At 43.7% G+C, this 144,179-nt stretch overlaps 1 protein-coding gene across 1 annotated transcript; it reads right to left on the reverse strand.

Moving 5' to 3' along the window:
* Positions 1-3,648: 3,648 nt before the first annotated feature.
* On the reverse strand, positions 3,649-77,278 carry LOC126213077 (ankyrin-1-like). The gene is made up of 4 exons (XM_049940666.1): positions 77,241-77,278; positions 25,580-26,153; positions 21,583-21,729; positions 3,649-4,126 (listed from the first exon to the last, which is right to left on the reverse strand). The coding sequence occupies exons 2-4, from the start codon at positions 26,140-26,142 to the stop codon at positions 3,739-3,741; spliced, it is 1,098 nt and encodes a 365-aa protein (XP_049796623.1). The 5' UTR covers positions 26,143-26,153; positions 77,241-77,278; the 3' UTR covers positions 3,649-3,738.
* Positions 77,279-144,179: the final 66,901 nt, after the last annotated feature.

Consider the following 144,179-nt stretch of genomic DNA (forward strand, 5'->3'; position numbering starts at 1 on the left):
AAACAGGATGCGTTACATTTTATCTTCATTTGCACTATAAATACGGTAGCAGATCTGGTACAGTTATTCTTTACAAGTCTGAAGATAAAGATTTACAGTATTCAGGACAAATATTTTAAATTAGTTATCTGTTTTGCAGACAAATGGTATGTATAAATTGCATTGAAAACGACCTCCTCTCTCGCAGGCGAATTGTTTGATGTACCGCCTAGCCTGGATTTCGCATCGTGTAGCGTGTGCTTCGCATACTTCCGTTCAAAATTTAATTTCTAGTCTTTTCTGTCGCACTGGACTGAGATTTACGTATTTCGATATCAAAATAAATTTTAGCCATTTCTCAGATACCAACCACACACTTACAAGCACTAGTTTAAATAAATGCGAACACACTTCAAAATATATGACGTCCCTTTCGACAGCGGATGTCTGCCGTGAGTGCTATTGTGTTTGACGATGCGAAGAACGCAGGTGGAGTTATGGGCTGTTTTCCGTCTGCTGACGCGTGCCATACCGTTCCAAAGTGGCGTAATAGCAGAGTGCAACAGGTGAATGGCGTTAGGCGCGATCCGAATTTTGGGGAGTCACCGTTTTTTTAGGACGCTCTAGCGCGGTCACCACTCGCCGTCAGAAAATCACTGCTGATTGCTGCATGTTGTAGAAGAGTTTGTCCAATTTAATTTTGTGTTGGGTTTTCAACTTTGAGAAACACGTAGTCTTTGTGTAATAAATGAAAATCTGAGAAAAGTCGGAAAATTTTGAGGCTTTCTTTGTGAAGCCGACATACTACAGGGCAGGAAGCACGAAATTTGGATTTTAAAACATGTGATTATCGAATCGCTGAGAAAAGGTCTGCCGCAGTTTCTTACCAATTGGTATTTTTTGGTCATTGCTCGCAGGGAGGCTCTGGATAGTTACTACTAGATATTTTACGGTAACTTACTGTTTCCAGCAATTTGTGATCAGCAGTGTAATTGTACAGTAGTGGATTTTTTTTCCTGTGTACGCACAGTATATTACATTTATTTATGTTGAGGATCAACTGGCAGAGCCTGAAGTATTCCTCAATGCCGTGGAGGTCACTCGGCAAGTCAATACTGTCTCCTGGCGTCGCTGCTTCCTCACAGAGAATGTTGAGGAGCTTCCGTCTGTAACGCCGCCACATGACGGCCACAGAAGCTCTTGTTCAGAATGCAGTCTGCCACTTTGGTCACACATGCACGCATGGGGATGCCAAGTCTAATTCTATCACAGCAGAGAGGGGAATGAATGTTCCAAACGTGGTCTGCTTTCAAAACGTCTACAGAGACGCAAAAGTGTACTTTTTGAAAGTGATGTATATTTCCACTACTGGCTGCATGTCTCACAAGATTGAGTATAATTCCCTGAGAGATAGTAGTTTGTTGTGTAAGATCAGCAAGTGAGGTGTGTGGGAGAGAAATGACTTTAGGTGGATCTTCAAATGTCTTTATTTGAAGGTGAGCTGGCAAAAAGGCTGCAGATGGTGTGAGCATGATGTGGTATGAGCACTGCTACAAATGTGACATTACAATTAAACACGAAAATTACTTGTGCAGTGCACGCACAGAAGTGAATTCAGTGTGAAATCGGAAGTGAAGATACATTGTAACTGAACAGCTTATATGGCAGTAATTTGAGTATGGTGCAGTTTGCACTGATGTAATGTAGCACCATAGACACCGCTAGCAAATAGTTTGCAGTAATTACGTGATGCAGCGGACTGGTGCAAAGAACTAACATTAACGCACAAGAACCGCTATTCTTGGATTTGTCTCTTGGAAGAGATTGGGTGTTTACATTTCGAAATACAGGCTGTTGTGAAAGACGTCAGCTGTATTCTTGTAAGCTGTTTGAATGGTGTATGTGGGACGAGAAACTCAAGACAGAGAGGGAGAGAGAAGTGGAGTTTATTAATCATTGAGTGTGTGTATTGTTGCTGAGCTTTTGCAGAAATTGCTTGTGAAACGTTTTACAGAGTGAATTCTCAAAAGGAAGGTTTGTCACGTTGGTTTACAGATATCTCCTGTTGTTGCAGTAGTTCTGGTGTTACTGGAGAAATTGTGTGGACCGCAAAAGGTAGAAATGAATAGAGAAAGCGATCTTTTTTTTCAATTTTTTATTTTACTGTTATGTACAATGAAGTACATGTCATTTCCTCTACTGGCACGTACAGGGCGTTTCAAAAATGACCGGTATATTTGAAACGGCAATAAAAACTAAACGAGCAGCGATAGAAATACACCGTTTGTTGCAATATGCTTGGGACAACAGTACATTTTCAGGCAGACAAACTTTCGAAATTACAGTAGTTACAATTTTCAACAACAGATGGCGCTGCGGTCTGGGAAACTCTATAGTACGATATTTTCCACATATCCACCATGCGTAGCAATAATATGGCGTAGTCTCTGAATGAAATTACCCGAAACCTTTGACAACGTGTCTGGCGGAATGGCTTCACATGCAGATGAAATGTACTGCTTCAGCTGTTCAATTGTTTCTGGATTCTGGCGGTACACCTGGTCTTTCAAGTGTCCCCACAGAAAGAAGTCACAGGGGTTCATGTCTGGCGAATAGGGAGGCCAATCCACGCCGCCTCCTGTATGTTTCGGATAACCCAAAGCAATCACACGATCATCGAAATATTCATTCAGGAAATTAAAGACGTCGGCCGTGCGATGTGGCCGGGCACCATCTTGCATAAACCACGAGGTGTTCGCAGTGTCATCTAAGGCAGTTTGTACCGCCACAAATTCACGAAGAATGTCCAGATAGCGTGATGCAGTAATCGTTTCGGATCTGAAAAATGGGCCAATGATTCCTTTGGAAGAAATGGCGGCCCAGACCGGTACTTTTTGAGGATGCAGGGACGATGGGACTGCAACATGGGGCTTTTCGGTTCCCCATATGCGCCAGTTCTGTTTATTGACGAAGCCGTCCAGGTAAAAATAAGCTTCGTCAGTAAACCAACTGCTGCCCACATGCATATCGCCGTCATCAATCCTGTGCACTATATCGTTAGCGAATGTCTCTCGTGCAGCAATGGCAGCGGCGCTGAGGGGTTGCCGCGTTTGAATTTAGTATGGATAGAGGTGCAAACTCTGGCGCATGAGACGATGCGTGGACGTTGGCGTCATTTGGACCGCAGCTGCAACACGGCGAACGGAAACCCGAGGCCGCTGTTGGATCACCTGCTGCACTAGCTGCGCGTTGCCCTCTGTGGTTGCCGTACGCGGTCGCCCTACTTTTCCAGCACGTTCATCCGTCACGTTCCCAGTCTGTTGAAATTTTTCAAACAGATCCTTTATTGTATCGCTTTTCGGTCCTTTGGTTACATTAAACCTCCGTTGAAAACTTCGTCTTGTTGCAACAACACTGTGTTCTAGGCGGTGGAATTCCAACACCAGAAAAATCCTCTCTTCTAAGGAATGAACCATGTTGTCTACAGCACACTTGCACGTTGTGAACAGCACACGCTTACAGCAGAAAGACGTCGTACAGAATGGCGCACCCACAGACTGCGTTGTCTTCTATATCTTTCACATCACTTGCAGCGCCATCTGTTGTTGAAAATTGTAACTACTGTAATTTCGTAAGTTTGGCCGCCTGAAAATGTACTGTTGTCCCAAGCATATTGCAACAAACGGTGTATTTCTATCGCTGCTCGTTTAGTTTTTATTGCCGTTCCAAATATACCCGTCATTTTTGAAACACCCTGTATTAACCCTCTGTTAGCATCTCGACGAGCTGCTGCCAGTTGTACAGCCTGGCGTAGTCCAGGGGGGTCTCCTCGTCATCAGTCCTCGCCCATCTGTGGGCTCCGGCCTGCAGCAACGCAGCCGCCGCTTCTGCGTGGCCACTCAGTGCCGCCAAGTGCAGCGGCGTCTGCCCCCAGTGAGTCCTGGCGTTGGGGTCGGACGCCGCAGAGAGCAGCAGCCGCACCACAGCCGCGTCGCCTCTCCCTGCAGCCCAGTGCAGGGTGGTCAACCCGACCCCGTCCCTCGCCCCCACGTCCGCCCCAGCCGCCAGCAACAGCCGCACCTTCTCCACCGCCCCCTGCTTAGCCGCCTCTATCAGCCTCCTGCCTCGCTCTGCCCCAGAAAGGCTCCTGCGCAAAACATCGACACACTTACTCTCTACTATCGAGACACACACACCAAATGAAAGAAGCTGTCACAGCCGCAAAACTGCCAACAATTCTGAAAACACTTCTTCCGAGCGACAAGTCACAAATCTAGATATCTCGCTTCTGCGATACGGGTTAACCTGCGTATTACAGACAGATCCACAGCACTAGCCCATAATCAAAAACTTCGGCCCTCTGCCATTAAAAATAGGTGCACTCCATCTCCTAACAAATTCATTTGGTTTTCCTCATAATTCACTGCACAGATCCGCCTCCTTTCACCTCGGCATGCAGTTGCTACCCAATCCTTCATCTACATTCAAACACACCCCTGAAACTACCTTCTCTGGGTACCAATTCCTTCTGTCACTTAGGAAGAAAACAGTAGAAACTAGACACATCTGTAAGTACTGAAATACAATTTTCTCACCAGACAGCTAAGTGATTCAGACCAGTAACATGGAAATTTTCTGACATACCGACAAAAAATATAAAAGTCACTGCTTCGCACACAATAAGTTGGTCAACATATTTGAAATACAAGAAGGGCAGCAAGTCAACTCTCCCTGACACACACACACAAAAACACACACACACACACACACACACTACCCGCTGCATAATAATCGTCACATGTGCTCACGTAATTATGCATGCAACATGAGATACATCCACTGGAACATTCATCTCCATCTACTTACACACTTTGCAAGCCACCATATGGTCTGTGGCAGGCGGTGTCCTGCACAACTACTATACTCAGTCATGTTAACTTTCTGCAACTTTTTTCATTTTCTGAAATTCTGCTCACAAAATAAGTTACACATCGCTACAGACGGCGTAAAGCTTTACATTTATACTTAAAAAGGTCTTAGTAAACTCAAAATGTACACCAACTACACTGCTTTCGAGTAAAATTTCTGTTTCAGTAGTAGTAGGAAGTTACACTGTCACTTACCGTAACAAAAAATGTAAAATTTTTCCTATATCTGATGCTGTGCATAAATTTAGATCATGCCAGAAAGAAATCAGGTGTTTGTAAGAAATAGAAACACACAGTGTTGATTGATTATTGCATGTTCACTTACAAATATCAAAATACTTGTATGGATCTGGCATTGCTGAACTTTAACCAATGTAGCGAGAATCTCTCCCCACAGTTGATGCAAGTTAAAGGCTAATCCCAAGTGAGACAGCCAGTAAGAAGCTTCAAAGACAATTGAAATACTAACTAGAAACTACAGAGGTAATAAAACTGCTGCATTCAGTACAAAATAATCATTGTAGGTGGAGCAGCAACCATATGAAACAATAGTAGTAACTGGTACACATAAAAAGTTATCCTAACTGACTGCAGTCATCTGCTTTTTCCGTTCCGCTCCCAAGTAGAGCGAGGGAGAAACGACTGCCTGTGTGCCTCTGTACGAGCGACAATGCCTCCCACCCTATCTTCACACGCCTTGTCTCAAGTGTACATTGCCAGAACTAGGATTGTTCTGCAGTCAGCGTCAAAAAAACAGTTCTCTAAACTTTCTCAACAGAATTCCTCGAAAAGAATTTTGCCTCCCCTCCAGTGATTCCGATTTGAGTTCCTGAAGCTTCTGCACTCTGTGTCACTCGAAACTACCGGCAGCAAATGTAGCAGCTCAGCTCTCAATCCTTTAGCTGTCTTCCTTTAATTCTACCTGTTGCCGATACCAAACACTCGAGCAGTACTCGAGAATAGGTCGCACCAGCGGCCTACATGCAGCCTCATCTACAGGCCAACCACACTTTCCTAAAATTCTCCCAACAAACTAAAGTCGACCTCCCGCCTTCCCTTCCACAGTCCTCTCAACCTCGTTCCACTTCGTATCGCTTTGCGAACTTTCGCTCAGACATTTAAACGACGCCTCTGTGTCTAGCGGAACACCTCGACTGCTGTACCTCAACATTACCTGTCTGTTTTTCCTACTCACCTGCAGCAACTTACATTTCCTTACATTCCTGCCATCCGTCACACCAACTAGAAATTTTGTCCAACTCGCCTTGTGTCCTCCTACACTCACTCAACGACGACATCTTACTGTACACTAGGGGACCATCAGCAAACAGCTGCAGATACCTGTCCACCAGACCATTTATGTATACAGACAGTAACAGCGGCCCCACCACCCTTTTCTGGAGAACTCCTGCCTCTGCCGAACGCTCGCCACTGAGGACAACATACTGGGTGCTGTCACGTAAGAGCTGAGGTCCACTCACATATATGGGAACCTATTCCATACGTTTCGATCTCCTTCAGCATTCGACTGTAATCCACCGTGTGAAATGCTCTGCGGACATGTACGATTATGTTATTCAGAGGTGATCGACAAGCGCACCACACATGACAGGAAAATCTGCACAATGCAAAGAATTGCGATCTTTGGGGTAAAAATTGCTCAGTCACCTCCATTGCAATCACGGATTGTATAAAAGAGTCGGCACAGAAAGAACTAGGGGCTAATGTTGCCTGTCACAATAAAAGGATAGTTTACACAAAAGTCAGCCTTGCCGCTATTGGACACATCACAAAGGCCCCCTAAAATAATCCACACGGTTTGGCAGAACCGCCAAGAAACACCACTAAGAAATTTGGGGAATAAATCCATCATCGCAAGCAGTTTCTCAAAATAGGTAATTTGATCATCCATAGGGACCTTTGTATGGCTACAAAATAGTGCTGACATTACACAAATTAGTTGTTGCCGTAAAAACAAAAAAAAATTATTTTCCTTGCAAGAAAGCTGTTTAGCGTAAGACACTGCATGAAATGCGATTTACTTGCAACAGACCTCTAAGTAAAGGAAAGGCCTCTCTAGAGAGAAGTCATTACTGACTGGCGATGCAAATACTTGATACAAGTCAGGAAATTAACACAACTCTTATGTCGACGAAACTTGGGTGGTGAACCAACGACATTCCGCTTAGAAGACGATGACAGGGTCGTGACGTTGGCACCAAAATGGAAAATATGATAGTGGAAGCAACAGCGGTGAATGTTGTATCCAACACCGGGTTTATTTATTGGTCTACATCAATGTCGTCTTCACCAAAATATTTGCCATTACATATTATACATTTATTCCAGTGCTTCTTAAAATGCTTAAAACTATTCTGGAACAATCCTTAGGGTAGCATTTAGTTCTCTCCGATGTGCAGTTTGAATCTCATCACTTATGTAAAAGACAGCTCTTTAAGGTTTGTCTTTATTTTTGAGAACAAAATGTCACACATGGAGCGAACGTGGGGCCAAGGACATCACTACAGTATTGTTTCTAGCCAAACATGCACAAGCACGCAACGAACTGTGAGCAGGTGCATTATCGCTGTGCAGAAACAATGAATTGTTCCGCCACAAAGCCGGACACCTTTCCGTGTTGCTTCAAGCCATCGGGGTTGAGCTGGTGAGAAGATCTGCCCACTGGCCGTTTCATCTTGGGACAAGGAGTCGTGGTGCACTGTACTGTTAAAACCGAAGATTACTGTCAGAAACGTAACATTCACATTTCAGTGGTCTTGGCCATCTGTCACCGAGACGATCGAGTGTTGGTTTACGCATCGTTTGGTTTAAATCTCAGTTCGTCTTCTATTATGACCTTCTCGTCATCCTCATCTTCTTCGAAATGTTTATACCGGCCGTTTCACTCATAGTATACTCACCAAAAGCAGTATATAATATTTCTAAAACCATGATGCATTTTAATCGGTTCTCACAGCAAATTTTAATACAAATGCGGTAATCCGTTTTTACAGTAAACAAATAATCGCTGATACTCTTAGAATACCAGTAACCTTTCTAACACCTGACAACACACTAAATAACCGATACACATAATGTTGTACACACAATGACAAAAAGCAAGTACGAATCTGAGTAATAAAACGCGTGAAATGACGAGTTTCCCGTATCACAAGAATGGTTGCGTTTCAATCCACCCAATCAAAGGGAACTTTTACCTCTTAGAGGAAACACAATGGAAGACCAAGTCTTCAGTTGTCCGGTATAATTGCACCACATTTCGTTTATAATCGCTTTGGAATATATCCATCCATTTAGGAGGGAATTGTAGATGAAAATGCCTTTAGATGAACAGGTATTCGGTTCTGACGTATATTCGTAATTTATGTAGCAACCTTGGCTTTTGATTTCTGTTCCTGTGTTGATGTAATTTACTCCACAATGTCGTGTTTCGGGAGAGGGCTATCGTCTGCTGTATCGCAGTGGTGCCAACTCATTTACCTAAAAGTGAACGCTGCCCGGATGGGCCTGCTCAGTGCGTCGCCACCGATTTAAGGCGCGCGCCGCGGAAACGCCGGCACGGAATTTCGGAACCGAGGCATATAGAGAAAGCAGGCAGGCCATTCCGGCCCCAAGCGAGTAAAAAGACTCGCAGACGCCCTCGCGCGCCTTGACGCCACTGAGAGGAGGCTGCAGCGCCGAGCATTCAGTTTTGAGACAGCCACGAGCAAGGCTCGCTGTAAGTGTGCCGTGGCACATTGCATTAATATTGCTCGAACTACGACGGACGTTACGTATCACGTTTTTCCCAAGGATGAGCACTTGCGACGTGAATGGATAGTTCGGTGCAAACGCAAGGACAAAGTGAATGTGAAAACTGCAAGTGTGTGGTCAGGTCACTATCGGCCAGAAGATTTTGAATGGGATTTGAGAAATGAGCTTCTAGGGTTACCTTCAAGAAAGAAGTTATCACCAGCAGCAATCCCCTGCATAAACATTCAGAACTGGCGTGGACAAGAAATTGTGGGAAGCGGTGATGCAAACGAAAGGGTAAGACGTCTGCACATACATAACACTTTCAATAACAAACTGAAAAATTACCGTAATACAAACGAATTCACATAAATGCAATGCTTTTTGACGCATTACTATATTGCTTTACGGGAGTGAATGACTCGCTATATTGTACAGGCAATAAATAATGTTGCTCAAGTGTATTTGCATTTCCTCCTGGATATAATAGCTACATTTGTCTTAGAAATAGCCGTTTCTTTAAGTATTCTCGATATGTTGACTATTTTAAATCTAGTATATAATTCAAATGACAAAATCAGCATATTTCGCGTAATTTGTTTACCTTTACTTCTGTAAGAACAGCTGACGCTAACCAGTTGACTTCATAGCGTAGTGGTATGGTTTCTGACTCCCATGTTGGAGGTTATACCTCTATTTCTTCTTAAACTTTTATTTTTACATTTTATCAAATTAAGCTATTGTAGCCGCTTATGCCACTGATATTTAACCGCTTTTGTCAATTTAGCTGATTTTTAGTGAGAAATTAATGCAGTTGCATAGTACTTAGTAAAAAATTTTAGGAATAGTAGGCATACTCGGTAAATAATTTTAGGAATAATAAAATTAAAATTAAATTCATTCCTTAGAGATCTGGAAGTCGTGCACAATGCTGTGGAGCAAGTAGTTTGCAAAAGCGAGCTTTGACGGCTTTAGAAACTGTGTCACCGAAAAAAAAACAAAAAAAAAAACAAAAAAAAAACAAAAAAAACAAAGTTGACCGAACCACATTTACAGACTGCGTTTATGAACCCACTGAAGTAGTGAATAAGGATTTGGAAATTAAGGAACTGAGGGCCGAGATTGAACTTTTTAAAAAAAACTGAATCCACATAAAGAAGCGGCACTACAATGTGATGCAGCCTTACGAAGTACAACATACGATCTCCGAAGTGTTCTTTCGCTGAAGCGGGCAGAAAAGTCATCTGACGTGAAAGAAAAAGTCAAATTGCACAAAAGTGTAAAATGTGTATTGTCAAATTGTTTTACACCGGCGCAAATAAGATGCCTAGTAAACGAAAATAAAAGGGTAAAGTGGAATTCAGAGGAAATTGCCCATGCATTTACTTTCAGAGCTCTGTCACCTAAAGCATACACTTATTTTCGAAAGCGAAAAATTCCTTTGCCGTGCAGGCCAACCCTTCAGAAATGGACGAAGGAATTTAAACGCAGACCGGGTATTCTTGAAGATATCCTGTGTTTATTGAAAGCCAAGTCACACACTTTTACTACTCGAGAGAGACAAGCTGTTCTGACATTTGAGGAAATCAATTTTGATGGCCGCACATGTTACGATTCGTCTGAAGACTTAGTAGTCGGACCACATTCCAATGTACAAATTTGCATGATACGTGGGTTGTGTAAGCAGTGGAAACAACCAGTTTACTAAGACTTCGACACTGTGATGACCAGTAATTTGCTTCAGAGCATCATTTAGGTAGTTGAGGAATCAGGAATCGGTGTTGTTGCTGTGACGTGTGATATGGGCGGAAAAAATATAAAAGTTTGGAAGGAATTGTCTGTCGATACAGAGAGAACTTATTTCGTAAATGAAGCAGACGACACCACGAATGTATGGGTTTTCTTCGGTGTACCACACCTGTTAAAGTTATTACGGAACCGTTTCTTGGATACAGGCATTACGCTACCTGATGGATCCAAAATATCTAAGGCAGCTATACAGGAACTTTTAAAGCATCAGAAGAGTGACTTAACGATAACACACCACATTACTGAAGCGCACTTAAACGTAACTCGACAAGCAAGGCAGAATGTACAGAGGGCAGCGCGACTATTTTCACGACAAACAGCTCAGGCTTTGAAGTATGTTCTTCATGAAGACGTTGAAAGCAATTTTATTGAAATCGTTAACAACGTCTTTGATGTCTTGAACTCTAGAGTTCCAAAACATGAATGCTCCCCCTGCATAAAGGCTTTAGAATGAATCTCTGACTTCGAGAAAATGCTTAACAGATTCTTTGATATCTGTCCAGCAATGTGCGTTGCTGACAAAGAAAGAATGTTGCCTTTCCAAAAAGGTTTTATAGCTTCAATAAAATCTCCCTTTGGTCTTTTTGAAAGTCTGAAAAGTATGAAAGTTAGCTATATATTAACTTGTAGGCTGAATCAAGATTGCCTGGAAAGCTTTTTTCCTAGGGTAGGAAGATTAGGTATATTTCATAACAATCCTACACCTTTTGAAGTAAGGAACAGGGTAAGTCTCCTTATACTGACAGGTAATGCAAGTGCGCTCTCTCTCTCTCTCTCTCTCTCTCTCTCTCTCTCTCTGGGAACACGCCAGTTACTAAAGAATTAAACACGGAGTCTTCCCAGTGTGACGTCGACCCGGATCCTGCATCCCTAAGTTTCATTACCAGTGAGCTCTGTGTGTATGTTGCTGACGAAGCGCCACTATGAGAAATCCCAGAAACTGTGAATGTAGAAGAAAATTGAGTGACATGTGGTAGCAATGGGGAATAACTCTGTAATCTCAGATGTTCTTCCAGATGCGGTAAAACACATTTCAGGCTATATTGCATTTAAGTGCACAACATTGATAAATCACTAGGCTTTCCAGCAGCAAAAAGTGAAGGAGATCATGCTGCAGACTGGATATCAATTACATCTCGTGGTGGTCTTTACACTCCAACGCCAGCATGGAAAAACAAGTGTGTTGCTGTTTGAAGAAGAATTTGCTGCTTTTCATCGAAATGGAGTGTGTAAAAAAAAATCGTACAAGTCTCTGTGCTCTATTACAAAACAAAAGTTTCCTGAGGTTCATGAACCAGTTATTACTCTGTATGTAAAAACGAGAACATTTGTAAGGATATGCATCTCAATCAAGAAGCAAAGTTGGAAGCGATGAAGAAATGTGCCGCAAAGAGGAAGCAGTTATGAATTGCATCGTCGTCTGGTAAACGGCAGTAGAAACAGACTGCATTCGTATTTGCTTCTTCATCAAACGAGCGAGTTATTTTTCAACTTATCATTTATTTACTGTTAATGTGTACAAAACCTGTCATGCCCCTGGTTTTGACTTTTACAGATGCGTATCGAATGAAAGCAAAAGTAAAATGAACGAGTAACATGGCACCGAGTCTGTGGTGCGGCGCATTTGCCGTGTAAGCATACGGCTGCGCCGCGCCAGGGTCCTCGTCGTGACGTCACGGCGCTCCACCCAATAGCAAGTGTTTTCGCCTGAGCACTGAAAGATAGAGTGTCATGAACCCCAAGTATGTCAGATGATACGCGCCAGACCACACGACGACGTATCATCCAATGTAGCTTGTCCAGTTCATCTCCCTCTCTCTCAAACAGGCATTCCAAATGTGCCTAGAAGTCGATGGTGTGCAATTTGACTATATTGTTAATTAAACTGTAAAAACACACTTCACTAAGGAATTTATTTAGTTTGTGGATGACAAGGCATCAGTTATTTTGAATAAATGTTTAGGTTATTTAAAATCTATTCCGTCTACGTACAATTTCGAGTAGTTTCTAATTTCTAACTGACAGCAGGTCTTTCGCGTTGTAGAACCACCCGGGTGCTTCCAGGCAGAGACAGGCTGAGGTGACAGAAGGTCATGGGATACCGATATCTACACATACAGATGGCAGCAGTGTCACGTACGCAAGGTATAAAAGGGCGGTGTGTTGGCGCCGCTGTCACCTGTACTGAGGTGACTCCTGGGAAAGGGTTTCCGACGTCTTGATGGGCCGCACAACGGGTTTTAACAGACTTCGATTGCGGAATGATAGAGCTTGCCTATGACTTGATATTTTTAAAATGTGCAGTATCCGATGTATCGACATAAAATAAAATACCGTTATCTGCTCCCCATGTATCGAGAAAAGGATTGATATATCAGCGCAAAATCATCAACGTGCCTGCCTATAAAAATATGGGCTGCACGTTGTAAGTACACTGCCGGTTTTAGAGCTGTACGTTGGAGAACTGATTTATTATTGGATACTCTGTACATCAACAAGCTATCCCCCTCAGAGCAAGATCTGAAAGGGAAACGACGCACATTCACGCCTCTCGATAACCACCGTGCTAGCTACGGTAACTGCATGTAGGTGACACACTGAAAGGTATCTCGTGGGTCCATCGTTCGGTATCGTCACGTATCCAATTTGTCCGCAACACTTCATGCCGACTTCCCTGCTTTTTCGTTTCTGCGCCAGCGACCCTGCAGCTGTAGCGCCAAAACTGTGAGGCGAATCTGAACGTTTGCCGTTTCTGTTGGTAGCGCTGGGCGCCGATTACGTCAGCAGTTCCCTCAGTCCACTGCAGCGACCAGTATTGTCGTTTAGATTTTTATTCATTTTCAACGTCTGTTTTTGAAGAATGTCAATGTGAAGAAAGAGCACACTAGTTTCGATAAAAATTGTGTAACGCAACAGGTGTCCTGTTTCTTCGCATTTGAAATCATCTTATTCCGTTCAAACCGCCCCTCCCCCCGGGGCAATGGGTGCCACATATACTTGCCTCACATAGTCAAAATTAAACATTGGACCTGATGAAAGTTCAAAAAGCGACAACACTCGTTTACACAATGAAAGTAAAATTATGCCTCAGTACAAATTCAAAAAAGCAACTTCAATATTTTCCGAAAACTGTGAAAAAATCTAAATTAGAGAGACTGTCTTTAGTTCGCGTGGCGAGAAGACGTATTTCTAGTGATGCAGTATGTTGTCTGAATGATACACTACTGGACATTAAAATTGCTAAACCACGAAGATGAAGTGCTACAGACGCGAAATTTAACCGACAGGAAGAAGATGCAGTGACATGCAAATGATTAGCTTTTCAGAGCATTCACACAAGGTTGGCGCCGGTGGAGACAACTACAACGTGCTCACATGAGGAAAGTTTCCAACCGATTTCTCATACACAAACAGCAGTTGACCGGCGTTGCCTGGTGAAACTTTGTGATGCCCCGTATAAGGAGGAGAAATGCGAACCATCACGTTTCAGACTTTGAAAAAGGTCGGATTGCAGCCTATCGCGATTGCGGTTTATCGTATCGCAACATTGCTGCTCGCGTTGATCGAGATCCAATGACTGTTAGGAGAATATGGAATCGGTGGGTTCAGGAGGGTAATACGGAACGCCGTGCTGGATCCCAACAGCCTCGTATCACTAACAGTCGAGATCACAGGCATCTTATCCGCACGGCCGTAACGGATCGTGCAGCCACGTCTCGATCCCTGCGTCAACAGATGGGGACGTTTCCAAGACCACGACCATCTGCACGAACAGTTCGACGTCGTTTCCAGCAGCACGGACTATCAGCTCGGAGACATGGCTGCTGTTACCCTTGACGCTTCATCACAAAATGGCTCTGAGCACTATGCGACTTAACTTCTGAGGTCATCAGTCGCCTAGAACTTACAACTAAGTATACCTAAATAACCTAAGGACATCGCACACATCCATGCCTGAGGCAGGATTCGAACCTGCGACTGCAGCAGTCGCTCTGCTCCAGGCTGTAGCGCCTAGAACCGCATGCGCACACCGGCTGGCGCTGCGTCACAGACAGGACCACATGCGATGGTGTACTCAACGATGAACCTGGGTGCACGAATGGCAAAACGTCATTTTTTCGGATGACTCCAGGTTCTGTTTACAGTATCATGATCGTCGCAGCCGTGTTTTGCGACATCGCAGTGAACGCACATTGGAAGCGTGTATTCGTTACCGCCATACTGGCGTATCACCCGGCGTGATGGTACGGAGTGCCACTGGTTACATGTCTGTCACCTCCAGTTCGTGTTGACATCACTTTCAACAGTGGACGTTACATTTCAGACACGTGGCTATACCCTTCATTCAATCCACGCGAAACTGTACATTTCAGCAGGATAATGCATGACCGCATGTTGCAGGTCTTGTACGGGCCTTTCTGGATACAGAAAATGTTCGACTGCTGCCCTGGCCAGCACATTCTCCAGATCTCTCACCAATTGAAAACGTCTGGTCAATGGTGGCCGAGCAACTGGCTCTTCACAATACACCAGTCACTACTCTTGATGAACTGTGGCATCGTGTTGAAGCTGCACGGGCAGCTGTACCTGTACACGCCATCCAAGCTCTGTTTGACTCAATGCCCAAGCGTATCAAGGCCGTTATTACGGCCAGAGGTGGTTGTTCTGGGTACTGATTTCTCAGGAACTATGCACCCAAATTGAGTGAAAATGTAATCACATGTCAGTTCTAGTATAATATATTTGTCCAATCAATACCCGTTTATTATCTGCATTTCTTCTTGGTGTAGCAATTTTAATGGTCAGTAGTGTATCTTCCAACGGAAATCGTAGGATCAGTATTGCCTCATATATTCCTAGACATCAACAAAATCCAAACTGATATTCCCCGACATCAGCTTCTACGAGTTTTTCCATTATTCTGCAAGGAGCTGATGTTCATACTTTGCAACCCAATGACTTAACTGGTATTTCATTAGTGCTCACATCTCAGCAACTGCTTTCTTTGGAACTGAAATCTCATATTATTTTTGAAATGTGAGGGTATTTCGCCTCCCTCATACATCTTGCACACTAGATGGGAGATTTGTGTCATACCAGATGGGAGAGTTTTGCCATACCTTGCTCTCCCAAAACCGTCAGTAGCTCTGAGAACACACACACACACACACACACACACACACACACACACACACACAATTTCTACACAGTCCTTCTTAGCCATTTTCCACTTCTCGTCAATAATTTGTTAAACATTCATATTTCCTTTTGCCTACTTTATTTGCTGAATTTTTATAGTTTCTTCTTTTAACAGTTGAACTCAGTATCTCCTGCATTAACCAAGGATTTCTATTTGGCCCTGTTATTTACCTATTTGATCTTTTTCTACCTTCTCTGAAAGCTACCGATTCATCCCCAAAAACTTTATTCTTTGTTTTTCATTGTCCTAGTTTGTTATTGTGTGTGCTGTAAGTCCATTGCTTCCTTCTCTAACAGTAAGTTTCTCACTTTTTTCGTTGTAACATAACCTGTTGTGTTTGCATCCTAAACATTTCCCCACTTCTTACCTTTCCAAGTCTTGCATCTCATCCTGGCGTTCTATTTTTTTCTGCTTTGTTTCACATTCTCTACGGAGCATACTGATTTTGATATCAGCATGTGCTGCATAATTAATACTATTATCCTGGACACTAAGTATACAATTCGACACTATCAATGATGTTTTCAGTGTACATGTAATACATGTAGGTGTGTGTCATCTTATATTGAGCGTTTTTAAATTTTTTTTACTTGTAGCTATGTACTTCCTGTGCCAAATTACGCGTTATTACCCGCATGATTTGTATGCACGAAAATTGAAAAAATTATGTTTGTTGCCTGCTCCTGATATAATTTCAACACTAATTCTCTGTGTCTTCCATGACTGCCAGTCAAAATGGGTGTGCTTCTGTTGCCTGCCTGAGTTGCAGGAGTGTTTTAAATGTTCAGTGGATTCCAAAGTCGATATCTGCAGCTGATTATCTTGGTCAATCAAAGCAGGAAGTACTTGAATCTCTATACAGGAGGGAATCAACATCTACATGGTTACTCTGCAATTCACACTGAACTGCCTGGCAGAGGGTTCAATGAACCATTTTCATACTACTGCTCAACCATTCCACTGTCGAATGGCGCGTGGGAAAAAGAACACCTCAATCTTTCCATTGGAGCTCTGATTTCTCTTATTTTATTATGTTTATCATTTCGCCCTACATAGGTGGATGTCAACAAAATATTTTTTATCGGAAGAGAAAGCTGGCAATTGAAATTTCGTAAACAGATCTCGTCGCAAAGAAAACCGCCTTTGTTTCAGTGACTGCCACACCAACTCGCGAATCATGTCAGTGACACTCACCCATATTGCGCCATAACACGAAACAAACTGCTCTTCTTTGCACTTTTTCGCTGTCCTCCGCCAATCGTACCTGGTAAGGATCCCACACCGCACAGCAATATTCCAGCAGAGGACGTACAAGTGTAATGTAGGCTCTCTTTGGTAGGTTTGTCGCATCTTCTAAGTTTCTGCCAACAAAGCACAGTCTTTGTTTCGCCTTTCCCACAATATTATCTATGTGGTCATTCCAATTTAAGTTGCTCATAATTGTAATTCCTAGGTATTTAGTCGAATTGACAGCCCTTAAATTTGTGCAATTTATCGTATACCCAAAATTAAGCAGATTTCTGTTAGTACCCACGTCGATGACCTCGCACTTTCCTTTGTTTGCTGCCAATTGCCACTTCTCGCATTATAAAGAAATTCTCTCTAGAACATTTTGTAATTGGAATTGATCGTCTGATGATTTTACTGGAAATTACAGCATCTTCTGCAAACAGTTTAAGGGGCAGCTCAGATTATCACCTAGACCCTTTATGTAAATCAGGAACAGCAGAGGGCCTATGACACTACCTTGCGGAACGCCGTATATGACTTCTATTCTACTCGATGATTTGCCGTCTATCAGTATGAACTGTGACATCTCTGCAAGGAAATCAAGAATCCAGTCACACAACAGAGACGATACTTCATACGTATCAAATTTGATTAATACTGGATGTATACGTGGACAAGGAAAAAATTCCCGGATTTTTCCCGGATTTCCCGCTTAAAAATACACTCTCCCGCGTGAAAACACTTTTTCCGTCTTAAGTGACGGTATATTTTCCCTCGGAAGTGCAAAACTTATCAATCCTTTGAATGGTTATGGTTTTGGACATGGGCGTAGAATTTCCTGGCACTTTAGAAAACGAAACTCAGGGAAAAAGACATGTTTTGGAAATACCTTTGATGTGCAGCAACATCTTCAGAAAATTTGGATTCTTTATTGCCTAATAGCTAATAACTTTCTGTTCGGTGACATAAAATGAAGTATAGGATACACAAAACCAGATAAGACAAGACACAAGCAACACAGTACATATTTCTTCAATCCTTGCGTTCTTTTCTCACTAATCTTGCTCCACCTTTACATGCCGTGCTTTCCTTTCTGCGAAAGAATCTGTTACCTCATCAAAATTCGTCAAATGTTTTGCTACATGAAAAATCGAAATGTCGTATAATACTCAAAAAGCTTTTAATACAAATAGTACCAAAGACTGGTGTGGTTTCTCGATCTCATTACGTCTATTGTCACTGTTTGCAGGACGAAAGAAAATAGGCCTTTCTAATATTGCAGCAACTGTAACACACACCAAACAAGCGAGATTGTTTTGGTAATAACGGTCATTTTTATAATACGGCAGAATATAACTCGCCAAGTACCAATATGAAATGCCTGTTTGGCCTACTACAAGCAAAAGGCTTTGTGTTAGGAAATAGTTTCATGTTTCATTCATAAGCTCCAGTTTCTTAAGCATCAGCTCGAAAAGTAGAAAAGTAGTAGTACGAAATTTTTGTATAAATTTGGAACCGCCCCGTTTCTTCTCCTTCCTCGTTCTAACAAAATCTTCTCATCCCTAATTCTGTAACTATTCCTATCATTGTCAAAGCTCATTCTCCAGTTAACTCTACTAACTCTGCCAGAATCACCGGTTTAGTAATTATCCAGCGATTATTCTCCGGTTAGGCGTTATTACGTGTTCGTACAACGCGTTTTCCGCGCTACTCCCAGAATGGAACTTAAGCGGCTGCTAACCAGGAAATGTACAACTTGCCCTCTCTAGTGAAGCGACCTGGTCAAAAACTTTCTGTCAAACTTTCATTTTCTTTGATACAGCGACAAGATAATACATTAATATTTCGTATCTGGATAATACATTAATATTTCGTATCTGTTATTCCTGTTGGTCGTTCATTACCACTCTGGTAGTCTGAATCTATGGACGTAGCTATTCGCTCATCATCTGCATACCAGTCAGTCACACACACATACTACATTCACCCGTGCGGCTTTACTCCGCTCAGCTCGTGTAGCCCCGTCCCATTTTGTCTGCAGGAAAGTTTATTTCCAGATGCGACGAGGATTCCCCTGGCAGGTACATCACGTACACTAGGCACGCATTCAAAAATCAACTTACGATTCATTCAGAAATCAACTTAGAATGTGATCCAAAATGTTCAAAAATCAACAGCTATGAGCTTCAAACTCTTTTGAATAATCGAAAGACCAATGTGCGCTAGATGCTAGGTGCTTTGTGAAACAAGGTTATTTTTCCTCAACAATACGAATTTTCCCCCCCTCGCCACAGAAATTGGCGCCCGGTTCAGATACTCTGGTTTGCTGCGTGCAGAACCAACAGCGACATTTGTTTCCAGAAGCGGGAGAAGGTACTACTCAGAAGCGACTCAACTGCGCATGCGCGTGATTCCGCTCGTAACTGCTTAAATGAATCTAATGTAAACAGTTGTGACTTAACGCTCATCGGAGGTAATTTGTTGTTACGAAGCATTGCATAGTCTTCCTACAGCCTTTCTCACATTTTGCTGTTGGCAGACGCTTGTATGAGCACTGCGTTTTTTTGTTTATATATGAACCATTTCCTTTGGAATTTAAATTTCATTCCCTCGTTCATATTTTGTTGCTGCAGTATTATTCTACAGTAGCGGGATACAGTAATGTCCTTTGTTAGAGTTCGGTTATTACCAGTCAAAATGACAAAAAATTAACTGAAAACAAAAGCAATGAAAAACTCCCAGGATTCTAGAAAATTCCCGTTTTTCCCAGTTTTCTTGCGGATGAAAAAATTCCTGGGTCTTTCCGGGATCTTCCGGGCCGTATACACCATGTAATAGTCTCTGGTTAGGAATGGTATCAAAACCCTTCTGGAAATCTAGGAATATGGAATCGATCTTAGATCCCTTGTCGACAGCACTCATTACTTCATGGGCATAAATAGCTAGCTGTGTTGCACAAGAACGATATTTTCTGAATCCGTGTTGGTTATCTATCAATAAGTCATTTTCTTCAAGGTGAGTCATAATGTTCGAGTACAGTATATGCTCCAAAATCCTACAGCAAATTGAGGTCAGTAATATGCTTCTGTAATTCAATAGGTTACTCCTATTTCCTTTCTTGAGTATTGGTGTGACTTGTGCTACTTTCCAGTCTTTAGGAACAGACCTTTCGTCAAGTGAACGGTTGTATACGATTGCTAAGAAAGGCACTATTGTGTCTGCATACTCTGAAAGGAACCTGATTCTTATTCCATCTGGACGAGAAGACTTGCCCTTCTTAAGTGATTTGAGTTGTTTCACAACACCTAAAATATATAATTTTTCGTGAAGGAATTAAGGAAAACTGTATTTAGTAACTCCGGTTTAGTGGCACCATCATCATTGAGGAAACTGCTGTTGGATATATATAAAACTGAAGTATAAAATGGTCCATACTTGATACTGAAATCCACAGGCTATGAAGTCATCTTGCAAATGTATCAGTTCACTGTGAGATGTCAATATATTTTTCAGTAGGACCAACTATCTTTGCCCACGTCAGTTGCTCATTTCTGAAACTAGAAGTTAGCTATGCCATGGAATTATGCAAAACTTCTCCTCGGTGAACCAAACCCACTACTCATGACACCTTGTGACCTCCATCATCCATCAGTTTTTTTACAAGTGACGATCCATACAGTGCTGTACGCATCTCCCCTCAGCCACACCAACTGCATTTCTCACTTCTCGAGAGCAGATACCTCAACCATTAGACCAGCTGATGCGTTTGCTGGTGTAGATGGAATTACCATTGTGGATGATGTTTTTTACCCATGATTTGCTAACACTACCACCAGAGGTTCTCATGTACATCCTCTGCAGTAGGGTAACATCCACGGATTCGATTTCCCTTTTGATACTCTTCCCAAAAGTCCCCCGGGATAAACTCTAGTGGAAGTGTCGATGAGACACTGAGTCAGAAGTGGAGGTGTACTCAGGCAGCCTACTGGTCAAGGAGACTGCCTGCAATAAGTGGCAAATCTGGGTTCCTGTTCCAGTGCGGCACAGATTTCCAATAGTCACTACAGATGTAACTCACTAGGGAACCATTTAAGTAATATTCGAATAACATTTTAAGACATACCCAAAACAAGCTGTATCCTCATACCGGTACTAAATATTAACTTTGTAATTATTACTTTTATTTCTGTTTACCTTTCTTTCGTCATTTCTTCCTGAGTGTCTTCAATAACTTATATCTACAACCATTCACATAAGTTTTGTTGAGTGGAATTCTGTGAAACATCCCATTTGCATACCCATTTAATTCAGAATCAATTTGTAAGACACACAATCATCACTAAAAACAAAATCTAGATTCAACACATCAATATATAAAGAATCTTTGGAAATGGGTACGATTTGTATGTGACACTTCCTACGTAACTAATGTTGAGTGACTCTGAACTGAACTTAATTCTCACGGCAAATACAGAGAGCGAGAAATCTTCAGCACATGTGCTCAATCTTCAAAATATCATAGCCAAAAAAGTGAGAAATAAGTAATGTTTAATGGCAACTGTAACCTCTACCCAAAAACTGAAGGAATCTGTTTTTTATTTTATTTACTATATCGGCTGGTTAATGCCAAAATAAGCAGTACTCTGAGGGTAAGACTTGGGCACGTGTGGCAACACAACTCACCGGAAGCGAGAGACGGCTGCGTCATCAGGTGGAGGGGTGTGTCGGGCAGACGTGGGAGGCGCAGCTGCAGCAGGAGTCCGGCTGTGGCCGCTGTGGGGTTGACGGTCAGAGTTGGGGGTGGACCCGCCCCCTGTGGCGGTCGGCGAGCTGCACAGAGAAACACTGTGTGGGTGGGCGTGTTCACACAGGGGCTCACTGCAGGCGGTACAGCTGAGGGACTGTCCACCGGGGCAACAGAACACTCAGTGCCAACAACACCCGCCTGTCACTTAACGTGACTGTACCACCCATTAACTGGTCTTTTTCTGCACTACTTCTGCTATATACCCCAATGGCGTAGCTTAAGATGCAAAACAACAAATTGTTCACAATGAAGCACAAACCAAATTCCAAACATAAGGGCCAACAATTTTGCTGCCCTGACAAAACAACTTTTAGACAGAATTTAGAAGCAGTTAAAGTCAACTGGCTGCTACTTTTGGTTGTGAGGTAATTTGAAAACTGATATATGGATGCTGAATTATATCACTGGAGGAAGAGAGAGAGAGAGAGAGAGAGAGAGAGAGAGAGAGAGAGAGAGAAACTGATAAGTTGGGGTATCAACTTACTGTTGAAACTATACGGTCATGGATATGCAGGCGCTCTGATGTGAAGCCCGAGGGAATGAAGAAGATGGACAAGAATTACAAGAGCTATGCTATAAAAGTTATCAAGAGTATATTCAAAATTTGCATTTCAGTAAAGCAAATAGAACTGTATATATGCATGTAATGTCTCCACAATTCGATTCATTGAAAAGACAGCAGTGGTGATGTGTTTCATAAACAACAATTTTCGTGTTGAGCAGTTTGCAGTAGAGGCCACCATTAAAAGAAAAAAATGGATTACACAGTGTATGCAATTTTATCTGATGGACGACGTTTACAACTTGCGAAGTAACCTGTAGTCTATTGAATATGGATTTTTTTTAATTTAAAAAGAAACAAAATAGACTTGTATGGAGCATATGTATCCGAGAGACAGAGGCAACAAATGATAGCCGGATGAAAACGTCATATCAATACTGACGTTGTGGGAAATATGTCGTACACCTGTAGGTGGACAGCGAATATAATCTGCTGTATGCCCGTAGCAGGGAACCTGATAGGATTCCCTGGACAACCTCTGGTAACGCCACAAGGAACTTCAAGAAAGACAGGGGGGCAGAGATTTCCTGTCTGTTTTGTTAAAGGGAATGCACGGAAAATATTCAGGGCGATAGCTGAACAGAGACGAGAAGGAAATGTGATTGTAAGGCACTGCATTGAGTGTGACAATGTTACTGTGCTGGCTGGAGTATTCTCTTCTTGTTTGCCCCCAGTGTGCATGAGTAGCCCCGGTGCTCATAGCTCCTGCTTTACTGGATATCTCAGGGAGTCATACCCTGCTCTTTGGGGCCAGTCACCTAGGGGTAGCGTCTTTTTTAGTAATCAGGAAAATCCTCAGTCCCAGGTTTGAACCTCACCATCACTTGAATTTTGAATAAGAATCATCAGCATCGGTGTCTGAAGACTTCCAGCGTAAGGTGTCACCCTCTTTCAGCCAACAGCCTTTCCAAAGAGGGCGGAGGGGCCGACAGAGGTTCAGGGCACTCTCTTTCCCTTGAGGTCTGAAACTGCTCCTAAATGAGGAAGAATTGGCAATGATCAACAATGTGAGGATACAGAAGGCAATGTAAACCACTGCATAAAGATACATAACGTGCATCAACACGACATGTGGTATGTGATTCAATAAGAGCCATAACGGTCTCTCCATTGGCAAAAGACTAGTCCCCCATTCAAACTCCAGGCGAGGTGGCCCAAGAGGGAGGTGACCACGAGAAAAAGGTTGAGTAACCAACGAAAGGATAACATTCTATGATTCGGGAGCTGGAAAGTGAGGAGTTCGAATGTGGTTGGGAGCCAGAAAATAAGAAACGGATTTCTGGTCACATGAGAATAGGGTAGTAGCAACAGCAGTAGGATTCAGTATCAATAGAAAGGCAGGGCAGAAAGTGAGTATAGATATGTTCTCGTGAGAATCAAAAGCAAACGAACAACATGCATAGTTCAGGTATACATGATGACGTCGCAAGTTGAAGGTGGAGAGAGAGAAAAAGTGAGGATATTGAACAGGTAATTCAGTACTATGTAATAGTCATGGAGGGACTGAAACGCGATCGTAGGGGAAGGAGTAGAAGAAAGGGTTACACGAGAATATGTACTTGATAATAGGAATAGGAGAGAAGAAAGGCTAGTTAAGTTCTACAGTAAATTTATCGTAGTAATAGCTGGGATAGTCTGTTCAAAAATCACTAGACGAGGAGGTATACTTGGAAAAGGACCGAAATATGTGAGGTTTAAAGTCACACAATATTATTGTCAGGCAAACATTTTGAAATCAGATACTGGACTGTAAAGCATACCCAGGAGTAGATATAGAGTCATAACAATTTAGCAGTGATTAAGAGTAGGCTCAATTTTACGAGACTCGTCAGTAGCAATCTATGTACAAAGAAGTGGAATACAGTAGTACTAAGGAAAGAAGAGATGAGATTTATGTTCTCTGAGGCTACAGATACTGCAATAATAAGCAGCTCAATAGGTAGTTCAGTTGAAGAGGAATGGATATCTGTAACAACGACATTAACAGAAGTTGGAAAGAAAAACGTAGGTACAAAGAAGCTAACTGCGAAGAAACCATGGAAAACATAAGAAATCCTTCAGTTGATCAATCGAAGATATAAGTTCAAAAATATTCAGGAAAATTCAGTAATAGAGAAATATGTCACTTAAGGATGAAATGAATAGGAAGTGCAGAGAAGCTAAGGTGAATTGGCTGAACGAAAAATGTGAAGAAATCAAAGAAGAAATGACGCAGCATATAGAAAAGTCAAAGCAATCTTCCACGGAATTAGAGGCAAGCGTCGTAACATTAAGAGCACAATGGGAATTCGTGTGTTAAATACAGAGGCGAGATCGGATAGTTGGAAAGAGATCACTGAAGGCCTCTCTGACTGGAGCAACTTGTCCGATGGCGTGACAGAAGAACAAGCAGGAGTCGGTATGGAAAATATTGGTGATTAGAATCAGAATTTAAAAGTGCTTTGGAAAATTCAAGATCAAAGAAGGCATAAGGTATAGACAACATTCAATCAGAAGTTCTAAAATCATTGGGGGAGGTGGCAAAAGGTCTATTCTCACTGGTGTGTAGAATGTATGAGTCTGGCAATATACAATCTGACTTTGAGAGAAATATAATCATCACGATTTGGGAGACTGCAAGAGCAGAGAAGCGTGAGAATTATCGCACAATCAGCTTAACAACTCAAGCATCCTAGTTGCTAAGAAGGATAATACACAGGAGAATGGAAAAGAAAACTGAAGTTGCGTAACGTTCATAGGATTTGTGGTCCTGGCGAAAGCGTTCGGCAATATCAAATGTTGCAAGATGTTTGAAATTCTGAGAAAAATACGGGTAAGCCATAGGAGAAGTCGAGTAATTTGCAATATGTACAAGACGCAAGAAAGTAAAATAACAGTGGAAGACCAAGAGCGAAGTATTCGGGTTAAAAAGGGTGTCAGACAGATGTAATCTTTCGCCTCCACTGCTCAATCTATATACCGAAGAAGCGATGACAGAAATAATGGAAAGATTGAAGAGTGGAATTAAATATCAGGGTGAAATGATGTAAGATTTGCTGATGACTGATTCCCTCAGTGACAGTGAAGAAGAATTACAGGGATTGCTGAATGGAATGAACAGTCTAATGAGTACAGAATATGGAATCAGAGTAAATCAGAGAAAGGCGAAATTGATAAGAAGCAGAAGAAGTGAAAACAGTGAGAGCATCGTGATCAGTAAGTAGATCAAGTTAAGGTGTTACGCAACGTAGGCAGCAAAGTAGCCCATGACGAACAAAGCAAGGACGACGTCAAATTCACAGTAGCACTGCCAAAAAGGGAATTGTGCTTACCTGGCTTCTGCTGGTGGCTCACTGAGTAGACGGATGACTTCGTTGACTTCTTGCGGGTACTCGAGCAGAGCGTCCGCCCAGCCCCGCGTGGCCATCACCTGCAGGTGGTCCTTTATGAAGGCGACGGCAGCCCTCGTGGCGTCCGGGCACGAGTGCCTCACTGCCCTGACGGCCGTCGCCGCTGCGGTCTCGACGGCCAACTGCGAGATCAGCTGCCGCTCGCAGGCAGCCTTCAGGGCCGACAAGCCGTACTTCTGGGCCGCCGCCAGCAGCTGGGGGGCCGTGTCGGGCAGCTGGGGGGCCTGCAGGGTATACGTGTAGGCCACCAGGAGCCTCAGCACCGGGCCCTCCACGTCGTCGATGCTCACCTGGCCGCAGCTGGCCTCCAGCATGTCGTGCGCGAACATCGCTGCGAACACGGGGCTCGCGGCTGCCAACACAGCCCTGTGAGCCGACACCCTCGTCTCGCCCGCCACCAGCGTCACCAGGGAGCCGTCACCCCCGTCTAGCAGGGCGGCCAGGGCCTCGGTTGTGTTGTTCTCAACCTCCGTAACTGCCGACATGGTGGGTGGTCCTGAAACACAGTGCCACTGAGCAGCCCTCACACTGCACCCTCAACACTTGTACGAGGCGCATGCAGACCTGTATGAAACAGCAGCTGTGAAAGTGTTGTACACCCTAAACCAATTGCAACGTCACCAGTTTCCTTAAAATGACAAGGGTCCGTACTGCTTCGTGATCACCTAAGGTTTGTAACTACCAGCGCGGTGCTACGATTGACTGCTTTCACCTTCTAAAAATGTTATCGTTCTCAGTCAAAAGATGGTTTATTGATGTCATAGCAAAATAATGGGAAAGCAACAAACTTCTTTCAGCACTAAAGTTACAGGACTTATATTTAAATCCTAGCTCGTGGCACCTCTGAGAAATATTTTCTTCCTCCTTATCTCAGGTTCCTCAGATCCGTGACACCTGATCAGAAGCGGGGTACATGTAATGCAGAAATCAGTTTCCTCGGTGAATGTCTCAGGGTAGGCACGATTAAACTTGACCAGCCATGGTGGCCGAGCGGTTCTACTCGCTTCAATCCGGAACCGTGCGACTGCTACGGTCGCAGATTAGAATCCTGCCTCGGGCATCGAAGTGTGTGATGTCGTTAGGTTAGGTTTAAGTAGTTCTAGGTTCTATTGGGCTGATGACCTCTGATGTTAAGTCCCATGGTCCTCAGAGCCATTTGAACCGTTTTGAACCACTGTAAGAGTCTAAATTCATTGGTATCTTTAACTCTTCTTTGAACAGATCGATATCTGCATCATCTTTCTTCAGAAAAAGATGCAGCGGCCACCTCCGTCGTAAAAAATGCTGCATAATACAATCATAAATCCTGTCGCCATTTTATCCGAATGTTGCAAGCTATGGTGTACCCAGGTATTTCCAGGTTGAGCAGTTTAGGAATGAAACTCGTTGCCTCCATTTCCAGAACGTGTGTTGTGGAACTTTCGCACAAATATATACTTATATCTCCTTTTGGCGTGGACGTGTTTGTATAGCATCTTTGGCCCACAGAACGTTCGGATACTTATTAGACGACAGATACGTCATGGCTAAACCAAAGTAAGCTCTATCACAGCTCCGACATCACTCTTGACTCTGCTGGTCGTATGAGGGGGCAAACGATGGAGTCAGTGAAATAGTTCGACACCCTACAGTGTAAACTGGTTTCCTAAATTCAGACAAGTGGGTATCGCGAGAACGGCGTCCACTTTTATCGAAACGTGCTGAATCAGCACCTCCATTCCACCAGCGTAAGAGGTCTGCCGGATCGTTATGGTGCTAGCAGAGCGCCTAAGAATTCGTCCGAAGGCTTCTGTCGCGCCCGCTCGACGTGGATCGAGACGCCGAGGCAGTTCTGTACAGAGCGTAGCGCCGGAGGTCAGCGCAGGGTCGCAGGCCAACACGTACACTGCAGGCTTCTGGAAGCCACCCAACGAACCCAAGTCTTCCTTTCCCATCCCTCGTCAGTTAATTGTACATTTGCTTCCGTTTTATATCGCTTTGTCGTTTTTTCGCCTTCCCATACAAAGTATGCACTGAATGTTATAGGCTCAAAACTTTGGACACTGGCGTTGTAATCGCATAATGAACGACTTTTTACTGTTGTTTACAGGTATTGTTACCGTATTTTCCTACACCCAAGTGGTGCTGCATGTCAATAAACGAAGTGGTAAAAGCTGTAAAGCCGTTCACATTTCCATACAGTCTTCGAGCATCGACATGTTCCTCGTCTAAGAAACAGACGTCATTGTCTTATAAATCTTTAATGTATCCTGAGATCAGTGGTGTAGTATTCTACTTTATTGTGACACTCGCAATGCTACTGTAGTTTACACTGAGCTTTCGCAGATTCTTTGACTCAAACGGTTTTCTAGGTAATCACAAACTTGCCAAGATACTGAGCGGAATCGTGTCTGAATTTAGACAGAGAGCCATGGTCCCGATCACCTTCAGCATATTTTGGAGACACAATCTTCGTGCGTGTCTGCGCCATGTAACCGACAGAGAAACGTGTGTGAAATGCAAGTAGTGGACTGGGTATGCAGGGCGCGGCGGTGAGACACTCTGGACTCACATTCGGGAGGACAGTGGTTCGACCACACACCGTGCAGTGGTCTGCAGCAGGTCTGCAGACTAAGGGCGAATGAGTGGATGTGGCTGCTTGTCATTTGTGTCTTCTGCACCGGTTTTCTGTTTGCTGTCCACCCACACAGGCTTTTCTTCATAGAGTCTCTCTCAATAGGAGTGTCGTGATGGTGCCCTAGGAGAGGCATGACCTTTAAGGTAGCCCTACCGGTCTTCATTACCGGATGTTCCACAAATTGCAACATGTATTTAGATGTCTGTGTGTTGTTTCCCAGGAAAACCATGAGGAAGTGGTCTCATTTTGTCCATCATTACAGTTGTTTACAAGCTTTCTAATGAGTACGACGTGCATTAAACTACTTTTCAATAGTTATATGATTTCCAATGGTGGTGATGTTTTCTTCTTCAGTGCAAATTCCGTGTGTGGGTCACAAGTCAGAAACGATTTCACAGTGCCATCAATTTGGAATCATTACAGTCGTCTCATCAGTATTAATTGCAGACTTCTTTTTTCTTTTTCCATCCAAATTCGAAATTGATCAGCAACAGCACTCGACGCCCTCTCGAAGGTTTTTTATTAATGAGAAAACATTTGGCTGAGCTTTTGGTATTAAGGTTTCTTCCACCCCTCAGAGGTGTTTTCGATGTGATGGGGCCTTCCACTGTAATTCTACATATCTGATGGCATCTGGTCTTTATCAACCAACTAGTCTAGAAATAGTCCAATGATCGACGAAACTAGTTTTTCAGACAGTATTTTCTGAATAGACAGCCAACCATGATCCAATATTTCTAAGACAATATATCGTACTCCGGATAGATTGTTAGATAACAATGTCTTTCTCAGTTTTTCTTAAGAGGGGACTTCTTTCCACGTTGTTGATTAAAATTAAAATTGCAACTCGTAATATCTGGTTCAGGAAATAAATTTCCAGCTGATTGGAATGGACATTAGCAACTTCCAGAGTCATTATGAGAGAATAGGGTTCGATCCGAGCACATTATTTTCATTTGTTAAGTAATAGTAAATATTAGGACATACTATATAGTCTCATAGTGAGGTGCATTTTGACTCTTGTCATGTACGCAATTGTCTTTCATGATTCAAACCAACTGTTAGCAGTGGTTAAATTGTGCTCTGTGCAAAATTCTGCCAGGCAGCTTCCCCTTTCATTACCTTACTTCAGTTCTTTTCTCCTCCAACTTTTCTTCCACTTCGTATTCCGACTATTTCGAGTGCCCCATCACAATCAAGTTTTGATCTCGCTTAACGATCTGACTAATTTCTTTTCTCTCAAAAAGCATTTCCTTAATCTCTTCGGCCATTTTCGTAACTAGTTTACGTGCAAGCCAGTACTTCTGTAACTGGTTTGGCTGTGTGTCTGTCCTGGCTGTGGTAACGACTTCACTGTGCAATTGATAGCAGCTCAGATATCAATTAGATGTTAGTGTTTTCGGCCCAGAACGATATTAAACAAATTTCCAGTGACCTCGGGGAGAAATCTAAGGAAGAGCTATTCTCAAACACGCATTTCTTGGCACCAGATGCTGAGAAGAAGACAGGCATTGTGAAGAATCTAGCCACATCAAGACCAAGAACCCAGATTAAAATACATAAGCACAATCATCGTCCAACTGAGCTACTTATAAATTTACGGGGGCATTCGATCTGCAACGCTACACTTTTTTCTCGGCCACTTTCTGTTGGAAAAATGCGAAATTTGTGAGACATCGTGGAATATTCCCACTTCAGCCCCTACAGCTTCATGGAATTCCAACAGCTGACAGCACCATATGTAGCCTCCAAAATGGCGTCCGTAAAGGAGGTGCGACCCAAGCAGAGAGCTGTCACTGAGTTTCTTTCGGATGAAAACCAGAGCATCGCAGATCTTCATATCCGCTTGCAGAATGTCTCAGGAGATTTGGCAGTGAACAGAAGCATCGTGAGTCTTAGTGCGAGGTGTCTGTCATCGTCAGAAGAGCTTACTGGTGATCAACGCCCGGCCTAGCAGCGCCATCGTCGCAGCAAGGTTGTGCATATCTGGCCGACCGCCCACGTGTCGGTCAGCTGCAGACGCCTGTGACTCCTGCGATGTGGGGACGTGCTCTCACTCAAGGTGACCGGTGGATCACTCAGAGCTGAACAACCCGCATCTCGCACCTTCCGACTTCCGTCTGTCTGGTCCAACGAAGGCTGCACTCCATGGCAAGCAGTACACGGATGACGGCCGGTCACTGATGCAGCAAGACGTGAGTGGCTGATCAACTGTTTACTCACTCGGTCAGTTTTTTCAGTTGAATGAAACAACCAGATGAAACTGGCCATGTCACCTATATGAACACTTTTTCAACCACTCTCTGGGTTTGCAATGTAGCTAATTATTACGAATTGTCATCTTACATCGAAAGCGTAGCTTACCGCGGAGCTGGGAGGAGAGCAGGATTTTGGTTCTCACGCTGGCACAGCTGATTTCAAGTGAATAACTTCAGTACTTTCGGAGATATAAATTTTTACCTAAGGGACGACTGATGGATTCATCTATAGCATCAATTGAAACTACAACCAGAAGTACAGGTCCATAAGATCTAATTGTCTGGAATTTTCTTTCATTTCATTACCACAGATTTCTGACTAAATAAAAAGTACTTCGGAAAATTATTATTTCATCGTGTTTTGGTTATTTAAGTGTTTTGCAGGGTCTTAGGACATTCGTTGAAATTTTATGGAAATTAAGTAAATGTATGTGTGAGAACGTTTCTTGAATAATAGTGGAATTTGTGGCGTATGCCCGACTTGATTTGGTTTTGTAAAAGGCAGCCAGAAGGGGAGTTGAGTATTAAATTTGTAAGTAATTTATGTTGCGGAATGGAATCTAATTTTGTGTTCATTAAATTTTTATTTAGTTTCGGAATTACGTGATCTCTCGTCTAAATTACCTGCAGTAATCTGATTGGCTGACACTGAAAATACCTGAAGTATACAAGTGCTCGAAATGATCTGATTGGCTGTTTAACATATTAGCCAATAGGAATTAAGCATATCTCGTGCGTACGAGTATGGCTTTGTGCCTCCGATCTAGGAGTCGATTAAGTCGTTCGGGAACCATCTTGTGGTAAACGTCTATGTTAAATCGCGCTGATCAAATTTATTCCAAAATAAAGAAATTTGCGCGTTTTATTGCTTCTCTTGCCGTTGACAAAGAGCGGCTACAGTACTGAATATTTTGTGAGAGCTTGAGATTTGTGAGTGATTTATTTTAGGAGATATTTGCAGGTGAACATTTTATTTCGTACACAAACACTGCGCGGCGTGTTTCGAGCAGATTACGAGACATTATATCCATTATAGGAATGTTTCTATACTGAGTCTGGGTTAGTGATTTCACTGACATGTTTTCAAGGTTTATTGGAATGCCGCAATTGTTACATCAGCCCAAAAAATTTGCCATTCTGCATGCTTTTCGAGGAGCTGAGAACTGCACTGAGTGCAGGTTATTTCTGGAGGAGACAATATTCCATAAAAACACATTTAGAAAGTCTGTAGAACCAACGTCAAATCCTGACTGTGCGAATACATCACAACTCCATTCGTATTGCTCTCGCACAGATCACGAAGACAAGTTTAGACTGATTACTGCACACACACACACACACACACACACACACACACACACACACACAGAGGCACTTTAATGATTCTTCACACACCCCTGAACGTGAATGGACCACGAGAAACTCTTAGTAAGTGATACGACGGATGTACCCACTGCCATGCACTTCAGTCGTTTCAAGGGTGTAGATAAGTGAGACTCAGTTTGGGAGGAGGAAGAATCACACTTCATCTCTTAAGGGACTGTAGCTGATTGGTTCCTCCAGTAAACATAAGGGCCTTGCTGCTCTCACACATAAACAACTCGGGTAATACATAACGAGTCCGTAATTATGAGCAATACATCATCCATCCGCGGTAACTATAGACTTTGCATTACTGTACTGAAACTTCCTGCAGAGCTGAAAGGAACATTTAGAACTTAACGGTCGTTAAATACTGGAAGAAACCCATAGTGTGTGGCTTATTCAGTCCTTATTACGACCATGTGCTACCTCTGAACGTCGTCACCAGCGCACACAAATGCAACTGTGAGGCTACATAAATGGACGGCTGTGTGTCTATCAAACGTCAGCTTTCGTCATTTGGTTTGTTTATTTTTTTCGCTGTATGCAGACATCGTGAAGTGATTAATGGGCAGAACCACTCACAACAGTCAGTTCTCATACTGACACATACGATGCATTTCATTATGCACTTAGTCGGGGATCTGCGATTGTGCAACACTATTGCAGTGTAGGTAACATATGAGAGACTTCGCCCGGCTAAAAACCAGGACGGCCTTCCTGCTGAAAAAGACACACGCGAGATTCTCCTGTCCTCCGGCAAAGTGGCTCTGCTTCCCCACTCTAACCACCAACCTCCGAAAACCATGCAGTCCTTAAAGGACTGCTTAAAACCTGTTCGTGTATCAAAGTCAGAACCCATATCAGTGAAGAGACGTCGAATGACTAAGCAGTTGAGTGGAAAAAGCTAGTCAAGAGGTATCGAATACATTTACCAAATCACCCACCAAATGTCTGAAGTACGGCAAGCTGCAATCATTCTGGAGTGTTATACATGTGAGAAACAGATTTCCTCTGGAAAAAATTAACAGCAGCTACTGCACCTTACGAACACATTTTCTTCTGCGAACTTCCAGCATGTTGCAGTACCTTAGGGCAACAACTACTATTCATCAGTAGCATAAAAAACCAGTCCAAGTTGCAAATTTTTACTTTTTATTCATTCGATGACCACTTTCGGGCCGACACCCATTTTGAAATCATCGTAACATTATCGGAAATGGGATTTCCGAATGTTTCAAAAACGTTCGACGAACATTGACATGTTCGTAAATGCTATGATTTGAAAATGGGTCTCGGCCCGAAATTAGTCATCAAATAAATAAAAAGTAAAAATTTGGTACTCTGACTGGTTTACCATTCTACTAACTGTTTTTTTGCCACAGACTTTTTGGTCGTAAGTTTCTCCGCATAATAAATGCCTCTGAAAAACCTACACGAGGCAAAATTTTAACTCCAATAAAAGTCAAAGGGAAGAATCGTTAATCTCACGAAATAATCTTTTTTTCAACCGCCGATGTCAGTTATTTAAAGTGGACACACACACACACACACACACACACACACACACACACACACACCAAAAGTACTCTTGCCTCACCTGGGTTCCGCGAGTTCTGGAACCTGTACAGAAAAATGGTATAGACAGCAACGTGAACATCATTTCCATCCTTTTTATTGCTCATTAAAGCCACACATTGGATGTTGTACCACGACACAGCGAGACCTTCAGAGGTGGTGGTCCAGATTGTAGTACCTCCAATACCCAGTAGGACGTCTTCTTGCATTGATGCATGCCTGTATTCGTCGTGGCATACCATCCACAAGTTCATCAAGGCACTGTTGGCCCAGATTGTCCCACTCCTCTATGGAGATTCGGCGTAGCTCCGTCAGAGTGGTTGAGGGGTCATGTCGTCCATAAACAGCCCTTTTCAATCTCTCCCAAACATGTTTGGTAGGGTTCATGTCTGGAGAACGTGCTCGCCACTAGTCGAGCGATGTCGTAATCCTGATGGAAGTCATTCACAATATCTGCACGATGGGGGCGCGAACAGTCGTCCATCAAGACGAATGCCTCGCCAATATGGTACCGATATGGTTGCACTATCGGTCGGAGGATGGCAGTCACGTATCGTACAGCCGTTACGGCGCCTTCCGTGACCACCAGCGGCGTACGTCGTTCAGACTGACCGGGTTGTCTTCAAACACGTCTCAGGCGACAGTCTGGTTGAAGGCATATGCGACACTCGTCGGTGAAGAGAACGTGATGCCAATCCTGAGTGGTCCATTTGGCATGTTGTTGGGCCGATATGTTCCACGCTGCACGGTCTCGTGGTTGCCAAGATAGACCTCGGCATGGACGTCGGGAGTGAAGTTGCGCATCATGCAGTCTATTGCGCACAGTGGGTCGTAACACGACGTCCTGTGGCTGCACGAAAAGCATTGTTCAATATGGTGGCGTTGCTGTCAAGAGTTATTGCGACACATAATCCGTAGCAGCGGTCACCCACTGCGGCCTGAGCGAGGCACGTCATCGACAGTTCCTGTCTCTCTGTATCTCCTCCATGTCCGAACAACATCGCTTTGGTTCACTCCGAGGTGCCTGGACACTTCCCTTGTTGAGAGCCCTTCCTGGCACAAAGGGACAATACGGACGCGATCGAACCGCGGTATTTACCGTCTAGGCATGGCTGAACTACATAGAACACGAGCCGTGTACCTCCTTCCAGGTGGAATGGCTGGAACTGATTGGCTGTCGGACCCGCTCCGTCTAATAGGCGCTGCCCATGCATCGTTGTTTACGTTTTTGGGTGGGTTTGGTGACGTCTCTGAACAGTTAAAGGGACTGTGTGTGATACAATATCCACAGTGATCGTCTATCTTTAGGCGTTCTGGGAACCAGGCTGATACAAACTTTTGGTGTGTGTGTGTGTGTTTGTAGGGGTTTTTGTAGTTACACACACTGCACGAGAGGGCTCCCATGAAAAGTGAGCCATGGTAGGGCAATGAAAATGTTTAAACGTTTGTGAGGTTGTGAGGACATGGGGAAGAGTAACAGTAAACAAACCATAAAAAATCTCATTTTAATTTCCACATGAGAGGGTAAACGTTGTTAATTGCGTTCAGTGTTTACATTCCACGTTACGAACTTCCGTCAGTGTGAAGACCACCTGCATCCACGACAGCCTGGAACCGCCCTAGAGGTACCATTCCACGGTTGTTCACGGCGCTTCGCGAACGGCGGGCCATGGGATGTCCGGCTGCCGCGACACAGCTCGTGCACTGCGTGGGAGTCGCACATCGCGGCCAGCATTCTCAGCCACGGCAGCAGCAACTTCTTCAACAGTCTGGGGCGCAATCGGCTGTCGGCCTTTCTCAGGAGCAGTTCCCAAGTCGCCATTACTCGAACCACTTTGGCCAACAACGGTGCGGAGAGAAGACCTCTCTGTGTTCCGTTAATGCTTCGATACTCGCGAAGAGGAGCACCACTACTGCTGAAGCATCGAGAAAACATCTTCCCGTGCTCACCTTGTGCAGATCCATGTTTAATTCACTATGGGGAACGGATCGGGATAGAGATGAGATATAGCAAGGTGTTTTAGACTGAAGTTGTAGGTGCCAAAAAGGGTCGACCATTGCTACTAATTGACACAACCTTGAACGTGATTTTGAAGGTGATTTGGAGGTCACAGTGGTTTAGAATGGGAAGCCAAGTTTTTCATTCAAAATTTAAAGGAGCAACAAATTCCAGGAATGAAATGGCACATAATTCAAGGTCGTGGCTAGGTTCAATGAAGATAAAATAATCATGTTTTTCGTTCTAGTATGGATTAATTCACAATACGGAAGATGCAGCAAAATTCAATGTTAGATACAAACTGGAAGGCGCATAAAGAATCATGTAGCATTGCCTATAATGAAGGTATTAAACATAATTATAGATCATTCTCAAGTTGTGTTTTGTTTCATGGAAATTCCAATTAGTGACGTTGGATATTGAAAATCCAGAAGATATTTGGCCTTTATGTTTCAGTTAACGTGTTTATTGGAAATAATAAATGTATCATCAAGTATAAATGTGATTTGGACGTTTGGGAGACAGAACATGTATAAATAAACCTGAGATCACTGGTTTGCAAGTCGCTGAGCGAGTCCCTCGCCTGTCTTCCCTCAACACACCTCTTCTGATTTGTATCTAACATTGTAATCTGCTGTATCCCTCCCATATTCAGAGTTAATCCATGCTAGATCTGAAGACGTATTTGCTTGTTCGACCTGCACTGAACCTTGCCATGACCATTAATTTATTTTCCACGTAAAACGTTTCTAATCTTAACTCCAATATTAGGATTTCATTTTAAAAAATCACTTTAACCACCAAATGACGTTCAAAGTTACGGCCATTAGTAGCAATGCGTGGCCCCCTTTGACACATATAACTTGTACCTAAAACACCTAGCTATATCTAGTCTATCCCGAGTTCTCCCCCCCCCCCCCCGCCCATGAACCATTGACCTTGTTTTTTTTTGTTTTGTTTTTTTTTGTTTTAGGGCGCAAAACTTCTATGGTCATTAGCGCCCAGCCCGTGACTTAAGACAGTAAAAAACCGAAATTGAAAATCAGCAGCAATGGGAACAAAATCATAAAATTGGAGAAACTAAAAGCAGAAGGAATGCTTAAAAATCCACTACAGAAAGGGGTTGGTTGTCCCCAAAAAAAGCTTCAAATGACTGACGTCATTTCACTGTCACTAATAAACTGGAGAACGCGGTCGGCTGAGCGCGTGTCATCTGCTAAAATTGACGATAGATCAGGCGATAGCTGTAGACGGGAGCGTAACGGATTAAACGGATTAAAATAGGGGCATTCAATTAAAAGGTGTCTTACCGTCCACAGCTGAGAGCAGTGGGGACAGAGTGGGGGAGGATCGCCGCTTAAAAGATGTCGATGGCTAAAAAGACAGTGCCCTATCCGGAGTCTAACTAAAATTACCTCCTCCCGACGACGCGTTCGGGAGGAAGAGGTCCAAGCGCAAGGAAGGGCTTTCACTTCCCGCAATTTATTACGGGGAAGTGTTGACCAATGCGCATGCCATAAATGAGCAACGTTGCGACATAAACCGCTCCGTAGATCGGTGAAGGGAAGCGACTGAATAGCTGGCCGAGGAAGAGAGACTGCAGCCTTGGCCGCTATATCGGCCGCCTCATTCCCACAGATACCAGCGTGTCCCGGGAGCCAGAGGAACGCCACCGAGACGCCCCCCAGGTGGAGCAAGCGCAGACAGTCCTGAATCCGGTGGACCAGAGGGTGCACAGGGTAAAGAGCTTGGAGACTGAGGAGAGAGCTGAGAGAATCTGAGCAGATTACGTACTGTATCCGCTGATGGCGGCGGATGTAGTGGACAGCCTGGAGAACAGCGTAAAGCTCCGCAGTATAAACCGAACACTGGTCGTGAAGCCGAAAGCGATTTGGGGTGTCGCCAACAATATAGGCACTCCCTACACCTAATGATGTTTTCGAGCCGTCGGTGTAAATAAATGTGGCGTCCGTCATTTGTGCACATAGAGCAGCAAAAGCCCGACGATAAACAAGTGAAGGGGTACCATCCTTGGGAAATTGACAAAGGTCACGGAGCAGACAGATCCGGGGACGGAGCCAAGGCGGTGCTGTACCCCAAGTTGTCAAGAAGGTTTTAGGAAAGCGGAAGGAAAGAGAATGGAGCAGTTGACGGAAGCGGACTCCCGGGGGTAGTAGGGAGGAGGAGCGGCCTGCATACCCTACATCAAAGGAGGCGTCGAAAAAAAGGTCATGGGCTGGATTAGCAGGCATGGAAGACAGATGGCTAGCATAACGACTCAGAAGGACTGCTCGCCGATTGGACAGCGGAGGTTCAGCAGTCTAAGCATAAAGGCTTTCCACAGGGCTAGTGTAAAAAGCTCCAGACACTAAACGTAATCCACGGTGGTGGATAGAGTCGAGACGCCGAAGAATAGACGGCCGAGCAGAGGAGTAGACTATGCTTCCATAATCCAATTTCGAGCGCACTAAGGCGCGATAGAGGCGGAGAAGGACCACTCGGTCCGCTCCCCAGGAGGTACCATTCAGGACACGGAGGGTGTTAAGCGATCGCAGACAGCGAGCCGAAAGATAGGAAACGTGGGAGGACCAGCACAGTTTTCTGTCAAACATAAGACCCAAGAATTTAGCGACGTCTGAAAACGGAAGGTTGACAGGACCTAGATGTAAGGAGGGCGGAAGAAACTCCTTACGTCGCCAAAAACTGACACAAACGGTCTTACTGGGTGAGAAACGGAAGCCGGTTTCGATGCTCCACGAGTGGAGGCGATCGAGACATCCTTGAAGACGTCGTTCAAGAAGGCTGGTCCGTTGAGAGCTGTAGTAGATCGCAAAATCGTCCACAAAGAGGGAGCCCGAGACATCAGGAAGGAGACAATCCATAATTGGATTTATGGCGATGGCAAACAGTACAACACTCAGCACGGAGCCCTGGGGTACCCCGTTTTCTTGGGAGAAAGTACGGGAGAGAGTAGTGTTCACCCGCACCCTAAAAGTGCGCTCTGCCATAAATTCGCGAAGAAAAAGGGCAGCCGGCCTCGAAAGCCCCAAGAGAACAGTGTGCGGAGGATGCCTGTCCTCCAACAGGTATCGTATGCTCTCTCCAGATCAAAAAAATTGCTACCGTTTGGCGTTTCCGGAGAAAATTGTTCATGATATAAGTGGAGAGAGCAACAAGATGGTCAACTGCAGAACGATGCTTCCGGAATCCGCATTGGGCTGGTGTTAAAAGACTGCGGGATTCCAGCCACCAAGCTGAACGGTAATTCACCATACGCTCCAAAACCTTACAGACACTACTCATGAGAGAAATGGGGCGATAGCTAGAGGGGAGATGTTTGTCCTTTCCAGGTTTCGGAACGGGAACGACAATAGCTTCCCGCCACCGTGTCGGAAAGGTACTGTCGGCCCAAATTCGATTATAAAGGCGAAGGAGGTAACGCAGACTATGGGTTGATAAATGCAGCAACATTTGGACATGGATACCATCCGGTCCTGGGGCGGAGGAGCGAGAAGAGAGGGCATGTTGGAGTTCCCGCATGGAGAAAACAGTATTGTAGCTTTCGTGATTTTGAGAGGAGAAAGCAAGATGTCGCACTTCCGCTGCACGTTTCTTCGGGAGAAACGCTGGCGGGTAATTTGAAGAGCTCGAAATCTCAGCAAAGTGCTGACCCAATGAGTTAGAAATTGCGACGGGGTCCACTAAGGTATCATGCGCGACAGTGAGCCCAGAGACCGGGGAGAAACTAGGCGCGCCGGAGAACCGTCGAAGCCGACTCCAAACTTCCGAGGAGGGAGTGAAGGTGTTAAATGAGCTAATAAAGAATTTCCAGCTTGCCTTCTTGCTATCGCGGATGACGCGACGGCATCGCGCACGGAGCTGCTTATAGCGGATACAGTTGGCCAAAGTAGGATGGTGACGGAAAATGCGAAGAGCACGTCGCCGTTCACGTATTGCGTCACGGCATGCCTCGTTCCACCAAGGAACTGGGGGGCGCCGGGGCAATTCGGAGGTGCGTGGTATTGAATGTTCCGCAGCTGTAAGAATAACGTCGGTAATATGTGTGACCTCATCGTCGACGCTGGGAAAGCGACGGTCATCGAATGTCGCTAGAGACGAAAAAAGTGTCCAATCGGCTTGGGCAAACTTCCAGCGTCGCGAGCGCATATATGGCATTTGAGGCTGCAGTCTAAGGACACATGGAAAGTGGTCACTCGAGTGTGTATCATCAAGGGCGAACCATTCGAAGCGCCGAGCTAGCGGAACAGTACCGACCGCAAGGTCCAAATGAGATAAATTTGTCGTGGAGGCAGACAAAAATGTGGGGACCCCAGTGTTGAGGCAAACTAGATCCGCTTGGTGGAAGACGTCTAGCAATAGAGAGCCACGTGGACAAGGATGTGGAGATCCCCAAAGCGGGTGCTGGGCATTGAAGTCCCCAACCAGCAAATAGGGGGGTGGAAGCTGACCAAGAAGATGAAGGAGATCAGCTCGTGCCATTGGTGTGGATGATGAAATGTATAGAGTACAAAGAGAGAACGTGTATCCAGAAAGGGAAAGACGGACGGCGACAGCTTGGAAGGAACTGTTTAAGGGGATTGGGTGATAATGGAGAGTATCATGGAGAAGAATCATGAGTCCTCCATGGGCTGGAGTGCCTTCAACAGAGGGGAGGTCATATCGGACGGACTGAAAATGAGGGAGAACAAAGCGGTCATGGGGACGCAGCTTTGTTTCCTGAAGACAGAAGATGACCGGCGAGTAGGATCGTAAGAGGACCGACAATTCATCCCGATTGGCTCGAATGCCGCGGATATTCCAGTGGATAATGGACATAGGGTGAACAGAAAATGGAGGAATGTGACCATGGGTGCTGTCAACTCAACGACTGCTCAGAGCTTGCGACCGACAGCATGGAATGGCATTCAGCCGAAGGCAGAAGATCCTGATCCATAGGTTGGTCAGGAGCAGCCCCTGCCACCAGCGATCGGCCGGTTGACCGGCCACCAGCAGTGCGCCTCGGCGACACAGAAGACGGCCGAGGGCGATTTCCGCCAGGTGGTGCTGTAGATGGGACACGCCTTGGCGGAGAAGGAGAGGAACTGGGTTTCTTTGTAGCCTTCTTGGAAGTATGATGTTTAGATGAAGGAGGAACCGATGGTTGTGAAGTTGCGGTACGTAAAAACTCTTCACGAGTATGCTCTTTTTTCGAAGACTTGGCGTCTGACTTTTGGGCTCGAGATTTAGCAGAACCCGACGAAGGGTGAGCCATAGAGTGGGCAGGCGAAAGTGGTGAGGTTGAACGGGCGATCTTTGCGCTGGCCGATCTGATGACCGTGGTACTAAAGGTGAGGTCGCAAGTCTGCGTGGCCGCCTCCTTTGTTGGCCGAGGAGAAGCAAGGACAGTGCTGTATTTTCCTGTCTGAGGCACGGTGGGCTGTCGACTGGCGAATAATTTGCGAGCAGCAAAGGTCGACACCTTTTCCTTCACTCTTATTTCCTGGATGAGCTTTTCGTCCTTAAAAACGGGGCAATCTCGAGAGGAAGCAGGGTGGTCACCCATACAGTTGATGCAGCGAGGGGATGTAGGTGGACAAGCACCCTCATGGGCATCCTTGCCACACGTAACACATTTGGCCGGATTGGAACAGGACTGGCTGGTGTGATTGAACCGCTGACATCGATAGCAACGCGTAGGGTTTGGGACGTAAGGGCGAACGGAAATTATCTCATAGCCTGCTTTGATTTTCGATGGGAGTTGAACTTTGTCAAATGTCAAGAAGACAGTGCGGGTTGGAATGATGTTCGTGTCAACCCTTTTCATAACTCTATGAACAGCCGTTACGCCCTGGTCAGACAGGTAGTGCTGAATTTCTTCGTCAGACAATCCATCGAGGGAGCGTGTATAAACGACTCCACGTGAGGAATTTAAGGTACGGTGCGGTTCCACCCGGACAGGGAAGGTGTGGAGCAGAGAAGTACGCAGCAATTTTTGTGCCTGGAGGGCACTGTGTGTTTCTAACAACAGGGTGCCATTCCGTAATCGGGAACAAGACTTTACAGGACCTGCAATTGCGTCGACACCTTTCTGAATAATGAAAGGGTTGACCGTGGAGAAGTCGTGACCTTCGTCAGACCGAGAAACAACAAGGAACTGTGGCAACGATGGAAGAACCGTCTGTGGCTGAGACTCAGTGAACTTACGTTTGTGAGCAGACATAGTGGAAGGTGAGGAAACCATTGCGGAAGAATCCCCCATGATTACCGGCGTCTCCGACGGCGCGCTCCTCCCTTGTGGGGGCCCTCTCTGAGGGCACTCCCGCCTTAGGTGATTGTTCACACCTCAGGTCACACCTCCCGACAAACGGATGGAGGGACCAATCGGCACTTTCGGAAGGTATCAGCTCGGGTAATCACCCCTCCCTGGGCCTGGCCGTTACCAGGGGGTACGTACGTGTCCTACCTGTCTACCCGGGGTGGGGAATTACGCGTTACCCCGTCACCGGCTACGCATGGAAGTGCGTGGGTCGGCCTTCAGACATGCACAGGGAGGAAAAAGGAGAAAGGGAAAGGAAAGAAGAGGGGGTCTCAAACGCCGCAGCGGAGAAAAGGGCAAAGAGAAGAGGGAAGGAAAAGAGAAGGACAGAGGAAGGACAAGGACTCGCGAGTGTAGAAAGCAAGAAATTTGGAACAGTTTCGAGCGTCCGTCTCCGGACGTAGGCACAAACCATACTCCCAGAGGGGGAGAAAGGGAAGGAAAGAGCCAGAGGTGACGGGGGGGGGCGAAGATGGGGGACGGGGAAGGATACGGAAAGGGAAGGTATGCAGCCTGGAAAGGAAGGAGGGCCACATTAGCTCGGGGTCCCGTGCTCGCTACGCACGTGTCCACAAAAGAGTTGTGGACCCCCTGGGGGGGAACCATTGACCTTGCCGTTGGTGGGGAGGCTTGCGTACACCTCAGCGATACAGATAGCCGTACCGTAGGTGCAACCACAATGGAGGGGTATCTGTTGAGAGGCCAGACAAACGTGTGGTTCCTGAAGAAGGGCAGCAGCCTTTGGTAGTTGCAGGAGCAACAGTCTGGATGATTGACTGATCTGGCCTTCTGACGCTAACCAAAACGGCCTTGCTGTTGTGGTACTGTGAACGGCTGAAAGCAAGGGAAACAACAGCTGTAATTTGTCCCGAGGGCATGCAGCTATACTGTATGGGTAAATGATGGCGTCCTCTTGGGTAAAATATTCCGGAGGTACAATAGTCCCCCATTCGGATCTCCGGGCGGGGACGACTCGAGAGGACAGCGTTATCAGGAGAAAGAAAACTGGCGTTCTACGGATCACAGCGTGGAATGTCAAGATCCCTTAATCGGGCAGGTGGGTGAGAAAACTTAAAAAGGGAAATGGATAGGTTAAAGATAGATATAGTGGGAATCCGTGAAGTTCGGTGGCAGGAGGAACAAGACTTTTGGTCAGGTGAATACTGGGTTATAAATACAAAATCAAATAGGGGTAATGCAGGAGTAGGTTTAATAATGAATAAAAAAAAGGAGTGTTTGTAGGATACTACAAACAGCATAGTGAACGCATTATTGTGGCCAAGATAGACACGAAGTCCATGCCTACTACAGTAGTACAAGTTTATATGCCAACTAGCTCTGCACATGATGACGAAATTGATCAATTGTATGATGAGATCAAAGAAATTATTCAGCTAGTGAAGGGAGATGAAAATTTAATAGTCATGGGTGACTGGAATTCGAGAGTAGGAAAAGAGAGAGATGGAAACATAGCAGGTGAATATGGATTGGGGGTAAGAAATGAAAGAGGAATCCGTCTGGTAGAATTTTGCACAGAGCACAACTTAAACATAGCTAACACTTGGTTCAGGAATCATGAAAGAACGCTGTATACACGGAAGAACCCTGAAGATACTAAAAGGTATCAGATAGATTATATAATGGTAAGACAGAGATTTAGGAACCAGGTTTCAAATTGTAAGACATTTCCAGGGGGCACATGTGGACTCTGATCTCAATCTATTGGTTATGAACTGTAGATTAAAACTGAAGAAACTGCAAAAAGGTGGGAATTTAAGGAGATGGGACCTGGATAAACTGAAAGAACAAGAGGTTGTACAGAGTTTCAGGGAGAGCATAAGGGAACAATTGACAAGAATGGGGGAAAGAAATACAGTAGAAGACGAATGGGTAGCTTTGAGGGATGAAATAGTGAAGGCAGCAGAGGATCAAGTAGGTAAAAAGACGAGGGCTAGTAGAAATCCTTGGGTAACAGAAGAAGTATTGAATTTAATTGATGAAAGGAGAAAATATAAAAATGCAGTAAATGAAGCAGGCAAAAAGGAATACAAACGTCTCAAAAATGAGATCGACAGGAAGCGCAAAATGGCGAAGCAGGGATGCCTAGAGGACAAATTTAAGGATGTAGAGGCTTATCTCACTAGGGGTAAGATAGATACTGCCTACAGGAAAATTAAAGAGAGCTTTGGAGAAAAAGAGCCACTTGTATGAACATCAAGAGCTCAGATGGAAAAGCAGTTCTAAGGAAAGAAGGGAAAGCAGAAAGGTGGAAGGAGTATATAGAGGGACTATACAGGGGCGATGTTCTGGAGGACAGTATTATGGAAATGGAAGAGGATGTAGATGGAGCTGAAATGGGGATATGATACTGCGTAAAGAGTTTGACAGAGCACTGTAAAACAAGGCCCTGGGAGTAGACAACATTCCATTAGAACTACTGACAGCCTTGGGAGAGCCATTCCTGACAAAACTCTACCATCTGGTGAGTAAGATGTATGAAACAGGCGAAATTCCCTCAGACTTCAAGAAGAATATAATAATTCCAATCCCAAAGAAAGCAGGAGTTGACAGATGTGAAAATTACCGAACTATCAGTTTAATAAGTCACAGCTGCAAAATACTAACGCGAATTCTTTACAGACGAATGGAAAAACTGGTAGAAGCCGACCTCGGGGAATATCAGTTTGGATTCCGTAGAAATGTTGGAACACGTGAGGCAATACTGACCCTATGACTTAGAACAAAGAATAAGGAAAGACAAACCTACGTTTCTAGCATTTGAAGACTTAGAGAAAGCTGTTGACAATGTTGAGTGGAATACTCTCTTTCAAATTCTGAAGGTGGCATGAGTAAAATACGGGGAGCGAAAGGCTATTTACAATTTGTATAGAAAGCAGATGGCAGTTATAAGAGTCGAGGGTCATGAAAGGGAAGCAGTAGTTGGGAAGGGAGTGAGTCAGGGTTGCAGCGTCTCCCTGATGCTATTCAATCTGTATATTGACCAAGCAGTAAAGGAAACAAAAGAAAAGTTCGGAGTAGGTATTAAAATCCATGGAGAAGAAATAAAAACTTTGAGGTTCGCCGATGACACTGTAATTCTGTCAGAGACAGCAAAGGACTTGGAAGAGCAGTTTAACGGAATTGACAGTGTCTCGAGAGGAGGATTTTTTTTTGTTTTTTGTGGTTTTAGGGCGCTCAACGTCAACGGTCATTAGCGCCCAGACTACTTGAGGAATGCACCGCGAGTCACAAGTTTAGAACAGCAACGAAACGGAAAACACGATGAAAGACATACTGACAGGCATAGGATTAAAAAAGAAAACAGCATAATCAAATGTCCTTTGAGAGGGTTGTCAAATTGATAAAATGAAGAACGCGAGCAGCTGCTCGTGGGTCATCCGCTAAAATGGCTTCCACAGTACATGGCAGGCCTAGATCGAGACGCAGGGTGTTAAAATCCGGACACGACGTTAAAATGTGGCGGACCGTCAGCAATTGCCCACATGGGCAGAACGGCGCCGGCGCAGCCGTCAGCAGATGGCGATGGCTGAACCGGCAGTGGCCAATTCGCAACCGGGCCAAAACTACCTCCTCCCGCCGAGAAGGGCGTGAGGAGGACGTCCAAGCCACGGGAAGAGCTTTCAAGGCCCGAAGCTTGTTGTCTGGAAGTGCAGCCCAATCGGCATGCCACAGCGATACAATGCGCCGACAAATTACCCTGCTACAATCTGACGAAGGGACACGACAAGAAGCTGTCCGAGGCTGGAGGACCGCAGCCTTGGCCGCGGCATCTGCAGCTTCGTTCCCAGGGATACCGACATGGCCAGGAACCCACATAAAGCTAACTGGAGAACCGACGTCCACCAGCTGCTGAAGAGAGAGTTGGATCCGGTGCACGAAAGGGTGAACCGGGTACAGATCGCTGAGGCTCTGGATAGCGCTCAGGGAATCGGAGCAGATGACATATGCAGAATGTCGGTGGCGGCAGATGTAAAGAACAGCCTGGTAGAGGGCAAAGAGCTCAGCTGTGAAGACCGAACAATGGCCATGGAGCCGATATTGGAAACTTTGTGCCCCGGCAATAAAAGAACACCCGACCCCGTCATTGGTCTTAGAGCCATCTGTATAAATGAAGGTCATATTAATGAACTTCGAACGAAGTTCGACAAAACGGGAGTGGTAGACTGAACCGGGGGTAACCTCCTTCGGGAGCGAGCAGAGGTCAAGGTGGACGCGAACCTGAGCCTAGAACCAAGGTGGCGTGTGGCTCTCATCCACTCGAAAGGTGGCAGGGAGTGAAAAATTAAGGTGTTGAAGGAGGCGACGAAAGCGAACTCCAGGGGGTAGCAGGGCGGAGACATACAACCCGTATTGACTGTCGAGAGAGTCATCAAAAAAGGAACGATAAGACGGGTGGTCGGGCATTGCCAGTAGCCGACAGGCATACCGACAAAGCAGTATATCGCGCCGGTAGGTGAGTGGCAACTCACCAGCGTCAGCATGAAGCATGAAGACTCTCGACGGGACTAGTATAAAACGCTCCGATCGCAAGTCGTAAACCCCGATGTTGTATGGAGTTGAGGCGGCGTAAGATGGATGGCCGTGCAGAGGAGTATACGAAGCTCCCATAATCCAGCTTGGAGCGGACAATCGACCGATATAGGCGAAGTAGGACGGTTCGATCCGCTCCCCACGACATACCACTGAGAACACGGAGGACATTGAGAGAACGGGTACAACGGGCAGCCAAATAAGACACATGTGGAGACCAACTAAGTTTCCTGTCAAATGTAAGACCTAAAAATTTTGTTGTCTCCACGAATGGGAGAGCAACGGGACCGAGTCGTAAGGACGGTGGGAGAAACTCTTTGTAGCGCCAGAAGTTAATACAAACCGTCTTCTCGGCAGAAAAACGGAAGCCATTGGCGACACTCCAGGAGTAAAGACGGTCAAGAGAACGCTGAAGACAGCGCTCCAGGAAACACGTACGCTGCGCGCTGCAATAGATGGTAAAATCGTCCACGAAAAGGGAGCCTGATACATCAGCTGGGAGGCAATCCATTATTGGATTGATCGCTATGGCGAAGAGAGCGACGCTCAAAACTGAGCCCTGTGGCACCCCATTCTCCTGGCGAAAGGTGTCTGACAGGACAGAACCCACACGTACCCTGAACTGTCGATCCATTAAAAAGGAACGAATAAAAAGAGGGAGGCGACCGCGAAGGCCCCATGTATGCATGGTGCGGAGAATGCCCGCCCTCCAACAGGTGTCGTAAGCCTTCTCCAAATCAAAGAACACAGCCGCGGTCGGGCGCTTCCGCAAGAAGTTATTCATAATGAAGGTCGACAAGGTAACCAGATGGTCAACAGCAGACCGGCGCCTACGAAATCCACATTGTACATTGGTAAGGAGGCGTCGAGACTCGAGCAGCCAAACCAATCGAGAGTTAACCATTCGCTCCATCACTTTACAGACACAGCTGGTAAGCGAGATGGGTCGATAACTGGAAGGCAAGTGCTTGTCCTTCCCCGGCTTAGGAATCGGGACAACAATAGACTCGCGCCAGCATGCGGGAACATGTCCCTCAATCCAGATGCGATTGTAAGTACGAAGAAGAAAACCTTTACCCGCAGGAGAAAGGTTCTTCAGCATCTGAATATGAATAGAATCAGGCCCTGGAGCGGAGGACCGTGATCGGCCAAGTGCGTTTTCGAGTTCCCGCATGGTGAATGGGGCATTATAACTTTCACGATTCGAGGAGCGGAAGTTAGGTGGCCTAGCCTCCTCTGCCTGTTTGCGGGGGAGGAAGGCAGGGTGGTAATGAGCGGAGCTCGAAAAAGCGGCCGAAGGCATTGGAGACAGCCTCAGGGGCCACAAGGACGTCATTCGCGACCGTCAAGCCAGAAACTGGTGAGTGGACCTTAGTGCCAGATAGCCGGCGCAGGCTACCCCAGACAACAGAAGAAGGAGTAAAACTGTTGAAGGTGCTTGTGAAAGCAGCCCAGCTGGCTTTCTTGCTTTCTTTAATAATACGACGACACTGTGCACGTAATCGTTTATAATTGATACAATTCGCCACTGTAGGGTGGCGTTTAAAGGTGCGTAAAGCACGTCGACGAGCACGTAAAGCGTCTCTACATGCTGCGGTCCACCAGGGGACCGGTACGCGACGTGGAGAAGAAGTAGGGTGAGGGATGGAATATTCAGCAGCAGTGAGAATGACTTCCGTGAGGTGTGCGACCTGACTATCGCAGCTTGGGAATGTTTGATCCTGAAAGGTCGCCCTGGAAGAGAAGAGCCCCCAGTCTGCTTTGGAGATGTTCCAACTAGATGAGCACGGAGAGGGGGTATGCTGCAGGAGATGGATAACACACGGGAAGTGGTCGCTCGAATATGTATCAGAAAGTGCATACCACTCGAACCGGCGTGCAAGTTGGGGAGTACATATAGAGAGATCTAAATGGGAATAGGTGTGAGATGTGTCCGAAAGAAAAGTAGGGGCGCCAGTATTGAGGCAGACAAGATTGAGCTGGTTGAAAAGGTCTGCTAACAGGGAGCCCCTCGGGCAGGATGCTGGAGAGCCCCAAAGGGGATGGTGGGCATTGAAGTCTCCAGTTATCAAAAACGGTGCAGGTAGCTGAGCAATAAGTTGCATCATGTCTGCCCTGGTAACGGCAGACGACGATGGAGTGCAAACGGTACAAATGGAAAATGTAAAAGTGGGGAGAGTAATGCGGATGGCAACTGCCTGCAGGCCGGTGTGCAACGTGATGGGATCGTAGTAAATATCATCCCGGACCAGCAACATAATCCCTCCATGAGCTGGGATACCTACCACAGGGGGTAGGTCAAAACGCACAGAGGTGTAGTGTGCCAAGGCAATTTGATTGCATGGGCGTAGCTTCGTTTCCTGGAGGGCTACGACGAGCGGACGGTGCAAGCGGAGCAGCAACTTCAAGTCCTCTCGGTTGGAGCGAATGCTGCGAATATTCCAGTGAATAAGTGCCATCGTAAGAAAAAAAAAAAGGGGAAGATGAAAGAAGGGGTCACCTCGAAGGCCGCTGAGTGCCTGGCTTCGAGCGAGCACTGCCGCCGCTATCAATAGGCGGACAGTCAGCGTCCATTGGGTCTATAGGTTCATCGGCCATCTTGGGAAGATGGCCGGGAGGGGGAGCTTCCTCCGCCGGTGAACGGCCAGATGTTCGGCTACCAGCGGTGCGGCCAGGCGAAACGGATGACGGCCTGGGGCGGCAACCGCTGGGTGGCGCAGGAGAAGAAATGCGCCGTGGCGGAGAAGGAGAACTGTGCTTCCTATTAGCCTTCTTGGAAGGTCGTTTGGTGGAAGTACCGGTCGAAGGTTGGGAGGTCGAGGTACGTAGGAAGTCTGCACGGGACGGTTCCTTCTTGAAGGCCCGTGCATCTGACTTCTGGGTCTTCGTCTTAGCAGAAGCTGATGAAGGGGCTGATGTCTGTGGGGTGATGGGAGGAAGAGGAGACGTCGACCGCGCGATCTTAGCACTGGCCGAACGGACGACCGTGGTGCTGAAGGTCAGATCGCATGTCTGGGTTGCCACCTCCCTGGTAGTCCGAGGAGAGGCGAGGACAGTACTGTATTTCCCCGCTGGGAGCAGCGTGGGCTTCCTACTAGCCAATAGCTTGCGAGCAGCCGAGGTGGACACTTTCTCTTTGACCCGAATTTCTTGGATACAGTGTTCTTCCTTATAGACAGGACAGTCGCGGGAGGATGCGGCATGGTCACCCTGACAGTTCACACAACGAGGAGACGGAGGTGGACAGTCACCCTCATGGGCATCCCTGCCACAAGTGACACATTTAGCCGCATTGGAACAAGACTGGCGAGTGTGATTGAAACGCTGACACTGGTAGCAGCGCGTAGGTGTCGGGACATAGGGGCGAACAGAAATAACCTCGTAGCCCGCCTTGATGCGCGATGGCAGCTTAACACTATCGAAGGTCAAGAAAAGTGTCCGGGTCGGTACAAGGTCATTGTTGACCTTTTTCATGACCCTATGGACAGCCGTCACGCCCTGCTCAGCGAGGAAAGATTGAATCTCCTCGTCAGTCAAGCTGTCGAGGGATCTAGTATAGACCACACCACGAGACGAATTCAAAGTTCGGTGAGCCTCCACCCGGACAGGGAATGTGTACAAGAGTGTGGCCCGAAGCAATTTTTGTGCCTGAAAGGCGCTCTCAGTTTCGAGTAATAAGGTACCGTTACGCAACCTGGTACAAGATTTGACAGATCCGGCTATGGCATCGACGCCCTTCTGGATAACGAAAGGGTTGACAGAGGAAAAATCCTTTCCGTCCTCAGATCGAGAAACGACGAGGAACTGTGGGGCAGGCGGTAGTACTTTTGTCACTGGTAGCTGGCCACGTTTCCGTTTTTGGGCAGAAGTCGAGAGAGATGGAGTGAAATCCATTGCGGAGGAATCCCCCATGATTGCCAGCGTCTCCGATGGCGCGCTCCTTCCTTGTTGGGACCCTCTCAGAGGGCACTCCCGCCTCAGGTGAATGTTTACACCTCAGGTCACACCTCCCGAGAAACAGACGGAGGGACCAATCGGCATGGTCAGAAGGTATCAGCTCAGGCAATCACCCCTCCCCGGGCCTGGCCTTTACCAGGGGGTACGCGCGTGCCTTACATGTCTACCCAGGGCGGGGAATTACGCGTTACCCCGTCACCGGCTACGCGTGCGAACGCGTGGGTCGGCCTTCAGGCGCGCACAGGGAGGAAGGAAGAAGAGGAAAAAGGAGAGAGAGAGAGAGGGAGAGAGAGAGAGAGAGAGAGAGGGAGAGAGAGAGAGAGAGAGAGAGAGAGAGAGGACAGTGTCTCAAACGCCGAGGCGGAGACCAGAGAAGGCAAGGAGAAGAAGGCAATGAGAAGGCAAGGAGAAGAAGGCAATGAGAAGGCAAGGAGAAGAAGGCAATGAGAAGGCAAGGAGATTATGCAGGGGAAAGAGTAAGGAAGACAGTGAGGTGGAGAAGAGCAAAGAAAGGAACCAACCAAAGGAAGGAAGAAACGAGAAGTGAAAAAGCAAAATGACCGCAAATGGAGGTCGTGGAACCGTTCGTCTCCGGACGCAGGCGCTAACTACCCCCTCGAGGGGGAGGGACTCCTTTTAGTCGCCTCTTACGACAGGCAGGAATACCTCGGGCCTATTCTTACCCCGGACCCGCAGGGGGGTCGAGAGGAGGATATAAGATGAACATCAACAAAAGCGAAAGGAGGATAACGGAATACAGTCGAATTAAGTCGGGCGATGCTGAGGGAATTAGATTAGGAAATGAGACACTTAAACTAGTAAAGGTGACACTTAAAGTAGTAAAGGAGTTTTGCTATTTGGGAGCAGAATACCTGATGGACGAAGTAGAGAGGATATAAAATGTAGACTAGCAATAGCAAGGAAAGCGTTACTGAAGAAGAGAAATTTGTTAACATCGAGTATAGATTTAAGTGTCAGGAAGTCGTTTCTGAAAGTATTTGTATGGAGTGTGGCCATGTATGGAAGTGAAACATGGACGGTAAATAGACAAGAAGAGAATAGAAGCTTTCGAAATGTGGTGCTACAGAAGAATGCTGAAGATTAGATGGGTATATCGCATAACTAATGAGGTGTTGAATAGGATTGGGGAGAAGTTTGTGGCACAACTTGACTAGAAGAAGGGATCGGTTGGTAGGACATGTTCTGAGGCATCAAGGGATCACCAATTTAGTACTGGAGGGCAGTGTGGAGGGTAAAAATGGTAGAGGGAGACCAAGAGATGAATACACTAAGCAGATTCAGAAGGATGTGGGTTGCAGTAAGTACTGGGAGATGAAGCTTGCACAGGATAGGGTAGCATCGAGAGCTGCATCAAACCAGTCTCAGGACTGAAGACCACAACAACAACAACAACAACAACAATCTGACTCCCATCGGGGCTGCATTTTCAGCAAAACAGAAATACGTATTTTTTTATTATTTTCTGACTGAGAAAGCAGATTCCAGTTTTCAGAATATCCTTCATTCCCCTTTCCACCCCTTTCGGGTTGAAATTTGGGGAAATACCTTCCTAGACGACGCGTAAAGTGTAAGGTCCGCACCCCCTGGAGACTTCGAGTTCCTCACCTTATCTGACCTGACCCCGTCTAGCAGGGAAGAGGCCAGGAGCGTCCCACACAGCACATCCTACAGCGACTCATGTTCACGGTCGGTGCAGCAGTGTCCGCAGTCTGTGGTTAGCGTCCCAGGTTCGATTCCCGACGGAGTCGCTAATTTCCTTCTCTCGGGGTCTGGGTGTCTGCGCCGCCCCCATAACTTCAGCTCATCTCCACCGCCGAGCAGATCGGCCGAGTCGCGTGAAACGGGACGGCTTTCTCCTACCGGCCGAGCAACCCCGGGTGCAAACCTCCCGGCCGACACCGCCACCTCAGTCTGTTTCCATGGTTCTGCAGCTCAGTCGGTAAAAACTAAACCCTTGTAGGACTACTATAATATGTATGTGTGTGTGTCCGCGTCAATCGACAATCAACTTTTACGATATCTATACCGGAACGCAAAATTTATACAATTACTGTTGTCAAATTACGCCAACATGTCAACTTCTGTATCATTTTAACAGGCTGAAGGAAACGTTCTTCTGCCTGAAAACTTCCTATGGTGTACACATTTTTTACGCCCCCAATGTTTTCCGACTCAGCGTGAAACATTGCTTTCAAACGGTATGAAGCACACAAAATGCACCGTCATGAATGTAACTGTATACCCTCATGTGCATTATCGTAATACGTTACAGTGCTCCTTTCCAACACACTTCTCGTGTATCAATCAAATCTAAACCTAAAGCACCACACAATTAATATCGTGATGGGGCATGCAGTAAAACTAAGTAACCACCTGCAGATCCAAACCTGAGACGACTTTGCGGAATGTGGTGGTGGGTACTTTGTTCACCGAAGCCGTTCTTCGCTGCGCCGTGATGTCAGTTTCGCTGCTGCCCCCCCCCCCCCCCCCCTATTCGCTGTGCTCGCAGCAGCCGGGTTCCACCAGCCTCGCCGCGTGACGTCACCCGCTGACCCTGGACTGGCGACCCGCGGTTATCTGCACTGCGCGGACGCCCGCTTCCTGCCCACAAACCGCTGTTCCGCCGGGCCAGCGCGTCTCCTCGAAGCTTCCAGGCTTGCAGCGAAATGACGACGACGACAACAATCGAGAAACTGGGGCCAATAAAGACGCCCTACCGAGGATCACCGTACCCACGCGCCATTCGCGAGCGCAACAGGAGTGAAAAGACAATACCAAGAGAAATCTTGTCGAGATCAGTATTTTAGTTGGCGCTAATGCCCGCTGTGATTCTATCCGAAACCGACAGGGTCCCCTCTCCGTTGGTAATTATTGCAGTATTACATCGGCTTCATTCTAGGGCACGGATGGACCAGAAATACGGTCAGGACGTACTCCAAACTATGTTACCTATTTCATCGTCAACACTGTCATAGTTCGACTTCTTAACGTACAATAACATCTGTTTCGTAAAAAACCATTTCTGAGGGAACCCGTAATTCTCTCTCGTTTCTGTTCTGCCACTTAATAGCAAGCTGAATCTATTCTACCTACATGACCTGTATAAAGGTCAAAGCCGCGTGTCGCTGCCTTGTGGTATCACCAAAACAACGAGAAAACTCGTTCGTTCTGAGATTAAACTGAGCACATAGAATAGTCGCCCAAAACAAGTTTGCAACCCTCATTTTTACAGAAGTTGGGTTTTGCATGGAAAAAGGTTGTTAACAGTAATTGGCGCAAGGTAGGGATACTGGAACTGTCTACCAACTCTTTTGTTGGCGTCAGATTGCCAAGTTTGCGTTGCACAGAACGAGGGTGTATCAATACGCAAGATGGCGGACACAACAAGTACCGGTACACTTATTACAGTCAGTGCTCAAAAACCGGTCACCTCTATACAACATGCCTGTAGAGGTCTGGTCTCTTGAGTATGGAACTGTAGCGTGTCTACCGATTCATGTGCTTTGCATCGTCCGCCATGTTGTAGTTCGGCAAACAGATTTCCATCGGTCCGTACATGATAAAGAATTGCAGACCCATTTCTTGTTTCGAACTTGATGTAAACATGTGATGTAATAGCCTGATGTGGGAGCGGACTCCGGAAGTATTGTCTTTTCGTGTTCTAGTGACATTTCCTAGCAGTCATGTTACAGTTTGACAAGAAACGAAATACCAGCACCTACGGCTGGCACGACCTGACAGTTGAAGTTCAACATGGAGGAAGTACAGAGATCACTGTCAGGAACACACGAACAGAGGTAAACAGTGTAAACAACGTGTGAGTGGGTGGCGTTACGTGAAGCGTAAACGACTCACGGCTGCTGGAAAACAATACACTACTGCCCATTAAAATTGCTACACAAAGAAGAAATGCAGATGATATTGATTGGACAAATATATTATACTAGAACTGACATGTGCTTATGTTTTCATGCAATTTGAGTGCATAGATCCTGAGGATTCAGTACCCAGAACAACCGCTTGTCGCCGTAATAAGGGCCTTGATACGCTTGGGCATTGAGTCAAACAGGGCTTGGATGGTGTGTACAGGTACAGTTGCCCATGCAGCTTCAACACGATACCACAGTTCATCAAGAGTAGTGACTGGCGTATTGTAACAGGTCAGTTGCTCGGCCACCAATGACCAGACGTTTTCAATTGGTGACAGATCTGGAGAATGTGCTGGCCAGGGCAGCAGTGCACATTTTCTGTATCTAGAAAGGCCCGTACAGGACCTGGAACAAGGGGTCGTGCAGTATCATGCTGAAATGTAGGGTTTCACATGGATCGAATGAAGGGAAGAGCCACGGGTCGTAACACATCTGAAATGTGACGTCCACTGTTCAAAGTGCCGTCAATGCGAACAAGAGGTGACCGAGACGTGTAACAAATGGCACCCCATACCATCACGCCGAGTGATACGACAGTACGGCGATGACCAATACACGCTTCCAATATGCGTTCACCGCGATGTCGCCAAACATGGATGCGACCATCGTGATGCTGAAACAGAACCTGGATTCATCCGAAAAGTGACGTTTTGCCATTCGTGCACCCAGGTTCGTCGTTGAGTAATCGCAGGCGCTCCTGCCTGTGATGCAGCGTCAAAGGTAACCGCAGCCACGGTCTCCGAGCTGATAGTCCGTGCTGCTGCAAATTTCATCGAACTGTTCGTGCAGATGGTTGTTGTCTTGCAAACGTCCCCATCTGTTGACTGAGGGATCGAGACGTGGCTGCACGATCCGTTACAGCCGTGCGGATAAGATGCCTGTCATCTCGACTACTAGTGATACGAGGCCGTTGAGATCCAGCACGGCGTTCCGTATTACCCTCCTCAACCCAGCGATTCCATATTCTGCTAACAGTCATTGGATCTCGACCAACGCGAGCAGCAATGTCGCGATACGATAAACCGCAATGTGATAGGCTACAATCCGACCTTTATCAAAGTCGGAAACGTGATGGTACGCATTTCTCCTCCTTACACGAGGCATCACAACAACGTTTCACCAGGCAACGCCGGTCAACTGCTGTTTGTGTATGAGAAAGCGGTTGGAAACTTTCCTCATGTCAGCACGTTGTAGGTGTCTCCACCGGCGTCAACCTTGTGTGAATGCTCTGGAAAGCTTATCATTTGCATATTACAGCATCTTCTTCCTGTCTGTTAAATTTCGCGTCTGCAGCACGTCATCTTCGTGGTGTAGCAATTTTAATGGCCAGTAGTGTACAGAAGTATCAAAGAAGGGGTGTTAATAGTGGCAGAATCACCAGATGAGTTATGTAGAGCAAGATTATTTTTAGAGTACTTTTTTTTTAATCTGCATGTGACCCTTACAAGTGCTTGTTAGTCAAATAACGAGGTCAGTACACTTGTTTCATTGTAACTTTGTCTTTCGCGGTATAAACCTGTGTGCAACAGAATGTTTCCTTCTTCCTGAAAAAGGAAATTAATTTTGTCTGTTACAACCTTGTTCTGGGCAGCTATTTAATTGTATTACTAGTCTACTTTGCCGCTCTTTATACTGAATTCAAGGTATTACTACCGGCAACAACTGCAAAATAAAGCTTACTCACTTCATAGAACAGTACGTATGTCACTGGATACGCGATGTTCTGTGGCTGCAGGTCCGAGCGCATTTAGACGAGCCTCGAAATAAAACACGAGGCTGTCTTCAGCTTTACAAATGACTTCGACAGCTCAGGGACATTACACAGCTGAGTGTACCTGGCGTGAACATGACAGCGACTACATTCTTAGACCCAAATCCTACGCAGTAGATCGCATGCATTACGTGAATTCCAAGCGTAAGAACTAGGAAAAACAAAAGGTAATTGTCATCGTCAAACAGGAAAGCGGGAATATGACATACGACGTATTTCTTTTAACGATAGCTTACTCATGACCATTTAAGCTTCTGCAATCTCTCTCTCTCTCTCTCTCTCACACACACACACACTAATTATACAACAGTCTACACAAATGAAGTAGTGGTCGGTATTATTTCGAAAGTACGAGTATCGTGAAAGTCTGTGGTGATTTGATGTATTTAACTTGTTGAACTGTATTGCCAATGAAGGCAGATCTAATTACACGGCGATGTCTTTCGACCGACGTGATCTCTTCCTCTCTCAAGGCACACACGGCCAGCTGCCGTATTCCTGTCGCGCGCATTATTCTCAGCTCACTGACCAATGTGTTGTGTTGTGTCGCCTATCAACTGTTTACTTTTCTCAGTAACAACCGTTTTATTCGCGAATCAAATTTTGTCAGTTTGCAAGCCGTAAGTCAGTAACCAGTATACGGCATGTGCGTCTCGTATTGCCCGAAGGCTACGCTCGTCATTATTTTAATACTCCTCAGATGAAAAGGAATAAAATCCTTTGTTAAGTTTCCATTCCAGTCGCTCAGTGTTAAAAATACGATGGGTTATGGGATTCAATCAAAATTCCAACAGCATTGGCGGTTTATTTTTGTGTGAATTGTTAACCTTTTCTCATTCGATGAGGCATCACTATTTGTGAGTAACGGTCACATTTCTCTTGTTGACCGGTTTAATTGTACTTCTTGCCAAAACACACTATAATTTTAACATTCATTTTTGGAACAGCTACTGTGACAGAATTCTGAAAGAGTGTCTCATCAAACAAGTAATTGGCGACCAGAGAGCTCAATAGCTTACCAAGAACCTCATTGTGTTGATTTGTGGTATAGTTCTGTTCTTATATCTTGGCGGCTCGCGCATGCCCGCCCAGACGCGGGAGATTGCTGCGTTGCCAGTTGCATGCACCAAGAGAAGCAGCGCCGTAGTATAGTGTAGTTCGCAAACTTACGTTTAGGGGGGAGCGCGCAGTTCACGAAGTAAAGCCACCAAGGCCGCTACACAGACGTGCTCCCCGCATTCCGTGCTGTGCGCGATTTTGTCATCACTGCACTGCTCGCCTGTGCAGACACATGTTGTTCCGACTGCTTTGACACACTTATTCGATTTCACATAAACTATCTGGCCCAAAAATTTGATTTGAACACATCTTCACTGATACTTTCCCCCCATAAATGACTTAATTTTGTTTCGATGTTCAACGCAGTTTTTGTGCAGCATTAAGTGTAGTAAACCATTCCACGAAATTTTGAAGAGTTTGCAGAGGTAAAAGTCCATAGCGTATACTTGGTCGATTTTAGTTGCCACTAGAAATTTCAGAAAATTACATTCAAACGAATGAAATTCATGAAGACACTTCGATATTGTTTTTAAATAAAGAAAACATTAAACACCGCACAAGGTTTGAACTCAGAAACTGTTGCTTAGCAGCCAAGCACCTTCACAATTACGCTAAGCAGCTCGTCATTCAACATAATTCCTGGAGGACTTGAAAGTATCACGCAAAATACCGACAAACACTGTTGGTATGACTATGAATTATTCACGTTTCGTCGAAGTACAATAGGAAATAGCCGGCCCTGGTTGCCGAGCGGTTATAGGCGCTACAGCCTGGAACCGCGCCACCACTACGGTCGCAGGTTCGAATCCTGCCTCAGGCATGGATGTGTGTGATGTCCCTAGGTTAGTTAGGTTTAAGTAGTTCTAAGTTCTAGGGGACTGACAACCTCAGAAGTTAAGACCCATAGTGCTCAGAGTCATTTGAACCATTTTGAACAATAGGAAATAAACAATTACTGCTGTTCTTTATTGTGAAAAAGCGGTTGTGAGAATTTCCTTGCTATTCCCTGAATTAGGAGGCTTATTGCTTGTTTGGTGTAATTAATTAATAGAATATGAAGCAATTGGTATAAAGAATGCTTTTTCCAAACTTTCTTTTATAGAAAGTCTGCTATCAAGACATTGCTTCTGTTCAATTACTTTATTTATGACTGAACGTTTCTAAAACTGATGACACTCGTCCGTGCTCTGAACTGCAGTCTAGCTCTGGCAATGTTTTCTGTTCATTGGCTGGCTGTTTTGTGACGTCAGATGCGCAGATCGAACCTAAACTCGGCCGACACTTTTTTTAGCATAAGAGAAGAAATTTCCTGTTTATTTTCATACTAGGAAAGTCTTGTTTCGCTAGCTGCGATAACTCTTACAGATTTACAGTCGTTAGAATCTATAAACTAAAATAAAAACCACAACTTCAGATAAATCGCCACAGATAAGAAAGTTCGATGTGTTTACAAACCGGTAAAGGTAAAGTAATCTCCTCCTTGTGTGCCATCAGTCGCCAATACTTCGTTTCCAGGTCTGTAGCGGTTTAAGAGATATGAGGCACGTTCTAAATATTTCATTCCCGTGGGCGCGATATAGGGAAATTTCCTTCACAAAGAATATTCCAGTCATTGCCAAGTGTTCTTAAGTCTAAGAACATTATAAAAACAGGTTTGTCTTTGCTTAATTTTATCTTGTAAGAGGAGTCATAGGGTCACTACTGTCACGTCCCTACAATTTTCTGCAGCACAAACTCATCTTTTCCGAGGTCAACGACTTCCTGTTTTTCCAAGCTTCTGTAGATATTACGTATCAGTATTTTGCCACCATGACTTATTAAACTGATACTATTTTGGTAATATTCACACCTGTCAGCACCTACTTTGTTTGGAATCTGAGTTATTACATTCTAGCACAAAGGCATAAAAACGGCGATTACAGAGAGAGGTCGCAACGTCTTCTCCGAAAACTGTTTCACTGACGGTGTTAGTCCTAGTTCCGCTTTAACCATCGGAGGAATATCAGAATGGCGGATATCGAAAGATGCGACCATGTGATAGAAAAGCAACTGGAAACACACAGGAGAGAACGCCACTGGGCATTTTCCGACAACTGTCTCGAACCGCTAATTCGAGAACCCACACACAATGGGAACTGATTAGACTATAGACACAGGGATTAATGATCACGATTTCAACGTAGGGGCGATGGTTACTGAAGCCAATACATCCTTCACCAAGTCTAGGAGAATATTTACGATGGAAAGAGTAGCTAAGCAGGTGTTAGTATCTAAAGACAATGAATGTGCATCGTTTATTTTCGATATAATGGACGTGAAGGAATTATGGGCAAAGTGTAAAATGACCAGATGGATAGAAAGTAATGTGCAGCACAATGGCTACCGTCCTTGAGGTTTTGGGTTACGTAATTACTGTAATTACGTAAAAACTGTAATTACTGAAGCCGGCCGGAGTGGCCGAGGGGTTCTAGGCGCTACAGTCTGGAACCGCGCAAGTTCGAATCCTGCCCCGGGCATGGATGTGTGTGATGTCCTTAGGTTAGTTAGGTTTAAGTAGTTCTAAGTTCTAGGGGACTGATGACCTCAGAAGCTAAGTCACATAGTGCTCAGAGCCATTTGAACCATTTTTGTAATTACTGAAAAAAAATGTGAGGTCACTTTAAAGCAAAGTCAACAGTTAGCAAGCTACTAAAGCTACCTTAAGATTTAATTGAAACAAAAATAGCTCTTTTAAGCAATGACAGAGCTATATCTAAATTTCACTATCGTTTATGACGAACATGCTTCGTCGATGAACTTTGATTCTGATACGACATTCTACATCTAGCAGTACAAAATGAGTCCTGAGATGGAGTGCGATCCAAAAATAAAAACAACAGCTACTTCCGGCCACTTTACGGTGTGTGGCGGAGGGTACTTGGGGCAGGAAGGCCATTCAGCGCTCCGTCGCCGTGTCAGCCTCGCTGCCGCACACTCCTCTCCCACACACCAACAGGTACTTTTTTCCGCGGGTGTGGCCGCACTGCGCCAGCTGCCCGGGGAAGTCCCGGCCTCTGTGGAGCCTGGGCTGGCCGCGGCGGACGGCCGCTCCCCGGTGGCAGACCGCTCTCTCTCGCAGTGGCTGTGTGTCTCCTCAGTGTTTCAGCCTCGCAGGCAGAGTATTTGCCTCCGCGCCTATCAGCAAAGCGTCAACCACACCCGCGTATTCTGGCTGTCGAGACGTTTACGCCCCACATGAGGTTGCCAACGTGGAAGCTTCACTATTGCCAGCTGAGGTATCCGCCCACGCCTTACGGCAGAAATTTCAACGTGTCTAGATACGCAAGCTTCATCCATCGTGCTTCACAAAACTAATCAGCACGTTTTACAACAGTATAAGCAACCAGGCAGTGGTAACGATTCACTTTAGGTTATCTCCTTTATACAGAACATGTGCAAGCGTAACATCTGACACAGTAATGAAAAACTTACGAAATCGCCATTTATTCTGATTTTTTTCCGATATACAAGTTGTTAGGTTCGTGTAGATGGGAAACAGTTTTACATTTATTGGGTAATGTATTCTAATTTCGCGAAGCCGGACACACGGCCGCTGTTTGCGAAACACGAAAATTTGGGCCGGTTCTGAACTCTAACCCGAATGCCGCACAAACTTCCACAGCTCACGTCAATCCGGGTTCGTAGAATGCGAAACCATTTGGTAATGTTTACCACAGCTGTAATCGTGAGAAGAGAGTGTCTGCATCTCTCAAGGGCACTGAAGTGTGATCCGGAGATTGAATTAACACGTACATTGCAAACATGGGGTTCAATTTATTTCAGAACTACGTATCACTGTATTTCGATTTAGAATCTCGTTGAGTACACTCGAATATGCAATTGGAATTATCGTGCATTGACGGAGACTAATGGGTTACTATTTCCCACAATACTGTTGTCACGGCGTAAATACGAGACTGGATCTATGGCTTGGCCCAGTTTAAAAGTATGCTCTCTTCTTCATCAGCGGTAGGGTTAGCTTCCGTTTTGTTTTGTAAAGACGTAGTCATATTTCTTGCACGAAAGGACGTTTCTAAGGGAACCTGTAGTTTTCTTTCGTTTCTATTCCGAGCTCAGCAGCGAACTGCAATAGCGAGTGACGTCGGCACGAGTGTTTCCTGCAGCACATTCCTGTTTTCTGGTATCACGAGATCTCAAAACGACGTCGTCCTTATGTGTAAAACAGAGCCGATATCGGTAATTTCGAAATTTGTCTGTGCCCGTACCTCTTCAAACTGATGTCCGCATGTATCTACCAAAACCAGGTATCACGTTTTTGTGAAAAAAGCTAACGCACTCCAGAGAACAAGATGGGCTGCATGCCGTGCAGACAAATATGGCCGCCGATATGCGGCAGTCGGTGTCGGCAGCCTTTAGTGCGCACCGCGAATACGGCACGACGCTGCTTTCAGCTGTAGGGACAATCTGTGTGTGCCTCACGCCGCCCTGCACGGCGCGTGGAGCAGCCACCAACGACGCTCTTAAAGCCCAACTCCAGAAAATAAGCTGCTTATGTATGAGCAGTAATGAAGAGGAGACGAGGTTATTATAACATTTTCAACATTTCCCGGCCCTGTCAGCAACTGTATAAATATTAATTTGAAATTAACAACAGCCCCAGTTGCAATGTTTACGTAGATTTACCTAGGTTTCAGGTGGGACAACCCAACCTTCTTCAGAAAAAAGGAACTACGATTTGTCCATACAGGGCAACGTCAGAAACTAAACACTATAATACAGAAATACGTCGCCACGTTGTAACAACTTACCCGGGAAACAGCCACGGCCCCACTCCGCGACCGCTGTACGGCAGCAACGGACGTTGTACTGGTACTGTCCACAGCCTCGAGAGCGCATGCGCGACAGTGTGTGTTGACACTCGTACCAACGTGCACTCCTGAACTTAAAATTTTATGAATAACCGCGTGCGGCTAACGAAATAGACGTACACGTTGTCCAGTAAGGAGCACAGACAAAGCGACTGTCTTAACATTTGTAATAATTTGTTGGACGTCAAAAGTGAAGGGACCAATGCGTTTACTACTTTAAGCCGACCTAGCATATTTGAGTTAAACATCGAACTTGACCGCATGGTGGATAACTACGGGTTTGAAATACCGGATAATCTCAGATATTCAGCAAGACGGGAGTGCTAAAACATGTTGATTACTCCCTACGATTATGGCGGATGGAATAACGGTTGAACACCTTCAAAAAAGTTTTTGCTTCGCAGCTGCAGCTGGTCGGTAAGAAGGTTATTTTTTGTCATGTAGTACGTGAACTTCGCAAATGCAAGAGCTGAATATTATTCGGAGGGTTGGGTGCGTGAGCCGTTTGCACCAAGTGTTCAGCGAATATCGAACCACGCTTGCCATCCGCAACTTTAGGAGGTATAGGCTCCTTGTATCTCGTTAGTAAGGCTCTTCCTGTTTGGCCGATGTAAAATTTCGGACAATTGTCACATGCAATCTTGTAAACTCCGGATAATGACAATTTAGGCTTTTTTAAAGTGTGAATCAGGTTCTTCTGCAGCCTACTATTAGTAGGCAAAATTGTCTGGAACCCCGGGTTCTTTAGAAGACGCCCTATTTAATATGAAACTTTATCTATGAAGGGACTAACTTCTGGCGTGATACCTAACGTGGAACTTTTAGTCCCATTATTATTTACTTTCCTGTCTTAGAGCTGTCTCTTCATTTCAAGCTCGTAACCGTTATTTCGCGCTGTTTCAAGGTTTGCCAGTTCGTGTTCGAAGGCTTCTGCGGATAGGGGAATGGATATCGCTCTATGTATACTAGAACGAAAAAGTGCCATTTTATGCGCCAGCGGGTGTGCAGAATCGGCAGGTATGACATTCTCAGAAAACTCACGCTTCCTGGAGATGAAGATGTCACATTCTATGTGATCATCGACTATAGATAACTTAAGATCTACAACGTCATACTGGGTGACTCGTTTTCAAGAGTAAAAATTTTCTCGTGGAGATCGTTAAACAGTACAAGTATCTGATCTATGTCTTCTTGGGACGAGTCAATTACCAAGAGAATATCATCCATGTATCTCGGCATACAACTTTATTTTCTCCGCCATCTATATGTTACTAACAAAAAATTGAGATTCTATCGTATCCATGAATATATCGGAAAGAATCCCAGCTAGAGGGCTACCCAATGCTAACCCGTACGGTTGTGAGTATATTTTGTCATTAAAAGAAAAGTAATTGTATTTCAAAATAAGGCGCGGGAGATTCATGAGCTCATCAGTTTCAATATCTGACAATTTCTTATGGAAGTGTAAGCCCGATCTACAGGTACGTTGGTACGGAGGCTGGAAACCTCAAAGGGGGCCAGCTTGGATGTGGCATGGCAGATTACATTATTCAGTTAATTTACCATTCGACAGAGTTTCCGAAAGTAATTTTTTCTGGAAAGCGAAGTTCTTAATTTTGTAATGTAAACAGATAGCCAGCTTGTGGTACGTACTATTTGCACTGTCCACGATAGGACGTATCGGATGGAAGTTTTTGTGAACTTTGAATTGACTCGTTAGTCTGGGCGGCTTCGGGTTCATATTCAGGAGTCATTTCTTTAGGAACACTCCTATTAATTTATTAGTGTTCTGCAAACCTGTTCTTATATCTTTATGTAACGCTTGAGTAGGATCTGATTCGATGGAAGTAATGCCATTTTGATCGAAAAATGGCTGTTTTATCTATGTATTCCGCTTTGGAAGCTATAATTAACGAGTTCCCGTTATCGGCTTTCGTAATTAGGGCGCTATTGTTCTCCAGTTTACGATTAATACTTTTCACGGTTCTATAACGTAATGCTTTGATTGAGCGACAGATCATTTTCTAAGATTTTACAGGATTAGCCAAACCGCGTTTGGGCATTCTTTGGCGTTTTGGTACACTCCAAACCTAATTTAAGGCCTACTATGAAATTGTCTACGACGTGTGGTTCTTTAATCGCAGGTGCGATATTGAATTTCAGCGCTTTGGACAGTAACTGGGTCTTAGCTGTTGAAAACAGTATAGAAGTTTTATTAATAACACGTTCACAGAACGTGGGTGTGAAACCTGTATTATTGGAACATCCTTGTTGGTTACCTCTGATAACACCCTTGGACAAATTTGACAGTTTTCTCGCATGCCTTGCAGCGATTTCTTCTTTCTGTTTGGCAATGACATCAGTGGCCTGTGCCCAAAAATCATCTATTTGATAATTGGAAGACTACGAATAGTGCATCAATATTTCAAGATACAACAAATAAGCTTTCTCGTTTAATTAATCTTTCTTTGTATGCAATTCCACAACCACAATTCTGTTATTGAGGATCTGAGCTATGAATTTCTTTTTGAAAGTAGGCGATTTGTAATATAATTTTCCTACATAATTGCGAGTACTAGCATGGCCATTTCATTTATTAACAAGTGTAAACAGAATAACGTGACCCCAAAGTTTGTCAGCGGATATTCCGTGCCGCAAAACACAATCGTTCTGTCCGTTGAACGGACAGCACGGCTCTTATCAGAGACCCATCTGAGAAGAAATTCGCATGTTCTAGGTCAAAATGCGAGTAGATTTTTGTTTTGTAGAACATCTTCACATCCCCCCCTTGGCGACCCCGCCCCCGCCTCCCGCTCCACAGAGACAAAACGCGACGTTGTTAAGGCGGTAATGAACGGAAGAATTTCGAAACAGTGACTACTTCTAACAGGGAAGAGAGGTGGTGAGCCCCACACAGCGTATCCCAGACCGACTCGTGTTCACGGTCGGTGCAGCAGTGTCCGCAGTCCGCAGTCCGTGGTTAGCGTCCCAGGTTCGATTCCCGGGCGAGTCGCTAATTACCTTCTCTCGGTGTTTGCGCCGCCCCCGTAACTTCGGGTCATCTCCACCGCCGAGCAGATCGGCCAAGCTGAAGGAAACGTTCTTCTGCCTGAAAACTTCCTGTGGCGTACACATTTTTCACGCGCCAATGTTTTCCGGCTCAGCGTGAAACATCGCTTTCGAACGATATGAAGCACACAAAATGCACCGTCATGAATGTACCTGTATACCGTCATGTGCATTATCGTAATACGTTACAGTGCTCCTTCCCAACACACTTCTCGTGTATCAATCAAATCTAAACCTAAAGCACCACAAAATTAATATCGTGATGGGGCATGCAGTAAAACTAAGTAACCACCTACAGATCCAAACCTGAGACGACTTTGCGGAATGTGGTGGTGGGTACTTTGTTCACCGAAGCCGTTCTTCGCTGCGCCGTGACGTCAGTGTTGCTGCTGCCGCCGTCGACCCCCCCTCCCCCCCCCCACTCCACAGTGTGCTCGCAGCAGCCGGTTTCCACCAGCCTCGCCGCGTGACGTCACCCGCTGACCCTGGACTGGCGACTCGCAGTTATCTGCACTGCGCGGACGCCCGCTTCCTGCCCACAAACCGCTGTTCCGCAGCGCCAGCGCGTCTCCTCGAAGCTTCCAGCCTTGCAGCGAAATGACGACGACGACGAGAAAAATCGAGAAACTGCGGCCAATAAAGACGCCTTACCGAGGATCACTCTACCCACGCGCAATTCGTGGGCGGAACCTAAATTTTTCCTGTCTGTTCCCTTGTGCTGCGCCGAGTACGATGGCCAGAACTTATTTTATGGCGGCTGTTTTTTTGCAGTAACCCTTATATATTTGCGCTGGTCACTTTCAACAGTTCCCAGTAAGTGGCTGTTGTCTGCGCTCTGATTCGTTGATGCACTGACCGGTCGCCGTATTCGGTTTTATACTACCGGGGCACTGGTGCCACATTTTGTGGCTTTGTATTGACCAAAGAGCAAGGAAAAAATCCCTCGAAATCTCGTAGTTACAGGTACGAATTCTTACAATATAACCGCGCAGAATATCGCTATATGACGTCATCCCCGCAAGCTGCACTTACTTTAGGTTCAGATACCAAGTTTAATTTCTGACGCTTCAAACTAAGCACAGTAAGAAACTACAGTAAGGTGCGAACTGTGGAAACTATCAAGAGTTGACGCCATCGTTGTTTTGTTTAGTCCTGTCTCAAATATTTCGGTCGAGAAAAGTCACGCTAATAAATCTTTGCGTGAGTTTATAAAAAACTGCACCGTTCATCATGTAATGAATATGTTTTAAAAGCACCTACATAAAAGAGGCTACAAAGATGGTAGTAATTCTCTTTTAGCCAATTTAGAGACAAACAGTCCATAGATATAATTTTCATGTTTTATGTCCATCTAGGTGGTAACTATTATTCGCATATTTTTATGTAAATAAGTAAAAAGAGGAAATAATTTGTACACGCAATAAGTGTAAAGAAATATGCAATACTAATTTCTGTAAGAGAAAAAGAAAGAGAAACAGCTGTTTGAAACTGACAGATAAGGGGACTGAAATCCCTGACTTGCCCGTCGTCTTGTTTCCTTGGAGTTGGCAAAATTTACACGACAAAAGAAAGAAGGCATGAAGGTCGGGGACATATTTTGATAAACAGTAAGGAGAACGACATTTGCTATCAGCAGATTTGCCCAAGTATTAAGCATTTTAATCGTCAATAAACGAGAGACGGAATTATTCGTGAGTGGTAACGAAAATTCATTGTATCAGCTGTGCAACTCAGAGACAAGCAAAGGTGCTGCAGTGCTTTATAGAGGGCGTTACTTCACCTACTGTGGCATTTCGTAACTTGTAATCGCAATTTTACGTACGGAAAGGAACGACGCTTCAGTGATACTGTAAGTGAACTAAGGATAGGTAGGGCGTGAATTACAAGTTAATGAACAGCAACACTGACAGCTCACCATACACTAGGTATTTACGCGTTAGAAAGCACTTGTGTATAAATTTCTCAGCATTATTTTGAAAGAAGAATAAAGCCATTGGTGCAGTGGTTTTCCGTACTTGGCTCTCTACATAACGAACTTCTACATCCAATTTTAGAATTCAAACACTTACACTCGACGTATTAACGATACCTGCGTCTTTGTATGCGTCAGTTACACGCGGGACTGCATCGGTTACATGTACGTACAGAATTAAATTGTGTACCACAGAGGAGTAATATGGGTTCAATAGAAGTAGGCATATACTCATCATTTACGTACATTATCTTTCATTGCTTACGGAAAGATTCCCGACACTAAGGTACACAGTTTATGTACTGGGATTAAAGTCAGCACGTGAAGTGTAACCACGAGTGTTCAGAAAGTACCAGATTCTGTGAATTAAATATTAGGCGCTGCAGTGATTAATTGTAAGGGCACAGAAGTACTTTGATGGTTAACATTTCGCACGTGTTCTTGGCGGCACATTACGTGTACGGATATTACGTACGTTATTGAAATAATTCGTAAATGCAATGTTGTCAACCAGACTGACTAAGAATTTAAAGACTTCCTGGCCTTGTGTAAAATGAGCAAGGGGATCGAGATCATGAGTTGGGCTGCTCAGTACCGTACTGGTGCAGAAACTAAAGACGACAGGTAAAAGGCGAGACAGAGGGCTACCATCAACGATTCACTCGTTTCCACAATTCGAATTTTTCCGAAGTATTAGATGTACGAATATGATTGGATGGCATTACGAGTTCAGCGCCTTGCCAAAATGCCGACGAGGCAAGGGAACACACTCCGTGTGTTGGAACATGCGAGGTATTTGACCAAATGTGGCAGCTGCAAAAAACCGTGTAGGGGCGTGAACGAGATTTTTGTACGCAGTCCACACAAGTCAACAGCACGCAGAAGCCACGAACTCTGAACACCGCAGCAAAGTGTGTGGAAGACAGTGCGCCGGCGGTTACACTCCAAACCGTACCGTCCGGATCCGTTACAACAATTAAAAGCGGACTGTTACGGCCGGCGCCTTCAGATTTGCGCCACATTGCAGGGATCAACTGAGGATGGACATTTCGCCCCCACGCTGATATTCAGCGACAAAGCAACGAACTCTTTTCTGAAAAAGTTTATCTCCGCAATGTGAGCGACTGGAGTACTGAAAAACCTCACGTAATTTCGGCGCATGAAGGAGTTTCGCCGAGGGTTAATGTATCCTGTGCAGTGTGACAGGCGAAGCTGAATGGGCCGTTTCAATACTGTGAGACAACTGTGGCGGGTACATCTTACCTCGATATGTTGCAGTTGTTTCGACAACTCATTCCGGATTCGAGGAATTTCATGTTCCAGCAAGACAAGCCTACCCTTGTGGGAGCATCGATGTTTGTCGCTACCTAAACGACGAACTTTAGCATCGCTGGATTGGCCGTAGGGGTGCAACATGATGTGGCTCTGTTCCTTTGGACCTCCATGTCGACTGATCTAACGACTTTCTCCTTAGGGGTTCATTAGGGGCCGTGTTTTCGTACCCCCAGTGCCAAGAACACGGGAACAGCTCGGAGAACGCCTCAATGTTTCTGTGCTGACCGCTGGCATTACGTTGCTGCGTGAAGTACGGAAGAAACAGTACTACCGGTTGGGCGAGTTTCATTTCAGCAGAGGACTCACCCACTGAACGTTTGTTTAGTGCAAAATGTATACTTTGCGAGTTTACGGTTGCATTCGCGGATCGATCATATTTGTACACGCGATACTTCACAAAATACGTATCTCTGAAAATGAATTAATATTTTGCAGTATTTTCTGAAGTTTCCGCATAGTGGAAGATCGTAATACGGGTCTTCCTCTCCGTCTTCGCACTAACGCCCAAATGGCAGATGTGAAGTGGTTGCGGAGTACAAATTCACCTACAAACGTACAACGGTTGGAAGACACGTCGAACGGATGAAGTCCGGACGCAACTGGACGCGCAGCAGAGCAGTGTGTGTGTGTGTGTGTGTGTGTGTGTGTGTGTGTGTGTGTGTGTGTCCGGCACCGCTCCGCTCTACGGCCTGCAGGCCATCTGCGCGCCGCGTCGACGTTCTGAAGGCCGTGTGGCAGCCACGCCGGCGAACACACGGGCCGCACCCGAGCCTCTGCCTGCCTGACACACGGAACACGGCAGGGCAGGCGTGCGTGGGAGTAGTCGTGCTCACGGAGGGGCATAGGTTTGCGGAGCGCTTGTCCTGGTACTATTTGGTCGTGTTATGTCGTTCCAGTTTACAACGGTACAGAAAAGTTATCTAGTTCCTGTGAGGAATTAGTCTGCGTTATCATTCGGCAGCCGTAAATACACTCCTGGAAATGGAAAAAAGAACACATTGACACCGGTGTGTCAGACCCACCATACTTGCTCCGGACACTGCGAGAGGGCTGTACAAGCAATGATCACACGCACGGCACAGCGGACACACCAGGAACCGCGGTGTTGGCCGTCGAATGGCGCTAGCTGCGCAGCATTTGTGCACCGCCGCCGTCAGTGTCAGCCAGTTTGCCGTGGCATACGGAGCTCCATCGCAGTCTTTAACACTGGTAGCATGCCGCGACAGCGTGGACGTGAACCGTATGTGCAGTTGACGGACTTTGAGCGAGGGCGTATAGTGGGCATGCGGGAGGCCGGGTGGACGTACCGCCGAATTGCTCAACACGTGGGGCGTGAGGTCTCCACAGTACATCGATGTTGTCGCCAGTGGTCGGCGGAAGGTGCACGTGCCCGTCGACCTGGGACCGGACCGCAGCGACGCACGGATGCACGCCAAGACCGTAGGATCCTACGCGTTGCTGTAGGGGACCGCACCGCCACTTCCCAGCAAATTAGGGACACTGTTGCTCCTGGGGTATCGGCGAGGACCATTCGCAACCGTCTCCATGAAGCTGGGCTACGGTCCCGCACACCGTTAGGCCGTCTTCCGCTCACGCCCCAACATCGTGCAGCCCGCCTCCAGTGGTGTCGCGACAGGCGTGAATGGAGGGACGAATGGAGACGTGTCGTCTTCAGCGATGAGAGTCGCTTCTGCCTTGGTGCCAATGATGGTCGTATGCGTGTTTGGCGCCGTGCAGGTGAGCGCCACAATCAGGACTGCATACGACCGAGGCACACAGGGCCAACACCCGGCATCATGGTGTGGGGAGCGATCTCCTACACTGGCCGTACACCACTGGTGATCGTCGAGGGGACACTGAATAGTGCACGGTACATCCAAACCGTCATCGAACCCATCGTTCTACCATTCCTAGACCGGCAAGGGAACTTGCTGTTCCAACAGGACAATGGACGTTCGCATGTATCCCGTGCCACCCAACGTGCTCTAGAAGGTGTAAGTCAACTACCCTGGCCAGCAAGATCTCCGGATCTGTCCCCCATTGAGCATGTTTGGGACTGGATGAAGCGTCGTCTCACGCGGTCTGCACGTCCAGCACGAACGCTGGTCCAACTGAGGCGCCAGGTGGAAATGGCATGGCAAGCCGTTCCACAGGACTACATCCAGCATCTCTACGATCGTCTCCATGGGAGAATAGCAGCCTGCATTGCTGCGAAAGGTGGATATACACTGTACTAGTGCCGACATTGTGCATGCTCTGTTGCCTGTGTCTATGTGCCTGTGGTTCTGTCAGTGTGATCATGTGATGTATCTGACCCCAGGAATGTGTCAATAAAGTTTCCCCTTCCTGGGACAATGAATTCACGGTGTTCTTATTTCAATTTCCAGGAGTGTATTTATTATGGAATCAGAGCATTCCCCACGTTTTCCAATATTAAGAAAACAGCGGCTCCATTATTTGTAGTCGTTTTGGACGACTTTCAGGTGACGTTTCTCTGCTGCCGTAAACTCAACCGATATGAAATTTCAACTATAAGCTTATCGAGTAGTTCCAAAGGTGACCCCGCCGCGCGGGCTACCCGCCCGGTCTGTGGCGTCTTTTCAAAGTTTGCGCGGCACTCCCCGTCGTGTGTGTGTGTGGGCGGGGGGGGGGGGGGGAGGGAGGGGGTCCTTAGCGTAAAGAGTTTAATGTAGATTATATAGTGGGTAAATGTAGGGACCGACCAGCTCACCAGTTTCTCTCACAGAAGCTTACCACTAATTACCACTAATACACCTGACATATACATGCGCTTCTCGTCTTACGGCGAGATCAGTGAGTGTGCTCCGGCACCAATAAGGATATTTCGTAACAAAAACGGATATTTCATCATCCAGTATACAAGTAAGTTTTCCAGATCAAGTATTCATATAGTTTTTGCCACACCACATTTTCTCCATCTATATGAGTATCACGCAATTTGCTCTTAAGAGCCTGGCAGAGGGTTCATCCAATTACACTCCCATAATTCTTTCCCGTTCCACTTCCCAACAGCGCAGGAGAAAAATGGACCCTTCAGAATGTTCCACGATAACTTTAGTGTCTTTTGCTTCATTACGGTGACCACCTGACTCTATGCAGGTGGTAATCAGCTAAATATTCTCGCATTCGCAGGACAAACCTCGTGACTGAAATTTCGTGAAGAGATGACACCGCAACGAAATGGCCTTTTACTTATTGCCAGCCCAACTCGCGTATTATATCTGTGACACTTTCTCCCACATTTGGCAATAAAACAAAACGAGCTGCCCTTCTTTGGACACTCTCGATGTCCTCAGTCAGTGGCACCTGGTCAGCGTCCATTACCGCACAGCAAACACTCCCAGCGAGGCAGGACAAGCGTAGCGCAGGCAGTCCTTTTAGTAGACCTGTTGCACCTAACTGTTCTGCGAATAAACACAGTCTTCGGTTCGGCTTCCCCACAACATTTTCTTTGTGTTCTTTCCAATTTAAGTTGTTCGTAATGGTAATTTCAGTCGGTTCTCTATTTGGCCTCACTTCTCATTACCTAGGAGCAGTTGCCACTTTCACCAACAAGTTATCGTCTCCAAATCATTCTGCATTTGGTTTCAATGTTCTGCTGACCTTACCAGACGGTAAATGAGAGCATCATTTGTATACAATCTAAAATGGTTACTCGGATTGTCTCCTAAAGCATTTACGTAGATCAGTAACAGCAGAGGGCCTTGAACACTTGCTCGGAGTAAGATAGAGGTTCCTTCTGTTTTACTGTATGACTTTCTCTCAATTAATACGAACTGCGACCTTTCTGAGAGGAAACCACGAATCCAGTCGCACAAGTGAGAACCTATCGCTTCACCGCCGTAAAGAGCCTTCTCGAAATTTATAAATATGGAATCAATTTGAGATCCTCTGCCGACAATGCTCATTACCTCGTGTGCTTAACAACTAAATCATGGAGTAGCATTGCACATCCAAATCACGATTTTGGTGCTCCGTGTTCTACAATCAATGTTTCAGTAACCTGTCAGTGTTTTCAAATGTTACAATGCTTTAGAAATGGATTACAAGACGATCATTCCAGACATTTAAATTTTGTTTGCGAAGAGACTTTTTGATGAAGGCCAATAGTGGATTCATCAGTGCACCTCAGACCAAAACGGATCAGCAACTATCCTTTTAGTCAGAAGAAAAAGTCTCAAACTTTTGCAGCTTTTATTTCGAATTGCTGGTAACAGAATGACAACTTTAAGCATGAATTGAGCTTAAATTACCCTTTGCGAAGTATTCCTTATTTTGTGAAACGATGAGATCTTCAGAAGAACAATGCGAGAAGTCATAAAATTTGAATACAATTCTGATGGGGCGATTATCTTTTTCTTGAGTGAGATGGTTGAAAAAGGTTGAAATATACGGATTAAATCCCAAGTTTCATTTTTCATTGAAAGCACACTGAATCCGTAGTCGAGGTCACTGTTGCCTTCCATCTAGCAGTGTGGTCTCCGAAAACAAAGCTCCGAAGTGGTTCGCATCTCCACAGAAAAACCAATCGCGCAGATTTGATATTTTGTACAGAAACGAATATTCATTTAAATGGCGGTTAACGCAAGTACTGATCAGCTTGTAAAAGCACTTAACAACGGATTTTTGAAAATCTGAAACTGGTCACAGGTTTGTGTAATTAAACTGTGTCGTAACTGCGGTTGGCTACTATATTTAAGTTATAATGTTTATAATTCTACTACAGGCCTCTTTCTCTCAATGTTTATTTTCGAAAATCTAGCGATTAATATAGGGTTTCATTGCGCTGTGGCTGTCTCAAATGAACTTGAAATATTAGCAGAAGGCCACTCTATCACTGGTTACACAAAATAGAGGCCATAATGGATGTTACCGAGAACTCGCGTCACAGGTATGTATGCACGATGATCTTCAGAGCCATTTTGTTTCTGTTTAGACCACTCGGCCAATGGGCTTGCGAAACTTTGAAAGGGCGCGAAACACAGGAACGTAACAGTGAGACGCAATACAAAAAACAGACAAAAAAAAACGGTGGACGGGAGAGCGCGGTCTGTACTCGTCCGGAGAGTGGGGGCTCCCGCGGGGCGCCGTGCTCACGTGTCGGAGGCGTGCGCGGCTGGCCGGCCGGCTGCACAGACTGCAGAGGCTGCGTGCGTCTCTCGCACACGCAAAGTTGCACAGGTGTAAACCTACCTCCACACCAGGGACAAGCGGTGCCCAGCACTGAACCTGCCGATTCCAACTGTGCATCACCAAAACGGACATAGAACACTCTTCGAAAGCTAACATGCGTGAAATACGTGTCACACAAAAATTGTTACTGTAACATTCCATTTCTTTGCCTCCGCTGAGTGACAACCATACTGTAACCTGACAACCTGTACCAGAACTCTGGCCAAGCAACGGATCACTTTTCCACCACAACACACTTTACAGAAAATAATATAGCAGCCACGCGTTCTGTTGTATCCGTGGTGTGTGTGACGTCACGCAGCACACCATTACGCCACGGGTCAATGTCGACGGCCGCTATCAGCAGCTGCGAGCTGCTCCAGTTTAGGCAGCCGCCTGTACTGGAAATACGGGTACTTGCAAAGCCTTGATGCTTTGAGAAAAGTGAAACACACGACGGAAGTCTGAGAAAACTGCAGATTTTTTAACTGATTAACTACCGAATGGTGTATCACCAAATGGACCACCAAGGCGACAGCGAAATTTTCGCGAACCGTTTTTTTTTTCTTCATCTGAGACACTGAAGTACCGGGTGCTCATAAGTAAAATGCAGCTACTGACCCAAGTCCACTGTGGTCTGTGAGTATGGTAAGGCAGCGAAACACTGTAGACATGCTAATTTGTTAACGCGAAACCAGTTGGCGCCGGAGGAAATCAATACCAATACCAGGTGCGAATCTGTCACTGTGCAACACCTCGCGGAAGTCTCCGGTGCTCATACTGAACAAGTTCTGCAAGTGGCGGTTAATAATATCGACATTCTGCCTTTCTCACTTGTTTGGCCCTTCCTGTCCACATTCCGTTCCCAATGCATTAGATATGGGAACATTTCTTTCCAGTGTAAATCGGTTCCGCAAGGGCGCATTAGCATACCAAGTTTCGCCGCCATACAGCAGTCACAGCCCACGATGGACCTCTGCGAGTGGCTCAACTTGAGACTACAAGCACACAGTGGTAGAGCACGGTTACTGCTGCACGCAGGTTACCCTCATCCACGTGTCAGGGCGACACCTCGCCACCGTCTCCACGTTGAGTCTCGTTTACTGCCAGCACAAGTATCATGTGAGACACCACAGTGAGAAATTTTATGCGGCTATCACATTTTACTGGTGGACGGAACACCTAATGAATTGAAAGCACCCGGAAACACTGTACACATTCCCAAGTCACGAGTGACCTTACTCCCTTATTATTGGATAGCTATGTGTGACCTAAACAGCTGATTCCACACATTCGCGATTAAATGGAGGCCTTTTTAGGAAACTGTTTTGGCTGCCGCTGCTGTTCATCCGTGAACGCCACAGTTTTCTACAGTTCAGCAAATCTTATCTCGCTACACACGATACGTTTTGCACAGGTCTTTAATACGGCGTGCATCAATTGCGTTGTATATTTTGTGATAGGCGAGTATAAATACGAAAACCACCACACACAGTTCCACGTCACGAAAGTGAAGGGCATTTAGAGCACCGATTCCGGGTTACTTATTATACATAAAATTCGCGCAACTTTTATCAAATCATCCTGTCCCTCACGCGTTCTTTGCTGGCAGTGGATGAGGGGAGCACACTGAAGTCGTCGTGTTGATCTACCTGTTTCCAAAGAAAATTGTCAATTTCATGATTTTGGTATTCAAATTTGGGTTTTACGACGATGTGCAGTCTAACTGCCACATGGCATTTTTGAACTCTTCAAGACGGGTCGTCTTCAGTACTTTGTCATGCCGAAGTGCCTAATGCGATGTCAGTGGCCACCCACGATTCCGAAACTGTGACTTATCATCAATAACGGGTAAGGCTTCTCTAACAGTATCTGGCTAAACGAAATAATGTTTACTGTATGTTTCTGTCAAACGTAATTAGCAAATGCCCCCACAAATGTTATAATTTTGACGTGATTCAGCCCTCTGACGGAACAACAAATCTACCTCTATTCTCGCAATTGTTGCACTGGAAATGGCACAAATTAAATCTAGATTCTGCCGCCGTTACAGGCTGCACATAGAAATCTACACTGCACTTTAATCGTGTCATTTCAACGTCAAATAAAGAAGCTGGTAAGTGACGGCGTCAGAATCACCGACATTCATTCCTCCCTCACATAATACACGACTGAAGCGCAGGCCGCACAGATCGCTGACGCGTTGCTTTGTCGACACACCGGGCTCTCTCATCAGACAAATAGTAACACGAGAACAGCCAAACAAAGCGATGCAGCGATGTAGAGTGCAAAAAAAAATTCATCGGCAAATCACAAACGAGGAGACGTGACAGAGCGATAAAAAATACGAAATGTTTATTTCGTGAAGCACAAACCATACGATAAATTCTCAAGAATTCGCCAACTACTACGCAAATGGTCGCCTCTGTGTAATGAGGGTGTTGGGGAAAGCTACAGATTGCTCGTTGACCATAACCTTAATTCCAGAAAATTGTGAAAATACTGAAATGAACGCGAGTGCTGCGTCTCATCGCCACAAGCGTGTCGGCGTGACGCCACGAGTTGTGATTTGCGAACGGATTTCAGGATCCGCAACGCCCACGCGCGAAACAGCTTCCGACGTCTCATTACTTTGCAGACGAGTTTACGTGTGTAACATCTGACGTTAAGCATGTAAGCGAGATAAAGTTTAGAAACGGTTTGAAATTGTTCTTAATGTGTGTTCGAAAGCAAGTGCTCATTCTGAAATACTGGGTAAACACAGCGTGCTTAATTTGCGCTGCTTTTTACAGAAAAGCCCGTTTATCGCGCGTCTAAATATTTCACACGTCATGTCTACTGATGTGTGGGCCGTACGACGATGTAATTTTTGCAGATACCCTACGGGGTGTGGGGATACTGTCTGCAAACTGCGTCACGAATAGGTAGGTACTGATAAATTACAACGATACGTCTGATGCCTAAGTTGACTCCATGAACAGCGACAACGTGGCCGGGGGAGGGGGGGTAGCGAAAAAATCTCTCCAGTTCTCGTAGTCTTGCGTGCAGTTTCTTGGAAGTCGGTAACTGCCCTCAATCTGAAATACTGTCTGACTAACGTCCGCGTATTTCGGCGCCCTTAGTCACGTTACCTCGCGACGCGCAATGTTTCCAACTGCGGTACTTCTCTTACTGCGTGACAACCGCAATTTAAGATTATACCTCTGAATGAGTACATCTTGACAACATTTTAGATGTCTTAATTCGGCCACATTGCGCGAAACATTAAAAAATTAATTTGTGCCACGCCTGCAAGCCGCTACACGCCTTGTCGCACTAAAACTCGCTTACTGCAAAGTTCTGCGTTTGATGGTTTTCGTAAACTTGCGTCCTACGAACATAATCAAGAACGCGAGGTTTTCATTTTAAATGCCTGTTGTACGTGAATTCAGTGGAAATCTACACTGGCACATCGGAACACTAGCCGACTGAATGTGGCGTTATTTTCCATTCGTTCCAAGTTATTCTCGCTCAAGTTTTCATAGACTGGAGCAAGGCCATAAGTAACGACCAATAAATCACTGAACACTCAAGACGGTAATTTAACACACTGTTAGCCACCCCTTTGTTCGTAGCGGTCGTAATTTTTCAAAGACAAAGTATTAGACAAGAGCAGTAAGTGCGTTACGCGACAAAAACCACACAAAAGCCTGCAGAACATTCGCCGCTCCCATAAATTCCTGCCTTACCTTTCTGTGGTATTCCCGTGGAGACACAAGACACACAAGCTCTGTCTGGGTAGGCTGGACAACGTGGCACGCTGCTTTCCTCCAGGCTGCTGCGTCACAACTGGACCGCACAGACAGCCGGCTGCCCCCCACCCCCCTCCAGTGCTGACGTCACGGGGCGGCGTTGCCAGCTCGCGCGGCAGGCGAGGGAACGGCTGCAGCAGGGCGTCTACGTCTGTGTCGGCACTGCCGGACCGCCTGCGTCCCATCCACGCCACAGTCAGTTATCTCGAGCCGCGCTATACAGCTGGCAACACACACCCCCTTCGCCTGGCGCCCCAAAAACCGAATTTCGTAAACCGATTTCCCAGTACCGCTTTTGGTGAACGCAAAGATGGAGCAAAGACGCTGCATTTTGGTCACGGGATGAGGAGAGGTGTGAACACAACATCTTGCGTCATCGTGCTGAGTGCCAGTCAATTACGCGCGAGCTTCGCGATTCGTGTCGATCATTTGCTACTCCAGAAATGACGGACGAGTGTGACAAGTTTTCGTTAAAGGAGGTTACAGGTATATCAATGCTGAGATCATCGGTGCCTGGGCTCACGTACTACTTTAACTTAAAATAAGTTACACTGAGGACGACACACATTTACCCTCAACGTGCGGACCAACTGAAATCATTCTGTGATTTCGTTGATACTGGATACAGCAAAGTTCTTGGTAGTATTAAAACTAGATGGTTGTCATTGTTGCCAGGAGTTACGAAAGTTATTGAACCTTTGAAATGTTTTCTATCTCAGAATAGGTGTCCCACGTTGCTGAAACAAATTTTCGAAAACCAACAGTCACTTCTTTGGCTTCATTTCACACAATGCCCATTGAAAATGTTTTTAAATTCAATCCAAAAGTTGGAAATAACCACGGTTTCAGCTTGCTTCAAGAAATAATCAATACCGTTTTAATGAACTTGGAAAAGAAGGTACTTTCACTCAGTCAAAATACGAGCCTTTTACCAATTCTAAGACACTTTTGTGACTTGTTTGGAAAAGTAGAGTTCTCCACTTCAACCTCTGAAATCATTTCACTGGATAACACCAAAAAAAAAATACTGTTTCTTGGGCTGAACTTTTAAATTTTCTGATAATTCTTAAGGCAGTAGACTCATGTGCAACATTTCAGACGAGATAGGATGCGTGAACAACATTGTATCCCAGGAACTTGAGGAATTGGAAAAAGCTAATTTGGAAACAGATGAGAGACTGTGCGATGATGTATTCAATACACTTAAAATTACAGGTACTTCATGTAAAAATATAGACACGCTTGGGAGTTTTGCTCCTGCTGTACCAGACATAAATATTGTTGTGGAAAGAATATTTTCAATTGTGAAGTCCCTTTGGAGGGTGGAATGTGTAGTGCTGGAACCACTTCATTCCCCACAGGTGTTAGTGTGTCTCATATTAGAGGCCAAAACCGAACTTAAAATTCTTTGTCAAGTACAGAGTAGAGGTGCTCTTACTCGGTAACTGTACTGTCTAATTATTGGATTTATAGTGAATTCTTGCAACGGGCCTTTGTCCTCAGAAGTTGACCGTCTAAAGTAGTTGCTCTCTGTCTCAGTGTACTTAAAAGCAGAATAAGCAAGCATTCTTCAAAACTATATAATGTATGGATATGGTCAGTGTCTGCATCAAGTAAATCCTACCCCATATTTGGCAGATTGGGTTCCACATTTGGAGGCTGCATACGAGAGACACGTACCATATGTCGAAGTTTAAGCACCATTTAATATTTTCGTGTGTTTTAATTCAGACGTAAACGTCGAGTGGCTCTTTACATACCACCTCACAGCACCACTCTGCTTCCTAGTCAAGATCCCTAAAACCATTCAGTTCTTATCCTCTCCCTTAATAGCGATCAATAAAATTGTAATATGTTGTCTTGTGTATCCAGTACGAGGATATTTCATTCCTTAGCTCATACAACAGCCTGACAGGTGGTGGTTTTCTCGGCTATTTTTCTAGTAGTTGAACGAATTTCAGCCACAATCTAAGTTTGTGTGTCTGGTGCGTGCTCAATGAAACGAAAACGAAAATAACCTCTGTTTGCCTGGTGGCTGTTGGTATTTGAAGTCAGCAACAGGTTTCTTTCGGAACACCGACTTTGCCATTAAATCTGAATTTTGCGGACAACAGGTAGCCTTCATAATGGCGAGACCCTTTTGCACAGGATTTCGGTCACCCCAGGGATCTTATGTTGATGCTGTGACATTGTTAGGGTGTACTAACACGTAAATTTTATTTTCTACAGATCTCACACAATTACGTCATTGTGGTTGATCAGCGTTGTTGCTTGCTTTATGAAACAGTGTCGTCTTTGATGTCTGTTTTGAATTTTGTGTGAAGTGTGTTTATGGTAGTTTGGGAGCTTTTCGTTGTAATCCTTTTGATTGGGGAGTTTTTTAAATGTAATTAATGCTCGTGTGACGATGATTTTGCGCTGGGAATTGCGTGTGAAGCTCATTTTCATTCTACTAGGTTGCTTGTGATGAATACTCTTGTTTAGCCAGTGTGATGAACTTAGTAAAAATTTAGCATGTTATTTAAGTGACTGTTTCAGGTAGTGCTTTTTTTGTATAAGATTTTCATTTGCGTTATTCGAAAATAGTTACGTGTAGTCGCTCGAAAAGCAGTACGAGGAGAAAAGAAGAAAGGTGGTGAGGAGTCAGTAGACGAAATGCCCAAAAAAGAGACTGCGAAGGTACAGAGACGTGTAGGAGATAGATTCTCCCCACTTTTAGCCACGAAAATGTGCAAAATGAAACAGTAGGTTCCTCCGATGCGAGACAAATGAGTGAGCCAGACTTCAGTGGTGCAGCGGAGATGTTTAGATTTAGGACATGCACAGCCTGTTCCACTCACAGCTAGCAGTGTTTGGGGACGAGTGCACAATTTACTAAGTGTGAGTGCGGGCGAGGCTGAAGCAACGATAAGTGAACAGAGGGCAGCAGTGCATGTAGCTCTGAGCAGAACATGATTGGCCAATTTGGCCACGCCGATAAAAAGAATAAGCACATAGCGAAGAGTTAAAGGCAGACTGCAGACTTGCTGGCGTCAAAGGAGGAGCTGAACTGAGATTTAGTTGCCGAATATGGCACCTTAACGACTACAGTAGAATCACTGAGCTCAGAAACTGATGATATGGAAGAAACGTTCAGAACTTAGCAATCAAAATCAAGGACGATATCGCTGTTGAAGTTACTGCGAAATTTGAAGAGGCGCGCGCGTTCGTGTGTGCGTGTGTGCGTGTTGATTCGTGAGAGACCAAACTACTAAGGTCATCAGTCTCTAGACTTACACACTACTTAAACTAATGTAAACTAATTTATGCAAATAACAACACATACACCCATGCCCGAGAGAGGACTCGAACCTCCGGCGGGAGGGGCCGCGCAATCCGTGACACGGCGCCTCAAACCTCGCGGCACTTGGAGAGGCAGGAAACAGGTTAAGTGGGATAGAAGGAGGACAGGAAAGAGTGAGCGGGAAAGGCTGGTTGCCAGGTGGCTAGAACAGGAGCATGGGGGATGTGACTGATGGTGATCATAGGGGATTCTTTAATCTACTAAAACAAATGCCCATGTTCAGTGGCAACATACAGGGTGGCCCACGAAATGTGTTACCATTTTGTTTTTGAATATGAACTTTACTGTCAATACAATCTGACAGGAACATATACTATAATGAAGAGTCGTCCATGGAGATTTGTTCCAACTCAGCGCATACTCAATATGGCCACCATTTCGTTTCCGACCTTCCTTCAAACGAATACTGAAGTTAGTGATTACCCTACGGCACATGTCTTCCGTAATTTCAGTGCAAGCTTGAAAAATAAGTTTTCTGAGCTCCATTAAATCAAGTGGACGTTTTGGGGAAATTTTTTCCTTTAGGTACCCCCAAAGAAGAAAGTCACATGGATTGAGGTCTGGACTGAGTTTTTACACGAGCATTTCAACGTGCAGATCATTTCACTCAGTCTTCCAGGTTGCTTCAATGACGGACAAAATTGGCTCCCCAATGGCGGACATATTGAGCATGTGCTCAGTTAGAACAAATCTCCATAGACGGCTCCTCATTGTAGTATATGTTCCTTTCATATTGTATTGACAAAGTTTATATTCAAAAACAAAATGTTAACACATTTCGTGCGCCACCCTGTATGTAAGCCAAGTACGGACATTATAGAGACACTTGGGAGCGAATAAACAGCAGGAGTTTTCCAACTGGAAAGTACAGTTAAGGAAACGCTCGATGTTGCAGAGATACAGTACATGCACAGAAGCCTTAGGAAATCATAACAAATACCTACAAGCAGTCCACTTAAACTGGAATCTTTAACATTTTATAGCAATCCACAGTACTTGCGAGCTGAAATGAGAAACAACATTAGGTAATTTTGAGAAAGAGAAAATGGGAGCTCAACTTGGAATCGACCGAAGTACAAGTAGGAACAACTGTGGATGAATAGGCCGGCTCGAGAAAGTGCAGAAGGAATCTGCAGCAGAAACCCTGCATCTGTGATGTAACGATAACTAAGATGCACTGCGATGAAAAAAGAAAAGAAAATGAGAACGAGAATTGCCCGAAACTACGGATGACGCTGTGATAATACGATGCTAAACAGCATCTACATTTGCATCTACATCTACATGCTCTGCAAACGACCGTGGCAGAGAGTGCGTCCCACAGTACCAGTTGTCAGGGTTTGTTCCTGTTCCATTCACGTATGGAGCGCGGGAAGAATGACTGAATGCCTTTGTACGCTTAGTAGTTATTGTAATCTTATCCTCACGATCCCTATGTGAGCGGTACGCAGAGGGTTGTAAGTATATTCCTAGCATCACCATCTAAAGGCGGTTCTTGAAACTTTGTTAATAGACTTTCTCGGGATAGTTTGGGTCTGTCTGAGTCTGGAAATTCAGTAACTTGCGTACTTCCGTTACACTCCCACGTATCAAACAAATGCATGACAATTCATGCTGCCCTTCTCTGTATAAGTTCAGTATCCCTTGTTAGTCTTATTTGGTGCGGGTCCCACATACTTTAGCAAGATTCTAGAACCGGTGGTACGAGTGGTTTGTAAGCAAAGTCCTTTGTAGGCTGACTGATCTCCGCGAGTATTCTTCCAGTAAACGGAAGTCTGTCACCAGCTTTACCCACAACTAAGCATATGTCGTCATTCCATTTCATACCAGGTACTTCTTATGTGCCGGCCGATTCCAACAGTGACTCGATGATATTATAGTCATAGAATACCATTTTTTGTGCAGGCACAGTCTTACATTTATGAACATTTAAATCAAGTTGCCGTTTTTCCACCGCTTTGAATTCTTATCAAGATCTGACTGAATATTTATGCAGCTTCTTGCACACAATACATTACAGATAACTGGATCATCTGAAAAACTCTGAGGTTACTATTACTATTAATACACTACTGGCCATTAAAATTGCTACACCACGAAGATGACGTGCTACAGATGCGAAATTTAACCGACAGGAAGAAGATGCCGTGATATGCAAACGATTAGCTTTTCAGAGCATTCACACAACGTTGCCGCCGGTGGCGACACCTACAACGTGCTGACATGAGGGAAGTTTCCAACAGATTTCTCATACAAAAACAGCAGTTGACCGGCGTTGCCTGGTGAAACGTTGTTCTGATGCCTCGTGTAAGGAGGAGAAATGCGTACCATCACGTTTCCGCTTTGATAAAGGTCGGATTGCAGCCTATCGCGATTGCGGTTTATTCTATCGCGACATTGCTGCTCGCGTTGGTCGAGATCCAATGACTGTTAGCAGAATATGGAATCGGTGGGTTCAGGAGGGTAATACGGAACGCCGTGCTGGATCCCAACGGCCTCGTATCACTAGCAGTCGAGATGACAGGCATCTTATCCGCATGGCTGTAAAGGATCGTGCAGCCACGTCTCGATTCCTGAGTCAACAGATGGGGACGTCTGCAAGACAACAACCATCTGCAGGAACAGTTCGACGACGTTTGCAGCAGCATGGACTATCCGCTCGGAGACCATGGCTGCAGTTATCCTTGATGCTGCATCACAGACAGGAGCGCCTGCGATGGTGTACTCAACGACGAATCTGGATGCACAAATGGCAAAACATTTTTTCGGATGAATCCAGGTTGTGTTTACAGCATCCGTGTTTGGCGACATAGCGGTGAACACACATTGGAAGCGTGTATTCGTCATCGCCATACTGTCGTATCACCCGGCGTGACGGTATGGGGTGCCATCGGTTACATGTGTCGGTCACCTCTTGTTCGCATTGACGGCACTTTGAACAGTGGACGTTACATTTCAGATGTGTTATGACCCGTGGCTCTACCCTTCATTCGATCCCTGTGAAACCCTACATTTCAGCATGATACTGCACGACCGCATGTTGCAGGTCCTGTACGGGCCTTTCTGCATACAGAAAATGTTCGACTGCTGCTCTGGCCAGCACATTCTCCAGATCTGTCACGAATTGAAAACGTCTGGTCAACGGTGGCCGAGCAACTGGCTCGTCACAATACGCCAGTCACTACTCTTGATGAACTGTGGTATCGTGTTGAAGCTGCATGGGCAGCTGTACCTGTACACCCCATCCACGCTCTGTTTGATGCAATGCCCAGGAGTATCAAGGCCGTTATTACGGCCAGAGGTGGTTGTTCTGGGTACTGGTTTCTCAGAATCTATGCACCCAAATTGCGTGAAAATATAAGCACATAGCAGTTCTAGTACAATATATTTGTCCAATGAATAACCGTTTATCATCTGCATTTCTTCTTGGTGTAGCAATTTTAATGGCCAGTAGTGTATTTCTTCTTCCGTAGAGTTAGCGCTGCGGTGTGATCTTGCAGCTGTGTTAAGGGCAACCTACAGTTCACAGGAGTTTCTGCAAACGTGACGTTATTTTGACGCCGTAAGTTTTGCATTCACGTGGACCGGGCTGTGGATAAGGGAGAAATTATAATGTTGGCAAGAATTAGCTCCGAAACTTACTGAAAAAGTTGTGCCAATTTGCTTTTGCTAGTACGCCTACATCAACACCAAAAGTGAGACCAATAACTGATTTACAAGCAAAAAGAATCTTAAGCCAGCCTGCACAGATTCCAATATCCTGCTCATTCAAGTTTTTGAAGAAAATAAAATTTTTAAAACATCTGAAAACTGATGTGTGGAGTTGGTCCGTAGTCAGAAAAAAAAGGGGGGGGCAGCCATTCTAACAAGTGAGGTAAACCATCAGCTCACTTTCCTTGTGTCCAGTAGGTAAAGCCGTTTCGAAACAACACAGCTAGCATCTCTCGAAAACACGTCACTATCTGTAGCATTTGGTGTAATAAAAATCAAGAAAAGCGTAATACAAGTGGTTGAAGAGGTACTTCAATGGGAGATATTTGTCTGGGAAAGAAGTGGCCTAGAAAAACTAGCCCGTAAATTGTATTTTTTACACTTCACATGTGGCTAAATTTTATGTATAGCTGAGACTACGCCACCTTTTTATTCTGTTGCAAATGTGTCAGTCAGTTCTATGCTTTTTATTTTGAATGGTAATTAGCTTTGCCAGATGATCAACGTGTGAATATTTATTCGCATTTGCGACTTTCAAACTTAATATGTAGATTTTTAAATTATTGACAATGACAACGCAGACCTGATACGCACACGCCCGGAGAGAGAGGGGAATGATTCAAATGGCTCTGAGCACTATGGGACTTAACATCTGTGGTCATCAGTTCCCTATAACTTAGAACTACTTAAACCTAACTAACCTAAGGACATCACAGACACCCATGCCCGAGGCAGGATTCGAACCTGCGACCACAGCGGTCACGCGGTTCCAGACTGAAGCGCCTAGAACCGCACGGCCACTCCGGCCGGCAGAGAAAGGGAACTACTATGTGTACACAATATCGAATATTTACGAACTAACTGCAATTAACGTAATAAAGAAGTCCCAGAACCTTTGCAAACGTGAAGGTGAGATGGTAGGACGCGAGTCACCTCATATGACGTCTGATTATAACACCTCCGAAAGAAAGTGACGTGTTTTTACATATCTTCCACGTACTGTTGCCTTGAAACGGTGCTGTTTCATAATACGGAATTTAGGACCTCATATCAAGTAGCAGCCGTGACAAATGACTACTTTTTTGATGGATAAATAATTATAACGGTCACGTGCAAATGTCGTCAACTCACGGAGTAACAGTGTGATAAGTTTCTTTTTTTTTTTAACCAGTCTTGACGGCCCACATCAAGTCTGGTCTTCCGCCATTTCCTTTGTTTGTCTTCACAGGAACACAGACGACCAAGCGAGCAGAACCGTTGTTCCAGCTCCAGGTACTGGAAACGCTGTCCAATGCTCCGTACTGCATGCCTGGACTGCACCATTGCGAAGGACGTTTCCGTTTTCCAATATCTATGTACCCTAAAACGTGTCACTAAGAGTTTCGTGGCGTGCAATTTAGTAAGTAAGGACTACGAAATGCACCAGTTAAGCTTCGCGGAAACTGAATGTAACCTCGCGTCTACTGCGACTGCTGTTTCCCACCAACCACAACACGACACAACTGAAGTCATGGGAGAATTCACTGACTTCCCGCTAATTGTAGATGACGGGAAAATTCTCCGTACAACTTCGTATGCATTACGTAGCTAAAAATGAAACTTCCATTCCGATGACAAATTTATTACTGTCTGTACATTTGCATACTGATGAGTGAACCACCATTTGAATTCTGGGTTCCGTATAACACTTAACAGGTTTGCATCAGAAGATCACATGATCAGAGACACCTAAAGAGTGAATAGTAAAGATATTGTTTTCCGACGCAGACTGAATGCACATTTAACAGCGCATGACGATTTTTGCTGTACGAATTTCGTGAAAGGAAATATGGACCAGTACCCTACAAGATGTGTCCACACTACCAGTAAGAAAATACCGTTCGTGTTGGTACCACTGCCCATGTTTGACCGACGACGAAAATGCCGGATAAACCACTCACCAAAATGCAGTATGCGTAATTATTTAATTTGTTCCCATCACTTCACCAAATCACAAACTGCCCTTTCAGTCTCAGCTGCAGAAACGTGTCAGCACACCCTGCCTTCCAAGCAACAATGTGGGAGGGAAACAAACGTCAGTGTTGTGTTCTGCCTCTGCACTGGGAGTAGAGAGAGAGTCCCGTGAAACAGTCGTGTGAAGTTAGCACCCCTTTTTTCGAGAAATATATATTTTTTTCACAGTTCTTGTTAGGTGTGCCATAGTTCTAGAGTTCTTTGCACAAAATTTCAATAGTTCTGCAGAATGTAACGAAAAAAACAACAATACTAGAAAAAATTTTCATATCGAAAACATTCCTTGTCAATTTCCGCAACTCCAAGAGTTCTATCGAAAATCCAAGTGACAATTTTTTGTGCAGTTAATAGTTTACGAGATAATTGCAATTTAAGGAGAAAATCTTTTCAATTACTGTGAAGTTGGCACCCTTTTTTTCAGAAATGTATATTTTTTTCAGAGTTCTTGATAGATATGAAATAGTTCTAGAGTTCTTTGTACAAAATTTGAATAGTTCTGGAGAATTAAGCGAAGATATCAACAATATTCGAAAAAATTTTCGTACTGAAAATACTCAGTTTTTGCAAATTGTAAATAAGTACAACAGTTCTAAGCATAGCTCTGGACAGAACTCAAGGAGTTCTATCGAAAATCCAAGTAACATTTTTTTGTGCAGCTAATAGTTTACAAGATAATTATAATTTAAGGAGAAAATCTTTTCACTGACTGTGAAGTTGGCACCCTTTTTTTCATAAATGTACATTTTTTTCAGAGTTCTTGATAGATATGCCATAGTTCTACAGTTCTTTGTACAAAATTTCAATAGTTCTGCAGAATTTAGCGAAGAAAACAACAATACTCTAAAAAATTTTCGTATCTAAAACATTCTTTGTCAATTTTCGCAAAAATTAAACTCGTACAACAGTTCTGAGGACAGTTATGAACAGAACCCCAAGAGCTCTATCGAAAATTCCAATAACATTTTTCTATGGCGTTAATAGTTTACGAGATAAATTGATTTAATGTGGGACACACTTTCTCTACAGAAAATATAAATATATTCGTACAACAGTTCTGATGACAGTTCTGGACACCACACGAAGAGTTCTATCGAACATCCTAGTAGCATTTTTTTGTGCAGGTAATAGTTTAAGAGGTAATTGCAACTTAATTAAGAACTCCGTAAAAGCTCCTACTGTGAAGCTGGCTCCCTTTTTTTCAGAAATATATCTTTTTTCAGAGTTCTTCATAGATAAGCCATAATTCTAGTTCTTTGTACAAAATTTCAATAGTTCTGCAGAATTTACGGAAGAAAACAACAATACTCGAAAAAATTTTCGTATCGAAAACATTCTTTGTCAATTTTCGCAAAAATTAAACTCGTACAACAGTTCTGAGGACAGTTCTGAACAGAGCCCCAATAGTTCTATCGAAAATAAACATAACATTTTTTTGTGCAGGTAATAGTTTGCGAGATAATTGCAATTTAAGGAGAAAATCTTTTCACTTACTGTGAAGTTGGTACCTTTTTTTTCAGAAATGTATATTTTTTCAGATATCTTGATAGATATTCTATAGTTCAAGAGTTCTTTGTACAAAATTTCAATAGTTCTGCAGAATATAGCGAAGAAAACAACAACGTATAACATAGCTGATTCAGGAACCCTTTCCTTCTGATACAATTCTTACTGTTGCCACAATAAATCGCTTCTACATATATTCCAACCGTATTGATCATTACAAAAATACAACCATTGACCAACGGCGCACATTTCTTGCAGCGTTGTACAAAGCATTCGCGCTTATCCGTTGTGAAAATACCACACTTGACGCTATTGTAAAATTTACGGTGGATGGCTTCAGTTTTCTGCAGTGTCAGCATTTATCGAATTATCTTCATGCAAACGTAGTGCCAGGATCACACACTTCCCCTTTGTAGGTACAGAGGAAACTAGAGTTAAGTCTTGTGGAAGCCAAAACAGGAACTTTGGGCAGTCCTTCTTTTACTGATAGCAAACTCTAGAGAAATCTCGCGCTTGTTTTTCTTCATCGTGCCTACAAAAGAAAAATTGTCCCTTCATAGCTCTATTACCATTCCAGTACTAGCAAACCAGTTGTCCGTTTTCACATTTCGACCTGACTGATGTATAGGTTTACACAGTCACAGAACAACATCAAAATGTTTATTGCTCAGTTAGTAAATCCCTCTGGTTGCAACACAGCGTATATTTCCAAACTGTACAGGTAAAATACGAGGGTCAGTCAAAAAGTAATGCCTCCTATTTTTTTTTTCTACGTTTAATTGTCAAGAAATTTAAATGCAATTACATAGGTTGAAAACCACAACATTGAGGATCATTTTGTCATTTTTCAATGTAATCTCCGCCCATCTCTACAGTTTTGGTCCATCTTTGAACAAGGGCATGTATCCCAGCACGGTAAAAATCACAGCTCTGCTTCCTAAGCCATTGACGCACGGATGTTTTGACGGCCTCCTCATCTTCAAAATGAATCCCACGATGAGCTTCTTTTAGTGGCCCGAACAGATGGAAGTCTGATGGTGCCAGGTCAGGGCTGTATGGGGGATGAGGCAAAACTTCCCATCCAATTTTGACAATCTCGTCAGAGGTGTGACGACTGGTGTGTGGTCTTGCATTGTCATGCAAAAGAAGAACATGTGCCATTGATTTTGTTGGGCGAACTCGCTGAAGACGTGCTTTAAGTTTTTGAGGGTTGTGACGTATTGAACAGAATTTATTGTGCATCCCTGCTCCAAAAAATCAACCAGAATCACACCCTCTGTATCCCAGAAAACTGTTGCCATAACTTTCCCTGCCGATCGCACAGTTTTGAATTTTTTCTTCCTCGGCGAGCTTGTGTGACGCCACTCCATTGACTGCCTCTTTGATTCGGGTTCAAAAAAATGCACCCATGTTTCGTCCCCGGTCACAATTTTTTTCAGAAACTCATCTCCCTCCAAACGGAAGCGCTGCAAGTGTTGGGAGGCTATTGTTTTCCTTGCCTCTTTATTCTGATCGGTTAACATTCTTGGAACCCACCGTGCACAAATTTTTGAGTACCGCAATTGTTTAATAATCGTGATCACACTGCCTTTACTAAGAGAAATAATGCGACACACTTCATCTGCAGTCACCCGACGGTCACCACGAATGATGTCATCAACTTGCTGAATGTTGTGTGGAGTCACTGCACTCACCGGCCTGCCGCTCCGCTTTTCGTCAGTCAACGGTGTTTGCCCTTCAGCTTCCTTACAACGACGAACCCATCGTCTAACAGTGCTGACATCCACTGTCACAACACCATACACCTTCTTCAGTCTTTCATGAATGCGTATGGGCGTTTCACCTTCTGCATTCAAGAATTCAATCACACAACGCTGTCTCAAACGAACATCGATGTCGGCCATCTTACAAACTTCTGCTGTGCTGCCACCTGTTGACACAGAAAGTTACTACTGCAGTGGATTGCAGAAGAAGGTTTGAGGAATGGCGCCAAATTCAAATTTTTCACTTAACTTAATTTCTTTAAGTAGAAAAAAAATGGGAGGCATTACTTTTTGACCGACCCTCGTACTTAAGAATCCGCAAAAGCATAAACTTTAAATCCATACTTGTTTGTTTTGATAGGTACATATTGGCGAAAACTGCACCTTCCACAGAATCCTTCCAGCTTCTTGTCTACTGTAACATTTTCTCCGAGGGTATAAGATTTCTGCTATTTGCGTACAAACACAGTAAATATTTCTCGAATTGCTGTTAGCTTGTCTAATTGTCTCCTTTCATCACGAACAGCGCGACTGTAAAATCTAAGGCACTCCACAATAAATTTGAAACGTTTTATGTTCATTTGCGAGGTGAAATTTTTCAATGCCATCCCCATCAGTTCCACACAGATCTTCCAATAACATCTATTGATTTTACCCCTCTCTCACGCTGAAATGAAGCTTTGACGCTCTCAAAATGCTGATTGAAATACAAAACTACAATAGAAAAATATCGTTATCTATGAGGCAATTACAGCATCACAAAGGCTGCTTTGGCTGCGCCTATTGGTCCAGGTAAATTTCGAATAATATTATCCTCTTCGAACAATATGCTTTGGATTTCTTCAACATGATCTAGTACATCCCACTTAAAATAATAAAATTCCTATAAAATAACGCAACCAGGTGCAGTGTATTAATTCGATATTTGACGTTCAGACAGCGGACACTGGCGATCAAACAGTTCAAACAGAATTTAAGAGCATTTTACATTCTGAATTAGCTTTTTACTACTTACTACGTTGATAAACAAATAAATTAATTGCTGAAATGAAATACGAATGGGCACAGTGGATAAAAACGAGCAATCGGCTCATATCTCGTCAAGAGAGCATTAGCGTCGATACTGAATCATACAACAATGAGAGGCATACAGAGAAAGGAAGCTATAACGAGAAGGCGCCAGTGCTGCCAATTGTTGGGAAGTAATTTTCAGAATCACACAACAATGAAAAGCATACGGAGAAGGGAAGCTACTAACGAGAAGGCGCCAATACTGCAAATTGTTGAAAATTAATTTACAGAAAATTTCGACATGTATGAATCTGAACAGCTGCGCCCGATGGAAGGATAATAAAAACTATGATACGTCCCTGAGACCTCTCAAGACCAAAAAATAATAAACAAAGCACAGCAACAATGCAAAAGTCGTGGCACTACATCTGGAAACTATTAACACGTGAACTGCGTCTTCTAAGCAATCGGCAAATGACGTCAGCATAGCAGTTACGATAGAGGTAGCATCAAAGCTTCTCGCGGTAGCATCAAAGCTAATGACAAAAACAGCTGCACTTTTTGGGTGGCGCGTGCCGCGTCGTGTGAAGGCGCCCGCCAGCGCTGCATTTCGCTCCTTGATCTGCCCCTAATGACTAAACGTAACAATACTACTCACTCTCATGCGAATAATCATTATGCTCGTTCAGTCAGAGCTCTTCTGCAGTCGGTGCCTGTTGTGCAGTCGGTGCTGTTGCGTAAGTGATATTTATGGACCATAATACCCATAAAAATGTACAATCTACCAGAATTGAAACGTCTTCTCATCATTGAGGAACGTAAAGTAATCGATGATGAGGCATTCAATTCACTCCGTCTCATCCGGTCTTCCAAAAAACGGTCCGATGCCATGACCGACATCGCCTCGAAAATGTCTTCAAAACATATTTACACAACAATTAAAGAAGATCGTCATGATCTGCTTACTTTTGTTAGAAACACCTTCAGGCTGGAATGTTTCGTTGAAGAAAAAGACGACGACACCAAAGATGAGTCGTGGAATGTTTTTGGTTCTTCGTGCAACAAGGACATGATAAAACAATTTGACTTACTACTGTCAGCAGAAAAGTGGTCTACCATAAAACCAACAAAGAGGAAAGTTGGAAAGCCTTCAAGAGAGGAAATAGGGGAATGGACCGATTTGATGGCTGATAAAATTTATGAACATCACAAAATTCCATGTGCCTTTTCTTTCATATACGCGAAAGGTGTGAAAGTTCAAGTTCAAAGTACTTCTTGAAGATCAAAGGTAGATGTACAGAATGCGGAGCCACTTTCGAAGGGATTGCTCTGAAGAAGCCAAAAAAGGACAACGATATTATTCTGAACTGCAGACTTTCAAACTTTTCAGACGATAGTAATCACCTGAAAAGAAGACAACTTCGTGGCACGAGAAGACAACAGGTAGTTGCTAAATTGGTTGATAACAGGATGCCTGCAGGTCTTTGGCGAAATGATGAAGCGAAAAATATGTCTTTCGGAAACGTGATTCCTCCAAATTTACCAAATGCTGATGTCTTGAGAAAGGCTAAAGAGGAGGAAAGGGACAAACGATTTGATATAACAACTAGTAAGCCTGTTGAAAAGCTGCAAATCGCAAAGCATACAACCCATCGGGATGAAATTCACGCAGTTGGATTGGATCCATTCTTCTGTATATATTGGTTGAAAGGTCAAAGTCAGTTGCACAAATATTGTCATCAAATCAATAGCAGTGTACACGATTCATGTTTCAGATGATGTGTACCAGCTGGGAGTCACATTTAAATTGCATGTTCTTCCAGCTGATCTTCCATTTGGGGCAAATGTTTACTTAAGCGTCATTCTCAAGGTTTTTCCTGGTATGTGTCAGTTGGGAATCACATTTAAATTGCTTGGCTTCCCAGCTTTGCTTGTATTTTGGGCGACTGTGAATTTTATTGTTGCAGGTGGCGTTGCATTTCGAGTTATTTCACGATTTGGGGATCTGTCAGACAGGGCTGACTGTGTGGAAATATCCTGTATCAGTACATGTGCATCTCCGAAGTAAAGGTCACTAGTAAAGATCCAAATATCATCAATAGTTCATCGATCAGTTGCCCAACTTATCAGATGATATCCTCTACGCATGATGCATCATTCTTGTCATTTTTCTTTATGCAAATCGTCAGATCTGGAGCTCCCACACCAAACGTCATGGTAACTGATTTTGGTAAGGCTTTGTTGGTTGCCATTTCTAGACCAATAGCCGATTGCTCGGACTTAACAGATTATTTGAATAGGTGTTATAGTCATATTGTTTTGCATGAAAGAGTAATTCTACCCTTGTGTTGTTTGAGAATAGATTTAAACAATTTTAGGGTCATGATTTCGAGGTGTAAATGCTTCTCAAGAGGTAAATCACAAGTCAAACAACTTTATCTTCAAGTTTTGGCCCATATTTACATGATGACAGATTTTCGTGATATTGAAAGTGCTTTGCACTCACTTTTGGTTGTTGCGTTGAGTGAACATCTTGGTATTGATGAGTGCAGTCAAGAATATTCATCAATGGAACATCAGCGCCACTTTGATAACATTATCAGAGGTGGTCCACGTCGTTGCTATATTGACGAAAAGAGATGACAAGAAAAGTGATGATGTTGAAAACAATGATGACTGTCTTTTGGAGTCAATTTTGAACTCAGGAATCTACTGCAAACGCGTGGATTGATAGGGCAAAACGTATCTACAATGAAGCTGAAGTCATCGTGAATCAGACTAAGGATGACAATCTCTTATGTGAATCCGTACAACATTCCTAATGCTCAGAGATGCTGAAAGAGTTGATGTACTATATACCACTGTGGACAGCTGTTATGTATCCTTCTTTCCATATTCCTTTATCTATTCGTTCGTCAGCAGCGACTGAAGGACAGTTTTCCAAATTAAAGACAATGGGCTTTGACATGCTGCCTTTACGAGTAGACAAATTCATTTTTCAACATTTGAAGTGGCTGCGTGAGGAAACAGAACTGTTAGCACCACTTATGATGGAAAAACAAGATTGAAAGCAAGCTGTGAAGCACAAACCAACTGAAGCATCATTGCCTTACCATGAAGAAGAAAACTGGAGAGGAAAAAAATAAGAAGCTGAAGATAACAAACCCCAAAAGCAATCATGTACTCGATAATTCTGGGACACATTTAACAATACCTTATGATGTGAGACCCAACACAAAGATGGCAATGAGACAGAGTTAAACAAAATTTTTAATAGTTCTGAACACGATTTTCTCCTACTTCGAGCTCACTTATTATGAATGCGGAGAACAAAAGTCTCTCAGTCAAGAGTGATAGTGTGTGTTTTCAGCGCTCTTCAGATAATAATTTACTGCCGAATTTGGACTCTAGAGATATTTCATTCCACAAAAGACTATCGAGAATCATACTTCACCAGGGATGTCACTGAAATTTCATCCTGTGGTTAGAAAACAGAAGAAAACCGAGAGACCCGTAACAATAAAATGGAGGAGAGTGCAATGCTGAAAAAGCTTCAAAATGAAATCATTGTCGCATCGAGCATGCAAACTAAGAACAAGAAAAACTACTTAGATGATTGCCCAAACTGGAATTCGACTAAGAAATTCATAGACATTAATTTGCCATTTTTCCCAAATGGGTCCTCAAGCAAATTCAAATCTGCTTCCTACAACTTGAAGGGAACGTGCGGTTTCGATTCTTTGATGACCTTCTTCATGCAAGCAATATCACTCAGTGATGATTTCAAAAGTACCATTCAAATGGCGAGCCATCCATTTTTGGATCTGGCTTTGGATGTTTTGGACAAAAAAATTATAAACTCCCAGCATTTTAAGCAGAGATTTGATATTTTATATGTGATACCGTTCCTAAAAAAAGGAGCAATCTCTCGAAAAATATTGTCTCTGAATGCAGAGTCATATGTTGGGGAATTATACGAGACAAATATTAGAAGATATCCCGATTTGCAACAAAAAGATATCGTGTCTGACGTGCCTATATTCACGCTATGTGAAACAACATTATATTTCCGTTGATACGTATGTGCTTTTCAGACTTGGTTATAATTTCATGCAAGAGCCTGTAGATGCCACAAATGGAGGTCTAAAGACTATCATAAAATGCAAGAAATGTAAAGGAGAAGCAGTCGAAGAAAAGAAATTCGGATGCTACTTGATGATGGATACTAGTATAACAACTTGTCCGCTAACTGAAGATCAGTTTTCTCCGAATCAGAGGAATAAATGTGTGTTGCAAACGATCACGAAAGAAATCTTAGTCAACAATCAAGAGTACACTCTTGTTGGTGCCATTCATTGTAATAGCTCCATCAAACACTACACGGCATATGTCTTCAATGGAACCTACTGGAAGCAGTACGAGACCTGTATAAAGATGTACAGAGAGTTTCAAAAGAAACGATAATTTCTCCACACCTGTTCATGTATGTCAAAACAGGAAAATTTTCAAATGGCAGCTACAAGACCGACGAGACGAAACAAGTAGTTTTTACATAGGAACTTTGCTGTATAAGGTAAGCAATTTCTAAAAGTTGATATCTAAATATTATAAATACATCTCTTATGTTAATTCTTAGTTTCTTTGTTTCTGGAACCACAGCCCTCCTGTTTTAGTTACTAGAATAAGAGCATTTTATGCGCTAAACTTCACGTACATATTTTTCTACTTATTTTTCTTGGTTGTTTCACACCTCATAAATTCGATGCTTATTTATTACTGAACTCCCTACATATGTATTTCCTTCTGAGTTTTAGTGTATCCTGAAGAAGAGCTGTTAAGGGGACCTGTACATCACGGCCTGTAGTTTTTACTGGTACTTTGAAATTTAATAATGCAAGACTGTCAATAGATCCACGAATGATATCAAAGAATTGGTAGATTGTGAGCTCTAGGTGAAAAAAATTGTAAATCTGTGGACTACATTGTGCAGTGAATATTGATGTTTTTCTTACATACTGAATTACACGTAATTGTTATTTTAGGTTCAATGTACTTAACGCTATTCCAATAAAAGATAAAAACAAATTTTATTCTGTGAATTATTACCTTGTTGAAATAGCAAACCAGTAATATTTACCAGTTTCATGTTTTGATTATTTAAAAAAAAATGTATTTTAAGAATCAATTTTTTCTCCTAATAATTTAAGAACATAACATGACATACTGCAGTTTAAAATATTTAATCCATTGTTAAATAATGTGGTCCAGTGTGTAGGCAAGCACTATATTATTATTCACCCATAGCCTTGTTTATGTAGCTTTAACAGTATCTCTGTAAGGAAACACGTTGATTACAGAAAATTGAAACTAAAGATTTGTATGTCATTTTCTTCTCAATGACGACATTGCAAACCATTCCTGCTCCATAATCATGTTGATACCTTTCGTGTTCTTTCCATTTTCTTTAGTTTTACTTCTTTTCTTTGTTATTCTGGCCTCCTTTTTCATGCTTTCAGCAGCTTTTTCAGTTTATGTGACATGTTGCCTGTGCGCCCATACCAGCACAATTTTCATGTTGTTTCTTGTTTTGATGCCTGTTCTGCTCATTGTTTTTAATCTTTACTCCATCAGGCCGGCCGGAATGGCTGAGCGATTCTAGGCGCTACAGTCTGGAACCGCGCGACAGCTCCGGTCGCGGGTTAGAATCCTGCCTTGGGCATGAATGAGTGTGATGTCCTTAGGTTAGTTAGGTTTAAGTAGTTCTAAGTTCTAGGGGACTTCTGACTTCAGAAGTTAAGTCCCATAGTGCTCAGAGCCATTTGAACCATTTTTACTCCATCATTAAAACATATTGCAACTGCTGAAACGCATTCTGATTTTATTTTATGCCATGTAAACATTTTTCCTGCACATACGACAGTCGACAAGTTCTTCAAAGATATTACATAAACGAGGTTCTACGGAAACTGCGGCGCCTAAATTAAACGAAATGACATTTAAGCACAAGAATGACGAGATAGTCTACTGTACATGAAGTGTATATTTTTAGAATCAGGAAGAACCAGAAGAATTTTATTACGTAAAACAGTAATTGTTTTGAACTCTCATGACATCCAGGGCCCAATAACAGCTAAAAATATGCCCAATACCCTCATGGATGAAAGTTAGGTGGTAACAGCACCAGACGCTAGGATACATAAAAACATGTGCTGTGTGTAACGAATAAATTTGAAATTGCAATCGTTAATATAGTTGCAAACATTTGTTCTAGTTAGAAAGGAAGTGTGGAAGTTTGATGAGTTACACTACAGCGAGAGTCAAAAGTCTTTACAATGTACAGAAATGTAAGTATATTTGAATGAATATATTGTACAAATGAACTAAGTAGTATGTTTAAATCCTAATTCAGTACATGACTGATAGGGATGTTATTATGTTGAGGGGATACAGTATTAACGTTAATAAGGAGTTCGAATATTGTGAACAAGAACCTCGTTTATTTGGTCCTCACTAATCCGGATTTCCGGTTTATCCGGATTCATATTTTGTGTCCCTTGGTATTTTTCTCTTTTTTTTCTTATGGCACGATGATATGTAGTCGGTGAGGTAAATAGACTGCTTGTCAATAGGCCGGTAATTTAGTCTAGTACTGAGTGATTAAGGAGCTCAGAGTGTGTGAATGACATTGTTTCTCAAGTATTGTCCATTAATATAACGGTGTATTGATGCCCATCAAGTAAGTTGCATAGTAACCACGCCAACAACGCTCCACCACAGCTCATTGTACCTCTGGTGCGCTTCTCGACAGGTGTGACACCATCTGGTTAGTGGCGCGTGTAAATGTGTCTGCTCTCTCAGCCGTCTGTTTGTTTGTTTTGCACTGACTAGCCTTCTCTCTTTGAATCATCTAAGCGTGCACATCCCACGCTTCCATCTACAGTTACTACAGTCAGTCTTAAGAAGGTGTACCGGCATTTGTACAGTGCTGAACATTTAAACTTTTTGTATTTATTAGAATATATATCCGGATTTTCGGTTATCCGGATTACTTCCGGTCCCACCAAGTCCGGATAAAGGAGCTTCTTGTGTACTGCACTGCACATTGTAACATTGTTTATGTCTCACTTAATTCCAAAATAAAAGTGAGAATTTACGATCCGTCGTCATAGCTGTGCTTCCAGCAGTACCTCATCTCCTGCGTCCCCAATTTCGCAGAAGTTGTCCTACGAAAATTGCAGAAGTAGCACTCCTGGAATTAAGGATATTGTGACGATATTCCTTCGTCACAGCCCGGGGTTAGAGACACGGTCCGGCACACTGTTTTTATCTGCCAGTAAGTTTCACATCGGCGCACACCCACTGCAGAGTTTACACACTATCTATTTCATAATCTATTGGCACCATAAAATGTTATGAGGGTTTTTAAAAGAACTCTTTCGGTGCTACCCAGAACTGTCAGCAAAAGGGTTGTGCCAATTTATTATAATGTAGACCAAGTGGGTCTCTCGTAAATGATATTATCTCATTAACTGTTATCTCCACACAAAACGTTATTACAGTTTTCGGTAGAACTCTTAGGGTCCTATTAAGAAATGCCATCAGGCCTTATGTACGAATTTATTACTTTTACATGACAAAAGTGAGTCCCACATTAATTATCTCATATAATGTCATCGTCACAAAAAATGTTATAGTTTTTGGTAGAACTCTGTGGGTGCTAGTCAGAACTATTCTACGAATTTTGTTTTCGTACAGAAAGTGAGATCAGATTAAAACAATTATCGTATAAACTATTATCGCCACAAAAATGTTCTTATCATTTTCAATACAACTCTTCGGGTGCTATCCATAACTGCCAACAGAACTGTTGTACAAATTTATTTTTTCCAAACTGACAAATAATTTTTTACTATACCAAAATTTTGCCGAGTTGTTTTCTTCCCGAAATTCTGCAGAAATATTCGTGTTTCGAGCAGGGAATTCCAGAACTATTGCATACATGTCAAGAACTATGAAAAAATGTATATTTCTCGTAAAAGGGGTGCAAACTTCAGGGGAATGCTCCTTATTAAATGCAGTTACTACGTAACAGTTACCTGCACAGAATGTGTTACTAGTACTTTCGATAGAACTCTTACAATGCTATCCAGAGCTGTTATCAGAACGTACGACTGGACATAATTTATTGTAGAGTAACTGAGCCCCACAATTAATCAGTTATCTTACAATCTATTATAACTACAAAAAATGTTATGATTATCGATAGAAGTCTTGGGGTGATATCTAGAACTGTTCGTCAAAACTGTTCTACGAATTTATTTTTTCTGTGGAGACAGTGGGTCTAACATCAAAGCAGTTACCGTATAAACTATGATCGCCATAAAAAGATGTTATTACGATTTTCGATAGAGCTCGTGGTGTTCTGTTCAGAACTGTTGCACGAATTTACTTTTCGCGAAAATTGACAGAGAATGTTTTCGATACGAAAATTTTTTCGGGTATTGTTGTTTTCTTCGTTTGTTTTCTTCGCTAAATGCTGAAGGACTATTCAAATTTTGTACAAAGAACTCTAGAACTATGGCATTTCTATCAAGAAATCTGAATATATATATATATATATATATATATATATATATATATATATATATATATATATATATATATATATATATATATATATATCTGAAAAAAAGGGTACCAACTTCACAGTAAGTGAAGAGGTTTCCTCCTTAAATTGCAATTATCTCGTAACGTATTAGCTGCACAAAAAACTGTTTTTACGATATTCGATAGAACTATTGGGGTTCTGTTCAGAACTGTCCTCAGAACTGTTGTACGAATTTACTTTTTGGGAAAATTAACAAAAAATATTTGCTATACGAAAATTTTTTCGAGTATTGTCGTTTTCTTCGTTAAATTCTGCAGAACTATTGAAATTTTTTACAAAGAACTCTAGAACTATGGCATATCTATCTAAAACTGTGAAAAAATATACATTTGTGAAAAAAGGGTGCCAACTTCACAGTAAGTGAAAAGATTTTCTCCTTAAACTGAAATTATCTCGCAAACTATTAGCTGCACAAATAAATGTTATTTGGATCTTCGATAGAACTATTGAGGCTCTGTTAAAAACTGTGCTCAGAACTCTTGTACTTATTTACATTTTGCGGAAATTGACAAAGAATGTTTTCGATACGAAACTTTTTTCCAGTATTGTTGTTTTCTTCGTTACATTCTGCAGAACTATGCAAATTTTGTATAAAGAACTCTAGAACTATGGCACATCTATCAAGAACTATGAAAAAAATGTACATTTCTCGTAAAAGGGGTGCTAACTTCACACGACTCCGTGAAACTACGGCACAGGTCAAAGCTTGTGTGGCATCGCTAGGACACTCGGTGGGGAGTCTTGTTTTACGGTACGTGGTTGTGCCCTAGCAGTTTAAGATTTTAATTTGGAAGGCATGACATATACGGCGAAGTGCGTTGAATGTATTGCTAATTTGGACATCGGAATATACTCCGTTCATCACATTAAACTTCATGTAAACATTACAGTATGTACTCTTCCGCGTTTGCTGGAACCTCTGTGGATTTAGTTTCAGGTGGAGCAGATTCCAAGCGGTCACAAGTGCAATCAAGTACGATAATGAGGTTTCGTTTTATGCTGTGCGTATCGACTTGTGCTGTAATACGGGGCAACAGCTTTACCGGCGCGTTTAGCTTTGACAGCGCTGGCCGGGCAAGTGGTCCAGCTAACGTGCACTGAAGTGAGCAGTGGCAGTTCAGGCGTAAAAAGAGACGGGCAGAGGACAACACAGCTTTGGATGTGAATTTATAAACAGAAGGAAATAATGTATGGCAAAACTCGGGTGATTTTCTCCTTAGGTGACCGGACGGAAAGTATAAAACGCCATCGATATTAGCGAACATACTATCGTAATTAAAAGGGGGAGTGATGAAAATTCGTGACTAACGAGGGTAATTTTTCTACATGAGCTGTGTGTGGCGTAAAAGCGCACTGTAGTACCGCAATGCAGTGAAATACTTAAGCCACTGAAGGTATTGCAGTCAGTTGTCTGGTAATCTCTCAACTCCTTCCCCATCGGCCACCGCTGAATACATTTCAGTGCAGCTACGCTGATAACGAGTCTATCAGAGACAGAACCCCAAGCCAGAAAAATGTCCACGTTTCCTCCTCCTCCTCCTCCTCCTCTTTCGTGACGTGCTGTTCTGCAGTTCGCCATCGTTTGGCAGTGGCGTGTCACAAAGCTTCGCGCATTAGTTGCAGTACGTTTGACACCGTAATGTCTTGTTATTTCTCGCGACAAATCCCTTAACTTGGCTCCATATCAATTCTGTCGGGTTCAGACTGCAGTGTTACGACCACAACTCTAAATATAATCCATTTGTACAGCGTGCTCGACGCCATCAAAATTGTCTTCCATCTTTCTGCGACATTTATCACTCTAGCTCATGTGAGACCACGTCTGTCCTACAAAACAATGGGCATATTTGAACAAAGTACTATTTTATTTTTCTCCAAAACATTTAATCACGTAATGTTTTATCTTCAACCATCTTTTTCAATCTTTTATAATATATCTGTAATTAAGAATGTATACTTGCAATGAAACCAGAAATTTTCTGTGTGATATGTAATTGTGAACTACAAGATGTGTATTTTTCTTGAAACAGGTGATGCACAAGTTAATTGCCATATATGGTTCAAAACCGTATCAACCAAAACCACTAAAAATAAGCGCAAAATATATCTATTTAAAACAGCAGATAAAAATTCGCTTGATGCCTTCCTAAGAGAGAGTCTCCATTCCTCCCAAGCTAATTATGTAAGTGTAGAGAAGATATGGCTCAAATTCAAAGATACAGTATCGACAGCAATAGATTCATACCATCTAAGTTAATAAGAGACGGGACTGATCCATCACGGTGCACAAAACACATCGGAACACTGTTGCAGAAACAACGAAAAAAGCATGCCAAATTCAGAAGAACGCAAAATCCCCAAGACTGGCTAAGTTTCACTGAAGCTCGAAATTTAGTGCGGACGTCTATGCGAGATGCTTTTAATAGTTTCCACAATGAAATATTGTCTCAAAACACGGTAGAAAACCCAAAGAGATTCTGGTCGTATGTAAAGTACACCAGTGGCAAAAAACAGTCAACACCGTCACTGCGCGATAGCGATGGAGAAGTTACCGACGATGGTGCCACTGAAAAACCACAGCAGCTGTTAGCATGAGTGACAAAAGTAGGTATATTTTGTGTTGCGATACAACTCTAATCACTTAAGAAAGGCAAGTCTTCCGGTCCAGATGGTATACCAATCAGGTTCCTTTCAGAGTATGCGCCGGCCGCGGTGGTCTCGCGGTTCTAGGCGCGCAGTCCGGAACCGTGCGACTGCTACGGTCGCAGGTTCGAATCCTGCCTCGGGCATGGATGTGTGTGATGTCCTTAGGTTAGTTAGGTTTAAGTAGTTCTAAGTTCTAGGGGACTGATGACCACAGCAGTTGAGTCCCATAGTGCTCAGAGCCATTTTTTGTCAGAGTATGCAGATACAATACCGCCTTTCTTGGCAATCACATACAACTGCTCACTTGACGAAAGGTCTGTTCCTAAAGACCGGAAAGTAGCAAAGGTCACACCAATATTCAAGAAAGGAAATAGGAATAACCCATTTAATTACAGACCCAAATCACTGACCTCAATTTGCAGGAGGATTCTGGAGCACATACTGTACTTTAACATAATAAATCACCTTGAAGAAAATGAGTTTTTGATACATAACCAACACGGATTCAGAAAGTATCCTTGTGCAACACAGCTGGCTCTTTATTCCGATGAAGTAAGTGAGTGCTGTCGACAAGGGATGTCAGATCGATTCCATATTCCTAGATTTCCAGAAGGCTTTTGATACCGTTCCTCACAAGCGAGTATTAATCAAATTGCGTGCATATGGAGTATCGTCTCAGTTGTGTGATTGGATTCGTGATTTCCTCTCCGAGAGAGGTCACAGTTCGTGGCGATAGACGGTAAATCATCGAGTAGAACAGAAGTGATATCAGGCGTTCCGCAAGGTAGTGTCATAGGCCCTCTGCTGTTCCTGATTTACCTACATGATCTAGGAGACATCTGAGCAGCCCCCTTAGATTGTCTGCAGATGACGCTGTAATTTACAGTCTAGTGAAGTCATCAGACGATCAATTCCAACTACAAAATGACCTAGAGAATTTCTGTATGGAGCGAAAAGTGGCAACTGGCACTAAGCAAAGGAAAGTGCGAGGTCATGCACATGGGTACTAAAAGAAATCCGAGTAATTTTGGGTATACGATAAATCGCACAAATCTTAGGGCTGTCTATTCGACTAAAAACCTAGGAATTACAATTACGAGCAACTGGAAAGATCACATAGATAATATTGTAGGGAAGGTGAAACAAAGACTGCGCTTTGTTCTCAGAACACTAAATAGACAGCCTACATCACACTTGTCCATCCTCTGCTGGAATATTGCTGCGCGGTATGGGATCCTTACCAGGTAGGATTGACGGAGGACATCGAAAAAGTTCAAGGAAGGGCAGCCCATTTCGTGTTATCGCGAAATAGGGGTGAAAGTGTAACTGATATGAGACGCGAGTTGGGCTGAGAGTCACTGAATCAAAGGCAGTCTTGATTGAGGAGAGATCTATTTACGAAATTTCAATGTCCAACTTTCTCTCCCGAATGTGTAAATATTTTGTCAACACCCAACTACGTAGGAAGAAATGATCATGATAATAAAATAAGAGAAATCAGAGCTCGAACGGAAAGATATAGGTGTTCCTTTTTCCCACGCGCCATTCGAGAGTGGAATGGTAGAGTAGTAGTAGTAGTAGTAGTAGTAGTAGTATTAAAACGTTTCGATGAACCCTCTGCCAGGCACTTAAGTGTGAATTGCAAAGTAACCATATAGATGTATATGTAGATGTGATGAGTTTCATATATAAATGCTTTAGGTATTCAAACCAAACAAAGAAAATTACGCACCACGTGGAGCGTAGAACCACCGCCCGCCGGCACACACGATGGTCAGTCTACGACCCTGTCTATCACGCCACGCATGTAGTTAACATCTCCCTTATTTCTGATACATAGTCCTACTCGAAAAACAGTCAAAAGCTGATTTTTGCCTGTAATCTTGTGAAGAACATTAACTACTTGTTTCTCGCCATTAACGGTGTTCCACGCGCGTGTTTCACTACGAAGCAGGAAGCAGTGTCGTCCATTTTCGCGGTACGTATGAACAGCGAGACAATCAGAGCACAAGTACTGGTTACAGAGACACTGTGACTGTACACAATTTTTAAGATAAAAGTTACGTAGGTAAAGTACGATTAAGACGGACGTTGATGGCTGTTAATACGCCAGAATGTCTGAAAGGTTCTTCCACACTGACATAGTAATAAGCTAACACTTAAGTTGGACCTACTTCCAAGAGCGGAGCACCACCAGTGGTAAGAGAGCTACGGCTGCTCACCAGTCAGCGCGCTTGCATTTGTTTACATCTGGTTTGCTCTTATGATTAAGTACATGCTACACACGAACCCCGCAGCCCCACCCTTTATTTCGCATTGACGTTTATTCTCTTATCCGTCTCTCAACCGTATCTTCTTATTCCACAACAACCTACACCTCTTGCTGTGCTACGGAGTACTGAAAGCTTGTTCCCAACAAATAAGTAGGATCCTCAGCCACATATGAATTTTTCCTGATGGACTGAAATACGCTGTTGTTCAACAACGGCATAAAAAAGGGGGATAGGTCTGATGCGAACAACTACCACCCAGTCTTAGTTCTGACATCTTTATCCAAAATTCTTGAAAAAGTCATGTATTCAGGAGCAGAATCTCTTATCTGTAAAAATGGCGTACTAATTAAATGTCAATTTGGATTTCAAAAGACTTTTCAACAGCAAATGCTATATATGTGCTTTCACTAATCAAATATTAAATGCACTGAATAACCGAACTTCATCCATTGGAATATTTTGTGACCTCTCAAAGGCTTTTGATGGTGTGAACCATTAATTTCTTTTAGACAAGCTTAAGTATTGTGGCATGAGTGGGACAGTGCACAAATGGTTTAATTCATATTTAACTGGAAGAATGCAGAAGGCTGAAATTAACACTACAAATAGTCTGCCAAAACTAGCAGAGTCCTTTAACTGGGGAGGTATCAAGAACGGTGTCCCACAGAGTTCAGTCTGTTTCCTTATTGGTCTTAATATACATTAATGACTCGCCACTCTATATTCATGAAGATGCAAAGCTAGTTCTTTTTGCTAATGATACAAGTACAGTAATCACACCCAAGGAAATTGTAAATCATGTCTTTCATAAAACTACTAAGTGGTTCTCTGCAAGTGGACACTTATTAAATTTTGAGAAAAAACAGTGAATATAGTTCTGTGCAGTAAATGGCGTAACAACATTGATAAATATAGGCTATGAACGCAAGTCTGTTGCTAAGGCAGGGTATTCAAAATTTCTGTATGTGTACACTGATGAGAAATTGAATTTGAAGAAACATCGATGATCTGCTGAAATAGTTAGGTTGAGCTACTTACGCTACTTCGGTTATTGCAAAATATTGGTGATGAACATCATTAAATTTGCCTACTATGCCTATTTTCATTCACTGCTTACACATGGTATCGTATTTGGGGGCAATTCGTCACTAAGAGCAAAAGTATTCATAGCACAGAAGGGTGTGACCAGGCTAACAGCTGGAGCCCACCGAAGAACACCTTGTGGACATTTATTTAATGAACTTGAGATATTCACAGTACCTTCGATGTACATATATTCATTTATGAAATTTGTCATTAATGACCCACCCCAATTCGAAAGTAACAGCGAAGTGCATAGCTGCAACACTAGAAGAAACAATCTTCACTACTCTGGATTAAATCTCACTTTGTCACAAGAAGGTGTGAATTATGTAGCCACAAAAATATTTGTTCATTTGCCAAATAGCATTAAAAATCCAGCAGATATCTAACCAACATTTAAAAGAAAAGAAAATTATGGAAATACGGAAGCGTCCGATCCCGCCCATCTGCTTTGACCCATGACGTCACAGATATGGCGGAAACGACCATAAACAACGATTCCAATATGGCGCATATGAAGTCGTTATGTACACATTGTGAGGACGAAAATACATCGAAAAACAAACACACACACACTTTCACAAGAAGCCTAATGACATTAATGGAACAAGCGCGGGAAATGGGGTGTTTTTTGGTGGCGGCAAACTAAATATAAACAAATTTAGACGCTCACCCCCATACAAAACCGCACAAAAAGACGAAAAAAACCGACACCACAAAACTCCCCAACAATATCGTCTGGAATCTGACACTTCCCTTGACCTGTATAGCTAAACAGCAGCTCCCGATCCCATAAATTAGGATCAAACACTTCCCTTGGCCTATATAGCTCAAAAACATCTCCTGATACACAGCCACACATCGGGATCGAACACCACCCTTGACCTGCGCACTTAATTTTATCCGTCATATCCATTCCTGAACAAAAACAACCGATTAATTTTACTAAAATTACCACACGACGTACAGCGAACACTAAATTAAACTTAACACAAAATCGTTAACTCACTGAAACGAATTCCACTACAAACACAGCTGACACTAACAATTCTGTATAATGAGCAAATGCAAACTGAGCCCATTACAATTTTGGTAAACATTTTTGGAATACAGTGATCAACAGATTATTATATTTTGACTAAAGTTCAGTCTTGATCACACCATTTATGTTTCAATGATATAGGTTTCATTGAAACATAAATGGTGTGATCAAGACTGAACTTTAGTCAAAATATGAGCCCATTGCACCACACGAACGAAAACCCTGAACATACCACCAGAGAGCACAACAAACCACAACGCGACGACATCTACAAACACGCCACACTCAAACCAAACTCCGCGCCGTCATGACGTCACACACGACAACACCCTTACGTCACGGGTCAAAGCCGACGCGTGGGATCGGACGCTTCTGTCGACCCTCCTGAAGGGCAGCTCCTACTGAATAAATGAATCTTTAGACATGAAGTATTAACCATAAAAATAGTTACTATTTTGTGTAAGGAAAACTTATGTTCAAGTGACACATCCCACATCGTTACGAAATGTATTAATGATGTATGCAACAAGGATCAATGTATGTATCTATGGATGCAGACCAATTTGTCAACACAACCCATATTTCAGGGAAGTGGCTATCGTATCAGCCCTTCTTTGTGGAAGTTTGTCTACAACCATCTGCATTGCTATTTTTCATTTACTTACACTAAAGATGATGAAATTACTCCCAACGTATCAATGACAAGAGATCCGCTTGCTGTGATATAAACTGTATTCCTTCCTCTACGCAACAGCAACACACTTTATTCTGTAAGCACCTACACATGTAACAATGCGTTCTTCTTAAAGCCGCAACAGTTGAATAATTCTTTATTTGTCCTAATAAAGTATTACTCAGCAGCACCCGTTCGGCTTGACAAGAACATGTATATGAATCTTCAGTTTCTTCCAACTTATTTTTTGATGGAGCAGTCTACAGGTGAACTGCCTGTTCGTAGTGTCCAGCGTGCACGCTATGAACCGAAAGTACAGCTATGGACTGTTCCATCAAGAATATATATAATAGTTGAGTTCTGCAGTGAGATTTGTAACTGATACTCTGTATTTTGATATCGTTCTGAGCACTGACAAACACTTATCAGAAAAGATTCTGAGGATGGCTGGTTTTACTGCCAAAGTGTTTCAGTACTGGTCCTTTACGTGGGGCACTGCTTCTCGCATCCAGATACCCCCTTATCAGAAAACAGACTACTTTTTTGGTAAGTGTACGGCACAGTCACTGCCTGGAGATGCACGATCATTAACAGAAGTGAAGACTAAACGCCGGGAATTTTGACAACATTTCTAGCAAGAGGATCAATTTTAGGTCAACGTAATAATTCATTAATTTCCGCACTTACAGATATAGAACAAAGACGAAATGGACGATAACAATCTGTCTTACTGACTACCCAACAGACTACCTTGTCACCAAAAACATTAATCTAGAAAAGTGAAAATATCGAAATTCAATGGAACAGCGTTCTGTATTAAAACACATTTGCGTGACTTAACGTGCTGACGATTGCTAATGCAGGACTGGGAGAAACAAGCTAACAGATTAGTTGTACTAAATTCGGCAGTTTTCGTGGAGCTGACTGCTTCAGGAAATACCGGATTCAATGCTCCACTATCGAACTGTCAAAATGCGTCTAGCTTGGTTTGATTTCAAACCATTAGGAATAGGATCAGACTGTCCCAAGGTCTACGCACTATCCTGACGGAAAGTAATTGTTTAATTCCTTAATAGTCAAAGTTGCCATAGCATTTTATCTACTTGCAGAAGCATTGTTCCGTCATTCTGTTCTGTTAATCCTAACACGCAGAATAATCCTTCTATGGATCACATGTGTACAAATACGAACCTATATTTCGGGAAAAAAATATTCGAATGTGAGTAGAAATCTCGTGCGAGCCTATGCTTTTCACTCATGCCTAAAGTCCGTAAAACAGCGGAATTAATAGGAATGTCGGCAGGACTTTAAAGTAACAAGATTTGTAATACAGAATTCGTTAGTATTTTGAGAGGGTAATAAACGAACGCGGTTTGCTTTATAAGCGATAGTCTCCATAGTGAACGTAAATGAAACCTTACAGCTACCGTGACTTTGCAAAAACAAACCAAAAGAAAACAAAGAAAATAATTCAACACTGCGGGATCGCATGAAAACAGTCGTCCTTACCTTATTAAGGGTGTGGGTATAGCAGAAGAAATTCTCGGCGCAGAAACAGCAGCACGAAACCCCAACGCAGAACGTCACACTGGATACGACTCGCTACAAATGCGACAGACGCCTGGGCTGTGGCACGCAGTCAGTGCTGCCAACGGCTGCGAGGCCGGCAGGTACCAACTGCAGTCTGCTACGGGGGCCCCACACAGGGGGCAGCGCTTCCAGTGACCCCGCGCAGAACATGCGAATGTAATACGAAGACTGTCGCGTCCTAATTTTGTTATTGCGGACAAGCTGAAAAAAATAAAGTAACATGTTTCTGAAACTACTTTTAACGTAATGTAATCCAATTTTACGCTCACTGTGAAACGACTGTGGCCACTGGAGTAGGCTACCTCCCGCACCGGAGTCGAGGGAACCAGGGTTTTTGTGATACCGACGCGCTACAGTACTGCTTATTAACACATGACTATTGCCCATGCGTATATTCGGTTCATTGCTTCTCAGCCCCTGTCGGCGCCCTTTCTACTCACTGTTGTCGCTAACAATCAAGCGTCACAGAAAGTACATTAGCGTCAGGTTCTAAAAAGCATTACACTCACCATCAGGTACCTAGTTCAACGTAATATGGCCTTAAAGGGAAGGAGCGAGAAGGCCCATCAAGAAAATAATGGTAGTTTTCTTGGTTTGATCGAGATGACAGCACAATTTGACCCTGTTTACAGGAAGATTAGAGTTGAGTAAAGACTCAAGAAAATCATGACCATTATCTTGGAAAAAATCATTCAAAATGAACTCATAAATTTGCTTGCCAACAAAGTAAAAAACAGCATTGTTAATTCTGTAAACGACAGTAAATATTTTTCTGACATGCTTGATTGTACTCCTGACACATGCCACAGGGAACAAATGACATTGATTGTTAGGTCTGTAAGTTTATCAGAAGACGCAGCGACTGTAGAAGAACACTTCTTCGACTTCCTGAGCGCCACTTCAACAACAGGAGAAAGTTTTACTGAAACCGTTTTGTCGAAATTAGATGAACTAGGGCTCGATATTCATGATTGCAGAAGCCAACGTTATCGATTATAAAGGGTTATCGAACTGGTGTTCAAGCCAGAATATTAAGGTGCAAACCAAGAGCATTTTATATGCCATGTGACAGCCACAGTCTTAATCTTATATTATCAGATGCGGCGGAATCTACTGCACAAAAGCAATCAGATTTTCTGGTGTAATTCAAAGGATGTACATTATTTTCAGTGCATCCACTCAGAGATGGGAAATCTTATTGTACAGGGGGCCAACTTTAACAGCGATGAATCTTTCAGATTCAAAGTAGGGTGTAGAGTGTCAAAGCTGTTAAAGTGCCAGACGAGAGAAGTCAGAGGCGCCCTTCTTGAGGTGAGCTACAGCGCTGTTGAAACGAAAACAAAGAGCAAAGCTCACTCGCTTGCTGTGGACGATTTGAAAAGTTTGTAGTTTATTGTAGGTGTTCTCTTTGCCATTAGCGCAGCAAGTAACGCACTTCAAGAAGCAGACGTGGACATGAAAGTAGGAACTAAATACCTCGAAAGTCTAGTTACGTTTATTGAGAATTTCCGCGAAAGAGGTTTCGTTAATGTGCAGTTAACAGCGAAAGAGATACCTGAAACTTCACAGACTTAAGCAAAATTTGGAGGAAGGAGATCTGCCGAGAAGGCGAAGCAATTTGGTTATGAAGGTGAGGACGTGGTTTTCATAGCGCAACCTTCAGAGGAGAAATATAGAATCGATTTTCTCTACTCTGTCGTTGAGACAGTGTTAAAAAGTTTGAAAGAAAGGTTTGGCCACCTGGCTAAGTATTCCGAAATATTCGGCTTTTTTTTTTCTCCAGACAGTTTAAAAATGCGTACAGGACGAAGAACTGAAAATGCTATCTAAAAACCTTGGGAAAAAGCTAAGCTTAAACACAAATTGTGAATGTTCGAAAGGCATTGTTGCATCATATTTCTTGTCAGACATTAATGTGCTCAGAAAAACGGTGCCTGGTGACGTGGAAGCTCCTACGTTAATACTGAAGTACTCGAGTGACGCTGCATACCCGTTTCCCAGCATTTACATCGGCCACAGAATTTTGCCAGCGTGCCAGTAACTGTCGCCGTAGTTCCACAATTAAGTTCTGAACATATTATGCATGAATGTGCTCTTCAAAAAGCGAGGAAAAGAAGTTCTGTGCAAAGTGTGAATACCATGTTTATAACCTACAACTCATTTAATATCTTGTAAACACAGAGCACAGTCAAGTGATGAAATCATTGAAGCGTATATCCTGAACAAAATTTGTGAACCTTACCTGATTTTGAACTTCATTGAATTGGAAGGATTCCCGTAGCAGTCTTATTATTAACATTTTTGTAATAACCATAACTGTTACGATTTATTCTCCAATTAACTATTATCCTACAACGACAGTAGGTCCCCTGTGGTAACAGTCTACTGATGCACTGGTACAGCGTTAATGACGGAAGTTACAATTCTTTTGAACGTCACGGAGATATGTGAGCTGTGTTGGAGGAGGGGCTGGGAGTTTTGGGGGGGAGGGTGTGGGAGAGCCCCTCGCAGAACTTGGGCACACGTCCCCACGCCGGCTGAGCCATGCTCACCCACTGCTGGCCCTGGAATTTCCTGTAAGCAGGCTTTCACGCCAACACTACTTTGTCTATTCGCACTACCCTTCTCTGTACGCGTTCAATATTCCCTGTTAGTTCTCTTTTTAATGGGTCCCACACAACCGAGCGATAGTCTAGGATGGACCACACGTGTGTTCCGTAAGCTGTCTCCCTTGTAGACTCACCGCATTCATCCAGTGTCTCGTCCACTCTGCCATCTAGTTTACCTACAACTGAGACTATGTGATACTTCCATTTTATATCACCACAGTGTGCCACACCCGTGTCTTTGTATGAGTTGACTGATTCCAAAAGTGACTCACTAATGTTACAACAACCACAGAATACACGTTTCTGCGAGTTTTTAAGTGCACAATTTTATACGTAATTTCTCTGCCAAACAGACTGGAGTGGATGGCAGGGTGTTCGTCTAGCCACCATCACACGATTTTACATTTCTTCCCGCTTACAGCAATTTGTCAAAGCCTCCTTTACTTTGAAATCATGTGAAAATATGAATAAATATTTGTACAGCTTCTTTCAGACACTCCTTCATTATACACTCCTGGAAATTGAAATAAGAACACCGTGAATTCATTGTCCCAGGAAGGGGAAACTTTATTGACACATTCCTGGGCTCAGATACATCACATGATCACACTGACAGAACCACAGGCACATAGACACAGGCAACAGAGCATGCACAATGTCGGCACTAGTACAGTGTATATCCACCTTTCGCAGCAATGCAGGCTGCTATTCTCCCATGGAGACGATCGTAGAGATGCTGGATGTAGTCCTGTGGAACGGCTTGCCAGACCATTTCCACCTGGCGCCTCAGTTGGACCAGCGTTCGTGCTGGACGTGCAGACCGCGTGAGACGACGCTTCATCCAGTCCCAAACATGCTCAATGGGGGACAGATCCGGAGATCTTGCTGGCCAGGGTAGTTGACGTACACCTTCTAGAGCACGTTGGGTGGCACGGGATACATGCGGACGTGCATTGGCCTGTTGGAACAGCAAGTTCCCTTGCCGGTCTAGGAATGGTAGAACGATGGGTTCGATGACGGTTTGGATGTACCGTGCACTATTCAGTGTCCCCTCGACAATCACCAGTGGTGTACGGCCAGTGTAGGAGATCGCTCCCCACACCATGATGCCGGGTGTTGGCCCTGTGTGCCTCGGTCGTATGCAGTCCTGATTGTGGCGCTCACCTGCACGGCGCCAAACACGCATACGACCATCATTGGCACCAAGGCAGAAGCGACTCTCATCGCTGAAGACGACACGTCTCCATTCGTCCCTCCATTCACGGCTGTCGCGACACCACTGGAGGCGGGCTGCACGATGTTGGGGCGTGAGCGGAAGACGGCCTAACGGTGTGCGGGACCGTAGCCCAGCTTCATGGAGACGGTTGCGAATGGTCCTCGCCGATACCCCAGGAGCAACAGTGTCCCTAATTTGCTGGGAAGTGGCGGTGCGGTCCCCTACGGCACTGCGTAGGATCCTACGGTCTTGGCGTGCATCCGTGCGTCGCTGCGGTCCGGTCCCAGGTCGACGGGCACGTGCACCTTCCGCCGACCACTGGCGACAACATCGATGTACTGTGGAGACCTCACGCCCCACGTGTTGAGCAATTCGGCGGTACGTCCACCCGGCCTCCCGCATGCCCACTATACGCCCTCGCTCAAAGTCCGTCAACTGCACATACGGTTCACGTCCACGCTGTCGCGGCATGCTACCAGTGTTAAAGACTGCGATGGAGCTCCGTATGCCACGGCAAACTGGCTGACACTGACGGCGGCGGTGCACAAATGCTGCGCAGCTAGCGCCATTCGACGGCCAACACCGCGGTTCCTGGTGTGTCCGCTGTGCCGTGCGTGTGATCATTGCTTGTACAGCCCTCTCGCAGTGTCCGGAGCAAGTATGGTGGGTCTGTCACACCGGTGTCAATGTGTTCTTTTTTCCATTTCCAGGAGTGTAGATAATGTATCATCTCCACAAACTGTAACCTTACTGTTAACATTGCCTCCAATGTCAGTAGCATACGACGTGGACAGCAGTTCATGCAACACACGTCCCTGAGGCGTGTCTCAAGCTACTCCCACACGTGTTGGTAAGTCTCCTTCCGAGATAACATGCTGCGTCCTTCAGATACGTAGACAGATAGACAGACAGATGGACAGAGACGGGGAAAGTGGGGGGAGTGAGGGAGAGAGGCAGAGCTGGAGACAGAAGCGCCTCATCCGCGTGCAGGGGGCGGCCCCCGCCTCTCCCCCCTCGTGGTGGATGTCGCCGCAGTCCGACACACGCACTGCCGACACTCCTTCCCGCTCTCTGTACACCCCTGACAGCAGCGCTCAAAGCGGACACTAAGCTATAGTTCTGAATGCGATATGCGAGGAATGCGAATAGTATCATTTATGTTAATTTGTAACACATTTTTCAACAAGGAGCGTCTGTAATGCTGTAAAAATCTGCAGTAACTAAAAAATTACATCTCATTTTTTTTTTAATTTAATAAGGACTGTGGGAGCTATGAAGTGGTACATTTCGGGACGTTTTACTCACGATTCTCTTGTAAGTAACATATATTAAATGAAGGATATCGTTTTCTTACAACGAGAAGAAAAATGGCTAGTAAACAGCAGAAGACCTGACATTCAACAGAGAGACATCGTATATTTATTAGGCGACGTGAAGTTTTGTTCACAACACTTCCAGTCGGATGAATGAACGTGGAACGTGGGGAACTTGTATGGAATGCAATATCCGCATTACGTAAGGTACCAAATAAGCCACCACAACTGTAGATGAAATGAAAAACACACAAATGTGATAATAAGACGTAAAAAACAATGAAACTTTTTCCAACACGGATCACATCAATTCCACAACTGTTGCTACATCTCTGCCAAGAACGGGAATAATCTTACAACACATTTGGTCTTGAATCAAAAACAATTACATCGAAAGAAATATTCCTGTATTAGGAAATCGATTGCGGTGTAAGAGTCTGTGAATGGTTAAACTCAATACAGAACTGTTACTTCTCAAAGAGACTGTCCATCATAACAAGTACAGAGAGCAACAGAGATATGTGTATCTCATGCTTCAAACATGTGTTTGCGTTGTCTTCCTTTAAGAGGAGCAAGCTGCAGTTATACAAATTATTACCTCACGAGTAAATTGTAGCTTACGTCACAGAAACAATGAAATTCGGCTGTTTTGACATTTATTTCACCGCCATTCACGTCCCTGGCTAATTTACTAACGCTTGGATGCAACAGTAGAGTAACCATTTCGTTAATTAAGTAAAAAAATTATTAAAAACTAACGTTTATCTCACGGCTGGCTTTCTCGCTGCTAGGTGCGCTGGTCTCGTTCCACTGTGTTGTGTGTGTGTGCGTGTGTGTTTGGTGTTGTTTTTCGTTTTTCACTTATTTTTAGCGGTCATTGGTGACTATCAGCCAGCCTCCTATGCTGCGATTGGCTGGTGAAAAGCAGACTGTGAATTCATCGTTGTGATGCTAATGTGCCATATTTGACTTGTGTGTTTTACCCCGCGTGGGACAAATTTTCTAGTGGCCACTGAACGTTATTAAGTAACATTAGTTTCTTGTAGGTATTTATAAGCTAAAATGGACGAAATCGTGCCGGCCGGAGTGGCCGAGCAGTTCTAGGCGCTTCAGTCTGGAACCGCGCCACCGCTATGGTGGCATGGATGTGTGTGATGTCCTTAGGGTAGTTAGGTTTAAGTAGTTCTAAGTTCTAGGGGACTGATGACCTCAGAAAATAAGTCCCATAGTGCTCAGAGCCATTTGACCCATTTTTGGAGGAAATGGTACATCGGGATATAGTGAGAAATTCGAACTGGAATCCGTACACCTGCAAAAAAAAAAAAAAAAAAAAAAAAAAAAAAAAGAAAAGGTGAAATGTACTACTTGTACTAGTTGTGTCTACGAACGCTTTCTTTTAGCTGTTCAGTACGCGAGAGTACCGAGCGAGGTGGCGCAGTGGTTAGCACACTGGACTCGCATTCGGGAGGACGACGGTTCAATCCCGCGTCCGGCCTTCCTGACTTAGGTTTTCCGTGATTTTCCTAAATCGCTCCAGGCAAATGCCGGCGTAGTTCCTCTGAAAGGGCACGGTGACTTCTTCCCCAGCCTTCCCTAATCCGGTGAGACCGATGATGTCGCTGTCTGGTCTCCTCCCCGAAAAGAACCCAACCCACTCGGTAGGTGAGAGTGTTGTGCCCGTGAGACAGTGCAGCTGGGGGCACGCGCTCTGTGGCCGGCACTGCAGCGTGACGAGTGGCGTGAGAGCCCCGCAGGCGGGCAGCCGCTGTGGCCGGCGGGGGAGGGCCGGCTGGGGGCCTCCTGTCCGGGGCGCTGCGGCCTCAGCTGCAGTTCACCGCACAGCCCGCACAAGTCAGCGACGGCGAGTAGGCCGAGGAACGAACCCAACTGTAAACAGGTGCGTCCCGTGCCTTTCTAGCCGGCCGCTTCACGACCAGCGGCACCAAGCACGACTGTGACGAACCTGAAGATCGTGGCTCACTCACAACGTCGCTGTTAATGTAGCAACTGCAGTCTGATGCTACAGGTACCTTCCTCTTTGTGTGATATTTGAATTTGCGAAGATGTAACGTATTTATTGCCAAGGGGCTTTTGTTAGCTATATCTCTGAAATGTTTTAATGTCTCTTAAAACGTCAGTGAATTACATAAGGCCGTAAATGTAGCAATATTTTGCTCACCTTGTGGCACCTGATTATATTTGTTAGTGAAGCGAAACATTTTCAAAACTTAAGAATATTCAGGAATAACAACGGCAGAGATTTTTGTCTTACGTACTGCAGTAGCATTGTATACATTTAAACTGTCCAACTGACTGCCAGAATTCTGGTGAATCTACTTTATGGGTATCGATATATACAGTACACATTTTATTGAGGACAATAGACTATTACATTTACCTGTCACCTCAACTTATTTTTAATACAATGCTTTCTTTAGTGAAATTATTCATTATCGCTATTTTTTGTATTTTAAGATTGTAATGATGAAAGGCTTTTCGGGTTTGTTGCCGGATCATAAAATCAACTTGACTAGATATTTCGGCGATCCAAATATCGAGTCAAGTTGATTTTATGATCCGGCAGCAAACCCGAAGAGACTTTCATGACTTATTACGCCGGAAAAAGTCTACGTAATCACATGATTGTAATGAACTTGTAAGCTACACAGTTGAGCGATTCGAAGACAGTTTCAGCCTTCTTCTTTATTTACTAATCCTATCGTAGAACTCTCCATCAGACGAGACCTGTTCGCCTGTGTGAACTTAAGCATGTGTTTTTCCGTAAGTGAATGCAAAATGCTCCAATAGTGCTTGTTTTGCATGTCTAGTAGCACTCTCAAGTCACTTACTTTGTTACAGTTTCAGGGTTTAGGCTGTTATGTTTTGTAGTTTTATATATCTGTCGTTATCGGGAACGCCCGTTCTATATATGCATTGCAATGCTGCAACACTAGTATTATTTTTCCTAGTTTAGCAAGATTCGAAACCACACATTGTTCGTCAAAATGAAGATGGGAGCGCGCAGATTAAACTGTAGCTAACATGCAGAGTAGGGTCCATATTAAATGTGTATTATTCTCTAACTTGCTGAAGATCCAAAATTAACGTAATACTGGATTAAATATTTTTGTACTTTGAAATGAAAATTTACGCGGGTTTTACTTTCAGGTAAAACAAATTGAATTACAAGCATATTTTTTACAATTTCTGCATTCCGGCGGAAAGCCGTGGATATGAAGCAACTCCGCTGCCGTTGGCAGCACTGTTCCCGCGCCTCGCGCCACGTAAAGTGCACAGCCGCGACACGTCGGCCGGCGCTTTGGCGCGAGATTTTCAAACCGGGCCACTGTTGCGACTGTTATTGGAAAACAGTTTCCACCTTTCCACAATAACGATCTTTTTATAAAAATAATTATAATTTATATTTGTTTCGATATTCTGAGGGAGTATTATATCGGTGGAATCAGTGCATGTACAGCTCTGTCGAACAAATTAATTACAAAATACTTTTTGTATGGTACAGTTCAAAGCAGCGTGTTCCACGAACCCCAACTTCGCACTCCTCACCATACAAACGTGCTTTTCTTATCGCTTATTCCCGACTGGCAACACACACGGCATTTTCGCGTTGGCGCCTGATTTTTCGCGGAAAGGTCGTATGCATGATTCTGGAAGATGTCGTCCCACCAGACGTGTCGGCACTGACACCTGTCAAGGTTCCATGCTGAGAGTATCAACTGACACCGATACTGCCTCTTTCTGTGAGGTTCATTTGAAATTCAACTCTTCGGAATTTTCCACCAAGTCGGTTGTACAACAGGTACAGATTCAGACCTGCTACGTCCATGAAGTGGCCAAATCGCTGCATATATATTTTCTAAGACGTTTCCTCGTGGCCGAATAACTGGTCCCGTATTGGTCAGCTGAATCAACGCCAGCCGTTCTGTCCGTGCATTCCAGGATCACTCCAAGTTTCCACTGTACTTTTATCTCCTCAGTCTGCCGCAGTTCGCCGCTGTAAACACGGGGAAGCGTGTACACGTCTCTGCTGTCTCGCCACCGCACTGCCATCAGCTTCCCTCTGTAAGAGGTCTTACATTTACCTCTCTCGACTTTTGCCTCCTTTGAAGCTGTTGGCATTTCTTTCCCGTTAATACTAACAGTTCCAATACAGCCACTGCTTTTAGAAACGAGAAAATGGAACCGCTCATTAATAATATAGAACCTGTCGGTAGACAAAGTATATCCATTGTTAAAACATCGGTGAAGCAAAGACTTTAGACACTAAAGGATATTCACTATATTGTGGCTTAAACACAATGTCTTTTCCACTGCAAGTTACAAAGTGTCACAAAGAATCGCTACCTGCTTTACACAAGCGAAACTATTTAACATCAAAGCGAGATTGATAGACGTCCCGCCCTTTCCACAATTAACAGCGATTTATGATGGCATAACTCATGTCCGGGAGTAAAAAGCCTCCTCAAATGTTTTCTATAGATGATCAATGACAGATCTGTATCCACACAATTCAGCGGGAATACCAGAGGCATTTTGAATAAACACTCTTGTCATTAAAATGAAGGAACCTCAAATAGCACATTTCAAAATTCAGTCTTTAAATAATCCCTGAGAGGAATAAGATATCGAATAAAGATTACAATTCTCCAATACTTTTTTCTACCCATTTGCGAACACACGATCGCTGTTTTAATGTGTCCTGCGTGTGCGTTTATAAACTGTTCAGCACATTCGTTCGTCTCGCTCGCCATCTTTGCTAGCAAGCTCCCATAAAAAAGTGATTGTGGAGGATCTCCAAAGAAATTTTTACATCTAGATTTCGTGTCGAACGGAATTTACTCCTATGTACACTGCAATTAGCGGACCACGAAATTACCGAACCGGAACCATTGTAATCAGTTATCACTTCTTGTCTCACGTTCCCTTCACATCTTGACGTTTCTGAGTCATTGTCATTGAGTCACTATCATCGCTGTCTTCACCACTACTCCACACTCCGTAGCTTTTATTTATTTATTTATTCACTCATCACTCTTCTGACGGGTTTGATGCGGTCCGCCAACCTCTCCACCTAAGAGTAGCGCAGGCAGCCCAGGTCCTCAACTGTCTGTTGGGTGTACTCCAGTCTCTGTTTTCCTCTACAGTTTCTACCCTCTACAGCTCCCTCTAGTACTGTGCGAGTTATTCCGTCATGTCTTTACAGCTGTCCTACCATCCTGTCCCTCCTTCTTGTCAGTGTTTTCTCCACGTATTCCTTTCCTCGCCGACTCTGCTGAGAACCTCCTCATTCCTTACTTTATCAGTCCACCTAATTATCAATATTCTCCTGTAGCACCACGTCTTACATGCTTCCATTCTCTTCTGTTCTGGGTTTCAGACAGTTCGTGTCTCACGGTCATAGAAAGCTGTGCTCCAAACGTAAACCCCAAGAAATTTCGTCCTCAAATTAAGGCCTATTTTTCATACTAGTAGACAAGCCAACATCTCTTTTTCTCAACACATACTAATCGTACGGGGGTAAATGAAGTATCGTTAGAAAGTTTTTTAACCGGCTTCTGTCATTGCATATTAGTATTGCACTAAAATTTTGCTACTTGCGGAAAATTTAGCTTAAAGGAGACTTTCAACTGTCACACGCAAAAGGGTATGGCGGGTGGCGAGCTTCACACCTATATTCTACGAAGCTAAGTTATTAAACAGGAATAACAGTCTCCCTCTTCATACCACCTTGCTACAAAAATAATTTTATTTGTTGTAAAGCGCTTATTAACCGGACAGTTTGTATACAGCACAGTAACAGATAATGTGTGTGGCCACTGCAGTTATCCGCTATATCTGCCATTGTACAAGTTGACTTTCCTAATCGAGTATACCTTCTGAAACGACAGACATATCTGCCATTGCCACCTTCAATTCTGATTTACCTAGCCACCATGATCTAACGTGCTCACTGTAACTGAAAATGCCTCTCGAGTGGAAGTTCCAGGTTACGTGGATGCTCTAACAGTCCCTGACCTCTGCCACTCGTACAAACCGGGACAAACAGTCCGAATGCAAAACACATTTCTGGAAACATGAACGTATCATCCATAATCCACGATTATTATTTCACGTCGTTCGGTTAGTTTTTAAAAATGTTTCCTCTTATTCCTACAAGTACCCTTATACCAATGACTAAACTTATTCGAAATTCTGACATTATTTAAAACTGTAACATCGAGCGTGTTTCGCACAGGTCCCGTGGTTATGTTGTGTATTCCATCGTCTTTGACGTGGATAAGTAGGGGATTTTCCAGTCGATTCTAGATAAGTTTCGCAAGCTTTAGGAGACCTTTATAGTAATTCCAAAGTGCTTGACAATTTAAGATGGCTGCATCATAAAGGTTTTGTACGAGTTACTTTCAGGTATCGTCTTAGTCACAACCATTTTAGCTATTTGGTGTAATGTGTCTGACCTCTGTCCCGCCTTTCTTCACTTTCTTTTGATGGCACTATTCTTTATCAGAAGATTCAGGTACGGTTTACATTGATAGAACAGAAACGGTAAAAATGTAATGTGTGCTCAGGACTAAATGCCTTTTCTAATAACTAGGGTCATGGACATCTTCACTTGACAGGTACGCCTTTGGTGCATGAGAACTACCAAGTGTGGCACAGACGTCGCAACACAGAAAAAACGCAAAATCGTGACTGGCGATGTCCTTACTGGAGCTGGAAATTTAGTGTGGAATTCTACGTGAGATGAGTTTAATAGTTCCCACAACGAAAGTGTGTCTCGAAAACTGGCAGAAAATCAGAGAGGTTCAGGTCGTAGTAACATTGCACCAGCCCAAAGACACAGCCACCACCCGCACTCTGCGATAGGAATTCTGATGTTTCCTATGACAGTCACTAAAAGCGTTTTCCCAAATTCAGCGAAGATGATGAAGTAAGTATTCCAGAATTAGAGTCAATGACAGCTGCAGACATGAGAAACTTTGAAGTCCAGATCCTCAGAGGAGTTAAGAAGTTTAAATCACTTAATGAGGGAAGGTACTCAGGTCCAGATTGTACACAAATTAGTTTCCAGATGTAACAACCCCGTACTTACCAATCGTATATAATCGCTTGCTCGACTAGAGACCCGTACCTAAAGCCCGAAAAGTGGCACACGTCGCACCATTACACAAGAAGGGGAACAGGAATAATACGCTGAATTACGGACCCATATCAGTGGCGTCGATTTGCTATAGGATTCTGGAACACACACTATGTTTGCAATCAAACTGCACGCCTACGGAGTACCGTCCAAGTTGAGCGACTGGATTCGTGATTTCCTGTCAGAAAGGTCACAGTTCGCAGTAAATGACGAGACGTCATCGACTAAAACAGGTGTCCTACCTGGCGTTACACAAGAATGTGTTACAGCGTCCACTGTTGTCGTTAATCTACATCAGGGGTGTTCAACGCACAGTGCACGAGCCACATGTAGCCCAAAGCAAGTATAAATGCTGCCCAAGAATTCAACATCTCTCACGCTATCGGAAAAAATCCGTTTGTGTGAAGTTACGATAAACAAAAGTTTTCAATTTGAAACACTCGCCACACGAAGCTGCAAAGTACAAAATATCTGTCTGATGCGAGAAGCGGCAGTTGACACGATCCACACGAGTACTAAAAGGAATCCGGCAGTTTTCTGTTAGACGATAACTCACACAAATCTGAAGGACGTCAATTCTGCTAAATACCTAGAGATTACAATTGCGGACAACTTACACTAGATAATGTTGCGGGGAAGGCTAACTGAAGTCGGCGTTTATTGGCAGAACACTTACAAGATGCAGCAGGTCTTGTGAAGAGAATGCCTACACGAAACTCGTCCGTTCTCTTCTGGAGTGTTGCTGTGCAGTATAGGACCCTTACCAGATAGGATTGACTGAACACACCGAAAAGTTTGAGAGAAGGGCAGCTCATTTCGTGTTATCGCGATATAGGGCCAGAGTGACACGGATATGATAGGCGAAAATATTTTGTTGACGCCCACCTACACAGGGAGAAATGATCACCGTGGTAAACTAAGAGACAACACACCTCGCACGGAAAGATTTAAGTGGTCGTTTCATCCACGTGGTGTTCGAGAAAGGCACGGTGCAGACAGAGTGCGGAGGCGGTCCGGCGAGTCCTCTGCCAGGCACTTAAGTGTGAATTGCAGAGCAGTCGTGTGGACGCAGGTGTGTATGTAGGTGGGACAGGGGTAACAAGGAAATGAAAAAAACAGTTAGAAGACATTGGTTAAATGCCATTAAAACACGTTAAATTTATTTTCATTGCAACACACAAATTGTAAGTTATTTTCACTTAAATTTTGCCAAGATACGGAAGAAGTACAATGGCTTTTACACGGTGAATTAACTGGTGGATTTAATTTTAGACGTATTCGTACATTGTTTGTGCTCATCAGGACCACACAGGTGTCCCTGCTGAATTGTTTACATTGGCCGAAGACGAACAAAAGGAAGTAATATCACCATAAGGACTCACAATTTCGAAACAAAGGTGTTCAATTTCTTTCCGTTTCCTCTTCCTATCTGACATTGTTGAAGCTCCAACAACAAATTAGACAACAATTTTGTTCAACAGTTCTACTTTACCCATCCTCTGCAAGACAACCATCTTGTTGACCGTGGACATAAGCACGTTGCTTCTCTTTGATGTCCCTCTATACTCGCAACAGATGGGCCAATAGAGGAAACTACACAACTCAATGTTGACTTGTTAACTGCCACTGCGCTTGGATCCCTGTATGCCAGTGGCTGTATTTAAATTTAGTGTTTGTCACCATCGATTGCTCCCTCTGCAGTATCCAATGATATATAGTTATTCAGATGAGCGACATATCTGAGTTAAGGAGGGACGGGTAACTGAAGTTCCGCTGTCTCCGCACCTGTAACCACCTGCCTCTCTTGGGACAGGAATCGTTACATTCTTCTTGAAATCTGAGGATACGTTGCTTGCCTCATATGTTTTGCACACCAGGGGGGGGGGGGGGGGGGGGTGGAATGTTTTATCCTGGCTGGCGTAGCCAAGCATCTTAGTGACTCTGAGGGGATGTTATGTACTCCGCAGAACTTGGATCTTTTAGTTGTCTTTTGTATCGTGAGGATTTGAAAGCAAAGTGCATAATACGTGTTAGTGATTAAATGACAGAGGACGTAGCCTTCCGGCGCCAGAGTCACTTTGCCTTCAATCACCGAAGGATCGCTCACATGTGGAGCTGTCGACAGTCGCCCATAAAGCGAGTGAAGCCACCTGTAGCACACTGATCACTCATCCCAAGACACACAGTGATACAGCTGAGCACCACAAGTCACATTTCTGGACTCGTTTAAGATACTGTAATACGATTTGCCCCCATATTAAACACTGTGACAAAGGCTTCAGTGAACGACGTATAGTCTCTTTTCATAGTTATATTAATCGCAGGGATATCGGCATCAATTTCGCTTTTTGCAATAGGACTGTTGTAGTTTCTGCTGTTAGTATTGTAGTTCTGAAAGAGACCAAGTCTACAGCATTTCGCTCTTCAAAATCTAGTTAGTACTTTCGGAGTAATTACAGTATTTGTCATTTAGGGTTAACCAGAGGCGCTAAGTAAGTAATGCACCACATTTGTTTTTCTCCGCCAGTTTCGCTTGAAAAAAATGCGGAATGTGTGGTGGGGAATCGTGGAATACTCCCACTTCAGCCGTCATAGTTTCATGGAGTTGCGACAGGTGGTGGTACGATACGCAGACTTCAAAATGGCGTCGGTAACGGAGGCGCGTTCCCAGCCCAGAGTTGCCACTGACGGAGACCTGGCAGTGAACAAAAGCACGGGGAGTCGGCGCGCGAGCCGTCCGTAGTCTTCACAACGAAGTTGCGCAGACCCGTCCGCTGTCCCGTGTGGCGGCCGGGCGGCCACGCACAGCTGTGATTCCTGCAACATTCGAACGTGCGGACTTTCATTCGAGGTAAACGAAAGGTCAATGTCAAGCATGTCGCCGCTCAGCTGAACGTCTGTATTGGTAGCGCTGGCACACTCGTCCACACTCATATACAGTGCCGACTCAACTTCGCCAAGCCAGCCCTGGAGACGCATGATATGCAGGTGTAGACACCTGCTTGAGAAAATTTACGTACATTCTGTACACATCGCGGCAGGCCTCGTTCCATGGTACACACCCGTGGCGTCATGACATCGACACAGGCGTCGTGTTCAATACAACCTACTTTGCAACGCCACACATACGAAGCCCTTACAATCGACAGAACTTGTCCTTAAACTCTTATCACTACAACAACTCGCAACGTTTATCAAGTTTAAGCATTTTAAGGTCTTACTTTTTATTTTGCTACAGCTTTAACACATTTTTAAAACGTGTAAATGGTGTTCATGTAATCCATCGTTTGGAATACGCCGGGTGACAAGCCTCGACAATCGAATCCCGCAATATCTGTTGCCAAACTATTTTCGTTGCAGTCACTTTTTCCCGCTGCGACATCTTACACATTCCGGCCACGTACTTAAACAGTACCGTAGTAGCCTTGATGACGGCAGAGGAGAAATGTATAATTAGTAGCCGCTCGTATGAAATGTGGTGACCGCACTCAGAAGTGTTTGACTAGGCCATAGCAGAAAACTACTAGGAACTGGCGCGATTAGTGCGAACAGAATTGCCATGCTAGAACTACTGTGTACTACTGAAATCTTTAAATTCTGTTTAGTATACTGACTTTATGTACCAATGCGTCTCTGGTATTCACAGCAGTTCTGTGAATGACGCATACTACGACTTTCCTGTTTCGTTCGGACCGGTGCTTCGATGTAAGTATCGAAACTTCCAGTTGCTAGTAAAGTTTTGCCGAGCGTATCCACATATGCGTCTTGAGGCAATATTTAGCAGGTTTTAGTTTAGTTAAGACTGGTGACATATGAAGCTACGTTGTCTTCTGGTCAAAAGAAACTGGTAGCACCTGCTTGTTCCGACAGATTATGCGTAACCGCTCGCGCACGTATATCACGACGCCACACAGATTACGTTACTCTTGTAACTACATATTGAGACGAGAAAGAAAAAGAACCGCTTGATATCACCATATTTAACGACGTCTCATTAATTTTTGTGCTTGTCGCTCAGCTCTCGCTGTGTGTACTGCTTCATTTGGGACGCTTCTTAGTAACGGCAGCAAACTTTTGCCAGCGGCTCAGTCTCTGTTGCCAAACCAGAGACGCTATCAAGCCACATCGCCCTTACAAACAAAGCGATGAAGCAATTTGACTAACTCGTTCAAATATTCTGTTTCTATGTCCCAGTGCTTCGGGAATAGACTGAAATGGCGTTGTCTTCTCTCCCTTTATCCAGAGAGAACAGTCGTGCGATTTGACAATAGAAAGGAAAAAAATCTTTCACTGGTCTGTAATTCGTCGATATCAGACGAACGAACAATTAAAATGACGCGGAGTTTGTAAGCTGCCGCGAAAACAGCTGTGGGCCGAGAATTCCGTTACAGCTGGGAACGGAGCTGCTCGCGGCGACATTGTTGCGTCAGACGCTCTGCGTGTCGTTTCCGAGTTGAGCTCGAGTAACAAATCGATATCAGGGCGAAAAGCTGCACCGCCTTTTTCTCCGTGACCGCATTACTGCCAGGGAAGGTGTCGATGTCTGCGACGCTTTTCCCACACACGGAGACGTAATGAATTCCGGCGAATTTCTCTGTACTCAGTCGGCGCTAAGACAATAGCCGCAGCCAGGCTGGAACTATATTGTTGCGGAATCTGTTTTGTGCAGCGTCTCTGGTCACAGAAAGCGTAATTCCGTTTTATTACGTATGCCTCGGTATTCCGTTGATAACACTACTGCAAATGATTTTGTTCAAGACAGTAGTGTGAATTGTTGTAATTAGTTTAGTCACGTAGAAAATTACTGAAAATGTTAGAAATATGTGACGATTCCGAGATTTTACTGTTCCCTATGCTTTAGTTGCGTTACACGTATTCGAGTCTCGTAGTATTACTTCGCATTTTCAAATGAGTTTACGTGGGTCGTCCAGCAGTGACAACGTACGTGGCGCCGACAACTCCTGCCCGTCTAACCAGCATCTGGAACGATACGCAGACGGAAGACATGTACTCCACAGGAGCCCTGTGTAGGCTGTTCTGCCGATCGCTGAATGCCTCACACCACTATAGACAACTGTGGCGTTACAACGTAGACATACTTAAGATATTATTGATTAACACCGAGTCTTCACCGTCATATCTACATCTGAATCGACGTACAAACCACTGCGACGAGCATGGCAGAGAGTGCTTGGCACCGTAACACTTGTCAGAAGTTTTCCCCTTTCCAGTCGCACATGATGGAGAGCGGGCAGAGTGTTCGCTTAGGCGCCCCGTGCTGCAGTGCTGTGCTCAGCCCGACTCTGTACCGACGGCCCTCACCACGTGTTTCCTTTGGTATGCGTATAATCATCCCTTCCCAGTCTTAATGAAGCGTAGTTGTACTTGCAGCCTTTGTCCTCATTTATCAGTCGTTAACTTCAGTTCCTCATTTTTCGTTCTTGACTTTTATGGATACGCTTGCATACTCGCTGCAGAAACATTTTTATGAAAACTGATAAGATAGCCTCTTGTACTGCACGTCGCTCGCAAGCACGGTAAACGAAATTTCGTTTTTGACGGTTTCATCCTTCCCTTAATAGTAATATGTTGCAGAGCAGACGAGCGTTCCATTCGCACAGGTAGGCCAACAAATGTAATTACCATCAGAGTTCATGTCCATTGTAATGCACATTGACTGTCGCAATGTATCTGTGAAAAATCATGTAATTTCAGAGGTTTCTAATCAGCAAATGATTTCATACAGCTGTTTTCTTGTGAGTTTTCAAACTGTTGTAACACAAAGTCAGATGTCTTACGTTTTATGTTCCTTTGCTCTATAACTACAATAACAGTTCTGGTAAAGTGATCGTTTGTAAGTCTAAAGATAAAGATTAACAGGATTCAGGGTCAACATTTTAATCTGATTGTAAAATGTAAACTTCCACTCGCGTAATTGTCACAATTAATGAAATATTCCGGGCTATTATGCCGTGGTCGAAGGGATTTCACTTTAAAGCACGACGTTTCGTCCCCATGTGGGGAGGACATTTTCAAGAATGATCGTAGCTTTGTTGTTGGTCTGCTGTTGCTCTGCGACAGACGACGGCATGTCTATGGACCGACTGTTTCCTCCAGGCCAGTGCTTCGATATAAACATCGAAAGTTGTAGTTGAGATCTAACTCCTGAAGCTTATGAACGATCTGTTCTCGAGACAATAAGTCCAAGCGAATACTGGATAAGTCGCAGGCTTATGAATACGTTTCAGAGTTAGACTTGAGAGCTGTTCCCGATGGAGTAGCTTTGCGCCCAGGCCTGGATTTCCTCTGGCAGGGCTGAGCGCTCAGCGGCAAAGGGGGTATCGCGGCAGGTGGCAGCGGCTGTCGCCCCAGTGGCCACGGAGGACTGCTGGAGGCTCGCCTGCTCTGGAGAGGGCGACTCTGGACACTGGAGAGAATTCAAGCCCTGTAATTATTCCAGAAACGGTGTGTCCAATAAAATGTCAATCACAATTGTGTGAATAAAATCATAAAGTTAAAAACTATAGCAAAACTAATGAAATTCCAACTATTTATTTAGTCAGGCACCATCAATCTGGTGGTGGATAGCAGCATGGGGCCGAAGGTGTCTAAGCAACAAACAAAATGACGGATTTATTATGTAAATGTGTCGAGCCATTAGAGTCCTCAACATTCACCCAACAAAATGAAGCAGGCTATTATTTTTTACAAAGCCATGTGATGTAAGAATAACATCGAGAACGTTTTAGATGGCGAGTGACCATGCGAACGTTTCACGGCGAGGTGTCAGTCATGCTGGGGCGGGTATGCACAGCTGAACACAGCTAATGTGTTCCATTAGGGGGAAGCAGCCTGTGCTATTCTGTCATTAGCATTAAAGACAAGTGCTGTCCACAGATGTCTCGCATATTGGGGCTGCACCTTGGAGTTCTGTTAGGTCGGTATAACAGTGACTGTATACTCGGATATAGAGGCAGCTTTCACCTGTGCCCGGCCCCGGATTGCGGCTGCGCTCTCACCCAGTCATGTCAGCCCCTGTGTCTAGGTGAACACGTACTTGGATAGGAATTTCTCTATTCTCAAGTATGAAAGGGATGTCGCGACCTCATGCCTGAGGGCACCTGTGTGTAGTTTGACAGCTGACGGCTGCATCACTTAGCGGGGATTGCCGCTAACCTCCTGTGCACTCTACTGGACAGGGGTGGCGGGCAGTTTCTGCTCGTTGATTGTGTGTCTGTTGCATTACTTTGTGAGCCAGTCTGTGAGCTGCCCTGTTCATTATTTGGACAGTTTACGAGTACTGAGCATGTCTACACATCACTGTGCTGCATTACTTAGGAGCAGTCTGCATGTCTATACTGAAATTATTTTGGTAAATTAGGAGTTGTTTGCGTGTCTGGAGAGCGTTGTTTAGGAGTAGTTTACAGATCTGTGGGCTGCGTGGCGTGACTCCAGGCATGTCAGAGCGTGTGTTTTGTGTCAGTGTGATAAATATACTCCATCAATAAATAAAATATTCCAAAATAAATAGAGTGCACTCCTTCCTTACTCTCCCCAGCCCAAGCTGAGTCATTTTCGCGCCATTTTCCCCCTACAGACCACCATCTTGGATTACGGCACAGGAGGGATGACAGCACCCTCTCGTGACACTAATGTGTACAGTTCACTTGGAGTCTAGATCTCATAGCGGAGACACTGCTTGCAAAATAAAAACTCATGTCCCGCACAGGCAGAGTCATTTTCCCCCAATTTACCCCCCCCCCCCCCCATCTTGGGTTATGTCATGAAAAGGATGACAGCGCTCTCTGGTGGTGGTACTGAGTACTAGGTCCTGACCTAGTGGTGAACACACTGTTTGAAGCCGTATTGGATAACTGTACTTGCATCATCAGCTGATGTAATGGCTGCCATCTTGGACAGCACCCTCTCGTGGCGGTAGTGTGTACTAGGTCAGCTGGAGTGCGGACCTCCTGGCGAACACACTGGATGGTGGTACTGTCTGTGATTGTTTAAATAAAGACTGGTGCATGATTTCGATACTTGACGATTAGCAAGCATGTTTGCAGAGTATTTCAGATGGGTTATTATTTTGACAATTTACGAGTTGTATGGCTCTCAGGACGTAAATGTACTGCATTATTTACGAGTGGTTTGCATGTCTGTGGGCTGTGCAATGCGTTATTTTGACAGTTTGCAATTAGCAAGTGCAAGTGTAGATCATTATACATGAGTTATTTAGGAGTAGTTTGCAAGTATGTATGCTGTGTGGTATGTCAGAGCATGTGTTCTGTATAGCTTTGAAAATATACTCTATCCCTAAATAAATTGTTCGAAAATAAATAAAGTACACTCCTTCATCTCTCCAGCATCCCAGTGCAGGCTTAGTCCATTTCCCACCAATCCCTAGGAAGAGGTGGCGGTCAGGTGACTTAGGTTAGTGGAGGTGAGCTTTGTTTCCTGCAATTTTGTTAGGTTGGTAGAGAAACCCCAAGTGACCTTTCTTTACAGCCAAAATTCAAACTTGGCGCCAGTTCATAGGAAGAAGTGGCGGTCGGATGACTTTGGTTAGTGGAGGTAGCACAAGTTAGCTGTCTTCCCGCGATTTTCTTAGCTTAGTGGAGATAACCGCCGTGTGATGCATTATCCTGTTGGAATTTGAACATCCCGACATTTTTCTCGGGGAGGGGGGCGTTTCACTTTCCCGCCAAAATTCCAACTTCCCACCAAAATCCGTCATTTAGGATAACGTCATTGCCGACATCTTGGATGACTTCATGCGCTGTTGCCAAGTCTATTCGCTGCTATCTTGGATGACGTCATCGCCGCCATCTTGCATGTATATGGCAACAATGCCGAGTGGCGCTGTATTCCCTTTGTCTCAATACTGCTCTTCTTTGGTGCAGATAGAAAGGGAGCAGCCATGATTAACAGAGCAGCAGCATTAACGAAACTAACCTAGCAGGTTGATAATTGCAAAGATATAACAATAAATAAACAACTCATGCATCATCAATGTAAAACGACAGTAGTACCAAAATAAACAAAACTATGACTACATTGCGGATAATAATTGACTTACCCTTGTGCACAGTTGTGTTTAATCCTCTGAGAGATCGTAGTCGCCAGCCGTAATGGCCGAGCGGATCTAGGCGCTTAGTTCAGATCAGCGCGACTGCTATGGTCGCAGGTTCGAATCCTGCCTCAGGCATGGATGTGTTTGATGTCCTTAGGTTAGTTAGGTTTAAGTAGGTCTAAGTTCTAGGGGACTGATGACCACAGATGTTAAGTCCCATAGTGCTCAGCGCCATTTGAAAAATTTTGATGGTAGTTTGTTTTGTACGACTAGCATGGCAGGTTTGCGGGAAAGGAAGCGTATTAGGTTTTTCTTCAATTCCCTTTATTTAAACAAACTAGTAAGATGACTGTAGATGATGTGAGCATGATGTGATGTAAGTACTGCTACCAATGTGACGTTGTAATTGAACACAAAAAGTGTATGTGTGCCAGAGACACAGAAGTAAATTCAGTCTGAGATCGCAACTGAAAATACATTCTAGCTGCACAGCTTATATGTCAGTAAATTGAGTATGGTGCAGTTTACACCAATCTAAGATAGGACCATACATGCTGCCAGCAAATAATTTCCAGTAAGCTGATAATGTAAGGGACTGGTTCAAACAACAAACGGTAATAGAGTTGGGTGATGTACTAGACAGCCACCAATATTCCGGTATTTGTACCTTCAAAGAGATTGGGAGTTTACGTTTGGAAATAGACGAGATTGTGAAAGATGTCGGCTGCATTCTTGTAAGTTGTATGGATACATTATATTCCACGAGAAACACAAGGTCGAGAGAGAGAAGTTGTGTTTCTTAGCAGTAGACTATTTCTCGATAGTTGCAGTGCTATTGCAAAGATTTCTGTCACAGTGTTCACAGTTCATACTAATTAATGGAAAGTTATCGAGTGAAACAGCAGTCATTTCCAGTGTTTCCCACGGTTATGCTGTTTCTTATCTATATAAACGAGTTAGTAGACAATCTGAGCAGCCCTCTTTGGTTGGTTGCAGATGATGCTGTCATTTACCATCTAGTAAAGTCATCAGAAGATCAAAAAAATTGCAGAACGATTTAGAAAAGATATCTATATGGTGCGAAAGTTGGCAGTTGATCTATATGGTGCAAAGTTTGGCAGTTGACCCTAAATGATGAAAAATGTGAGTTCATCCACATGAGTGCGAAATGGACTCTGTCAAACTTTATTTAGACGATAAATCATTCAAATCTAAAGTTCGTAAATTGAACTAAATACCTAGGTATTTCAAAATGAGTTAGAGAACCATATAGACAGTGTGAATATAGTGATGGGAGATTTTAATGCACAGGTAGGCAAAGACAGAAAGAGATTTGAGCAAGTGTTGGGATGTTTTGGATATGGGGGCAGAAATGAAGAAGGGGAAAGACTCCTGGATTTGTGCCAGAGGAATGGAATGAAACTAGCAAACAGCTGGTTTATGAAGAGAGAAAGTCATGTTATCACCAGATACAGTTCGGATAGAAGAACCAAGAGTGTAATTGATTATATCCTAGCAGATAGGGAATGGGGAGACAGAGTAACAAATGCGAAGATAATTCCTAGTGTGAGTGCAGATGGAGACCATAGATTATTGGTGGGACAATGGAAAATGGATCAATGTGTGAAAAATAGAAAACAGTAGAAAGTGATGAGCATATGGAATTAGAAACTGAAGGAGAGTAAAAGTGCTGACAATTATAGAGAATTAATCACTCAAAAATTTCCAAAAGAAGTTTTCTGCAATGTAGAAAAAGAATGGAGTTTATTCAAAGACACTTTAGTCAAAGCAGCACAAAAAGTATGTGGTAGAACATTTGGAAAAGAGAAAGCAGGACAGACAAGTTGGTGGGATGATACCACAATCCAAGCAGTTAGAAGAAAAATGGAGCATGGAGAAAGTGGTGGAAAACTAAAAATGACGAGGGCCATAAAAGATATGAAGAGGAAAAGAAGAAGTGCAAAGAAATAGTGGAAACAGCAAAGAAAAAGGCATGGGAAGAGTTTACAAAAAATTTTGAAGAAGATGTGAAGCGCAATAAGAAAATGTTCTATAAAATGATGAAAAATAAAGGAAGGCTTATGAAGTACCAGTAAAGATGGAAACAGAGGAAGTTACTGTGGTTGAAGATCCAGGGAATATAAAAGACCTCTGGAAAGAACATTTTAAGAAACTGTTAAACGCTGAGCAGCAGGTACACGAGGTAACAGCAAATAATGGAGAAATTGAGAGAAGTTGGGAAGCAGAATTAGGACAAATTATAAAGGAAGAAATGAAAATAGCTGTGAAGAACATGAATGGGGGGAAAGCCGCAGAACCTGACGACATGATAAGAGCAGCAGGTCTGTTGGGAATGCAGTGGCTGTGTAGAGTACTATCAAGTGTATGGAGAAATAGTACAGTACCTGACGATTTGAGAAGAGGAGACATTGTTCCCATCTTCAAAAATGGCAATAAAGGCTTTCTAAAAACTACAGAGGAATAACCCTTATGAATCATACAGCCAAGATTTTTGAAAGAATTTTACTAAATCGAATAAGTGAAAAGATAGAAAAGGAGCTGAGTGAAGAACAGCATGAGTTTAGGAAAGGAAGAAGCACGACTGACCTCATATTTTCTATCTCTCAACTGATGGAAAAAAGTTGGGAATATAACAAAAGGGTGATAATGGTTTTTATCGACATAGAAAAGGCATATGACTCACCTACCAGGGAAAGACTCTGGGAAGAAATGAAGAAAATAGATATAGAAGATAGATAAAGTAATGGAATGAAGACAATGTACAAAGGACACTATTGTAGAATTAGAACATCATTGGGGAACTCTGAATACTTCGAAATAAGACAAGGACTTAAACAAGGAAGTATTCTATCTCCTGCACTTTTTAATGTTGTGATGGAGGAAATGAATAGGGCAGTTAAAGATATAGTAAAAGAGAAAGACAAAAAGATAATTTTTGCAGATGATATGGTAATATGGGGTGATAAAGAGGTAGATGTACAGTTACAACTCGATGTGTGGAAGGAAATAATGAAAAGGTATGGATTAAAAACAAATAAAGATAAGAGTGAAGTAATGGTATTTGGAAGAGACCGAGGGATCAACGGATGTATTACTTTGAATGGAGAACCCCTCAAATGGTAGACAGTTTCACTTATTTGGGGAGTGAAATATCTAGTGATGGAAGAATAACCAACGAAATTAATAGGAGGTTACAGAAGGGAGGCAATTTCTACCAAACAATAAAACACCTGATTTTGAATAAGGAAGTTTCAGAAAAGCAAAACTCCTTATGTATAAGAGTTATTACTTCCCTATTGTTACCTATGGAGGAGTAACATGGACAATGACAGGAAGGGTCTGGAGCAGACTGCAAGCAGGGGAAATGAAATTTCTCAGAGCAGTTATGGGAAAAACAAGAATGGGCAGAGTAAGGAACGTAGATATCAGAAAGGACCTTCAACAAGAATGGATGAGAGAAGAAACTGAAAAAAAGAGATTCAGATGGTATGAGCATGTTAAGAGGATGTGTGGGCAGAGACTCCCCAAAATTATGGAAGAACTAAAGATGGATGGAAAAAGACCTAGAGGGCGCCCAAGAACACGGTGGAAAACGGGAGTGAGAATATCTGTGGAAAGGAGAGGTGTGACCTGGCAGCATGTGGAGGAAGAAAAGCGGTGGGAGGACCAAGCCAAATGGAGAGGACTCGTCAGCGCCCAGAACTGGCAGTAGCCAGAGCGGGATCCAGATATAGATAGACCTAGGAATCACAATTGCGAACAACATAAAATGGAGAGAACACACAGGAAATTTTGTGGGGGAAAGCGAACCAAATATTGCGTTTTACTGGCTGAAGATGCAACAGATCGACTACAGAGACTGCCTACACTATGCTTGTCTTTCCGCTTTTGGAGCGCTGCTGTGCGGGGTGGGATCCCTACCAGATAGAATTAACGGACTACATCGAGAATGTTCAAAGAAGAGCAGGACATTTTGTACTTTCAAGAAATAGGGGAGCGAGTGACACAGACGTGTTGCAGAATTTCGGGCGGACGTAATTAATAATAAGGCATTTTTCGTTGTTCTAGAAACTTCTCACGAAATTTCGATCACCAAGTTTTTCCTCCAAATACGAAAATATTTTTTTGACACCGACCTCCATAGGGAGAAACGATCATCATCATAAAATAAGGAAATCAGAACTCGCTCGGAAAAATATAGGTGTTGGTTTTTTCGCACCCTGTTCGTGATTGTAATAATCGAGGATTATTGTGAAGGTGGGTAGATGAGCCCTTCGCCAAGCACGTAAGTGTGATTTGTAAGTGCCCATGTAGATGTAGAGGGCTCCAAGAACTATGGGACTTAACATCTGATGCCATCAGTCCCCTAGACTTAGAACTATTTAAACCTAACTAACCTAAGGACATCACACACATGCATGCCCAAGGCAGGATTCAAACCTGCGACTGTAGAAGCAGCGCGGCTCCGGACTGAAGCGCCTAGAACCACTCGGCCACAGCGGCCGGCATGTAGATGTAGATTACGAGTTTACTACGAGTGATATTGTAGTGGACTTTGAAGGCCGGCTATGGCTCTTTCACTTGCTCGTGTAAACTGGGATAATAATTTATTTAATGCATGTATGTTTTTATGTTGTTACTTTCTTTTTTGTTACCCCAATTTCTTCCCGATGTAACTTGTGACAATGTAATTAATCGCGTGAGCTGCAATGGGATGTTATTGTATGTATGTGTATTATCTTACTTTTCTGAAATACATTCTTTGGTTTAGGAATAAATCTCATTGCCTTCATATGTCGCCTCTAAGTAGCGTCTGTGACTCAGATATGACGTTGGTCAAAGCCACAGAGTAGAAAAATCTCTGGAGTGTGCATTTCGTGCTGCGCATGTTGTCAACATTAAACTGAAATTGTCACATGATCTCAGGATGACTCTTTTTAAGACCAGTTCACCGTGGCCGTGATGTCCCGTAATGTCAAGTCGTAACATTCCGCAATCCATTTGAAATGGCGGCTTTCAGACAAGTCATCAACAGACCGTCACGTCACGTCACGGCAGGCCATGGTTTCCCGGCAAGGAAGTGTCGACGGTATCATCGTCTGCTATCAACGTAAGTTAACCTATTTTGCGGCTCTCGCTCGTGTTATAGTAGTTGAGCTAGTGCTTTTGTATCTTCTTAATCTTTATTGTATTATTGTATGTTGTTTTCGTGGCAAATTGTAAAGGTTTAGAATTATTTCCACTGGATGTTTTAACACAAGGAATGTGAGATATCTGGAAGCGAAAAATTGTTCAGGTATGACAATAACAGAACAGACGCCCTCTTTTCCATAGCACAGAAATGTCGATGTTTTGAAATATTGTTTCACGTCTCAGTATTTCAACAAACAAAACTGATCAAGAACATACGTTGGTTTGGCCATTAATAACCGTAGTTCCTCAGTTGCAATATTACACTCTGACACGAACTAAGTGAACTGCCGTTACATGATGTGAGAGACAGTGTGAATACACGCTGATGTGACGCTGCTGTGACGTGTTGCCCGCTCATTTTGCGCATTAAAGCTGTGATAATAGTTTATTCTAGGTATCAAATTCAAATTGGTAAGGTGTCTACAAAACACCTGTCCCAAATACACAACACATACGAAGGGAACCTATCTGTACTAACGATATGGCGGCATTCAAAATTTATAGAACGTTTTATGGAGAAACCTATGCCACCCCGAGATCACATGTCCACGGTGGCAATGTATGTCGACAATAGAAAATAAATTCTGTGCATCTGAATCCTCACTCTGTGGTCAAAGCCGAGGGTGAAATCGGACACTAGAATTTATTCATTTTTTTCTGTTAATGTATCATTAAATGGGGTGTCTTTATCGTCCTTGTGACAATGTAATTCGCATCCTTAACACCAGTGCAGTACTGTCCCATAATCTTGGGTTATCGTCTCCCTAGAACTGAATTAGTAGAGACCGCGCGAATTTGAGCTACTAATATGTTGATTCATTTCGCTATCAACTTTGGCACTCAGGCCATAGGCCTGACACTCTAGTGGTCTGCAACATATTGGTTACGACGCAAAATATTTTAATAGCAAACTTTCGCAGTTCTCTGTAGCATGGTATGTATGACATATGGACGTGTTTCTCATTTAAACTTGTATACAACGTGAGTATTCTTTTCTGGATGATATCAAATTCTTGTTCTGCAAACATACTGTTTACACCTTGCGGTCGCATATAACGCTGTTCTTCCAGAGATGAATTTATTTATAAATCTATTCACAGATAACATAGTTCTTCCAAAGATGTATGATTTTATGTATCTATGATCTTCCTGTGAACATGGATTCTCCAACACAGACATGTTATTCATCTTTGGCCATGTCAACCCGTTTCTTCCATAGTATATTTTCAGATCAAATTCATTACACATGTAACTACTGTACTGATGTTCATTCTGTGCTTCGATTGTTTAATGACTGGAAAACATAATTGCTACCTATCTGTCGTAGACTTAGACAATTCTGCATGCTGGAACATCCATTTTAGATCTTGACGATGCCTTCACATACACTATGTGATGAAAAGTATTCGGATACCTGGCTGAAGATGACTTACAAGTTCGTGGCGCCCCCCATTTGCAGTGCTCGAATGCAATGTGGTGTTGGACTTGTTATTATTCACAACTCCAAATGAATTACAAGCTTTCTCTTTAAAGTACTTTAATCACGATATGGGATCGTAGTAACTTTGAAAATTAGTTGTAAATGCTCTTGGGAAATCGTAAATTAAAAAACAGGAGAAAAGTTGTGCATAATTCGGGCTGGCAGAACTTGTTCAGTCGTATTCCTCGCTAAACTCCAGTCGTGGCAGAGATCTCGCTCAGACGTCGACTTCAATTCTCCAGTCGCGAGACGAGTGAGAGTGGCACTGTTGCAGGGACGCCGATGGTGGGGGAAATGGAAGAGAAGTTGATCTCGACAACCCAAAGTGAAAGGAGCAAAGGTTAAAGAGAAAAGGAACAGAAATAAACACGGAAGCACTATGTAACACGACGTTTTTGCTGATTGACAATCCAGTGTCGGGCCCCATTAATTGAAAAGACCCTAAGTAAGTCTTGGTGCCACGAGATTCTGCCAAAAGCCCGTAGAAATTCACAGGAATAAGGTATAAACCTCGGAAAAAAGTACATTGCATCCTGTGGGGTAAACGTTGGTCACAAGTAGTGTTGCTGTATTTGGGATAGAATTAAACATTTCGATTTGCAGCTTCAGAGTGAATAATGTAACAATTTCTGAAACAGACTGTTGCAAGTCCAGTATTGGCTGCCAACCACTAGGAAAACTTTCTGAGCCGAATTACCTCAATGAGTGTGCGTCATCATGGTTTGGTGCAACTTACAAAAACGCGACCTTCCGTCGTATGAATACGACGGAGAGTCTACTTTATATTCTAAACTTTGGAGAACATTCCCAGCGAGTCGGAGGATACACACCGTCCGAGAACGTTCTCAGCTTGAGCAAAAGGTGTGGGGGAGGTCGCTCAAAACAAAGAACATTTCGTATCAGTAAAACTAAAGGAGCCTATCACAAGTCGAGAACATTCTCTGTTATTTGAAGTGATCTCTGTATCATACATCAAACTGAGTAAGTTCTGTTGAGGTTAATTTTTACCGACTTTTTGGCGCCTGGCGCATTTCCTTCGAGAAAATCATGAAAAAAAAGAGGGGTGACCTTCCAAACGAAGTGAAAATTAAAAGACTTTTTCAAAGTGATGTAGGAGAAGACTTTGGTATAGACACAATAACTGTGCGGCTGACGTTTCCGGATATTCATAATCATGTCTTCTCACAGCATAAATCTAATATCTTGTTACGTTAGAAATGTAGACGAATCAGAAAAATTATCAGCTAGTTGATTACGAACCTAGCGATGTGTTTCTCGTAACGAACCCCACAGGCGATCGCTTGCGTCCTTGACACGCGAGCAGATCGTTCCGCGTCGTATTCAATCAAAATTATCTCGTGTTAGAAAGCTCTGCCACAGTTCCGGTTTGGAGTAGATGAAAAATCGTGTAATTTTAAGATTTCATTCACATAATGTGTTCACCTAACTTCAGTAACAGAAGAGGTTCCCGCATATCGTTAATTCGATAAGATCGCAGAAAACGCATTTTTCTAAATTGTCATTAATCGTCTTAATAGTTAGTTGCCCCACGTAAAAGTGAAATCGATCGTAGTGCAACTCTTCCAGAACACACTGATCCCAGTTCCATTTTTGTACACTAAACGATTAGCCTGTTTGAGCGAGCTGAATGAAGTCTGGCGTTACGCGTGCGTTCTGTGCGTGACACGGCGGACGACACACACAGAGAACCTTCTCAGGGAGGTGGGGAGGAAGTGGGGAGGAAACTCTCTCGTCGGAGAATACGCTTCCAATTTTTCATTCATATGAAACTGCAAACTTTCTCAGTGAATACTCTTTTGCTCTGAGAATCTGCTCTGGGGAATAACCTCACGGTTTGTCCCTATGAATGTGAAATCGAAGGGTGTAACCACGATATAAACTAGTGGAATTGGGTGGGAGAGGGGGGCAAGTCACAGTATTATCGAAGGATAGGGAGTAGGCAAACCAGGCATCATTTCTTGATAAATAAAAAGGAAAACTGGTGACAAACGGCTTTCAATAAACATTTTTAACACAAGAATGTACTCGCATAACAAAATAATTGAAATTCTTGGATCGGACTCATGTTTTTCTGAGACTTCCTTTTCTAACATCCCGCCAGTAGGGTGACAAGGGGGGCATCACCAGAAGTGGGACATCACCCCAAGGCCGGTGTCGCCCCAAAGTAGGTCACCCCAGACCAGGACGTCACCCTAAACCAGGCAGACTTCAGATGACGTCCGTGACGTCACTGATGACGCAAGTACCACACCCCTTGCCACACACCCATGGGGGGAGGTTTGAAATTTGGCGGGAAAGTGCCACGCTTCCCTCCCTCACCAAAATGGCGGGAAGTTCAAATTAAAACAGGATAATTCATCACACCACAGTTATATCTACTAAGCTAAGAAAATCATGGGAAGATAGGTCACTCGAGCTACCTCCACTAACCGGTCACCTCATCCTAGGAGCTGGTGGCAAGTTTGAATTTTGGCGGGAAGATAGGTCAATTGGGGTACCTCTGCTACTCTAAGAAAATTGCGCAAAAGAAAGGACACTTGGACTAACGTAAGTCATCCGACCGCCACCTTCTCCTAGGGATTCGTGGAAGAAGGCCTCAGCTTGCACTGGACTGGTGGAGAGAGGAAGGAGTGTACTTTATTTATTTTGGAACAATTTATTTAGGAATGGAGTATATTTATTACACTGTTACAAAACACGCACTCTGACATGCTTGGGGTCATGTCACACAGCCTAAAGACACGTGAATCACTAAAAGACTCTGCAAACATGATTGCTAATCAACAACTGTCGAAATCATGCACCAGTCTGTATCTCAACAATTTGAGGCTCTACTGTCGTCCAGTATGTTCGCCACAAGGTCCAGAGCCCAACTGATCTAGTACACAGTACCGGCACCAGAGGGCGCTATCATCCCTCCCATCTGTTTGCCCACTTTCTTAGATAAGATTAGATTAGACTAGATTTTATTAGTACTTGTTCCATATATCATGAATACGACACTTCATAATGATGTGAAACTTGTCAGGTTAATAAAGGTGTCTATACAAGATATTACATTACACAAAATATTACATGACACTCAATATTTTTAATTTCTTTTTTTTGTGGGGGTTGGGAAAATTATCCACTTACTATATCCAAAAATTCATGTAATGAGTAGAAGGAGTTGCCATTAAGAAATTCTTTTAATTTCCTTTTAAACGCGATATGGCTATCTGTCAGACTTTTGATGCTGTTACGTAAGTGACCAAAGACTTTTGTGGCACCATAGTTTACTCCCTTCTGAGCCAAAGTTAGGTTTAACTTTGAGTAGTGAAGATCATGCTTTCTCCTAGTGTTGTAGCCATGTACACGGCTATTACTTTTGAAATCGTTTGGATTGTTAATAACGAATTTCATAAGTGAATATATATATTGTGAGGCTACAGTGAAGATCTCTAGCTCTTTGAATAAGTGTCTGCAGGATGATCTTGGATGAGCTCCAGCAATTATTCTGATTACACGCTTTTGTGCAATGAACACACTTTTACTCAATGATGAGTTACCCCAGAATATGATACCATACGAAAGCAGAGAATGAAAATAGGCGTGGTAAGCTAATTTACTCAGATGTATATCGCCAAAATTTGCAGTGACCCTAATAGCATAAGTAGGTGAACTCAAACGTTTTAGCAGATCCTCAGTGTGTTTTTTCCAGTTCAACACCTCATCAATGCATACACCTAGAAATTTTGAATATTCTACCTTAGCTACCAATTTCTGATCAAAGTCTATATTTATCAATTGTGTCATTCCATTTACTGTGTGGAACTGTATATACTATGTTTTCTCAAAGTTTAATGAGAGCCCATTTGCAGAGAACCACTTAATGATCTTTTGAAAAACATCGTTTACAATTTCACCAGTTAATTCTTGTCTGTTGGGTGTGATAGCTATAATTGTATCATCAGCAAAAAGTATCAGCTTTGCATCTTCGTGAATATAGAATGGCAAGTCATTAATATATATTAAGAACAGCGGTGGACGCAAGACCGAACCTTGCGGCACCCCATTCTTGATTGTTCTCCAGTTTGAGAAATCATCAGTTTTTTGCATATTATGTGAACTGCTTATTTCAACTTTCTTCACTCTTCCATTTAGGTATGATTCAAACCATTTGAGCACTGTCCCATTCATACCACAGTACATAAGCTTAGCTAGAAGTATTCCGTGATTTACACAATCAAAAGCCTTTGATAGATCACAAAAAATCCCAACGGATGACTTCTGGTTACTCAGAGCATTTAATATTTCATTAGTGAAAGTATATATAGCATTTTCCGTTGAAAAACCCTTCTGGAAACTAAACTGACATTTTGTTAAAACTTTATTTTTACAAAGGTGTGAAGGTACTCTACAATACATTACTTTTTCAAGAATTTTGTATAAGGCAGTCAGAAGAGAGATTGGGCAGTAGTTGTTGACATCAGACGTATCCCCTTTTTTATTCAGTGGTTTAACAATGGCATACTTCAGTCTATCTGGGAAAATACCCTGTTCAGAGAGCTATTACGTATGTGGCTAAGAATCCCACTTATTTCTTGGGGACAAGCTTTTATTATCCCGCTGGAAATGCCATAAATTCCATGTGAGCTTTTATTCTTGAGAGAGTTTATTATCTTCCTAATTTAAGAAGGAGAGGTGGGTGGAATTTCAATTGTATGAAATGGTGTGGGTAAGGACTTTTCCATTAACTGCCTTGCTTCTTCTAATGAACACTTAGATCCTATTTTCTCTACAACATTTAAAAAATGATTATTCAAAATGTTTTCGACTTCCGGCTTGTTGTTTATCAAGTTTCCATTCGCTTTGATGGTGATGCCGACATCCAGCACTCTTGGTTGCCCTGTCTTCCTTGTAATAATATTCCAAATCGTTTTGATTTTTTTTCAGAGGTTTTAATCTCAGACATGATGCACATGCTGCTGAACTTTTTAATGACCTTTCTTAATGTAGCACCATAGTTTTTATAATATTTGGCTGTTTCTGGGTCATTACTCTTTCTTGTTGTTAGATACTGTTCCCTTTTGTGGTTACAAGATATTTTTATTCCTTTGGTAAGCCAAAGCTTTTTGCATGGTTTCTTATAATTAGATTTAACTACTTTCTTGGGAAAACAGTTTTCAAATTCTCTTACAAGTGTATCATGAAATAAGTTATATTTTAAATTAGCATCGAGTTCTTTGTACACAACATCCCAGTCTAACTGCTGAAGATGTTCTCTGAAATTTCTAATTGTTGAGTCACTAATTGAATGCACAACTTTGGAGGGTAGTTTTGAATTACTGAATGGAGCTACTGTAACTAGCTGAGCATCATGATCAGAAAGCCCATTCTCAACAGGACATGAATTTATATTATTAAACCTATTTTGGTCTATAAATGTGTTATGCTGCGATCGTACGGGAGCGAAGACCTATTTTCAAAGCACAGATGCCACAAGGTGGCATGCTTCTGAAAACACCCTTAATAGTAAGAGCGTTCTCCTTGTTTGGAAGTAGATCACTGTCTAAGCACAGGCGGGGGCCGATTTTCGCAAGCACTTCTAACAACATTCTCAGCCTTATACTCATGTCACATGGCTATGTGAAAATAAGAACTGAGCCGACGTCACGGAAATTGTATAATGTCCCAGAAATTGTTAATTCTCGTTTTTCTTGATGTCTCAGCTTGTATGAAAGAAAATTCTTGCCCTAACAGAACCTGTTTACGGAAATAGCCCAGAATAACGTTGAATGCAGTCTCCCTTGTGGACCTAACGAGGCTCACCCTCCATCACATGTTACCCTTCCTGCTTTCAACACACTCAAACGTCCCCTCCGCTATGTAGAGGCCCCTATATCCCAGCACAAACGATGTGAATGAATCGGACATCATGATTGGCTCTTATCGAATTTACTCACCGAATTACTGATGCCGCCGGTATCAAAGCAATGTCCGCCTTTCTTCCTTCCGCAGACGAGAATTTAAGCGGTTATTTTTCACAGATTGCCATATTGCACTGGCAATTAGAACTTACAAACTACCATTCATATTATCAAATACGGAAAGACAATTACTCGTGCACATTGCTATACCACCGAGGACAGGAGCATGAATATAAGAATGTGTAGTAAATGATAAAAAATTGCCAGAGTACTTTGTTGGTTTGTTGGTCCATCCTGCCCTGAAATGTTGGATGTGATGACTGACTGACCTGTAGCGTGGCCCAAGTTCTAGGTGAGGTTCTAAGGTTGAGTGTTTTAACGTTAATGTTGTACAAATGAAAACAGTAGAATTTACTGATCTTCCAGGTACAAATTGTAGTAATGTGTATTTAAAAGGGATGATAAATAAATGTGTAATACACTGTGAATAGATATAGAAAATTCTATTCTCCTGTTATTTTAGCCGGCTCATACCCCAAAATTGTCTGTCCTCTAGTTACTGATAAAAACTTGTCCAAATGTTTTATTGCTCTGTCTGTATGTCCTGCCCTGAAGTATTGGTTGTGATGACAGACTAATGTGTAGCGTAGCCCACGATATAGGTGAGGTTGGAGAATTGTGTGTTTTAAAGCTGATGATATGCAATTGCCAACAGTAGAAACCACTGATCTCCAAGTTAAATATTGTCGTTTTGTGAATTAAAAAGGGATGTTACATAAATGTGAAATACACTGTGAGTAAATAACGAAAATTCTGTTCACTGCTTGTTTTATCTGTCTGATATGCCACATTTTTGGTCGTGTTGTTACTGATAAATACTTATCAGAGTGTTTTATTGGTACATCTGTCACACCTGCCGTGAAATGTTGGCTCTGATGACAGATTGACCAGTAGCGTAGCCCAAGATCTAGGTGGGGTTGAAAGAATGTGTGTTTTAACATTAATGTTGTGCAAATAAAAAGAGCAGAATTTACTGATCTTCCAGGTATAAATTGTCGATATATGAATTTAAAAGGGATGATAAATAAATATGAAATACACTGTAAGTAGATATTGAAAATTCTATTCTCCCGTTATTTTAAGCGGGCCATACCCCAAAATTGTCTGTACTGTAGTTATTGATAAAAACTAGTGTTTCATTGGTCTGTCAGTATATCCTGCCCTGAAGTTTTGGTTGTGATGACGGGCTAACCTGTTGCATAGCCCAAAGTCTAGGTCAGGGTGGAAGGTTGTGTGTTTTAACGTTGATGATATGCAAATGCCAACAGTAGAAATTGCTGATCTCCCAGTTACATATAGTTGTGCTGTGAAATTAAAAGCGGTGATAAATGAAACTGAAATACACTGTGAATAAATAATGCTGTTCTCCTATTGTTTTAGCTGTCTAATATGCAAATTTTTGTTGTTGTGAAGTTACTGATAAATACTTGTCGGAGTGTTATATTGGTCTGTCTGTCCATCCTGCCATGAAATGTTGGTTATGATAACAGACTGACCAGTATC

The sequence above is a fragment of the Schistocerca nitens genome, chromosome 11 (genome assembly GCF_023898315.1).
Source record: "Schistocerca nitens isolate TAMUIC-IGC-003100 chromosome 11, iqSchNite1.1, whole genome shotgun sequence".
NCBI lineage: Eukaryota > Metazoa > Arthropoda > Insecta > Orthoptera > Acrididae > Schistocerca > Schistocerca nitens.

Coding starts and splice junctions, on each gene's coding strand:
- LOC126213077 (XM_049940666.1), bottom strand. CDS start 26,142: ATGTCGGCAGTTACGGAGGTTGAGAACAACACAACCGAGGCCCTGGCC. Junction 21,730..25,579: donor GAGCCACCAGCAGAAGCCAG/GTAAGCACAATT, acceptor TTCTCTGTGCAG/CTCGCCGACCGCCACAGGGG. Junction 4,127..21,582: donor GCAGCCGTCTCTCGCTTCCG/GTGAGTTGTGTT, acceptor TGTTTTGCGCAG/GAGCCTTTCTGGGGCAGAGC.